The sequence below is a fragment of the Eumetopias jubatus genome, unplaced genomic scaffold (assembly GCF_037043125.1).
Source record: "Eumetopias jubatus isolate StellerSeaLion01/CBP00866 unplaced genomic scaffold, mEumJub1_p1.0 scaffold_10, whole genome shotgun sequence".
NCBI classification, from domain to species: Eukaryota; Metazoa; Chordata; class Mammalia; order Carnivora; family Otariidae; genus Eumetopias; species Eumetopias jubatus.
In genome coordinates, this window is record NW_028274816.1 from 99,083,042 (window position 1) to 99,194,159 (window position 111,118).

Consider the following 111,118-nt stretch of genomic DNA (forward strand, 5'->3'; position numbering starts at 1 on the left):
CAAAGCAGCAGCCCAGATTCCTGGGGCCACCCATCCCTGGTTGGGGAACGGGGCCAGAGCTCCCAGCACCTTCCTCCAAGAGACAAAGCCTGTCTACAAGTTGAGGAGTTGCTCACACAGACCTCAACTCCATCTAGCTTCCATAACCGTCGTCATGCACACTGATCCCCGGTGCAGAACCCTGGCTTCACACCTCGCCTCCGTTTCCCCTGAGCGTTCATCCTCCCACGTGCAGATGATGGGATCATTAGCACCATTTTTTAGCATGTCTCTTTCCTATCCAAGATTTGCCCTTGTCTCCCCATTGCTTTTACTACCAAACACAGACTCAACTTGCATTCAAGGGCTTCCGTCAAATCCTTCCTCTCCCACCAAACCAACCAGCCCTTAATGTCCTCTCTGCCCTTCCCCTCCTCCCTTTTGCTCTCTGCTCTCAGTAGTTCCTTGCAAGGCAGCGCTCCAATGGCAGCCTCACCCACCTCACGCACGCTGGCTTTACTTATCTGTCCTGCCAGAATGAACAACTTTCCCTGACTCTTTTGGGAATGCATCATCTTCAAGACCTTACCTACGGTAGCATCCTTCCTCTACCCATTGCGCAGCTGCTGTTTAATACTTTCCGTGCAGGGATGGGGGCAAGGGGCTACAATGGCACTGCAACATGCTGGAGCAGAGCAGGATGGTGGGATCCTGTCACTCTGGTACTATCAGCTACGCAGGTTACTCCAGGCCTGCCATCCAACGGGAGCCATGAGACAGCATACACATGGCCGCCCCCTCCGTGTCTACTCGGATTTGACAAGCTTCCCAATAAAGGATTCATTATTACACAACAGTAGTGGAACAAGGGAAATAGGAAAGCTTGTAAGGCAGAATTCTGGCCTTATGTGGGGACAAGAGTTCTGTTTATATGCCTGCACGGGAGGAGACAGGACCTGAATTAGAATATCATACGAGTTGCTGAATAACCTCTGATCCAGGACTAATCTTAGGGGCTGGTAATCAGTTCTTCCCTGAAGGTTAAGATGGACCCTCCTGCTAACTGCTCTTTCCCCCTACTCTGTCCACTCTCCATCTCTACAGGGTTGTAGTCCAGACCATATTTTCTTGTCCCGCTGATGACGTTTCATGAGGTGTGAAGATGATTCTTGAGTGTGCAGGTCCTGCTGTGATGTGAGGAGAGGTAGCACCTGGACCCCCAACCTAACAGAGGAGTTAGAGGCCCTGACCCCAGAATGTGCCTAGTGTGATGGTGGAGACATAGCCCCTGATCTAAAAAGATCTTCAGTCAGTTAGCAGGAGGTGGGGTGGGAGGGATGACACACATAAGCTCTGCCCAATTGCTACGTCTAACCAAGTAGAGCTGGACCAAACTGCTAATGAAAGGAAGTAATCACAAAGGTAGGAAGGATGATGGAGTTAAGACCTGGTTTGGAAGGCTTCCTGGAGGAGGTGAGTGCTAAAGGAATGGTTTGGTGAAGAGAAGGGATTCCACACCATGTACTGCCACCAACGTGTGTTTGGTCCGAGCCGTCCATTAAAGATTGGAAATTCTGTTCCTGATATCAATGAGTCTAGTTCAGATCTCAAGTTTTCAAGCTCTTATTTGACTCTTGTTGAGAAAAGAATTTGGGGGGCTCAAAGTCTATTCACTGCGTGCCAGCTTCGCATCTAACATCTTATGATGTGGGTAGCTTGGGAGTGGAGAGCAGAGACAAAGACGTGGTCTTGGTCTTATGGAGAGTTTTCTTTGGGGCTCCTTTTGCTGAAAGAGAAACTCAGTGTAAACCCACTTAAGTAGAAATGGGATTATTGGCTTCCCAAATTAGGAAGTTCTGAGGCTTCAGGCATGGCTCAATCTAGGCGCTGAACTGATACAGTCTTCTCCTTCTCACCCTGCACCCCCCCCCCCACTTAGAGGACTTCATTCTCAGGCAGCCTTTCCACACAGCAGGAGCAAAGGCCTCCAGGTGAAGATGTCTTCATCTTTGGTCAGTGATCACTTAGGATTACTGCTTAAAAGGGCCGTGCCAGATGAGTTGGTTCCTTTTGAAATTCTTTCCCAGAAGTTCCTCCCAGTAATTTCTCCCCATATCTTATTGACCAGAACTGGGTGACATGACCATTCCTAGGGGAAAGAAAATCTAGAGAGGTAAGTATTTTCAACCGGGCTTCCTGCTGGATTAACAAAACTATGCTTTTGTTAGTGAGAACCAAGGGGAGAATGGATCAGGGAACCAGCAGTGTCCACAGGAATACCAGGGAAGATTCTGATTGGCTCTGCATGGTCATGTAGTCATCCCTGAACCAACCACCATGGCCTCCTGATAGAGTCCCTGGATTGACGAGGCCTATTTCTGGCGCTTCCCCCTGTTGGAGGAGGCAGTTCTAGCTGAATCCCATGGAACAGGTCTTACACAGGAAAGAGAGATTATGTTGCCAGCAGAAGGGCATATGGGCTTGTAGTCCAGAGATGGGATGCTGAGCAGATAAACACCATACACCCACTACAAGAATTTTCCAGTACAGAAAATACACCAAAAAATAGCTTCATAAATAAAAAAAAAAAAGGTCCAGGAATCTCCCCCTCTCCCTGACGCAATATATACAAAGTTATGTTGCAGAAACCAAATATAGCCATGCGGAGAGGATGCAGAGAAAAATGGTTTAGAAAGGAAGACTTCCTGGTGGGAGTGCACTTGGAGCTGGGGAATCAAGGTGGTGATGGTTAGAGGCGGAAGCACCACACAGAGGCCATGAACAGGGCTGGCTGGGAGAGGGAGGGAGGGTGGGATGTACAGACCACCCTGAGTGTTCTCTTGCCCTTTGGCCACGGAGGCTGGGTTTCCTAGGCCCCACAGACTAGAGGCTTCCCTGCCCCCGCCGCACCCCCCCCCCCCCGCCCGCCGGGGTTAGCAGCTGCAGCTGGCTTTGGAGAAGCCTTGATTAGCATTATCTTGGTCTAGGAGGTTGGGCAGAGGGGAATGGGGAAGATCTCTACTGCTAAGCTGCAAAGGAGAGGAGGGAGATGGTTCTGACACAGGAGCAAGAGGGGGCCCCTGGGAGCAAGTTCCTAACCCAATTAAGAAGTGATTATTTGGCCATTTTCAAGGGCTATGCCAGTTACCAGGTACCTCCCAGGAGGCCCTAGCTGGCAGCCTGACAATTTACCATTAAACCTGGGATCTGGAGCTGTGCCTGGTGTGGCAGCTGGGCAAGGAGCCCAGGCTCAGGCAGCTGGGGTAGGAATCTTTAAGGATGAAAATGATGGGTAAGGAGTTTGCTGTTACCATGGAAACTGACTCTGGGTGGATGAGCTATAGTCTAGTGGATAACGGGGAGAATGCCATCTACCACCAGGCTTCACTATAGTGGCAAGTGGGCACCTCTGGAACCCACCATCCCGGCTGTGGGCATGGGCACTGTCCGCCTCCTGTCTTGCATCCTCTTAGGGACATCACGATCTGGCAAAGTGCCTGCCAGTTCATGTCAATATCTGAGGGGCCTTGGGAGATGCCCCCAAATCAGAAAAGCCTTTGGGGCTGCCACCCTGAGTTAGCTGTGCCTGACAAGAAAATAGTACAGTGCCAGGCCATGGGATCGTAGTTGGGGTGAGGGCCACACACTAGGGCCAGGCCCAGGGGGCATGGTGAGAATGCCCGTGGGCAGCAGGATGCTGGATTGGGAGTAGGTGACCTCCATTCTGATTCCAGATCGATCATTACCAACTGGCTAAATGACCCTTGGCAAGTCACTCTCCCCAAGGTCAGCCTTGGTGGTCCCCAAGACCCCTTCCAGCTCCACTTTTCCTCTCTTCTGGGATTTGGAACCCGGCAGTTTTCATCTCAGCCCCTCGTGCCAGCCCACTGAACTACCCTGCCAACGCAGAATGCCCCCCCCCCCGCCCCGCCCCCAGAGACACTTCCAGGCCATTCTCAGGCTGCTGTACTGGGTCTGAGACAGGCCCGATGCTGGGGCAGCCTGTTCTGCTGGTCTTTGCTGCTTCGGGCCCTCTTGCCCCTGAGCTCAGGGGGATCTGAGCTCACACAGGGATGTTCCCGAAGCTCGAGACTTGCCCCGCGCGCTCCAGGAGATGGGCTGAACCAGCTGCCTTTGCGATTACTCTGCCATTTCCAGTAGGTGCTATTTTAATTGGGCCTTTCTCTGGGACAAGTGTCAAGGAAAGAAAGCAATTTGCAGCGTGGGATTTGGGCTCTGGCACTGTACCCACTGACCAATTTAATCTTCTCTCCCCTCATTCTCCATTCTTGACCCTTTCACTTCCCCTCTGCCCCCTCCATCCCAGGCTCCTCAGCCCGTGGCCTCCTTCCCACCCTAAGAGGGGCAGCAGTGTGGGTTGGGGTCCAGGAAGCAGGGGAAGAGGACCTAAGAACCCTGCCCAGGGCGAGGGACAGGAAGGAGAAGTGACTTGGGTACTGCTACCGGCTCCTGGGAACTCTTTCAGAGACACTAAAAAATACAGAAAAGCCAGCAACTAAGGAGGACGCCAGGCTCCTACAACAAAACAGTGCCTTCTTGCCTGTTTTCATCCCACATCCCCTCCTCCAGGAGGCCCAACTGCATCACTTTGACACACACTGTTCACTCCAAATTCAAACAACATTTCTTAAGTGCCTACTGTGTGCGGAGGGGTGGGGAACGGAGGAGGGCGGAGAGTAATGACCCTACTTTCAGGAACCCTGTGTCTGGCTTTGGACTCCAAGCCTGAGCTCCACCCCTCCTGGGTACACCCTTTTGCTCACACTCTTCCCTCCGAGACCTTCCTCCCAAGCTGCGCTCGGTCAAATCTGACTCATCTGGGGATCCAGCTCAAAAGCCTCCCCCAGTGTCTCAGGTGGCTAGCCACTCCCTGGTACCTATGGTAATCGAGTTTGCACGTTTTATTGTTGTGAGCTAGATGTGCACATTATTCAAGGGGAGTGCGGCAGGCTGTACTTTCCAAAGGCGGCCAGGCCCATGGGTTTATCCCACCTGCTCTTCTTAACACCGTGACTCACACTTTTCCCCCCCGAGAGGTGGGGTGGGGGTGGGGGGGCTTGAGACTGGCATGGCCCAGGTAGTAGGGCAGAACTGATGGCACGTGGCTTCTGAGACTTGGTCATAAAAGGGATACAGCTCCTACCTGGCTGTCTCCCTTGCGCCGCTCACTCTGGGAACCACCACGTTGCGAGGAAGGCCTGGCCACAAAGCACAGCCTGTGCGGGGGGGGGGGGGGGGTCCCGTACACGGCCCTGGCTGAGCAGCTCAGCGCACATCAAGAAGGTTCAGTGTGACTGAACCTTCCGATGAGTCTCCTCCCCCGCCCTGGAATCTTCCACCTGAGGCTCCAGCACCATGGAGCCGAGGCGAGCCATCCTAGCCAGGCCACGTCCTAATTCCAGATCTTTGGCAACGTGAGGTATAACACCTGAGTATTGTTGTTGTAAGCCCCTGTGTGTTGGTGGTGACTTGTCACACAACAGTAGATCACTCATACAGATGAGACCTTGTGAAATCATGTTGGTGCTCCAAGGCCCAGCCCCATGACTGGTACGTAGTGGGTGCTCAAGTACCAGTTACTGAGTGAATAAACTAAGGAACCTGAGCGGGCAACAATTCCAGTCTGAACTTTCAACCATCACGCTGGCCTCTCTTCCATCCTCCCGCCGAATTCCACTACCCTCGGGGAACCGAGGCTGTCCCCAGCCTGCCCTTGAGGCGTGAGGGCCCCGAGCCCTGAATCACCCAACCCTGCAGCCTGCCCCAGCTGCACAAGCTCTGTTTAGCTATTTGGAGTTGGGGTGCTGCTTCTCACAGTCCAGAGCATCCTCACTGGTCCCCACATGCCCGATCATTCTGTCCTCACGACAACTCTGAGGAAGGTCAGTATGAACCATCCCCCTTTCACACGAGGGCACTGAGATCGAGAAAGAGACGGCGGTAATCAAGTGGGGACCTGAATTCAGGTCTTCTGACACCAAACTCAGTATTATATCCACACGATACCTATTCCCAAACACAGTCCAACTGGAGGAGACTGGTGGTACTTGCGGGGATATCAGATCCTTGACTAACCACCACATCAAATTGAAGAGGAAGCGACCAGACTCAGGTCTTCTGCAATGCGGATTAACAACTTCAGCTACTGTCTCCTTATGGCCCAGCCTGTGCAGTAAGCACTTTAGCTACATTGCAGTGTTCACTGGCCCCCAGCCGGCCTGGGAGATGGGCACTATTCATCCCTAGAGGAGAACAGAGGCTTGAGTGATGTGACTTGCTCAAGGTCACACAATTAGTAAGGGATGGAGCTGAGCTGCATACCCAGGCCTGCTCGATTCCCAACATAAACTCTTCTGCCTCCTTACAAATCAATGCCACTTCCTGGCAAAGCTCCGAGTGTGGCCATATGAACCACCATTCTTTATTATTATTATTCCCATGATACACACAGAGAAACAGGTTAGGGTGATCAGGCCCAAGCCTGCCCTGCTAAGAGTGGAAAAATCAGGATTCTAAACCACGTCTAACATCTGCATCCCAAACAGTATGGCACCACCTCCATCACCCTAGGTCACATCTCAAAAAGTGCAACAGGGTCCTTGTGGGTCAGGTCCTCCCAGGACAGCTGAGCCTGTCCGCACCCCACACCAGGCTGACTTCTCCACTAGGTCTCATCTGCATGTCACCATCAAGAAAATGAGCTGTTAGGGGACCTCAGGCTATGCAGCAGTGCCAGCCCCCCATACCCAAGCCCATTTGGCGGTCTCACCAGGTCGGAGGAGTCCAGGTTGCTGGGTGCTCCTGAGACTGGCCACCCAGAGCCCCAGCACACCCTCTCCTGCACACTTACACCAGATGAGGATGCCGTACGAGCATGCACCCCTTTACTGAGCTCCTGGGTCCAGAGTCCAGGGCGTGAGCGGGGCTCCTTCCCACATTTCTGGTTTCGGGAGGACAGCTAGGGACCCCTGCTGGTATCCACACCAGTGCCTCCTGTCACCCCCTTACTGCTTCCCACACAATACTTCCCCACTCTTTCCACAGGACACCCCAAACCCAGACAGCTGAGAACTGAGCTCTCCTCCCTGAGTCCCCAGGAATATCAGTCAGTACCACAGCTCTGGCCACGAATCCATTCTCTACCCAGCTCAAATCCTCCCTCCTCCAGAAAGGACTCCGTCACCACTCCCACCTCTGTCTAGACAAACTGTCCTCTGAACATGGTCTCTGGTGTCCAATCCACTTGCTTGGCACCTAACACCACCCCGTGATATCTCCTGTCATTTACAAAAAAGATTTATTTTAGAGAAGGGGGGAGAGTGTGAACAGGGGGAGGGGCAGAGCGGGAGGGAGAGGGACATGCAGACTCCCCACTGAGCGTGGAGCCCAATGAGGGGCTCGCTCCCACCACCCCGAGTTCATGACCTGAGCCGAAACCAGGAGTCAGATGCTCAACCGGCTGAGCCACCCAGGCGCCCCCTTGTCATTATTAAATTGACTTTTTGTAGTAAGAGGGTACAATACTAGGATTGAGCTTTTTTTCCCCCTTTAGTATCTCAGGCCCTCTACATCGTTCATTAAATGCTGTTCCCTCCAAATGGGGGACCTCAGAAAATTGATTCCAAGGTGTTTTCTCATGGAAGGAGGTGGCCATGACTTCCATTCTGGAATTCTGCTCTTCTTCCGAGAGGCTCTCCTTCCGAGAGAAGCTGCCCTCTGCCAAGGGAGTAAAGGAGGGGTAAGGAAAAAGTTCCCTGGAAAAAATTCTCACGGACACTGAATTTACACCCGCCCCGTGCATACAGCACCCAGCATTTGGACAACATGCAGGAGAGTTCAGGGTTTTATCTGCTGATATTCACGCCAATGTGGACAGGTCGGAGGGGCAGCGGTGAGTCTTCTCCTCCCACAGGGGTCCAACTTCCCGATTCCTTGCCTCCGTCTCTGCACACGCCCTGGGCACGGGAAACTCTTCGTAGAGCAGGCCTGGAGGTGGGTAGAGCCAGACGGTGGGCTCTGCCCACACGGTCCCAGGGGCAGGAACGGGGAGCCCATTCGCTGGCTGGACCAGGGAGGGAGGGGGTGGCATGGCCTCCCGGCTGCCCAGGGCGGGCACACCCGCTTGCCTCTGAGGAGTTACTGCCCATCAGCGACCCGGCTCCGCCTCGGGCTTCTCGGGCCTCTGAGCGGCAACACCTGTGTCAGGGAGCTGTGAGCCAAGGGGACACCAGCGTCAGCCCTCCCAGCAGCACTCCCTGCCTTTGGTGGCTCCAGGCTGGTCAGAGCTCGGTAACTGTGGCCAGCACCTCGCTCTCCCAGGAAGCCCTCCTAGTTAGCCCACTGTGACAGCCACTCTAGACTCTTGTCCCTTACCCTGGACACATCCGCAGGTCACTCTGTCCTCCAGGTGTTTCACGTGAGCCCTTCCTGTCCTCCCAGTTAGACAGGAATAACCACCGGTCACACCTGGGAGGCATTTAGAGCAGTGCTCTCAACCTTGGCTGCGCAGGAGACTCTCTTAGAAAATTCACACAAATACCCTGAGCCCCGGGCCGCCTCCCAGATCAAGCAGCTCCGCAGCTCTGGGGGCAAGACCCCGAATCCGGACTTGGTAAGCTCTCCAGGAAGCAGCCGCGGCCCCAGACCTCTGGGTCTCTACAAACACCAGGTCACTTGGGCCCCGCATCTGCTGTGGGAAGGGACACGGGATGGGGGTTACCCCAAAGCTGAGGCTGCCGCCTGCACCCTGGATCCCGGGCCCTCACTGCTCCTTACTGCAGCTGCAGAGACAGGGGCTGCTTCCAACCCACCTGGGCCCTGAGACACTGAACAGGGTGCCAGGTGCATGCCGGGCTCTGGTGGCTGTGTCCGAAAGGACTGGGGCGCTGGGCAGGCTCGGCTGTAGGGCCCAGTCAAGGCCACGTCGACTCTCTGGGAGGCATCACAGGTGCCCAGGAGGAGGGGCCGATGAGCCCCCACTAGTGGAATCTCTAGGTCAGGGGTCAGCCTCCAAGGTCACAGGCCCCCATTCCTGGGTGCTCTGCATCTGTCAGGGTTGTCTCAGCCTCTAGCGTAGCCACGGTGGCCAACCATCCGGATTCGCCCCGGCCTGGGGAGGTTACCAGGAGTCAGGACTCTGAGCTTTAAAACCAACAGGAACTGGTCACCCTACTGGCCTCTCCCCTAACAATCCTTGATGCACTCTTGCTCACGAAGTCCCACACCCTTTTACTTCAACCATAGCACACGGCTAGTGGCATCAGTGGCCTTGAACCTTCTGGCTTCCTCCTGGCCTGGCCACAAAAGCTTTGCTGAGCCATTGTACTCATTTCTCAGAAATCGGTTACCTGCCTGGGCTGGGCTCACCAAGTGCCCTCCTGCAGGCCAGTAGCCCCAGTCACGACTGAACACCTACCTCTCCGTACACAGGATGCACACAAGTCCCCGTAGTGAAGCCCTTCCCGCCACCGTCCCCCAGACGTGCGGTGCCAGGGGTATGTTGCGGGGTGGCAGGACAGGCTTCTTGGAGGGGACGTGGCATTGTGGGGGAGTCTGTGGCACACGCCAGAGGAAACATCTTGTGCAAAGATACAGAAGGTTCCAAGAAGCCCAAGTGGTCTGGGGAGGATGCAGAACTGGGGAGGGGGTGGTGGGGAGGGCTGAGAGGTGCACCAGAGGTGGCAGCGCGAGGCTGGCTCGTCCCACTGAGCTGCTCCACTCAACTGACACAGAGGCACCAGTCAATGAGGGGGCCCCACTGGCCAGGAAGGATTTGGCCCCTTCCCCCACCTGATGGGAGAGTCAAGCTTCCAGCCTCCCGAAGCCCACCCCCGCTGCTCAGGGCGGTGGGTCCCTGGTGTGGCCACAGGGAAGTTCCTGGGGGGCGGGGGGGGACCGCCTCACCTCGGGTAGAAAGCCCTAGGACTAAAGCAGTCTTTCTCACCCTTGTCTACACGTTTTAATCGTTTGGACAACCCTCAAAACTCCTCATGCCCAGGGTGCACCCAGGCCAATTACATCAAATCAGGGTAAGACCCACAAAGCTCCGGAAGTAATCCCCGTGTAGAGCCAAGATTGAGCACCCTGTGCCAGAAGGATGTAGGGAGATGGGGAGGGCATGCTCACAGAGGGGTTCCTGAGGCAGGGAACTAACCAACTGCACTGGAGGGCGCCAAGGACCTACCAGATGTCCTGGCCCCATCCCACCTCCCTCCTATCCCAAGTGCCACGTGAAATGAAAGGACATAAAAAGGGGAGTAGGAATGAACACACGCTTTGAGAAATGTTTTCCATGCTTGTTTGCAAGAATGTCCACGTGCTGAGGGAAAGACTGAACGGAAGGCGAGTCTGAAAATCAGAACTAATAGATTTCAGGTCTTTTGTGGCCATATCCTGAGAACCCCAAGCAACAGCCCAGAACCACCACTCGGCAGGGAATTTTGTATGTAAAAGGAACCAACCCAAGGGTATGGCTGTTTCCTCCTCTTCCAAACAAACGAGGCCTCAGGCCCAGAGCCCCGTGCTGGACAGCTCAGCCACAGGTAGGGTTATGTCGCTCCCTAGTGGCGAGGCCTGAGTACAGCGCGCATTCTCCACTTGAGAAACTTCCCCACAAATGCCCTCTCCCGAATTCAGTTAGGAAAATACTTTAGGACAGAGAACCTGCCCTGTGAGGCTCAAGTGCCTTACAGCCTACACGCAATCCTGGCATCCTGCCTACATCTCCTGCCCCTCATCCCGGGCACGGGAGGCGCCTCAGTACCATGGTCATGAGCTTGGGCTATACAGCCAGACAGATGTGGGGCCTGGAGAAGGTCACTGAATCTCAGCCCACTTGCACAATAGGGATAATACATGACCTGATTCGGAGGGTTTGTGAAGAGCAGAGGGGAGGGAGACCTGACTTCCAGGAAGGGCCACACACAAGCTAGCAGTAGTAAGGGTCCGGGTTTTCCTCTGAGCAAATGGCATCCCCACCCGCACTGACACAGTGACAGATCATGCTTCTCTCTTTGCTCTGGCTGCTGGGGTTCAGAAGCAGACCCAGAACAATTCTGGAAGGGCTTCATGACTTGCATTTGGGTTTTTTTTTCTTAGTAATGACACTCTACTCTGATTTGCTCTTGGTCTTCATTTCTTCATATTGCACTGTTTTAGTCAGTTCCTGTAAATTTCCTCAAATCTTTTCTGGAATAAGAGAGGATATAAACAAATGAGACTTTATTTTGGACTCGATAAGTTTTGTTCTTTACACATATATGCCCGCCCAGTTCAGCATTTATTTTCAAATGGTATCATCTTTGATTAAGCCAAAAGCCTTATGTCTAAAAGACAGTGGTTCCAAAATACACACATCAGAGTTACCTTAGAGACTTAAAAAATACCCTAATTTAGAAGGTTTGGGATAGGCCCCCAGGAATCTATAATTTTAAAAAAGCTTCCCGCTGCTTCTAAGGCAGCCAGCCTAGCCCCTGGCCACGGAGCAGTGTTTGAGAATCTCCGGCCTGGAAACTTTAAAAAAGGGGCCATACTTATACAAGATACTTTTCTAAAAAAAATATCAATCCCAACTTTATTTAACTGATGTGTTTCAAAAACAATGGGTGTCAATCCAAATCTGCAAATCAAACCCACTTGAATTCATCAGGGCAAAAACTTTGGGAAATCCTAGCAGTGAAGCCTCGTATAAAAATCAAGACTCTCCTACTTACTTGGGTCTTTGAGTTTGGTTTTTCTTAAAGTGGTCACACCTGGAGTAAACTTCCATGGAATGAAGATAATCCCAAGTTCTTTGACAACCCACCTGTCTTCAACTGCCACAGGCACACCCAAATCCCGTACAGGGTCAAAGATGCTGTCCCCTGGAGATTCTCTCACCTGCTTGACTTAAGGCTTCACCCCAGCTCCACTAGAGGGTGCTCCTTCCCTAGCCTGGACCACTTCCTTAGGCTCTGGCGGGGGGGGGGGGGGGGGGGGGGAAGAGGGGGGTTGCTGTGGAGACAGGAGCACCCAGTGAGGCCAAGGTGTGTTTCTCACAAGGCCCTGAAAGCCAGCTTGTGCCATCTCAGTGCCTCTGGGTCTCCAGACACACTGTGGGGGCTGTTTCCTAGCCCCAGGTGGTAGAGACCCACAAACTGTCTTCATAATTTTTATTACAAAGTCGGGAGAATGGCTCTCAAAGTGCAGCAGGACAGAAAGCCTTACCTCTGGCTCACCAAGACCAGCGCTCACTGGGAGGGCAAGTGTCGAAGCACGCTGGTGTACCTAACAAACAGATCTATCACATCAGCCATGCAGGATGGGGTGTTGGGGGAGTTTCCACACCCACCCCCGCCCCGAGTCCAGCTCCAAATGGCTTAGTTGTTCCTTATGCACCTTCCTCTAAAGGGTGCTCTTCGGCAGGATCCCTAGATGCCCAAGGGATAGGACAACTGGATCTGTGCAGTTTAAAAATCCATTTTACGGAACTCTTTTTATGGACTGCTAAGATCCCTGTGCTGGCAGGGGAGCTAGGAGGTGCTGGAAATTTCACCTCCCCAAAGTCAGACCTAGGTCTGAAGACGCCCAGACTCCTCTGTCTCCCCTCCAGGCCACCGTTCTCACTCTGGAAGGACCCGCAACCCTTTTATGAAGGGGTCCCAGATCCCCCTTTCCTTGGAAATCCAGGGCCCTCGGTTAGCACAGAGGGGTAGGAGCAATAGCCCACCAAGTGTGAAATCAGTACCAGGGGAAACTCATGTTGAAAATCTGTGACAACTAAGACACATTCGCCAGAAGGTACGCCTAAAAACAACAAAACTGCTACAGAAACAGGTGGGAGGTAAATAAGGGAGGTGGAATGGAACACACACAGAAAAGGAAGAGAAGACAGGTGACCGTCCAGGTGACAAAAAACACATATAGGACGCAGGTGAGGCAGGAAAATCCCAGGTGGATTAATACTGACCCGGGTTCCAGTTCCGGGAAATTCCAAGTATTATTTTATGTCTTGCCACAAGGCTAGTGAGCTTAGGGGCTGGTAGGGCCTGTGACACATGAAAACACATGCCAACCAGGTCTTTCTGGAACTTGCAGTGCTCACTCACAACACAGAGGCTGGCTTTACAATAAATTTCACAATACACCAGGTCCTGGTGCAGCCTTGATCCACGGTTGGCCAGAGAGAGAAAAAGGTGCCGGTCCCTGACAACAGAGACTCACAGGACGCCAGGGACATCTCCAGGGTGGTGCCTGCCCACAATGGTTGGGCAGAATGGGGGCCTGGCTGGCAGCTGCTAGATTTCAGGGAAGGGAAGACAGCCAGAGAATCAGAGACGCTAAAACTACAGAAGACGCTTTAATGGACACAACACTAACCTCCGCATACAGCGACTTTCTCAGGGGCAAAGGCCCACCAGGGCCTGGGCATGATGCCAGGCTGCAGTCCTGGAACTGCAGAAACCACCCGCTCTATTAACCACTGGAAAAAAAAACCAGTGATTAGGGTCTTCAGTCTCAAGACCAAACATTCTCAGGGAATAATACTGGCCTCACTTTAGAAAGGAGCAACACCCAACACCCTAATGTGGAAAATCTTACTTGCTGTCTGCAATAGCATCAGTGCCTCTGTTTCCTCTAGGTAGCTGCTTCCAGGGAAGGGTGACAAGTATCAGCAGTTAGTCATCTGCATGTCCCTGGGGGATGGGGGCAGCTAGTACCAAGAGCATGGAAATCCATGTTACAATGATGTAGGGAAAGAAGGCCTCTTTCCCCTCCTCCGTTTTGCTTCTGCTCTGACCTACCCATTAGGGGCCAGAAAGGCCAGATGATGACCAAGTGGATGGTCCTATCTGCAAGGCTCACTATGAAAGGCTTCCCAGGGTGCGCGGCAGCTATGTGGACAAAACCAGCAAAGCCATCCTCTCCTTCCTGCTTCCTTCTTCCTCCCTTACCCTTACCGTCACTTCCTCCCCCAGTGAGGGCAAGAAAGAGAGAAAGAGAACAGGTACTTCTTTCATTGCCTAAGCGCCGTGCAGCGTGGTGGCACTAACTGCCCCCTCCAAGGTATCACAGAACACAGAACAGGTTTGAAACTCCCACTAGGTTACAGATCACAATTACTTCCAAGTGGTCTTCACAGTTAAGAAGGGCATACATTTCAGAAGGCAGCCTCTGGGCCCCCCTCTCTCGCTCACGCAGACTCTCACTCGTGGGAACGATGGTGGCCTCGGGGCGTGGCTGGCTCATGTCAGGTACTGCACCACGAGGAACATGACCACACAGGTGAGCAGCATCCCACCAATCATAAAGTACTTGTCCTGGAAAGCCCGCTTCTCAATGAGCCGCATCACGGTGTTGGACAAGCATGTTGGCGATGGCGAGGATCTTCTTCTGAGTCCCCTGGGGCAGACAAGCAGAGAACGAAAAACAACGATCAACTCGTCTTGCCAAGGAATGGGACTTTACCAATAGACAGTCTCCTGGTCATGCCTAAAGCATATAAAATGCAGCATTAATCAGAAATAGATCGACGCTTACGGTCAAATGACTTTTGATTAAGGTACCAGAGCAAAGCAGGGAGGCAAGAAAAGTTTTTTCCACAAATGTGCTGGAACAATGGACTCTACCTCACATACGTATCATGGACATGTATACACACACACGTCTCCTATGTATCATATACGTATATGTGTGTGAGAAGACCCTCAATTCATATTATGCACAAAAATGAATTTGAGATGGATCACAGAATTAAACATAAAGCTTCTGATGGAAAACACAGGAGAATATCCAAACACTGGCAATAATCCAGGTGTACGTCAACCAGAGAATGGGTAAACAATGTCCAGTGAATCGGCATGATGGGGATACTCCTTGACAATTAAAAGGACCTAATGACCGGGCGCCTGGGTGGCTCAGTTGGTTAAGCGGCTGCCTTCGGCTCGGGTCATGATCCCAGGGTCCTGGGATCGAGCCCCGCATCGGGCTCCATGCTCGGTGGAGGCCTGCTTCTCCCTCTCCCACTCCCCCTGCTCTCTCTCTCTCTCGCTGTCTCTCTGTCAAATAAATAAATAAAATCTTTAAAAAAAAAAAAGGACCTAATGACCGACATGAACAATATGAAAGAGCTTGGAAAACACTCCTGAGAGGAAGCCACGCTTCCGAATCCATTTAAATGAAGTTCAGTAACAGGCAAAACTACTTTATGGTGAGATAATCAACAATGGTTCCCTGGAAGGAGGAATCATCTGGCTGGCAAAAGCAGGAGGGATTGTCCAGGGCCCATGGAAATGGTCTCTGTCTGGAGAGCAGTGTGAATTACAAAGGGGTGTGCATCTGCCAAAATTCAATGACCCGGGCAATTACATCTGTACACCTGTATGGACATTATACCTCAAGAAAATTTTTTGATGTTGGAATGTTTTATGTATTTTTTTTGAAAGGGCAACATCAAAAAACTCTTCCTCTGCTCCCTAACTCCGAAATCCTGGCTGTCAGCCCATTCACCTTGTAGAGTAGAAACCTCTGGGATTCTTTGGTGTGTAACGTGTGGGTCAACATCCATGTTTACCAGAGGGTCTGACGTGGGTGACATGGAAGGACACACACCAACACAGCCACCCCTTACATAAACGCCACCAAAACCCAAAGGGTTATTTTACTCCTAAATCAACAGCACACACCACCCAGCGTGCCCTTCCTCTCTGCTTTCTAAGTTTTGTTTTTAAGCACACTCAATTTCTTACGAAGTAACAAGTATAAATGACTCCTGGGGCAGACCCTAACCTACTTCCACACACACCACCCACCGCTTCCTTACGGATGGCACCTAGCCTAACGCCCTCCGTGCATTTTTTAAACCAACGATGCATTAACGAGCAAGAGACAAGAGGCAGAAGTGAAAACGACGTGAGGACAGGAATTCAAAACCTGGGTTCAGCCCAGGCAATGACGAACAAGCCTGAGAGGGATCTCTCAAGTCCAACTTAACCGTTGCCAGAGGAGGCCAGAGATGTGTTTTTTCCACGACAGTGATGGTAAAATTTAGGCTCTCACTAAAGAGTCTGCTTAGCTCTGAGAGCAGATTATTTCATCACTGTACAAAGTGCAAGTCTCAAGCTTCTACAATCACCTGAAAATTAACATAAATTTCAAAAAAAAGGTATTCCTTTCCAAACACAAATTTCTCCAAATCACGGCCCAGTTCCTTCATGCTCTCTATGTTCCTTTCCAATGGTTTAGGCAGAGAAACCCCTAACGGAAGTGGGGTGGGAGGTGGGTGGCGCGCATCAGGAGACAAAAGGAAGGTAGGCAGTGGTAGGTGCGTGGAGGAAAGTGTTAGAAAACTCACATTCTAAACCCACCCGCCTCTCAGGCTTCCCGGCTTATCCTTCTGGGGACAGCCTAGGGGCAGATGCTGCTTGGACTCCCCCGTGACACCAGACTTTGCTGGGAAATGAACACTGGGTTTCACAAGAAGCTCTAACTAATCCCCACTAGGTCGACGTTAGTGCAGTGCGGTGAGTCTTATTCTAAAAGGGTTTTACTGGGGCGCCTGGGGGGCTGAGTTGGTAAGTGTCCCAACTCTTGATTTCAGCTCAGGTCATGATCTCAGGGTCGTGGGATCAAGCGCCGGATGGGCATGGGGACTGCTGAAGATTCTCCCTCTCCGTCTGCAAGCTCCCCCTAACCCCTGCTCTTGCACACACTCTCTAACATAAATAAACAAAACGGTTTTACTGTTTTTCTGGGATATAGACAGTTTTCCAAAGAAAGGGCAGATGAGTCATCACTTATCAGTTGAGACTACGGCAGGTGGCCTCTCGGAAAGAGGGGCACCTGTGAAGCTGTCAGAGACCACACTTCTAGACCATCAGAAGCACCATGGCCAGTGGCAGGAGGTCAAGTGTCCCTCACGGCTCGCCCGACCCTCTCCTTAGTAAAGATGGCAGGGGCTGTCCAGCCACGTACCGAAGTCCTGCGGAGCTGACAGGCTCAACATGGTGCAACAAAAACTAAGATAAAGCTCACACTTCCGACTGACTGTTTCTAACAGCTCAGTGGCTGGGAGTGCTTCGTTCACAGGGGACCACACCCTGATAATAGGCACAGCCCACACCCCATTATCCAACAGGGCTGATACAGGAAAAGGGCTGAGGCTGAAACACCACGACTGACATCAGAATCTGTGTAATGTTTCTGTAAACCACTCCCGGGATTGGGGGTGGGGTGGGGGTAGGTTTGAGTCTCAGCCAATGGGGCAGGGCTTCTAGAAACACCTGTGACTAACGAGAGTGCTAGCGGTGCTGTGGGTCAACAGCCGGTGCTCTAGAAGCCGTCTGCTGCCGGTCTACCAGGGCGGCCCTAAGACCCCACCCACGGGGGCTCAGTTACAGGAGCACAAAAGGTCTCGGTTCCAAGGCGGTCTGTGTGTGCGGGGGGGGGGGGGCCCCTCCGGGAAGCCATGGGAAGGGGAGGTGCCCCATACAGCCGCATCTGCCTTCTTGGAATCGCGGATTCTGTCATTTCTGAAATTGTGGAATTTCTTGGTCTTTTTGGTTCCTTTTGTAGCAGTCACTTTCATGACAGGTTCGGTAAATGGAAAAAGACCTAGACACCGAGAGATGCTAAATTATGCTTCGCTGCAAGCACAAGAAATAACTGCTGGCGAAGAGAGTGTGGTGACCCGTGGACTCACAATAATTCAGCTCTGATAGGAAGGATCCCAGACTCCATCGAAATCTCAAAATGTGAGGATACGGAACCACAATGTAAACGCAGGTACCAAACCATTGGATGAGGCCAAAACAAAGGGCCTTTTCCCTGTCCCCCAGAAGGGCCCCCACCTTCAAGGTCAGTCTCTGGGCCCTCAGTCCCTCCAGAATACTGTGCCCTCCTCCAATGAGGTCATCCATGCTGTGGTGAATTTTCTGGAGGGAGGAGTTGAACTGCAGCGAGTCATCCGTTGGGATGGTGGTATCAGAGTCCTGTGAAAGAGACGCAGGCACTGGATTAGCTCTGCTGGCTGGTCAGCTCCTGGGGTCCTACCGCATCTGGCCGCTCTGCCTTTTGGCCAAGGCCAAGCCAGAGGAACAGCCAGAGGGAATGGTGCAAGAATCAGAGGAACCTAATAGAGAGGAGAAAGCGAAGCCAAGACCTGGGGTGGCCTCTGTTCGCTCAGAGGAAGAGCAACTTCCCTCCGACTTGGCACTCTGCAAACAAGTCCCGCTACACAAGGCCCGTTCATTCCTGCCTCTCTACCATGACCACCGCCTAGGACAGACAACATCAGGCCTTCAAGGCCTCGCTGGCCTTCTCCTAAAGGCTTTCTCTGACTACTTCCCTGACTATGAACTTAGCTTGGTCCACGTGTTCCTCTCCTTGGCTTTCCCTTAACACATTAGTATTAAAGGTTTGCTTTGGTTCTGCAGCTGTTTTATCTACAGTTTATCCCTGCCATTAGATTGAGACTCAGGATATAGGAGCCCATTTCCAAGGAAGGCCCAATGGTAGCCTGAATGACAATTCTCCTAAGCGGGCAAGAAATGGCTGTAAAGAAAGGAAGGGAGGGAAAAACAGACACTGATCAAGTGCTTTCCCCTCTGTGTGCGCATTACCCTAAGCTCACTTAATCGTCACTCTAACGTGACGACGTAGTTACTACAGTGTCCCCATTTTAGAGGTGAAGAAACTGAAACCCAGAGAGGTGGAACAGCTTGTCTGAGATCAGGCAGAGCTGCTAAGTCCAGCGGGGCCTGCATCTCACTACTGAGTGAGGAGCCTGCCCTCTTTAACCACCCAGTGGAGACAAACCCTGAGACTGGTCCTGGGGCTCTAAGTTTACACCAAAGGGGGCTGTATACAGAAGCCAGACGGGACTGGCCGTACGTCCGCTTTCCTGCCTCCTGACCATGGCACACTCTTCAGCCTGGCAAGCAGTGCCCTTCTCACCTCCTTCAATCACCACCAAGAGGCTGAACCACCTCTTTTTTTGCTGCACAAGTTCGGAATCATTTCCCACGCACCTGCTCTCTGTCCCTGCGACTCACACAGGAGCGTCTCCCAGGGAGGAGCCCCGGCTTTGCCTTTTTTCCCAAGCTTGACTCTCAGCATATTCAACAGTGTTCTGCACATGGCCAATGCTCAGGGGGGGGCGAAAGACCCCAGCGTTTGAATGAATCAATGAGCGACTTCTCTTCATCTGACCAGCATCTGCAGAATGCCTTTTATATACAAATCTTTCTTACCCTCTAATAGCTAATGGGGCATCATCACTCGGAAAAACGTATCCTAGTTTTAGCTCACAGAATGACCAGCAAGTAGTTCATTTGGCAAGTCAATTTTTACTAAGGGCACCGTGTGCTCCACACCACACCAAGCTGATAAGAAACAAAATAATTCTAAGTGATCGTCCCTGGCCTAAAACAGGCCTGAATACCCAATGCCATGACTATCAAAAGCCCACAAACCTTTTAGTGTGTTGTATAGTTCATTATGCTTTTGAAAGGCATCTATGAAAACCTGGAAACTACAAAAAATAAAAATAAAAAAAGGAAAGGAACTATGCTTACCGCTCTACCACCAGCACATCCTCATTACACTTTTGAATTGTTAACCACTGATATGTGACTACTTACCCTAGAAAAGCAAAATCTATGCAGGCACATTCTGAAATACTCAGGGAAATTTACTGCCAGCAGGGACACGGCAAAGAGACAAACCTCTGTGAAATGTGGACTGATCTGAATTCTAACGGCAGGCTCAGAACGCTAAGACCTCATTAGAAAATGAACCTCTCGAAAAAGTGAATGAATAGAGGAGGCGGAGCAAGATGGCGGAGGAGTAGGAGACCTAGATTTCGTCTGGTCTCAGGAATCCAGCTGAATAGGGATCAAACCATTCTGAACACCTACGAACTCAACAGGAGATCGAACAGGAGAGTAGCAACAACTCTCTGAACAGAGAAGCGACCACTTACTGGAAGGTAGGGCGTGCGGAGAAGTGAATCCGAGGCGATATTCGCGAGGATAGACGGGGGGGAGGGGCCTCCGCCGGCTGCTTCTGGCAAGTGATAGAGCCGCGGAGCACAAAATCGGACCTTTTAGAAGTTGGCTCGGCGGAGGGACGTCGCTGCAGTGGCTAAGCGGGGGGTGGAATCCTCCCGGGACAGTGTGGTCTCAGGACCCTTGGGGTCACAGAGAGACCGGGGGTGCCTGAGTGCGCCAGAGCTCCCAGGTATCAGAGCAGGGAAGCCGGCTGCAGAGACGGAGCAGAGGCGCGGGCTCTCAGCTCGGGGTTGCCATAAACTGTGATCTGCGGCCCAGTTGGGGCACGGCTCCCCCAGCAGGGACCCAACAAGCAGCAGATCCGGGGAGACTCCCCTTCCTGCCCGGGGAGGAGCAGTGCGGGAACGCACTGCAGGGATCTGCTGGGTTTGGAGACTCCGCGCGGGGTCGGGTGCCAGAGATAGCAACGCTCGATCATAGGCCGGGTGAGCACGGAGTGCGGCCGGAGACCGGGGACACGGGAGTGACTGCTTTTCTCTGGGGGCGCACTGAGGAGCGGGGCCCCGAGTTCTCAGCTCCTCCGAGTGGAGATTGGGAGGCCACCATTTTCACCCTGGTCCTCCAAAGCTGTACCGAGAGCTTGCAGGGAACAAAAGCTCCTGAGAGCAAACCGGAGCAGCTTCCTTAGCCCGGACCGACAAGGACGGGGCAATTCCGCCTCCGGCAAAGACATTTGGAAACCACAGCAACAGGCCCCTCCCCCAGAAGATCAGCACGAACAGCCAGCAAGCCAAGACCAAGTTGATCGATCAAGGAGAATAGGAGAACTCCAGCGCTAGGGGAATACTGCACATAGATTCATGGTTTTTTTTTTTTTTTTTTTTTTTACCATGATTCATTATTTCATCAAAGTTAATTTTTGTTGACTGTTTTTTTTTATTTTTATTTTTCCCTTTTTCAACCAACATCTTATAAATCCCTTTTTTTAAAAAAAAACAAAACATTTTTTATTTTTCATTTTTAGAGTCATATTTTATCCCTTCATAGTAGTTACCCTTATTTTTGGCATATATATATGTTGTTCTCTCTTTAAAATTTTGAGGTACAGTTTCTTCTAACAGATCAAAATATACCCTAAATCACTAGTGTATGGCTTTGTTCTAGTCTCCTGCCTGATCCCATTCTCTCCCTTTTTCCTTTTTTTTTTTTTCTTAAATCTTCTTTCTTTTTTCAAACAACTTATCTTACCAAGTCCTTTTATAAGATCTTTTATAATTTTCATCTTTACAGTCATCTTCCATCCCTTCATTGTATCAACCCTTATTTTGTACATATATGTCTTTCTTCCTTTAAAATTTTAGGAGGCACTTTTTTCTAACAGACCAAAATACGCCCAAAATCTAGTGTGTGGCACTGATCTATGCACTAGCCTGATCATATTTGATCATATTCTGCCTTTTTTGTATTGTTTTGTTTTTGTTTTTATCTTTTTTTTTCTTTTTCTCTTTCTTTTTTCTTTCTTTCCCTTTCTTTTCCCCTGGTTTCAGGTCTTTTCTGATTTGTATACAGTATATTTGCTGGGGATGTTGTAAACCTGTTAGCATTTTGTTCTCTCATTCATCTATTCTCCTCTGGACAAAATGACAAGACGAAAGAAATCACCCCAGCAAAAAGAACAAGAGGTAGTACCGTCAGCCAGGGACCTACTCAATACGGACATTAGTACGATGTCGGACCTAGAGTTCAGAATCATGACTTTAAAGATACTAGCTGGGCTTGAAAAAAGCGTGGAAGTTATTAGAGAAGCCCTTTCTGGAGAAATAAAAGAACTAAAATCTAACCAAGTCAAAATCAAAAAGGCTATTGATGAGGTGCAATCAAAAATGGGGGCACTAAATGCTAGGATAAATGAGGCAGAAGAGAGAATCAGCGATATAGAAGACCAAATGAGGGAAAATAAAGAGGCTGAGAAAAAGAGAGAGAAACAACTACAGGATCACGAGGGCAGAATTCGAGAGATAAGTGATATGATAAGACGAAACAACATTAGAATAATTGGGATCCCAGAAGAAGAAGAGAGAGAGAGAGGGGCAGAAGGTATATTGGAGCAAATTATAGCAGAGAACTTCCCTAATGTGAGGAAGGAAACAGGCATTAAAATCCAGGAGGCACAGAGAACCCCTCTCAAAATCAATAATAATAGGTCAACACCCCGACATCTAATAGTAAAACTTACGAGTCTCAGAGACAAAGAGAAAATCCTGAAAGCAGCTCGGGAGAAGAGATATGTAACCTACAATGGTAGAAACATTAGATTGGCAACAGACCTATCCACAGAGACCTGGCAGGCCAGAAAGGACTGGCACGATATCTTCAGAGCACTAAATGAGAAAAATATGCAGCCAAGAATACTATATCCAGCTAGGCTATCATTGAAAATAGAAGGAGAGATAAAAAGCTTCCAGAACAAACAAAAACTAAAGGAATTTGCAAACACGAAACCAGCCCTCCAAGAAATATTGAGAGGGGTCCTCTAAGCAAAGAGAGAACCTAAAAGCAGCAAAGAGCAGAAACGAACACAGACAACAGACAGTTAACAGTCACCTTACAGGTAATACAATGGCACTAAATTCATACCTTTCAATAGTTACCCTGAATGTAAATGGGCTAAATGCCCCAATCAAAAGACGCAGGCTATCAGATTGGATTAAAAAACAAGACCCATCCATATGCTGTCTGCAAGAGACTCATTTTAGACCCAAAGACACCCCCAGATTGAAAGTGAGGGGGTGGAAAACCATTTACCATGCTAATGGACACCAAAAGAAAGCTGGGGTGGCAATCCTTATATCAGACAAACTAGATTTTAAAACAAAGACTGTAATAAGAGATGAGGAAGGACACTATATCCTACTTAAAGGGTCTATCCAACAAGAAGATCTAACAATTGTAAATATCTATGCCCCGAACATGGGAGCAGCCAATTATATAAGGCAATTAATAACAAAAGCAAAGAAACACATTGACAACAACACAATAATAGTGGGGGACTTTAACACCCCCCTGACTGAAATGGACAGATCATCTAAGCAAAAGATCAACAAGGAAATAAAGACTTTAAATGACACACTGGACCAAATGGACTTCACAGACATATTCAGAACATTCCATCCCAAAGCAAAGGAATACACATTCTTCTCTAGTGCCCATGGAACATTCTCCAGAATTGATCACATCCTAGGTCACAAATCAGGTCTCAATCGGTACCAAAAGATTGGGATCATTCCCTGCATATTTTCAGACCACAATGCTTTGAAACTAGAACTCAACCACAAGAGGAAAGTCGGAAAGAACTCAAATACATGGAGGCTAAACAGCATCCTACTAAAGAATGAATGGGTCAACCAAGAAATTAAAGAAGAATTAAAAAAATTCATGGAAACCAATGAAAATGAAAACACAACAGTTCAAAATCTTTGGGATACAGCAAAGGCAGTCCTGAGAGGAAAGTATATAGCAATACAAGCCTTTCTCAAGAAACAAGAAAGGTCTCAAATACACAACCTAACCCTACACCTAAAGGAGCTGGAGAAAGAACAGCAAATAAAGCCTAAACCCAGCAGGAGAAGAGAAATCATAAAGATCAGAGCAGAAATCAATGAACTAGAAACCAAAAGAACAGTAGAACAGATCCACGAAACTAGGAGCTGGTTCTTTGAAAGAATTAACAAGATTGATAAACCCCTGGCCAGACTTATCAAAAAGAAAAGAGAAATGACCCAAATCCACAAAATCATGAATGAAAGAGGAGAGATCACAACCAACACCAAAGAAATACAAACAATTATAAGAACATATTATGAGCAACTCTATGCCAGCAAATTAGATAACCTGGAAGAAATGGGTGCATTCCTAGAGATGTATCAACTACCAAAATTGAACCAGGAAGAAATAGAAAACCTGAACAGACCTATAACCACTAAAGAAATTGAAGCAGCCATCAAAAATCTCCCAAGAAACAAAAGCCCAGGGCCAGATGGCTTCCCAGGGGAATTCTATCAGACATTTCAAGAAGAATTAATACATATTCTCCTGAAACTGTTCCAAAAAATAGAAATGGAAGGGAAACTTCCAAACTCATTTTATGAGGCCAGCATTACCTTGATCCCAAAACCAGACAAAGACCCCATCAAAAAAGAGAATTACAGACCAATATCCTTGATGAACATGGATGCAAAAATTCTCACCAAAATACTAGCCAATAGGATCCAACAGTACATTAAAAAGATTATTCACCATGACCAAGTGGGATTTATTCCTGGGCTGCAAGGCTGGTTCAACATCCGCAAATCAATCAACGTGATACAATACATTAACAAAAGAAAGAGCAAGAATCATATGATCCTCTCAATAGATGCAGAAAAAGCATTTGACAAAGTACAACATCCTTTCTTGATCAAAACTCTTCAGAGTATAGGTATAGAGGGTACATACCTCAATATCATAAAAGCCATCTATGAAAAACCTACAGCGAATATCATTCTCAATGGGGAAAGGCTGAGAGCTTTTCCCCTAAGGTCAGGAACGCGGCAGGGATGTCCACTCTCACCACTGCTATTCAACATAGTATTAGAAGTCCTAGCCACAGCAATCAGACAACAAAAAGAAATCAAAGGCATCCAAATCGGCAAAGAGGAAGTCAAACTCTCACTCTTTGCAGATGATATGATACTGTATGTGGAAAACCCAAAAGACTCCACCCCAAAACTGCTAGAACTCATACAGGAATTCAGTAAAGTAGCAGGCTATAAAATCAATGCACAGAAATCAGTGGCATTCCTATACACCAACAACAAGACAGAAGAGAGACAAATCAAGGAGTCGATCCCATTTACAATTGCACCCAAAACCATTAGATACCTAGGAATAAATCTAACCAAAGAGGCAAAGGATCTGTACTCAGAAAACTATAAAATACTCATGAAAGAAATTGAGGAAGACACAAAGAAATGGAAAAACGTTCCATGCTCATGGATTGGGAGAATCAACATTGTGAAGATGTCAATGCTACCTAGAGCAATCTACACATTCAATGCAATCCCCATCAAAATACCATCCACTTTTTTCAAAGAAATGGAACAAATAATCCTAAAATTTGTATGGAACCAGAAGAGACCCAGAATAGCCAGAGGAATACTGAAAAAGAAAAGCAAAGCTGGCGGCATCACAATTCCGGACTTCCAGCTCTATTACAAAGCTGTCATCATCAAGACAGTATGGTACTGGCACAAAAACAGACCCATAGATCAATGGAACAGAATCGAGAGCCCAGAAATGGACCCTCAACTCTATGGTCAACTTATCTTTGACAAAGCAGGAAAGAATGTCCAATGGCAAAAAGACAGTCTCTTCAACAAATGGTGTTGGGAAAATTGGAAAGCCACATGCAGAAGAATGAAACTGGACCATTTCCTTACAGCACACACAAAAATAGACTCCAAATGGTTGAAAGACCTAAACGTGAGACAGGAGTCCATCCAAATCCTAAAGGAGAACACAGGTAGCAACCTTTTCGACCTTAGCCGCAGCAACTTCTTCCTAGAAACATCACCAAAGGCAAGGGAAGCAAGGGTAAAAATGAACTATTGGGATTTCATCAAGATAAAAAGCTTTTGCACAGCAAAAGAAACAGTCCACAAAACCAAAAGACAACCGACAGAATGGGAGAAAATATTTGCAAATGACATATCAGATAAGGGGCTAGTATCCAAAATCTATAAAGAACTTATCAAACTCAACACCCAAAGAACAAATAATCCAATCAAGAAATGGGCAGAAGACATGAACAGACATTTCTCCAAAGAAGACATCCAAATGGCCAACAGGCACATGAAAAAGTGCTCAACATCGCTTGGCATCAGGGAAATCCAAATCAAAACCTCAATGAGATACCACCTCACACCCATCAGAATGGCTAAAATTAACAAGTCAGGGAACGGCAGATGTTGGCGGGGATGTGGAGAAAGGGGAACCCTCCTACACTGTTGGTGGGAATGCAAGCTGGTGCAACCCCTCTGGAAAACAGTATGGAGGTTCCTCAAACAGTTGAAATTAGAGCTACCGTTCGATCCAGCAATTGCACTACTGGGTATTTACCACAAAGATACAAATGTAGGGACCCGAAGGGGTACGTGTACCCCAATGTTTATAGCAGCAATGTCCACCATAGCCAAACTGTGGAAAGAGCCAAGATGCCCATCGACAGATGAATGGATAAAGAAGATGTGGTATATATACACAATGGAATATTATGCAGCCATCAAAAGGAATGAGATCTTGCCATTTGCAACGACGTGGATGGAACTGGAGGGTGTTATGCTGAGTGAAATAAGTCAATCAGAGAAAGACATGTATCACATGACCTCACTGATATGAGGAATTCTTAATCTCAGGAAAGAAACTGAGTGTTACTGGAGTGGTTGGGGGTGGGAGGGATGGGGTGGCTGGGTGATAGACATCGGGGAGGGTATGTGCTACGGTGAGCACTGTGAATTGTGCAAGACTGTTGAATCACAGATCTGTACTTCTGAAACAAATAACGCAACATATTTTAAGAAAAAAGAAAAAGAAGAAGATAACAGGAGAGGAAGAGAAGGGGAGTATGTCAGAGGGGGAGACGAACCATGAGAGATGATGGACTCTGAAAAACAAACTGAGGGTTCTAGAGGGGAGGGGGGTAGGGGGATGGGTTAGCCTGGTGATGGGTATTGAGGAGGGCACGTTCTGCATGGAGCACTGGGTGTTATGAACAAACAATGAATCATGGAACACTGCACCAAAAACTAATGATGTAATATATGGTGATTAACATAACAATAAAAAATTAAAAAAAAAAAAAAAGAAAAGAAAATGAACCTCTCTGTAAAACGAAACAAAACAAAACAAAGGCCGCCAAACCCACCTCGCTTGGTGGAAATATATGATGCAGGACATGAAAAAGGCCAATGTGCTCTATAGCCGTGTGCAGGAAATGATCCTATCGAGATCCAAGGGCAGGGCCAAGGGTGTCCCCCAAATCAAACATGCAAGCCAACAGGCCACTTTCAAACAGGCTCAAAGTTAAGCAATCCATCCAAAACAAAATATCTGTTAACAAATTCCTCCAAACTGCTGCTCAGATTCGAGGCAAAAACATTTTCATGCATCCGATCCTGGAGCTACAGACACAGAGCCATGTTGAGCGCCGAAAGGCAGCTTTGGAACGCTGCCTCCTGACAAATGGTCTCCGTTCTCATCATCGTGTCTCTATCTGATCAGAAAAAAACCTTTCCACCACATGAACTTCCACCTCTCAGTCCAACCAGGTCATTTTCACCTCTGCCCGTTCCCTCAGTGTAACTGCTTCCTTTTCGGGCTTCTGTGTTCGCCAAAGAGATTCCCTGTCTAGGTCTAGTGTTGGCGGCAATGCACGAAGGCCACTGTCACTTCCAGTGGGTCTCCTCCTCCTCGGTCGGCTTCAGACACCCCCGAAAAGGATGAAGCTCCAAGACCCCAGCTGCAGCTCCAGGGAGCTGCCAGGTACCTGCAGATCCCCACCCCGGAGCCTGGCTTACGTTAGCGGTGAACGTGCGAGACAGAAGCTCCTCTCGCTGTCTCTCCTGCTGTTCCCTTGCGTATCGCCGATGCTGGAAGTTTTGGAGAGCGGTCTGCAAGTGCTGGACATCATACTTTAACTGGTCAACACGCCTGGAATTGATGGAGAGAGAGACTACATGTCAGGAACCCAAGGCAGCACGCTGCAGTGGCCAGGCTTTGTATTCAAGGAAGATGCTTCCTTGCTTCTCCCGACAATGCTTCGCGATATCTCCAACAGAATCTCCTGATTTTGATCGAGGATGGTGAAAAAAAAGCAGCAGCCTGTGGTTCCAGTCGGGTGGTAGCCCACGAGATTCCAGCAGCTTTACTTAAGCTCTGCTGGTCTCTGAGTCTGGATGCATGACAGGCAACAGGTGACAGGAAGCAGGCTCAAGGACCTCTCCCTGACCTTCCATGGACTATATTGCTTCCCAAGAAGAAGCCCAAGGGCATCTTTCGAGTAAAGCATCAACAAAGTTTCATAAAACTTTTGGGAGCAGGGGCTGGGGTGGAGGTGTTGAGGGGGCTTTCATTTTAATTTCATGGGGGAGTATCAAACGTAAGATTGGCATCTCATTATAAACAGACTGACTGAAGTGATTAAGGGCAAGATTTCATTTCAACCCAAGAAGGCAGCGGGAACCAAAGGCCAGAGCCAACCTCTCCAACAGCAGTAGGCTTCAAGTAGGCAGGCAATATCAAAATGACCCAACGTAAGGAGACATGAGGCTTCTGAGCCACTAACCTCACAGGGTTTTTATTTTGAGGAAGCATCAGTGAAATGGCATCGTGCCCTTTAGGGGAACTTTATCTTTACAGAGTCTCGTTTTTCAATGTGTAAATGGATCTTTCAGAATATTCGCTAGCCTCCCCTGGGCTAGCCCTCACGGGCTGAGGGTGTCAGTGCACTCACAGTCTGGCATTCTGTCTTTTGTTAGGGGGCTCCTTGCTGGACAAAATCTCCAGACGTTCTAGATGGCTGAATATCTGGTCTATGCTTGCTTGGATTTCGTTTTCTACTACTGCACAAAAGAGAAAAAAGAATAATTGCTGGAAGAGACAGCGAACTTAAATTAGAAGGATACATTAAACACATCTTTTTTCCATATCCAATAAATTCAAAGAAACACATTTTAAAGGGAGAAAAACACATATACTAGTGAGTAACTGGAAAAAATTCAAGTTATACTAAGTACTCTGTAAATGTTTTTCTAAACACATACACACATGTAGCTGTTAAAGCCATAACAATGCCAATTTTTAAAAAAGCTAGATAAATCTGTAGAAATAAATTTCTTGCCTTTAGAAACAAAATAAGCAAAATGCAGGATCTTCTGAAACAGAATGAGGTCTCTTTTCCTTTGAGATTATTCCCAGATACGAGTTATAAATATCTAGTAAAAAGGCTGCCAATTGAATTCCCTACAGTAATGAGGTTAAAAGAAAAAAAAAAAAGCAAAGGGGAAGATTAGTGTGTGAAACACAGAGAAGTGCTCCCTTAAGGCTTTCCATAAGAATGGGCAGGCTGACGCTGATGTCCCCAAAATAGACCAAATATCACTAGGAAAGGCCCAGGAAAGAATCCACAGAGATAAAGATATGATAAATACACTCACTTTCCTTATCCCTTTTGATAAACAGTCGAAATTACCGCTTTTCCATTTTTCATCATACGACAACGGGAATGTTGGGAAGGCAAACAGAGCCGATTGGACACTAATCTGTGCACAGAAGAAAGGCACCCAGACTGCTTCTCGCCCCAGAAAGACATGACAGTGGACCTGTCCAACCTACGGCTGATATACAGTTTGGATGAGAACGAGGTGGGCACAGAACCCAGAGACGCTTTTGAGGCTGTGGAAAGGAGGCACGAGTGGTCAGAATCGGGCGTGCTGACAGCCGGGCAGGGAGGTGAGGGGGTGGCCTCCGCAGCGTGTGGGGAACCAGTGGTGCCTGTCTGACCAGCTCCGAGAGAGGACCTTTCCTTACAACGGCAAAGAAACCACGAAACAAAAAGCAGAGCTCTTCTCCAAAGAAACCACGGTGTGGGAACTAAACTAATTAATATTGCTATTCGTTTCTGAATAATCCTCCTAAAAAAGCCACAGTTCTCAGCTCAGAAGAAATGACCGATTCCAGTTCAACATCTCTGAGTTGGTATGGAGCACAGTCCTCTAAGGGCTCGGTAATTAGATGAAGACAGGTGGAGGAGAGAATGTCCATTCCCATAGGGCCATGTCAGGTTGAGCGGAGGGGTCACGGGGGTATGACTGGTGGGATTCCACAGGGTGCAATCAGGGAAGCCAGCGACTTTGCCAGAGGGTGCTTCTGTCCACCCGAACAACAGAACTCATTCTGCGCTGAATCATTAAGCCCCTGAGGCAGAAACGCGGTCAGGAAACCCAGCCCATTAGCATGGTGTCATCAGAGAAAGGACTCTGGTCTCCATAGTTAATTACTCATGGTGCAGAGACTGCTTGTCTGCCGGTCTCCAGGTGTCCCATGTGAGACTGGATCTCGTGGACCTGCCTCTCAAAGGAAGAGAGAGGAAATGAGCGAGACAGGAGTAATCAACAGTGTTTCGGCCAGGAAAGACACGTTTTCTGACGCCAACATGTAACCGATTTAAATTGACAGCATCGCTGAACTGTAAAATTTGTAAGTGGCACTTTAAGCCACATGTTTTGGCAGGGTTTCTAATAATTTAACACGAATATGAATAATAATACCGACAGGCAGCATTTACTGAGCACTTGCCACATCTAAGACATTCTGCAAAGTCAATAACCCCACGAGGAAAGGACCATTATCATCTTCATTTTGTAAATAAGACAACTGAAGCCCAGAAAGGTTATGTAGCTTGTTCAAGGTCACACAGCAAGTGATAAACCTCAATCTGGACCCAGCCAATCCCACTCTCTGTTCTTTGACCCAACGTGCTGAGTGCTGGTCTGTACTAGGGAGAGTCAAAGGGCAGGACAGATATAATCCTTGTCCTTGAGAAACAATGTAATTAGGAATGACAGGCCAGAGGGACATGAAAAGTCCCAAGATTTGAGAGAGCACTCAGACACACTAGTGTAAACAAAAAGGAAGCTGAGGAGTGGCGGTGTCAAGGAAAGGCAAGAACATAAAAGAGTAAGCTGGGGGAAACCGGTGGGGTGAAGCGAGTTCTGAAGATCATTTTGAAGATGGGAGACATGATCTGGTGAGGGAAGAGATGAAGAAAATGGTACGCAAAAAGGCACGTCATGTGGATTACAAGCAGGCTGGCCGGCCTGAAAGAGAGTTGGGGTCCGAGGGGAGAAGGGATGAGGCGATTAGCCGCAGAAAATGATCAGAGAAGGTCCTGAAAGATAGGGATCTCCTGTTTGGTAACCACCTCTCCCTGGCAATACCAGGCGATTGCTATCTCGTTTGGAAATGCAACACCATACCCTGGACCTCTAGCATGGTCCCGGACATCAGGCCCTAGAGCGCTCTCTGGAGGCTCCCCTGGGCTTGGCCAAGGTCACCCTCGGAGCCCTTCCTAGCAGGCCTCTGTGATCAGGCCTGGAATATTGCTTATGCTGCCCCTGACAACTGCTTCCTGGTGCTTCTGGCCTCTATGCCTTAGAGGCACAGGGAAGGAAGCTGCTGAGCTCTTACATCATCTTCAACCCTTGAGGGAAACATCAGCAGCCAACCTCCACCATGAGCACCACAAACAGTGAACCCAAATTGACCAATGCGAGCAAGGAGCCCAAATTTGGTTTCAACTTCCTCTTGTCTTTTCCAGGGCTTTCCTGTAGCCTTTAAACATGACCCATGGCCCAGAGGCAAGGCCAATTCTGTATTCCCTCTACTACTGCAGTCCCATATTCCCTGTGCTACAGCAGTCCCATAATCCCTGTACTACAGCTGTCCCATATTCCCTGTGCTACAGCAGTCCCATATTCCCTATACTACAGCAGTCCCATATTCCCTGTACTACAGCTGTCCCATATTCCCTGTACTACAGCAGTCCCATAATCCCTGTACTACAGCAGTCCCATAATCCCTGTACTACAGCAGTCCCATATTCCCTGTACTACAACAGTCCCATATTCCCTGTACTACAGCAGTCCCATATTCCCTGTACTACAGCAGTCCCATATTCCCTGTACTACAGCAGTCCCATATTCCCTGTGCTACAGCAGTCCCATATTCCCTGTACTACAGCAGTCCCATATTCCCTCTACTACAGCAGTCCCATATTCCCTCTACTACAGCAGTCCCATATCCCCTGTACTACAACAGTCCTATATTCCCTCTACTACTGCAGTATTATATTACTAATTGAGATCTGTCTGGACTAATTAAGTAGTTTCTGGTTTGGTTTATTTCCAACAGGGGAGATGCACAGGATCAGCCTTTAAATTTAATTAATCTGTTAATTTTTCAGGATCAGTCTTTTAAAGAAGCATCTCAAGGATGTTTGAGTTAGATGTTTAAAGACTATATTTTGAGAATTTGTGTTTCCCTATGGATACCTTTTCTCTGGCAGCCTTTTTGGTTGAGGACTGTGTTTCCTCTCAGATACCTCATTGCCCATAGTCTTTCCAGCTCTCATTCCAATGAGAACATTCCAGAGACCAAACGAAGCATCCACTCCAGGTGCTTCTCCAGTCAGCTCTGGGGATGACTGCATGTATCAGTATCTAGTATCTGGTACCTCACCTGTTGCCTAGCTAGAATGACACCTTTCTAGGTTTCTGACATAGCTAGCTCTCCACCATCTTACTCCTTGTAGACTCCACCCCCCTTTTAGAAAGACTTGAACACACACCCATTTGTTGGATTGTGTTGGTTGGCTCTTGACACCCACTTCTATCCCTTTCTTTGCAGGTGCTGGAAGCCCACAAACCACATTTCACAGATTCCCTTGACAGCAGGCTTCTGCCAATAAAATGTACCTGTGTGAAATCTGGAAGGTGAAAAGGTGGAAGCCACTCTCTCCTCCTCTGCAGTAGCAGACGTGCAGGGAGCACGTTGGACTCCATATTCCCCGACTCGTCACCGGGCTTGGGACTGTGCGGGTTGTGGTGACCTCAGCAGTCTGTTGAGTGGCAGTAGCAGCTTTGAATCTATGGAAATCAGCTGTAACCTGAAAGCTAGTGATGCGATTCCCCCAGCCCCCGACGTTCACCACCACTAGCCCCCCAGTGATGAGCACCAATTACGTGTATGGACATCCATCATGACCTGAGCTGAAACCAAGAGTTTTAATGTTTCACCAACCGAACCACCCGGGTGCCGCAGGAGTGGAGGAATTTTTGCCTTTTCCGCAGATTGGGCAATTAATGCTCTCACACATTCTTCTTCTTTTTTTTTTTTTTTAAGAAAACAAACCCCAAACACCCCAATGTGAATTATCCACAGGCTTGTAAGGGTGAAGAACCCTCTACTTGCCAAGACAGGGCACACATTGTGTGCATGAGTTTGAGTACTTGGGAAGAAAGACAGGGCTTAGCCCTGCAGTGGAGCTAGTCTCAGTGATCCAAATATTCTGGCAACGCCGAAGACCTTATGAGAGGGGCCAGAAATAGATGGTCCTCTCTGGGCAGGAGGTCAAGCGTGTTGTGAATAGCCAGGGGAGAGAGCACCAGAATAAACTGCTAACTGATTTAAGAGTCTACATTCCCTGAATATATGTTTTCCAGTTTCCAGAGACTGATTTGATCAGGGAAACGAGAGAACGACGCCCCTACTCATCCTCCTTTGCCTGCACTGCTCTTGTGGAAGTACACTGGCTCCCACGAGGGATTCCAGCTTCAGTCCTGCTCCTCACGCCTGTGGCCGCTGTTCCCTGGATGGACATGTTTAACTAGTTCCATTTTAATTCCTTACCACATGGCTAGAATTGGTTATGAATTCATACATTTTAATAGGAGAAAAATAAGTATTTTACAAGCAATGCTGAGAAACCAATATCAGAACATAAGCTTCGTAGGCGACCTGAGGCAGGACGGGCTCACTCGATGACAATCTCGGTGAGGGTCTCGCTCTCGTCACCCAGCTCTTCAGTGGTGGAATCTGTGGCCTGAGCCTTCTCTGCTGGGGCTTCACTTTTCTCTCTGCGAAAAGAATACCAAAGGCTTTTATTCTGCAGAGGAACAATTCAACTTTTCATAATTTACTCATTTGAGGTAAGAATTGCAAATCAGGTACCCCGGTTTCTTGTTGAAAATCTCATCCTCATCAGAAGAATCCCTGTCATGCAGCTTCTGTGCCATGTTTTTCTTGCGTGTGGCATTGAGAGGTCTGTACATGTCCCGGAGCCAAAGTGGCCGCCTTCTCCAGAAAAAGCCCTCCTAGAAAACAGAAAGGACGATGTTAATTCTGCATTTCCCCTGCACTCTCCAGCCACAGGACGTTACCCTGCTCAGGTTTACCTGACTCTCACTTTCTGTTGAGCATCTCTTCCGCAGCAGGGATTGAAAGAAGCCCCTTGGAGGAAACACACACGCAGACAATTAGTGATTCATACCATTTCCCATGCCTCTCACAATGTGCATCTCTGGTCTTATTAGGACACCTCTGTCCATAATCACAGGAAGCAAAATCACCACAGGCCTGGGATCTTGAAAATAATCCCATGCATGCTGGGCTTCCAGAATTTTCCCATGTCTGTCTGTAATGGCCCCACAATGTCGGAGATGTTTGTATGTGCCTCGGCATGGAGTATAGGCAGGAGTTTCATCCCGCTCACCTGGGCCCTTGGCCAAGTGCCCTCGTGCAGTGAACAAACCGTGCAGTCGCACGGCAGAAGCACCTTACTCTCCGGAGGTATTTTACATTGGTCTCCTATGCACTTAGTCTCATAGACATCACTTCCTGGGGAGGGGGAAGGAGAGGTGCTTCTATTTCCCTAGCTGCTTTATCCTGCAAGTTGAATCGCACCAAGAAAATGCCTGAGTCCAACCAGCAAAGATACCTAGCTCCCTGACTTTCACACTGCAGGCTGTCACTGATGAGTGAGTATGTCGTGAAAGCAGCTTAAAGGTCACAACTAGCACTAAAACACAAAATATTCTTTTTGAATACAAACACTATAGAGAAAGAGTATATAGTAAGTTTGTCTTAGAAACTGCTTACGTCTCTACGGTATGTGTGTACTGAATTGTGACATAAAATGTAGCTTGTAGCCCAAGAACAGCGTAATCAGAGGAGGAGTGCCCAACTGGAAAGCAACCATCTTCTGACACTCACTAGCTGTATGACCACGGGGCAATTTACCTTCCTTTTCTTCTTCTCCATTTCCTTATTATAAAAGGAAGAGACAAACTATTATCTAAGGCCTCTCCCCGTTACAATTCTATGGGGTCTGCACAAAGGGAATGGAGAGTGGGGGCTCGAAAACCAGGAGGAGGAGGAAGAAAAAGTTTTCCTGCCACTTTACAGGAAGGAGCCATATATCTTGCCTTCCATCAGCCTTGAAGACTAGCCCTCTTAGCCTAAGACTTTGTGGCCCTCCCTATCCTTTCCCCAGAGCCTCCGAGAAGGCCTCCGGCCAGGCCTGATGCTCACTACCAGCAGGAACCAACACCTCCCCACCTCCACCCTCTTTCTTTACAGGACTGGTGACAGCAGATGCTCTCTGCCAGTCTCATTCTAACTCAGGTTTGGCTGGGGAGCTAATTTTGCTGGATCCAGGCAAAGCATTAGGCCAAATAAGTATTCTTTCTGCCTTTGGTGGTGTCCTGGGCGTAAAACAAGGGGATTGAAATAGAGAAGAGTTCTAAAATCTAGTTCTAAAATTCTACTTTAACAATTGCCAGACTCATATTTACCTTGACCTTCCTTCTTTACCTTCCTCGGATGCTGCTCTGTGAGAATAAATCTGTTTTGGAAGGAAACGTGATCACAGTTACCCATCTTGATGACCACTGCCTCCAAATCTTTATTCATTCCTTTGTATTTTAAGTCTTACCTAGCCAGTGAGATGGTAACTTTTTTGAGGACAGGAATTCGGTTTGCTTAATAGTCCTATGACTCTTCCACTGTACCTAACTTGGGATCTTGTGTGTAGCTGGCAATACGTCTTATTGACGGTTTTAGATGACATTCAACAAGTAATTTCTAATAAAAACTCTTAGAGGTAGGAAAAGAAAAGAAAAGCATCTACCAGAAAGCTAAGCAGCAGCATTGTTTCAAAGTCAAAGACAAGAGTGGGATGCCTATTATTCCTGCTACTATTCATCATTGTTGACGAGGTCCTAATCAATGCAATAGGAAAAATGAAGTATTGGAAAGGAAGAAACAAAACATATTTGCATATGAAATTATGGACAACCTAAAAGGCCCAAGAGAATCAACTACAATTTTACTGAAGTATGAGAAGTCACTAAGATGGCTAGATACAAAGTCAAGAGCTCAACATGCAAACCACAATAGCTCTCCTACATCCCACAAATAACTAGTCAACAAATGGAAGAATGATCTCGTTTACAATATCAATAAAAGGCATAAAGTACCTAGGAATGAACTTATAGCAAAGAATGGGTAAGGCTTATGAGATGAAAATATTAAAACTCTTCTGAAGGACATTAAGAAGAAATGAGTACATGATGTGAGATACCATGTTCCTAGAATGTTGCAAAGATGGCAGTTCTCCTCGAATTAACCTACAAATTCAAAACAATCCTATTCAAATCTCAAGATAGTTGTTTTGTTTTTTAACAAAAACTGGCCAGCTGACATTTGGTGGAGAAAATATGCAAGCCTAGGTATGAAATGTATGAAAAAGAAGACCAAAGAGCAGGAGCTTACCCTAGCAGACATCAAAATATGTTATTATAAGGCAACCGGAATTAAGTACATAGTGTGATACTGGTACAGGGAAAGAAAACTGGATTGATAAGAGTCCAGATAAAAATAGTATTTTAGATCAGTGAAGAATGAATGAACCATTCAATAAAAGATTTTAAAGTGACTGGATCTTTAGGTAGGGAGAAGAAAAAAGTTAGATCCCTCACCTCAACCATACCAAAAAACAAAACGGATTCTATCCATATTAAAAAATATAAATGACAACAAATGTTAGGAGAGCATAGAAGAAACCAGCATAGAGGCAACAGAGGCCTCGTTAACAAGACCCACATCCCAGAAGGCGTGAGGAGAGGACTGGCAGATAGGTCCTTGCCCATCATTCATAGTCCTTGCCCCCTTCACCCTCCCTGGATTGCTGGTCTTCCTATTGATTTATAAAACTCTCTTTATAGTAAATATATTAATCTTTTCGGGAGCTTTCATTGAATTTCAATGTTTCAAATATTTGCCAGTGTTTTCATCTTTAAGGAGACAGAACACGTGGAACCGGAGCACGGGGTCTGCAGTCAGGCGGAACGGGGTTCTGCTTTGGGTTTTGCCATCCCTTAAGCTCATCCTCTTTCAGTTATCAAAGAGGGATGGTAATATTGTCATCACAGGATTGTGGGGATTAAATCAGATATGGAAAATTCTTCTTCCTAGGCTTGACATAAACCAGTGCCACGTTTGCTAATGGTGTCACAGACAGGATGATCAAATCTATCAAAGGTTTCTGCCTGTGGTGTTGGGTCAGAAAGCTCTTTTCCACCACCAGATGATAAAAATATTGCTTCTGTTTTCTTCTAATGGTTTTATGGGTTGTGTTCTTTTTTTTACATTTACTGAAATATGTTTGTTTTAAGGTGAGGAATGGGTATCTGCTGTTATTTTCCTCCCCAATAATGAAGCAGTTGTTCTATTACCATTTATTTATTTTCTTCCGCTGGTTTGAATACTAAAAGGTAACATTTCAGAAGTCCTAGTAATACATGGGTCTGTCCATTGCCGGACTCTGTATGCTACTTCAAATAAATATTAGGCTGCCTTATTCCTCGTTGTGAAGTTGACATAATGTCTCATCTCTCTTCCTATGAACACTACTATTGTCTTAAACGAAAAACACTGCATGGTCTCTGTCGTCGAAAAGCTTATCATCAAAGTAGGGAGGCAAAATGATGAAACCACATAAATACAAACACAAGGTTAAGAAATTAAAAACAGCAATAGGAATTTATAGAACTTCCCTAAAAACCAAAGGCCACGTGCCACCTGGAGATGCAGAGGGTACTATCTGGACAATGGCCAATGCTTTATCTTCCCAGAGACCTTGGTAAGCTGACTCCACGCCAGTTCCTAGCCTCCTGGGCTCAGAAATCAGACTCTGTCCTCATCAAAAGCGAACTCACTTCTTCCTATAGAGGCAATCTCACTTTATCAATGCCCCAGGATTGATCAAAATCAGAATGCCAGGTTAGGACTTGACAATGAGAAACATATCTGTTCCACAGATAGGGCATCTGTGTCTACATGATTCGGAATTACCTCCCATGGACACAGGCCTCCGTGGCACACTGAAGCACAATCAGAAGGCTATTTGGTGAGAAGAGAATTAGAAGGAAAGTAACCAGCTGAATCCAGTGTTTAACAGAAAGGACTGAAGTAGCCAGATCCATCCGTCTCCCCGCCAGGCACAGCCTCACTAGTGGGCCTGACTTTCATCTGCTGCCTGAGGTGCCGTCCCTACTCTTGGGCAAGCCTAGGATGGGCACTGCCCATGTTGGGCTCTTCTTCACCATTTCTATGTTTTTACTACCGACCAACCTTCCTGAAGACAGACACGTTTCTCTTTAGCAGTTAATATATCCAGTCAGGTTTTACTCAGGTCTGATAAACCAGGAAGCCACTTGATCCTTACATATCTCTGCTCTGCTCTGCTCCATGTGTTGACCTTGGTGTTTCTCTCTTGGGGAGCTGCCTTTTAAAAAATTGTTTACCCTATTTTTGTTATCAGGGGAGGGGAATGCATCACTGTAGACCCTCAGAAATGGTGACAAATCTCACAGAAGGACTAGGACCAGGAGCGCTGGAGTATTCAGGGAAGGCTTTATGGAGAAAGATGAACTTCAGTTGGCTTTTGAGAGATTCACGGTACTTCCACAGGCAGAGCAAATTAAGGGAATTTCAGATGGGCAAAGTCACCGACAGAAACAGGAATGGGCATGGGGTGACTGGGGTGTGGTGAGGGGCTGCTTTGGTTGGAATGGAGGCCTGCCACAACAGTAGAAAATGTAGATAAGGTAAATTAGGTTGGATTGGTAGGATAGAGTCAAGACTGTCAACTTGTTAAATCATTCTTTTAAAAACCTTAGCACCTGCCTGTTGGGAAAAGTAAGGAGTCATTATAGGATTGGAGAAAAGGTAAACAGGCAAGCTCCAGGAACAGGTGACTATAAATAGGACATGCTTTGGAAGAGTCTGATGCAGGATTTTAGCTGCAGTATTTTAACTGAACCTAGTTACATAACACCTTACACGGTGGAGGAGAAAGCTGCTAAGTAAATCTAATTAATCAACAAGATGACATTTTTATCTGTAAGCCATGTCCTTTTTTCTCGGATGACCGATAGCTCCAGGAGGGTGGAGACTATCTCTCTCATCATTTCAGCCAAGGAAAGAAATCAGTGGTAGTCTGAGAGTGACTGGTGAGTACATCTAATCAACATAATTTGGAGTTGAAGAAATGTTACTATCATGTCAACTCTGGCCTCCTTAAACTTAATGTCTCAGAACAGTCTAATGGCTTGTTGCCTTGGTTACAATCCACAGATCTCCTGTCAGTGGGGTTTCTTTAAAATTCCCTGGCATATACTTTGCAAAAAGAGAACAAAGCATATCTCAGTCCTCCAGACTGAAGAGGAACATCAAGTAGTAGTAGGTGGGAAAGTGGCTTTGATTTTCAGTTTGTGGGTTCTGAATCTATTATAAAGATAAAATCTGAATTAACAGTTGTCCTTACCTCAATGAGACAGAAAACTATAATCAAAATCATCACTACTACAGTCACAGATATTGCCAAGATGAGTTTGTTGTTATAGCCATAACCTGGAACTTCTTTTGTGAGCTAAAAAAATAAAGAATCATTTTTTTAGAAAACAAAGGCACAAGATGAAAGCTAACTATTCTTCAGCTCCTCTAAAATAGACCCCATTCTTTCAGATGAGCGGCTTACAGGTTCTTAAGGAACACACCAAATCTAATGTGTTATGTAATCTTATCATTAGCCTTTTCTTCAAAATTTCGTTTATCTGGTATGTTAGGTCCTCTTCTCGTCTACCCTGGGGATAGTGGCACTCTTGTCTAAATGAGCAGAGTGGCAGATCACTGTCTTAGCCAATGTGACCTGGCTAAGACAAGACCCAGACTAGGAGCCCCCTGGCCTTTGTCCTTGGGCGCTTTCATGGCATGTCCTAAACTGACTCAAAGTCCAGATCCCATGTTGTAGGAGTTTTCCTCACCTCACTGGACTCCTGCCCTTTCCGTTTGCTCTGGACTTCTGTGCTCTCATTGATGTAGTTCTCAGTCTTCCATTGGTCCGTATCCCACTCTACCTTGGACACCTTTACTTCTTGCTGCTCACTGAGAAGCTTCATCAGGAGGCCTGTTCTGGAGATGAGCTTGGCACAGGCCAGTTGCACGTGGGTCTCCGAGCAGTCCATTTTCAAAGTCCGGATAACGTGAGAAATGAGCCTTCTCACGTCGTTGTTCGGGACGAGGGACCGTAGCTGCTGGTTTAGCTGAATTTCAAATAGGTCACCTGGAGCTGAAAGCTTCGACACAGTGAAGCCTGTGGGCTTCGGGGGCAATTCAGTGCCCGTGCTGTTGTATATCCATCGTGTTTCATTGGTTTGTTTAACAGTTGGCATAAAGTTGTCTGTGGTGGCTGTAGAATATGCACTGGAAAGATTCTTATGGTTCCTGAATTCAAAGAGGGTTTGTTCTGGCACAGTCATGTTTCTTGTAGAAATAGGGTTCTCAGAAACATTCTGTGCAGTACTGTTTTCTACAGTAGTGTTTTGTCTAAAAGGCTCTGAAGGAGTTAATAATTCTGGAAAGGGATTTTCCTGAGAACTTAGTTCTCCTGAAGATGAAAAAGCCTCCCGTGAAGGGGAATTTACGAGGCTCCTGATGGCAGAGAATGGAGGCCTCTTTGCAAGCATCAGCCTATTACTGAGAGGACTTTTCTTTCTGAATTTTCGACTCAGCTTGGCCTTGGGTGCTCTGTGGACCACACGTGAGCGAGTTTTATGAAAGAGGTACTTTTTTCTGGAATGTGAGACTGGTTTAGAAGCCTTCATATTCCTAACTCTAGCATTTGCATCCTCTAAAACAAAAATGGTGTAGGTTAAGTCTTTTGATTTGTTTTTCACCTCAGGTAGGGATTTTGGAGCAGTGGAGGCAGAAGGCCTGCCCAAGGAGTATTGTTTCACGAACGAAGAGACTGCTGCCTTGTGCTCCTTTATGAACGAAGGCTCCGTATTGAAGGAGTCTCCCACTAATTTCCTGGGCCTCTGCGCCATGTGAAGCTGCTCCAGCTCCCTTGGGGACGGTCTACTGACCCTTCTTTCTTTGGCCCTATTCTCCACAAATGGCTGGGCATTCTGTTGCCGCCAGTTTCTCTGATTGCCCACTTGTTTGAAGTGCCTTCTCTTTAGGCCCTTTGGGCCCTTGATAACCTTTTTTACTCTCAGCATCTTTTTCCCTACACTCTCAGCCTTGGCGAGGCTCTTTTCCTGTGCTTGGGTAGTTTCCAATTTCTTTGGAAAGATTTGGCGTTTGAATTTGGGACCGAAAAGGCCGGAATGTATAAGCATGGCAGTTTTTTCTTTCTTTTTCACCTCATCAATTTTTTCTTGAATTTCTGCATCTAATAAATTTTCTAGAGAATAGAGTTTCCTCAGTTTATTTTTGTAAGTTGAATTGTTGGGTCCAGGTTTAAGAGAAGTGTTCCCTGTGTTGTTTGTCAAGGGACCCATGGGCTTGTCTCCATCTTGCACATTTGAAAACAGAAGTTTAATGAATGGTAATAACGTTGATTCTACATCTTCTAGATTTCCCTCTGAGAAATAAGGCAATATGTAATTCAGCGCACTAATAACATCACTTTCATCATTAAAGTCTAGCTGCTCATTCAGAAAGGCTAAACTGACGCCATTTTTGTCTGAGGATGCCTTCTCTGGCTCAATCGTCAGCTCAGTACTGGTGCTCTTCTTCCGGGATTTCAATACCTTCGTGAATGATCCTTCTGCGTTCCTTACAGATAATTCTTCATCTGTCAACAAAGAAGAGACTAGTTTTGATAATGAAAGACTGATAGTATAGCTTTTTGTCAGTCCACAGTCATACATCCCAAATAAATTAAGAATCGACAAATATTTGAGTACCATTTAGAGAGGAGACAAACTCAAACTTGAATCTCTGATTGGCAACAACAAAAGGAGAAAAGGGTATTTTTTGAAAAAGCAGCTATTTACTCAGAACCATCCATAGTGTGAATAACTGTATTTGGGATTATTCCATGGGTCCCCAAAGGCTCGACTGTGCAGTACTCAAAAAAAGTCAAGGCTGGAAGACACTCAGCTAAACTGTGTGCAGATCTAATGTGACTCCTGGCATTCATATACCCCATCCTGTTCTGCTTCAGATGCTTCCTGCCTGCACTCTTCAGCATGCTTGTGTTCTTGCTGCCATCACAGATGCCCATGACAACACCCACTGTTAGCAGGTCCTCATCTGGACATGCCCTCTCTACCTACCCACCAATTCCTTTGCTTGGTCTCTGCTCCCATATATTGCAGCTCACATAACATAAGCTCTAAACAGAAAAAAACCCACTATGTCCACCCTGGCTCTTTGCTTAAATTTGGGCAGGGATCTGGGGTCTAGGTTAAGATATTTCCCAGGTGTGAGAGATATGTCAATGTGGAATGTTCAATAAATCAATGGAATGATACTTGAGGTTTTAACATGCAGAAGGGATAAAGAATCTTTTGCCAGATGCCTACTTCACTCTCATTTCTAATATTTCTTGCTTTATTTAGGGAACTGTTCAGAGCTTCCAACTATCTGAAGGTCAGGTGCACAGCTTGTATAGATGGCACAGCATTGTGCTGCTGGGTTTCTTTTCCAGAAGATCTGGAAGTATTTTTAGTGGTGGTGGTGAGGGTCAGAGGAGGAGGTAATAAGGGTCACGAGAAAGGAGGAGCAACAGGCTTGCCGAGAGTGCAAAATGAGACACTTGAGTGCTAGGCTACAGCACTTAACACCTCTGATCACAGTCTTCCTCACCTGTAAACGGAGATTACACATGCCTATTCTACCCACCTCTAAGGGAGAAGGGAGTAATATAATTGGTAAAAAAATTGTTTTGAAAAATAAGCAACACTGTACTTACTTACAGAAGTAGCAAAGTATTATTTCTTTTTTTTTTTTTTAGTATTATTTCTGATGTACCCTAGATCATTGATAAGGACCTGTATTCCAGCTATCCAAGTGCAAAAGCACATTTTGGAAGTCATCAAGTTAGTGCCAATAAAACATAGTATACAGAAAAATACTTAAAAGCACCTGAGTGTTTTTAGACAGAAAAGCTTAAGATTCAGAACAAGTTCAGAGTTGGACAATCCAAGAATAGAAGAGCCCTCTCTATCTTTTTTTTAAATTTTCATTGTTATGTTAATCACCATACATTACATCATTAGCTTTTGATGTAGTGTTCCATGATTCATTGTTTGTGCATAACACCCAGTGCTCCAGGCAGAATGTGCCCTCTTTAATACCCATCACCAGGCTAACCCATCCCCCTACCCTCCTCCCCTCTAGAAACCTCAGTTTGTTTTTTCGAGTTCATCGTCTCTCATGGTTCGTCTCCCCCTCCGACTTACTCCCCTTCATTCTTCTCCTCCTGCTATCTTCTTCTTTTTTTTTTCCCTTAACATATATTGCATTATTTGTTTCAGAGGTACAGATCTGTGATTCAACAGTCTTGCACAATTCACAGTGCTCACCATAGCACATACCCTCCCCAACGTCTCTCACCCAGCCACCCCCTCCCTCCCACCCCCCACCACTCCAGCAACCCTCAGTTTGTTCCTGAGATTAAGAATTCCTCATATCAGTGAGGTCATATGATACATGTCTTTCTCTGATTGACTTATTTCACTCAGCATAACACCCTCCAGTTCCATCCACGTCGTTGCAAATGGCAAGATCTCATTCCTTTTGATGAGCCCTCTCTATCCATTAGAAGGTAGCAGCTTCTGGTTAGGGAACAGAGAGTCTCAGGCTCTGAATAACACTTTTTTATAAATCAGCACCACTTTTACTCTTATAGTATATTACTTGTAAAAATAAACAAAATAAAAATGTATCTTCACCTGTCCTATAAGACAAAGGGCACCTGAGATCTAATGCATATAAAATCAGTTTACAAACTGTGAGGCACTCTATCAACAACTTTTCAGTTGGGGGTAATTAATTTAATAACATAACTGAGAATCTGACTTTTAACAAAGGAATAGTTCTTAGAAATTTAGAGATCTGAGGTGTGCTTGGGTGGCTCAAGCATACGACTATTGGTTTTGGCTCAGGTCATGATCTCAAGGTCATGGGATCGAGCCCCGCGCTGGGCTCCGCACTCAGCGGGGAGTCTGCTTGAGATTCTCTCCCTCTGCCCCTCCCTCGACTCGCGTGCTCTCTCTCTCTCAAATAAATAAATAAATCTTTCTTAACAAAAGAGAGATTTAGGGATTTGACTCTGAATGAATAAAAATAATGCAATGACATCATTAGTTAAAAATTTTATCATGGTTGATTAAAAATAAAAAAAACATAAATAAAATAAAAATTTAAAAATTTACCATGAGGCAATTCAGACTCACCACAATGTGTGGCATTTGTCAGACATTCACTGTCACAATGCAGCTTGACTGTCTTGCAGACAACCTCAATATTATTTTTGAATTGGCAGAGACAGCAGGCCATACGGCTAGGTAAAATCCTATACATGGAAACACAGAGAATTAAATTAGTGGTAAAGGAGTTACTTGAGTAGGCAGGCCAAGGGCATCACAGGGCTGTGCAAAAAGGAATTCTTGAGGCATGTGGCCTGGATGTTTGGGTAGGGACCAGTTGGCCCACTGCTGCTCTTGAATATTGTAAATAAATAGAAGGACAGAGGTGTCCACAGAAAGGTAAGGATGGTAGGGGGTATGGTATGCCTAGAATAAGATAGAGATGAGAACTGGGTGGCACTGATCTGTAGTTGAATTCAGAAGTATCTCCTTCCAACCCAAAAGTCTCCCTTTGGCTTGAGAGCACACAGGAAGAGGGTAGATTTCTAACAAGAGTCTGAATAAGTCTAAAATATGACCCATACTGAAGATAGAAAGCAATCAATCAAAACTAACCCATAATCTACACAGATGTTACAATTAGCAGACAACGACATTTAAAAAGTTGTTGTAACTGGGGTGCGTGGGTGGTGCGGTCAGTTAAACATCTGACTCTTGGTTTCAGCTCAGGTCACGATCTCAGGGTCATGAGATCAAGCCCCACATTGGGCTCCTAGCTCAGCGTGAAGTCTGCTTGAGATGATCTCTCCCTCTCCCTCTGCCCCACCCGCTCATGCTCTCTCTCTCTCAAATAAGTGAATTTTTTTAAAAAAGTTATAACTGTGTTTCATATGTTAAAAAAACCCACACTAAAAAACCCATGCCTCTACTGAACTCAGTGAGTTGTGCAACAACTTCAAGTGGCCTAATATATGTGTACTTAGAGTGAATGAAGGAGAGGAAATATAAGAAATTTTGAAAAAATAATAGCCTAAAATTTTCCAAACAGGCAAACCCAATAAACCCACAAATCCGAGAAGGTCAATAAACTCTAAGCACAAGAAACATGGACAAAACTACATGAAGGCACATCATAATCAAACTACTCAAAACCATCAATAAAGAGAACATCTTAAAAGCAGCCAAAGGAAAAAAACACACACACAACGTATAGAGAAACAAAGATAATAATGACAACATATTTCTTGTTGGAAATAATGGAACTCAGTAGAGCAATGTCTTTAAAGCAGTGAAGAGAGGGGACCCAACAACTATCAAGCTAATATTCTATATTCAGATCTTTCAAAAACAAAAGCAAAACAAAGACTATCTGAGACATGCAAAAACTGAAAGAATTCATCGCTAGTAGACTTACACTGTAGAAGTGCTAAAGGAAATAGTTTTAAGCGGAAGGAAAATGATACCAGATGGAAACGTGGATCCACACAAAAGAGTGAGGAACATTAGAACTGGTAACTACATAGGTAAATATATAAGGCTTTTCTTACTATTTAAATATCCAAATACAATGTGATTTCACTTATATGTAGAATTAAAAAAAACAACAAATGAACAAACAACAAAAAATAGAGAAACACACTCTAAAATATGGAGAACAAACTGGTTGCTAAAGTGGAGAGGGTGGGGATAAGGTCAAAATAGGTGAAAAGGATTAAGAGGTACAAACTTCCAGTTATAAAATAAATAAGTCACTGGATGAAAAGTACAATGTAGGGAATACAGTCAATAATACTGTAATACACTTATTGTGGTGAGCATTTCATAATGTATATAATTGTTGAACCACTATGTTGTACATCTGAAACTAATTTAATATTACATCAACTATACTTCAATAAAAGAGTTAACTTATTGGTTAAACAAAAAAAATAATATGGTGTGATGTAAAAGTAAAATGTATGAAAACAATAGCACAAAGGCCAGGAGGGGAAAAATGGAAGTATGCTATGTATTGTAAGGTTCTTATACCAATCACAAAATCATATAATATCATTTGAAGATAGACTGTGGTAAGTTAAAGATGAACACTACAAACCATTAAGCAACTACTAAAATAACAAAACCTGAGTTGTAGCTAATTAGTCAACAAATAAAATAAAAAAAGGTACTCGGTCAACGCAAAAGCAGGAAGAAAAAGAGAAACAAAACGAAACAAAGGACAGGTGGGACACATAGAAAATATTCGACAGTAGCTTTAAATGTAATCATAGAAATAATTACATTAAATATAAATGGTATAATCACCCTAATTAAAAGATAGAGTTGTCACACCAGATAAAAAAAGCACAAGCCAAAACTACATGCTGTCTACAAGAATGATCTTCAATAGAAAGATACAAGTAGGTTAAAAGTACGGAAAAAATTATGCTATGCTAACACAAATCAAAAGGAACCTTGAGTGGTTATATTACTATAAGACAAAGTCAATTTCAGCAAAGAATATCACCAGGATAAAGGAGGTTATTCCATCATGATAGAAATGGCAACTAATAAAAAAGACATAACCTAAATATTTATGCATCTGATAAAAGAACTTCAAAATATATTAAGGAGAATGGCAAAGAGAAACAAATAAATACACAATTATAGTTGGAGATTTCAATACCCCTCTCTCAATAATTGACAGAAAAAAATATAAAAAATCAGTAAAGATATAGCAGACTTGAACACTATCAACCTACTTGATCTAATTGACATTTATAGATCACTCCACCCAACATCAGAATACACATTTTTTTCAAGTAGACACATAATATTTACCAAAATAGACCATATTCTCATCTATTACCAGAATACATGGATATAAAACAAGACTCAATAAATTTAAAAGGATTTCAGTTATTCAACATATGTTCTGTGACCACAATAGAATTAAATTAGAAATTAACAGATTTGAAAAATCTCCAAATATGTGGAAACTAAACAATACATTTCTCAGTAACCCTGTGGGTAAAAGAAAGCAAAAGGGAAATTAAGAACTATTTCTTTTTACTGACTGAAACTGAAAACATGTCAACATGTGGGATGTTGCTAACACAGTGTTCAGCTTCCTCAGCGTCCACTTTTAAGAAACTAGAAAAAGAAAATTAATCACTGAGTAAGGAGAAGAAATAGCATAATAAAGATCAAGGCAGAAATAAAATGGAAAACAGAAAAATGGAGAGGTCAGTGAAATGAAAAGACAGTTTTTGGAGAAGATAAATAAAACTGATATACCTCTAGCCATATTGATCAAGAAAAGACAAGAGAAGACACAAATTTTCAACAACACAAACGAGAGGGGTGACATCAATACAAATTCTATATATATTAAAAGGATAATAAGGGAATATTATAAACTAATTCATATCAATAAATTCAGAATGAAATGGACAGAGTCCTTAAAGACATAAACTACTCAAAAATAAAGATGTAAGTTAAATAGCACTACTAAAGAAATAGAATGTGTAGTTTACAACCTTCTCACATAGAAGCTTCAAACCCACATGCTTCACTGGTGAATTCTACCAAACATTTAAGGAAGAAATAATGCCAATTCTACACAAACTCTACCAGAGAATTGAAGAGAAGGGAAAGCTTCCCAACTCATTTTTAAGGCCAACTTTTGCTTTATCAAAACTAGACAAAGACATTACAAGAAAAGAAAACAACAGACCAATATCTCTCATGAGCACAGATACAAAATTCTAAACAAAATTTTACTATATCACATCCAACAATATATGAAAAGATGTTACATTACGAAGTGGGGTTTATCTCAGGATTGCAAGATTGGTTTAATATTTGAAAATCAATGTAATTTACCCAAGTTAATAAGCTAAAAAAATTATACAATCATTGTAATAGATGGGGAAAAAGTATCTGACAAATCTAACATCCATTCGTGATTACAAATTAAAAAAAAAAAGCCCTTGGCAAACTAGGAATGGAAGGAAACTTCATCTTGATAAGAGACTTCTACAGAAAAAACCCGAACATCATATTTAATAGTGAAAGACAAATGCTTTCTCTCCAAGATCAGGACAAAGGCAAGGAAGTCTTCTCTCATGACTTCTATTTGATAGTACACTGAAGGTTCCAGTCAGCGCAATACAGCAAGAAAAAGAAATAAAAGGTATTCAAAACGGAAAGGAAGAAGCAAAACTATCTTTATGGGCAGATAAAATGATTATCTATGGGGAAAACCTGATGGACTCTATAAAAAGGATACTAGAACTAATAAATGAATTTCTCAAGTTTGTAGGATAAAAGATCAATATACAAAAAATTAATTTATCTCTAATACCTAGCAATAAACAATTAGAAATTGAAATTTTAAAAAATTTCATCATTAAAAAATAGCATCCAAAGTATAAAATACTTAGAAAAGTCTGAAAAGATGTAAAAGGCTTACACACTGAAAACTATAAAATATTCCGGGGAAAAATTAAAGAAGACCTAAATAAATGAAGAGACATAAAGTGTTCATGGATCAGAAGATTCAGTATTGTTAACATGTCAATTCTCCCCAAATTGATTTACAGATAAAAATCCCACCAGACTTGTCTGTAGAAATTGGCAAGCTAATGCTAAAATTCATATGGAAATGTAAAGCTCCTAGAATAGCCAAAACAACTTTGAAAAAGAAGACAAAATTGGAGGACTAACGCTACCAGATTACAAGACTTATGAAGCTACACTTTCAAGACTTTGTGATATTAGTATAAATTTAGACAAACAGATCAAAGAAACAGAATAGAAAGTCCAGAAGGAAAGAGATATGGATAACTTATTTTCAGGTTCCAAGGCAGTTGAGTGGAGAAAGGATAGTCTTTCCAACAAATGGTGCTGGAACTACTGGATATCCATATGCAAAAAAGCAAACATCAATCCAAACCATATATAGAAATGAACTCAAATTGGTTCAAAGATCTAAATATAAAACCGAAAACTATAAACGTCTCAAAGAAAACACAGGAGACCTTGTGTTGGGCAAGATTTCTTAGATATGACACCATAAGCATAGCCTACAAAAAAAGATGGATAAATTGGACACCATCAAAATTAAGAATTTCTATCTTGCCAAAGACACCCTTAAGAGAATGAAAATACGAGCTACAAAATGGGAGAAAATACTTAGTAAATTACATATTTGATAGAGGACTTCTTTCCAGAATATATAAAGAACTCTCCAAATTCAATAATAATGTAGGCAAAAGACAAATAAGCATATGAAAAGATATCTGACATCATTAATTATAAAGGAAATGCAAATAAAAGCCACACTGAGATGCCACTATACACCTGTTCAGCTGTCTAAAATTAAAAACACTTACTATAGCAAGTATTAGCAAACATGTGAAGAAAATGGAAACCTCATACACTGCTGGTGGGAATGTAAAATGGTACAACCACTGTGGAAAATAGTTTTTTAAAAACTTAAACACACCCTTACCATAGGAACCAGCCATCCACTTCCAGGTATTTACCCCAAGAGAAATGGAAGTATGTATCCATATAAAGACTTGTACACACATAGAAGCTTTATTTTTAATAGCCAAAAATTGGAACAAATCAAATGTCCATCAATGGTGAGCAGATAAATTGTGGCATATTCATATAATGGAATACTATTCAACAATAAAAATGAATTATTGATATACATAACAACATGGATGAATCAAAATAATTACGGTGAATGAAAGAAGCCAGTTAGAAAAGAGTACTTACCACATGACTCCATTTATATAACATTCTAGAAAATGCAACCCAATTTTGAGTAACAGAAAGCAGATCTATGGTTACTACCCAAAGCAATCTACAGATTTAATACAATCCCTATCAAAATTCCAACAGCAGTTTTCACAGAACTAGAACAATCATAAAATTTGTATGAACCACAAAAGACCCTGAATAACCAAAGCAATATTGAAAAAGAAAAACAAAACTGGAGATATCACAATTCCACAATTCAAGTTATATTACATAGCTGTAGTAATCAAAAGAGTATGGTACTGGCACAAAAATAGACACATAGATCAATGGAACAGACCAGAAAGCCCAGAAGCAAACTCACAATTATATGGTCAATTAATCTTCGACAAAGGAGGCAAGAATATGCAAGGAGAAAGACAGTCTCTTCAAAAAATGTTGTTGGGAAAACTGGACAGCTATGTGCAAGAGAATGAAACTGGACCACTTTCTTACACCATATACAAAAGTAAACTCAAAATGGATGAAGGACCTAAATGTGAGACCTAAAACCATAAAAATCCTAGAAGAGAGCACAGGCAGTAATTTCTCTGATATTGGCTTTAACAACATCTTTCTAAATATGTCTCCTGAGGCACGGGGAACAAAAGCAAACTATTGGGACTACATCAAAATAAAAAGCTTCTGCATAGTAAAGGAAACAATCAACAAAACTAAAAGACAACCTACTGAATGGGAGAAGATATTTGCAAGTGACATATTCAATAAAGGTTAAGTATCCAAAATATATAAAGAATTTATACAGCTCAACACCAAAAAACCCCCCAAACAATCCAATTAAAATGGGCAGAAGACATGAACAGACATTTCTCCAAAGAGGACACACAGGGGCACCTGGGTGGTTCAGTCGGTTAAAGGTTCACCTTCAGCTCAGGTCATGATCTCAGGGCCCTGGGATCAAGCCCCACAGGGTGCTCCCTGCTCAGCGGGGAGTCTGCTTCTCCCTCTCCCTCCGTCTCTCCCCCAGCTTGTGCTCTCTCACAAATAAATAAATAAAATCTTTTTTTTTTTAAAGAAGACCTACAGATGGCCAACAGACACATGAAAAGATGCTCAACATCACTCATCATCAGGAAAATGCAAATCAAAACCACAATGAGATATCAACCTCACATCTGTCAGAATGGCTAAAATAAAAACCACAAACAACAAATTCTAGTGAGGATATGGAGAAATAGGAACCACCACTGTTGGTGGGAATGCAAACTGATGCAGCCACTGAGGAAGACAGTATGGAGGTTCCTCACAAAATTAAAAATAGAACTACTCTATGATCCACTAATTGTACTTCTGGGTATTTAACCAAAGAATACAAAAACCCTAATTCAAAGGGATACACGCATCTCTATGTTTATTGCAGCCTTATTTATAAGAGCCAAATTATGGAAGTAACCTAAGTGTCCATTGATAGATAAACGGATAAAGAGAAGATTCATATATATAAATTATGGAATATTATTCAACCATAAAAAAGAATGAACTCTTGTCATCTGCAACAACATGGATGGAGCTAGAGAGTATAATGTTAGTGAAGTCAGTCAGTCAGAGAAAGTCAAATACCATACGATTTCACTTATATGTGAAATTTAAGAAACAACAAAAAATGAGCAAAGGGAAAAAAAGAGAGAGACGAATCGAGAAAGAGAGAGACAAATCAAGGAACAGACTCTTAATTATAGGGAACAAAGTGATGGATACCAGAGAGGACAGGGGGTGGGAGGATGGGTGAAATAGGTGAGTTCATCAAAATTTAAAAATTAAAAACTTCTGGTCTTCAGAGATAGAACAGAATGAAGACAAACTACAACCGGCGAGAAATTTGCTGAACACCTATCTGAGAGAAAGGACTTTTTCCAGAATATATAACATACTCTTAAAACTCAGTAATATGTATCCAATTAAAAAATGGATTTGGGGGTGCCAGGGTGGCTCAGTTGGCTGAGTGTCCAACTCTTGATTTTGGCTCAGGTTAGGGTCTCAGGCTTGTGGGATTGAGCCCTGAGTCAGGCTCCGTGCTTGGCGGGGCGTCTGCTTGAGATTCTCTCTCTCTATCTCCTCCAGCCTCTCCCCCCACCACACTCACTCACTCTCTCTCTTCGTCTAATATAAATAAATAAATGTCAAAAAAAAAAAGAAAAGGAAAAGAAAAAATGGATTTGAAGGACACATCATTTAAAAAGGTATCTGTACATGGGGCGCCTGGGTGGCTCAGTGGTTAAAGTAGCTGCCTTCGGCTCAGGTCATGATCCCAGGGTCCTGGGATCGAGCCCCGCATCGGGCTCCCTGCTCAGCGGGAAGCCTGCTTCCCCTCTCCCACTCCCCCTGCTTGTGTTCCCTCTCTCGCTGTCTCTCTCTCTGTCAAATATATTTTTAGAGAGAGCACACACGTGGGTGCATATGAGCCAGGGGTGAGGAGGTGCGGAGAGAGGAAGAGGGAGAAAGAGGATGTTAAGCAGGCTCCACATTCAGTGTGGAGCCCAACTGGGAGCTTGATCTCACGACCCTGAGATCATGATCTAAGCCGATATCAAGAGTCGGACACTTAACCGACTGACCCACCCAGGTGCCCCCAGGTAAGCAGTTTCTTAAAAAGTTAAATATACACTTAGCATATGATGAAGCCATCCTACCATTAAGTATTTTACCTCCCCCAAAATGAAAACATACGCTCACACAAAGACCTGCACGTGACTGCTTTTAGCAGCTTTATTCATAATAGCCAAAAAACTAAGAACAACTCAAATGTCCATTAACTGATGAATGCATAAACAAACTTGTGTATCCATACAACTGGAATACTACTCAGCAATAAAAAGGAATGAACTGCAGATAGATGCAACAAGCTGGATGAATCTCAAAAGGATTATGCTGAGTGACAGGAGCCAATCACAAAAGACTACATACTGTATGATTTCATTTATAAGACATGGTGGGAAAGGCAAAACCTCAGGGACAAAAATGAGGCTGGTGGCTGCCAGGGGCTGATGGTGGGAAAAGGGGACTGACTGCAAACAAAAATGTTCTGTATCTCAGATGTGGTGGTGGTTACGTAACTATATGTTTGCCAAAACTCATCAAACGGTATACTTAAAAAGAGTAAGTTTTATTTAATGAAAATTATACCTCAATAAATCTGACTTAAGAAAAGAATAAAACAAACATAAACAACTAAGTGAAAATAAACATAAGAAAAATCAACTTACAGTTTTTCCAATTCAAGGGTCATCATGAGGATGCTCTCAATTGTTGGAAGTGACACCTGTGTTGTTCCCATGTCTCTGAAGGAGAAAGTCCAAACATGAATGATACCCAACACAAAAATTCTATACTTAAAAGGAGACTTAACAACATGTGATTAGTTAAATTCCGTCAAGCCAGCTCAAGAGTTAACTTGCTATGGACAATAATTTCAGAGAACATTTATTGAAGAAATTTAAATTTATGTGCATCATCAAATTAATCCCCGTGGTGATGAACAGTACAATCTCTTTTTACCATTATCCTACTTCTCATTCTCAATTGCATCCACCTCTCTTGATTAATCTTTTTTTTAAAAATAATGTACATCTTATTCCACTTTGCTTTTTGAGACAAATGATATTTCTACATACATGATAAATGATATTTCTGCGTACATCTGCATGTTCCATATCTGTATGTGTTCTTCAATACTGCTTTCTTCCTCTGCAGGCTGTCTTGCCCACACACATTGTTTCTTTGCCAATAATTCTTATTTCAATAACCCAGTTAAATTTAAATTATGACTTTTTAACCAAAATGCAAAACACTTAATCTTTAAAAAACAGCAGAAATCATCTCATGAGCCATGAGATTGTTGTAATACTTACAAATATTTTAATGCCGGCAATTTAAAAAGATATGAATCTTCAACAGTTGTCAGAGGGTTACGACTGAGAATTCTGAAAAATGCAATGGAATTAAAATTATCTGCATTTTCAACAACTACCATGAAAGTTTATGTTCCTTTTTTTGGTATGGGACTTGAAGGTTAAAAGTAATCATTTCCTGCCTTTGCCTATAAATCTGTAAAGCAGTCTCCCTTTGGGAACTACCCAGGTCTCTGAACGATAAAGTGGGAAAGAGAAAAAACATTTTTTTTTTAAGTGGATGGCAAAGAACTTTTCAGGTTGAAAACCCCAGAAGAGACTACACTAGTAGGAAGCCCTGGCTCTGTAGGAAATACTATTTCTAGTGTCCTCCATGATTTAAGGTGCTTTTCTCTTATCTCTAGAAATTTAAAAAATTCCACAGTTTAAACCACCCAGTTAAAGACAAAAAGAGGACCAATTCCTCAGTTTTGGAGCCAAACAATAGGGGCTAAATGTAGGAGGAACTGGTGAAAGCTATACTCCCACCACATGTTCCGTGTACCCTTGTATCACAGCCTTTGTCATGGCATGTCATCACCTATTTCCTTGTCAATCTCCTGGACGGTCAGCTCCTTGAGGGCAGGGACCATACTTGATTGTCATTGTCCCTGTGCCTGACATAGTGCTTGTTATTTACTAGTTATTTAATGAATGTTTGTTGAATAAGTAAATAACATTTTGTCATTCTTTGACACAAGTTTTTATTCCAAAATGTTGAATAAATTTTCTTCTCAATGCTTTAAAAACAAAAAAGGTGAAAGAAATAGGATGAAAGAAAAGAAAATCTTCCTTGAGGTTGACTCTACTCAAGAATCATTGCTGTACTTTTGCCAAATATTAGAAAGATAATCATCACAACCAATGCTATTGGACTGTAAGGTATCTGTGATCCGCATTTCACATTTAATCCTCACAATAGCCTTATGTGATAGATACGATCATTACCCCATTTTATCAATGAGGAAACTGAGGTACAGAGAGGTTATGTAATTTGTCCTAGATTGTCAAGAGAGTCAGAAGCAGAGCTGGAATTTGAATTCAAGTTTTGACTTCAAAGCCTGTGTTTAACTCGTATGAAGCAAAGGGGATTTAAAAATAGTGTTACCTTCAACTTAACTTTGAGAGCACTAAATATAGAAATACTTTGTTGAACTTCATCTCTCCACCTGGGAGAGCTTCTCTGAGAATTACATTTTCTATTTTTATTCCTTTTCTCTAATCGTCTCCCATGATTAAGTGTTTAATTAGCCAATGGTCATTGAGACTTTAGAGATTTAAAACCATGTTATAGGCAAATCAGTTAAAATGGGAAAGTGAGGACATCTGAAAATTCATCTCTCATAAAAGCAACAACAACAATGACAAAAACTGGCAAAAATGGTCAGAATTAACTTTTTTAGAAGTTTGGAAAATTTAACCAATGGGCTTGCAGCAACCCAGAGAGCATTTATTAAATAAAAACTAATTTCTATAAGAACAGTGAGATCTGTTGTTTTAACTTGTCCTAGACCTCTGCTCTCTATCCTGATGGTCACCTTGAAAAATAGCCCACATCCCGGGGGAGCAAAATGGAGCTGGATTTCCTTAAAGCCTCATTTTCAAAGAGCTGTCATTGTTTTAACTGTATAGTGGGTTCCCTGGAAAACCTCACTTGAAAAGCTTGTCTTTGACCTCACTGAGAGCTGCACAATGCTAAAAGCCTCTTCTTCTCAAGGGGCATTTTTAAAAAACAATTACAGGTAAAGGTTTTATCCTGGTGGTCGTGTGAGGCAATGGATTAACAGGAGGGACAGAAAAATAGCCTAACCAAAAAGCTTAAAAGGAAAAAGCTGAGAAATAAGATGTCCACAGAGACTTTGAAATGCTTCAACATATTCCTGGGAAACCAGAAGACCACAAGACATATTCCTAGGAACGTAGGAAAAAACTTAGCACTAATAAATGGGGTCAGCAAGGTTGCACGATCCAAGATCGATGTGTAAAAATTAGCTGTATTTCTATACGCTAGCAATGAGTAGTCCAAAATGAAATTAAGAAAACAATTCCATGTGTAACAATATTAAAAAGAATAAAATACTTAGGAAAAAAATTAACCAAAGAAGTACAAGACTACACTGAAAACTATAAAACATTGTTGAAAGAAATTAAAGAACATCAAAATAAATGGAAAGATATGCCACGTTCATGGATTAGAAGAAAATATTGTTAAAATGGCACTATGCCCCGAATTGAACGACGGTTTCAGCACACTCCCTATCAAAATCGCAGCTGACTTCTTTCCAGAAATTGGCAAGTTAATTCTAAAAATCATACATCAAATCAAAGGACCCAGAATAGCCAAAACAATCTTGATAAAGAAGAACAAAGTGGGAAGACTCATGTGTCCTGGTTTCAAAACCCAGTTCAAAGCTATAGTAATCATAGTGTGATACTGGCATAAGAATAGACACATAGGGGCGCCTGAGTGGCTCAGTCGTTAAGTGTCTGCCTTCGGCTCAGGTCATGATCCCAAGGTCCTGGGATCGAGCCCCGCATTGGGCTCCCTGCTTGGCGGGAGGCCTGCTTCTCCCTCTCCCACTCCCCAAGCTTGTGTTCCCTCTCTCACTGTGTCTCTCTGTCAAATAAATAAATAAAATCTTTAAAAGAAAAAAAGAACAGACATATAAATCGATGGAACAGAACCGACTGTCCAGGAATAAATACTCACATTTATGTTCTATTAATTTTCAACAAGGATGCCAAAACAATTCAGTGTGGGAAGACTGGTCTTTTCAAATGGTGCTGGGACAACTGTATATCCACATACAAAATAATGTAGTTGGATTCTTACACTTCATACCATATATAAAAATTAACTCGAAATGGACCAACTACCTAAATGGAAGAGCTCAAGGTATAAAACTAGGAATCTTTCTGACCTTGGATTAGGCAACAGCTTCTTAGACATGACACCAAAAGTACAAATAACCAAAGGAAAAATAAATAAATTGGACTTTATAAAAAACAGACTTTTATGCTTCAAAGGACATTATCACAAAAGTGAAAGACAACTCACAGAATGGGAGAAAACATTTACAAATCATATGTCGGATAAAAGTCTAGTATTCAGAATATCCAGAATATAGAGAACTCTAACAACTCAATAAAAAGAAAAATAACCAAATTTTTAAATTGGCGAAGGATTTGAAGAGATGGTTCTCCGAAGAAAACACACAAATGGCCAATAAGCACATGAAAAGACGCTCGATGTCTTAAGTCATTAGACAAGTACAAATCAAGGCTATAATGAGATATTACTTTACACTCACTAAGATGGCTATAACCAAACAAACAGACAATGATAAGTGGTAGCAAGATTATGGAGAAACTGGAACCTTCATACATTGGTGGAAACATAAAATGGTGTAGTCACTTGTGGAAAACAGTTTGGCAGTTCCTCAAAAGGGTTAAACACAGAGTTACCACATCACCCAGCAATTCCACTTCTAGGAATGTACCCAAGAGAATTAAAAACCTATGTCCACACAAAACCTTGTATATGAATACTCAGCAGCATTATTGATAATAGTCAAAAAGTGGAAACAATCCAAATATCTAATAACTGAGGAATGAACAAAATGTGATGTATGTATACAAGGGAATATTATTCAGCCTTAAAAAGGAATGAAGTACTGAGACATGCTACATGGATAAACCTTGAAGCTAACATGCTGGGTGAAAGAAGCTAGACACACATTTCTACGAAATGTCCAGAAGGGGCAAATCTACAGGGACAGAAGGTAAATTAGTTGTTGCCAGGGCCTGGGAGGAAGGGAGAATGGGGAGTCACAGGTGATGGGTATGGTATTTCTTTGTGGGGCTGATGGAAATACCTTGGCATTAGTGCTGACTATTGTCTGTCAAAGTATACCATTGGACTGTATATTTTATGATGTTGCATATTATATTATGTGGATTCTATGTCCATTTAAAAAAAAAGAACCATATTGTGATAAATAGAGCACCAGTTGTCAGAAGACCAAATGTGTTGGTAGGTGGAGAAAAGGGGAGTAAAGGCTCAGACTCTTCCACAACGGAGGTCGGAGGGTGCCAATGGTGAGGCTGGGAGCCATGCTTTTTCTGGGCGGGGGTGGGGGTTGGGAGGCAGCGGGGGGTGGGGGGGTAGGGGGTGGGAAGAACCATGCATTTTTGTTCTTGCCTTGGAAACTCCCCTATTCTTCTTATTCTAGCCCATTCGTCTAGATTTTTTTCAGTACCATTAACATGTTGGATTTGTAACACTAGTTAATATTGAATAAGATAATGTTATAAAGAGGAAGAATGTGAGTGTCACACGTCTGGTTAAGCACAGTTCCTCAACTTTGAGGCTTTGGATGTCCTTTGCTTTGAAAAAAAAATTGGCATTAAAATCTATAAGCTCATTGGTGGGCTCTGTGCAAGTGAGTTCCTCCACCTGTGCATGTTTCTCTGTTTTCCAAAATGACTATAATGCGTTATGTAGCCGAAACCATTTAGCAATTAGTTATCCTTCCCCCCCAAATTATCTCAGTTCTCTAACCCTCCACTCTTTCCTGGGTGCTCACCCATGGCCTTGTATCCATCAGCTCAGTGTTTCCTCTTAACCAGACCGCCCTTGTCCTACTGAGATTAACATCCTGCGTTTATCCCTAGTGAAACCAAAATATAGGGCCACTCTAAATTATCCTATTTCCTCCTCCTGTCTTTAGTGCTGTCTTTCCTTCATGAAAGCTGTGCCTGGGGGAAGGACAGAATGAGAAGTGACCCAACAGTTTACATATGGGGGACTCCACAGTAACTGTTTTTCTACAAACCACAAAACGAATGGTTTTAGAGGCACTGAGGACATCACACTAGAGACCATTTCCCTTTCAGTTCAATTCCCTCATTTTACAGATAAAAAGTGTGCTGACTCCTAGTCCATCAGCTTTTTGATATTCACGGACTTAATCTTTATAGGAGTAAAACATAACAACAGTTATGAGGCTTCAAAGGCTGTCTCATAATCAAAGTTGAAGGAATATTGTTCTAAATGATTTTTAAAAATATGCCTTATTTGAAGAGGAAAACTCAAGTATTTTTGCAAAAGCCTTTTGCTGTAGAACAACGGGACAGATTAAAGGTAGCTCACAAAATATATTTTCCTGTTATTTTTTTTCCTCCAAATTCGTCTATACAGGTCCAGACGGATGGGCTATGTTTCCTTTCTATTAACTGAGGAGACAGAGAAGAACTGAGGACTGAAGCATGTCATCACTGTCCTGAATGTACTGAAATCCTAACAGCCTTAGCTGAAAACATGTCCAAAGCAGGCAGTGAAAATAAATTTAAAATAGGACCAACTCCAAACTATCTATGCTAGAATCCGAAGGCAGGCAGGGAAAACTGGCTCCTTGGAGGAAGGCAGTCCAAGAAATAAGCAGAGTGACCTAGAACCTGTTCCAGTATGTTTGAAGTACTTGGGGATGGAGTAACCCCTTTCCTTTATTCATCTACATAGGTCCATGAGCCACGAGAACATGACCCCCCCTGTGAAGCTCCTCAATACAAGACATCTAACTTCATGACGTAAGTCCTTTCTCGGGGCGGGGTGGGGGAGGGCGAAGTCTAAAGAATCTGAAATGGTGGGCCTATATTTTAATCAAAGTTCTGAGAATAGCTTTGAAGAAGAGTTCCTGGCAGTGAGGAACAGCAAAAGAAGCAGGGGCCCCTGGAATCAGGAAGACCTAGGTTTGAATTCTGGCTGTCACATCCTGGTGAAGTGACTGGAGTAACAAACATCTCTGAGTCTCACTTAGCACCATTTACCTCATAAGGCAATCTGAGGATTAAATGAAAGAGCATGTGCAAAGCACCTCACATAAGGCTGGGCACAGAGTAGGTGCCTAGTAATAATGATGCTACATTTGCACTGGGCAGTGAGCAGAAAATCTGGGGATGCCCAGAGGTGGCATGGCCAGGAGCTCCAGAAGCATGGGACTGCCATAGGGAAAAGGAGCTCTCTGCTCTAAAGGTCCTATTCCAGTTAGAAACCAACTCCAAGAGACAACGCACAAAACGCCAAAGAGTCATCATTCAGCTCCTACTCCAAGGGAATGAGGAGCTGCCTTACTTGCAAAGCTCCTAGGCGGCTCTGCCACTTATGAACAGTGTGAACCTAGTCAAGTGACCCAATGTCTCTGAGTTTCAATTTCCTCGTCCCCAAAGTGGGGATAACGATATCCACATTGCAAGAGCTGTTGGAAACATGAAAATAAGATATAGTGTGAGAGAGCATGTATTGAGCATTTCCCATGAGCCAGGCACTATCTGAGAGTGTTGGGCACACTATCTTGCTTGTACAATACGTAAAGGTCCCTAGCCTACTGCCTGGAACACAGTAAGTGCCTACTAGAGGTAGGTAATAAAGAAATGTTATGGGGCAGAGGAAGAACTACTCTGCTTCCAAGAGAAAGAAGATATGTTGTTAGGTACGTGGGAAGAATAAGATGCGGCTGGGAGAAGGAAAGTATAGTAGTTGCTGGGTAGGACTATGTCAAACCTTTTGAACTATTACAAATAGAAAATAATAAAACAGCCACCCGAAGTTCCCTCAAAGGACAGGCCTGAGTTATTATTTTCATCCTGAACGTTTATGCCTTTCTGAATCGGAGAAGAAGCTGCCAGGATTTCCAGTACATAGCAAAAAGTGATGACGATACCCTGCAGTGTATAAACTTGTGTGTGCACACAGCCGTCTAAAGGAAACCGATACTGGATGACGGGGGAGCATTAGGGTGTCTCTGTGACTGCAGCTCGATTTGCCTTCACAGTGTGGCCACAACTACCTCAATGGTATTCTCAATAGTGGGGTAAATAATTCAGTAGGGGTAAGGCTTAGATTTTCCTCATTCTCTCTTAGTGCTTATGTTCTTGGCACAAGACTGATGCACCACAGACAAGCCGGCATGCGGATGTGATCTACGTGGATAAGGTAGAGGCCTCTACATTGTAGAGTCCTTCAGTTTCTAAAATCATGGAGCTTGTACTGTTAGAACCAATGAAGTGTGACTAAAAGAATTTTAAAAAATAAGCCATCAGACACTGAAAAACAAACTGAGGGTTCTAGAGGGGAGGGGGGTAGGGGGATGGGTTAGCCTGGTGATGGGTATTGAGGAGGGCACGTTCTGCATGGAGCACTGGGTGTTATGAACAAACAATGAATCATGGAACACTGCACCAAAAACTAATGATGTAATATATGGTGATTAACATAACAATAAAAAATTAAAAAAAAATAAAATAAAACTAATGATGTAATGTATGGTGATTAACATAACAATAAAAAATTAAAAAAAAGAAAAAAAATCTTAAAAAAAAAAAATAAGCCATCAGTCTGGACCTGTGTAGGTGAATGAAGGAGAAGCACTTTAAAGTCAGAAAAAAAAAAATATACTTAACATTTAGGATTATCAACCACTGCTGGTTTTCCATAATATATTTCATTCCTGATTTCATCTGAAAGAGGTACGATTATTACTACCATTCAAAAAGTGGTAGCTTATTGAAACAAAATGAAACAGAAACCCCCGAAAGTGGTACCTTATTAATAAGTTCTTGGAATGTCTTTGAGGTGGGTTTCAGATTTTTGTTTTGCCAGCACAGCAGAGAACAGGCTCATTGGGTTTCTCCACCAAGAGGTATAACGTCTCAAACTCACCACCTTTACCAAGCACGCTATAACACCAAGAGTCTCTTACGAGAGTCTGAATTTCATTATAGTTAGGTGGGCAACATAGGAAAAAATCGGGTGGAATCAGGTGATAAAAATTCATGGATTCACTGAAAAACATTCACCGAATGCCATGCCCACTCAAAATAGACTTTACCACACTGCTAACTAGTTCACTCTGTGTTTATCAATAACTTAGAGGCTTCACTCAAGAAACTTCCTGAGTTATAATTACCTGAAACCCAGGGGTAAATAAAGGATCTTGGGGGGGCCTGAACCTCATCTACTTTGGGAAATCCTCTCTATTAAAAGCATGCAAAATTATGAATACAAAAAATTGCTAGGACCCCCTCCCAAGACCTTGGAAGGGGCCTGTGTAAATGAGGAGCCCTGAAGCGTAAGTTTGAGATAAATCTACCTCAGCTGGGGCCTCTAAGTTTCACAGACTAAGTTAATGCCAGAGAAAATATCGCTTCAACTTATAGAAACCAACTCCAAGAGACATAGGTTATATGTCACATAGGTAATAACATGACCTAATTCAAGGGGTAGCATCTTCCCTTGGCAACTTGCCTTTGAAAAGAGATGCAATAAAGTCTATATCTCACTATGGCAAACATTTCCTGAAGCGGACTAGCTTTGTCTATTAGAAAAATGTGGCTCCAAACAAAGGAGCCTCGCCCCCAATACACACTTACTATATTGTGATTTCTTTCAGAAGGAACCGTGAATTCGTTTCAGTAGAGCAGCTCTATTCAAACCATGTGACATGTGTACGAATTTATTTTCAACGCCAGCTAGCTCTGGTTCTTTAATTACCTTTTTCTGTCATTTAAGATGCACGCAGAAACTCAACACAAACAAGTTGTTGCCTCATCCATTACGAATCTTTCCTATCCTGCAACCCGTTGCCTACTTTGTCACCCCCCCACCTTGTGACCCTGCTGTACAGATGCCCGCATGACTCCCGTGTGCTTTTCCCTCAACACCCATCTTCCTCCTCTGGTATGAAAGTTTCTTGGGGGCAGTCTTCTTTGCACCCCCAGTATTTAGTACAGCGTCGACACGTGGTGGGCATGGCACTCGGTGAATGTTTTTCAGTGAATCCACGAATTTTTATCACCTGATTCCACCCGATGTTTTCCTATGTTGCCCACCTAACTATAATGAAATTCAGACTCTCGTAAGAGACTCTTGGTGTTATAGCGTGCTTAGTAAAGGTGGTGAGTTTGAGACGTTATACCTCTTGGTGGAGAAACCCAATGAGCCTGTTCTCTGCTGTGCTGGCAAAACAAAAAACTGACCCTGAGGACTCCTTCCACGAGTGAGGCATCAGCAAATTGAGAGGAGAGAGGAGGCTGCTACAGATGGACGTCGGCGGCAACAGTTACTCAGCTCCAGACACACCCTCAACACCTTCATCCATTCTACAATAAACGGTGTGAAATTGTATTTCTGAACCACGAGACAGGTAAGATAGTCTTTTCCAAAGTCAGGTTTAGAGGAAGATCTTCACCTTGTGTCTAAACTGCCCCTCAGGCCATTGAACATACCCACTATGACTTGATATGTCATAGAGAAATCACAGAATTTTCCAGCTGAAAGGGAATAACAGGCTTCTTACTGAAGAACAGTCAGGAAAGAAAGCATATGAAATTAGGCTACAGCAATGTATGTTCTTTATGAACATTTTCCCACACTACAACTTAACATAAACGCATCGTTTTCCGTACCTCAAAGGTTCCTACTGCCCCCGGATAGTTTACTTCAGAGGTATATACTTTTTGCTCTGGGTGACTGGGGAGAGAAGTGCCTTGTGGTAAGTTTTCAGGAGTTCTTTCTGCTTTACCATTTAAAAGAAGCTGATGGATGAGGAAGGACCCACACTTTTGCTCCCTGGACAACTCCGTGCTAAACTTAGTTCTTCGAAGCTTTATTTTGCATGTCTTCAAGCAGTTAGGAACTTTGCACATGAGCAGGAATCAAAGTTAAATTCAGAAGTGGAATTTCAAGGACCATGCACCTACTGGAGAAGCATCATTGTCATGGAGTCCCAGGATAATGCTGATTTGGCTGTTATTTGCTTGGGGTCTTTTATTGCCCACACCAAAGCTGAGTACTAGAGAAAGTGGAGTGTGCCATTTATGAGACAGACAAGTCTCTTGGCCTCTTTGTACCTTAGTTTCCTCATCTGAAGAAATGAATAGATTTTAAGACATACTTTTCAGAGTTCATACTAGGCTTATTACACCCACTGAACCAATAACTGTATGGTGTTTTTACACATAGTTTTTTTTTTTTACATGTATTCATTTTCTATTTCACTTACAACTTGTGTAAAAACTGCATTCCATGCCAGGCCTGAAATGTTCCAAAGCTCAGTTCTGTGAGTAAATTGCAACCAAGATTTCTAAAAAAAAAAAAAAAAAGACACAAGCAAAAGAAGAACAAAAGATATTCTTTCAGAACATTTATCCTTTGGCAGTGATTCCAATTTACATATGATGAAACATAACCTCAATACTCTCTCCATACACTGAAGAAATCTCACTATGGAAGATAGTTTTTAAAAAAATTTTGCATGAAAGATTTATACTTTCATGTTTATACCTGTGGTGCATTAGATACAAATCAGTAAATGTTCAATAAATACTTGTGTTAAGTAATCTTTATTTCTCTAGAAAAATGTTTCACAACAACGGTACTAGTGACATCTATGGTTGGATCGTCTTTGTTAGGAGGGGCGGTCCTGTGCACTGGGGGTTGTTTAGCAGCATCTCAGGCCTCTGCCCACTAGATGCCGTAGCTCATCTACAGTCTGACGACCATAAATGTTTCCAGACACTGCCAAATGTCACCCGGGTGCAAAATCACCCCGGTTGAGAACCACTGCTCTAGAATGATTCAGTCTGATCTGTATACAATTCTCACACTAATCTTTGCCTCAGGCAAAAAAGATTTGCTACATTAATTTTAGTAGCTTTCTACTAATAAAATTTCAATCATATTTCAAAATGATTCTAACAAAGAGGCTTACAATTAAGTTCAACAAAAATTCCAAGTATAATGAAATTATATTTGTAACTTACATAAACTGCAAAAAAGGTAGCGGTTCAAATGCACGTCTTTCAATAGATTGTATTTTATTGCAGGATAAATCTCTAGGAAAAGTAAAAGGAAAATATTGCCTCAATTATCTATTAGATATCTAATTAGTAGGATGACAGTATTGAATAAGTAGCTTTTGCCTACACTCTGAATCTCAGGAATTGTTTCTTGAACCTTCCAGAGCCCCTAACTCTACTTACCCTCTCCTCACCTCTCTTAAGAGAGTCTCACCTTCAAGATCTTCATAAATAAAATCCACAACTATAGATCTTGATAGATCTTGGAAGTAACCTCTCCTGAGAGCAGAAGAATTGATTAGAGGATCTTTTGTGGTCTCATCAATTTCTAGATTATGAGGTCAAGGTTTTTATCTCCACATACAATTATAATTTCTTTTTTCAAAAGGTTTATTTATTTATTTATTTCAGAGAAAGAGAGCGAGCGAGCGAGCGAGAGAGCACAAGTAGGAGGGGCAGAGGGAGAGGGAGAGAGAATCCCAAGCAGACCCCGCACTGAGCACAGAGCCCAATGCGGGGCTCCATTTCAGGACCCTGAGATCATGACCTGAGCTGAAACCAAGAGTCAGATGCTCAACCAGTTGTGCCACCCAGGTGCCCCTTATTTTATATTTTTTTAAAAGATTTTATTTTTCTCAAGTAATCTCTATACCCAATGTGGGTTTCAAACCTACAACCCCGAGATCCAGAGTCACTTGCTCTACCAACTGAGCCAGCCAGGCACACCTTAACCATCATTTTAAACACCTATTTTTAATATTGGTATAAGAATTCCCACACTGAAATCCTTAATCTGTTCTCTTGGTAACTTAATATGTATTGATAATTGATAATACTGCTTACATAATTTACCTGCTTAGTTAAATATTTAATATTTAAATATTTATTTTAGCTTAAATTATAAAAAAATTCTGGGTTAATGGCACTCAAATTAATCTAAGTGTTCTATATTTTCTTGTCCTGTAGGTGATAATTTGAGGTTACCTTTAATTCCTCTCATTTTATTAAACCAACTTTTAGAAACCTTTTCTGTAAAAGCAGATAGTAAATATTTTGGGCTCTGCAGGCCACATGCCATTTCTGCTGCATATTCTTCTCTTTCTCTTCTTTTCTCTTTTATACCCTTTAAGAATGTAAAAATCATTCTTCACTCATAGGCTGTATAAAGACAGACCATGGGTGGGATTTGATCCATGAGCCATAAACTAAATATAAATGTAAGCAGATGGTATATGAACACTTAGGAAACAAGGTTCCTATGGGTGTCCATAATTGCTCAGACCTCATTACCCCTTTCGCTCTGTAGGGTCTTTTTCTGTCTATATCTGGTATATAAAATTAAAAAAACTGAAAACGCATAGAAGATATTTAATGCTAGAGATGGGCTGGGGCCCTACAGACTTACAGAACTGTAAAATTTTATTGTTAGAAGAAATTGTCGCAATTATCTAATTTGAACCCCATATTTGTTTTATAGATAACTAAAAAGTTATAATCAATGATTAATTAACTTACAAATACTGGAGTGATAGTAGGCCTTCAAATGAGTCCTTATGTAATTCGGTCAAATAATTTTCCCTGAGAATTCTGAAAAATGAAAAGGTTATTTTTGCATCAAAATGCAAAATAACTACAACTATTTACTACCTAGGACTAACTTCCATATGGGAGAGGAAACCTGGGTAATGGTGCCCCCTAAATACACTAATTCTTATTTAATTTAGGAGTACTGATCTCTGCTGTGTTTCCATTCAAATCCTTCTTTTCATGTACTCCTTGTGTCCATCTCTCTCCATCTCTCTCCCCCCCCCCCCGCCCCACACACATACTCCTATCCACTCTTTGCACCAAAATGCATATTTAAAGCCTACTCTCTGGATCACAAAGTCTCTGCTAGAACCCAGCTCTCGGTGCCAACAACCCTGGCAGAACTGCCATTTCCTCCTCTCTCTTCCCAAATTCTATTCGGAAGCCCCATATACAACTATAGCAGTGTGGCAGAGAAAGCCATTGGTTTTTTTTCTCCCCGACTAAAAAATATTCTTGAGAACTAAAAAAATGTTCATTAATAAATGTTCAGTTTAGTAATTATCAAGCAAATACTCATGTAACACTATTCATGTCAAAAAGCCCTGCCTGCATCCTAGAAGCCCCCAGTGTGCCCCTTCCAATCACAACCCTCTCTCTGATTCCCCAGAAGTAACCACTATCCTGACTTTAATAATAATTTCCTTGCTTTTTGGGTTTTTTTATTTTTTTCAAGATTTATTAATTTGAAAGAGAGAGGGAGGGGGAGAGGGAGAGGGAGAGAGAGAGAATCTCTAGCAGACTCCCCACAGAGTGTAGAGCCCCATCCCACGACCCTGAGATCATGACCTGAGCCCAAGTCAAGAGCTGGGTGCTTAACCAACTGAGCCACCCAGGCCCCCCCAATTTCCTCGCTTTTTAAATGTAGTTTTACCTAACACATGGCAGCTGTAAACAACATAATTTAGTTTTGCCTCTTCTTGAACTCTATATAAATGGAATCATATTTTATGTATTATTTTCTATGATGCTTCTTTCATTCAACGTTATCTTATAAATTCATTATATTGTTGCATGTAGCTGAGGTTGATTCATTTCAATGCCTAGTATTGCATGTCTTGCTACATGTGGCTACCGAATACTTGGGAGTAGCTAGTGTGACGGAGGAGCTGAATTTTTAATTTAGTTAATTTCAATTATTTTAAAATTTAAATTAAAAAACTGATACTCAACAGTTATTAGAAAATGTTTAAATATGTTTGCAAGGATGTGAGGTTAGCTTTTCAACTGTAAATTTTATGAAATCTAAATACAGTCAAGTATCTCTGATAAAAAAATTAGTAACCAAATTGAGATTTCAAAGAGGCAGTATGGGAAAAAGAACCTAAACTCTCTCATTAACAATTTTTATACTGAGTACATGTAGAAATGATAATATTTTGGATATTTTGGAGACAGTTTAAATGTAGACTATCTTATTAATAATGTATCTAATGATTACACGTTGAAATGATAATATTTTGGAGATAAGAGCTAAACAAAATATATTAACATTTAGGTCATCTCTTTTTACTTTTAATTTTTAAGTGGCCACCAGAAAATTTGAGATGACTTGTGTGGCTTACGTTATATTTCAAATGAATAGTATTCCATTTTATGATGATACCACACTTTATTTATTCATTCTACTGTTGGTGGATACTAGAGTTTTCTAGTTTTTAGTTATTACAAACAGTCCTGCTTTGAACATTCTTGTACTTGTGCCTAAGTTTCTCTAGGATTTAATAGGGGTACAAAATTATTTTCCTAAGAGGTTGTGCTATTTCAGGTTGGCAGATGGAAATATGCCAAGTCTCTACCCTCCCAACCTCCACCAAAATCCCTAAGAATGATAGAAAAGATAAATTTAAAAATCCACAGCCTTAGCTCAAAGCCACGGGAGTAGCTTCACAAACACTCCCCTCCTAAGAAATGCCCTGGAGCGACGACAGGGTGGTTAGCTGGGGTCGTGCAGGAGGGCAAGCGGTGGCCCGGCAACCCCGCACCCTTCCTCCTTGGACCAGGCAACAAAGGGTGTCTTCCTCCAGCCTGGAGCAGTTGGTGTTAGGAAAGGGCAGGGTCCCAGAACCCTGAAGGCAGGGAAGGAAGGCCCTCTCTGACTTGCCACTAGAAGTCACCTCCCACCTCTTCCTTAATTCTTAGGGGAATCCACCACAGAAAAACAAGCCCCAGCAGCTCATTCCACCTCTTCCCTAGTGCCAGAAAACAGAAGCGGTAGAATCTCAACTACAAAGATAAATTGCACTCAGCAATGACCAAACAGTATGAGAAAGCCAACTCCACTAAGGACAGAAAATAAAAACAAACATAAGAGCTCAAAGCCAATGAATCAAAGTTAACGGGGAAAGCCCAAGGGGAGTTTAGAATAGCATAATTAATATCCTCAGACAGGTGTAAACAGTACATCAACTCAAGATTATATGAATGAAAAGTGTTATCATTAATAAAAAACTCAGTCTATGAGCAGCAGAAATTGTAGTTGAATAATTAGAAAACAGAGCTCTGGCTTCTTATCAGTACTTGAAATTATATCTACTTATTATATTTACATATTTGTTTTTATATTATATATTTGTAAACCCCTCGAGAACTGGGATATTTGGTCAATTTTATTCTTGAGCCTCTATCCCAGGCATGTAAAAACAGTTCCTAGCACATAGTAGAGGCTCCATAAATATTTGTTGAATGAGTAAGTGACAGGTATCAATATGCAAACATACTACCTTTATTTAAAACAAATTATCCATTTATTATCACTGATGAGGATAAGTACAACTTAATAATAAATAATAATGTCTTTATAATAATAATAAATTATAATAATTTATAATAATAATAAATGTCTTTCTCCAGCCCCACCCCTTAATTTGTGACTCAATCTCAATCTTTTGAGACAAGACCCTTCTGAGAATTTCATAAAAGCTATGGACCTTTTCCCTAGAAAACTGCACCTTCTTGAATATGTGCAACGGTGTGCACGTGATTTCAATTTGGGAATCATCCCTTCAGGGCACAGGTCTGTGAGGAGAATGGATTGAGTTCGGAGGAGGGCCAAACTTGGATGGATAATAAAATGATATATCACATATTGGTTGTAGATATCTCAAAATATCATTTATTCTCATCACTACCTTGAAGTTTTAATTGTTATTGTACCTACCACTGTATCTTGTTATTTAACGTGTTAACAGAAGCAGGTTTATTGCTATATCACTAACCTTTTTTTAAAAAATATTTTGAAAACTGTATTTCAATATAATTTCCTTTTACTATATATTTTAAATTATTATACATTTAAAAACATTATCCCAAGAACACAGGCTTCTGCAGATCATCACATAGATATATAGAAAAAAAAGGTTAAAAATCCTGCCCCAGGGGACCAGTGATCCATAGTTAGGAACCTCTGCCTCAAGCTGAATTAGAAATCTGCAAATCTTACTGGATTCATGTTCTAGTATACAAACTCCCAAACACATGCTTTTGAAAAATTAATTTTTAAATTTCTATTTATTTTCTAAAAATATGTTTTATATATATGTATTCACATGGCTCAAAATTCAAAAGGTATATAGTACACAATTCAAAGTTTTTCTGCTACTCCTGTCCCTCAGCCTACCCATCGCCCTCCACTCCCTAAAGAAAAGTAATGTTATTTATTTCTTGGGCCAAATTACTTTCAGTTTCCTTACAAGTATGGGAAATAAAATCTCCAAGTCAGACACTATCATGGGGAAATACAAATTATAAATACTATCTAAGAAATTCATAAAATAAAAGAAAATTTGCTTGGTTCTAGCATTTCTCCCTTACCGATAAGATATCAGACGAAGGGTGGGGGATCTACTTTAGTGGGATCATAATTCCTATGTTTAGATTACTATGACTACTTAAGTGATTCGATAAGATGAAACAACATTAGAATAATTGGGATCCCAGAAGAAGAAGAGAGAGAGAGAGGGGCAGAAGGTATATTGGAGCAAATTATAGCAGAGAACTTCCCTAATGTGAGGAAGGAAACAGGCATCAAAATCCAGGAGGCACAGAGAACCCCTCTCAAAATCAATCAAAATAGGTCAACACCCCGACATCTAATAGTAAAACTTACGAGTCTCAGAGACAAAGAGAAAATCCTGAAAGCAGCTCGGCAGAAGAGATATGTAACCTACAATGGTAAAAATATTAGATTGGCAAGAGACCTATCCACAGAGACCTGGCAGGCCAGAAAGGACTGGCAAGATATCTTCAGAGCACTAAACGAGAAAAATATGCAGCCAAGAATACTATATCCAGCTAGGCTGTCATTGAAAATAGAAGGAGAGATAAAAAGCTTCCAGAACAAACAAAAACTAAAGGAATTTGCAAACATGAAACCAGCCCTCCAAGAAATATTGAAAGGGGTCCTCTAAGCAAAGAGAGAGCCTAAAAGCAGCAAAGATCAGAAAGGAACACAGACAACATTCAGTAACAGTCACCTTACAGGCAATACAATGGCACTAAATTCATACCTTTCAATAGTTACCCTGAATGTAAATGGGCTCAATGCCCCAAACAAAAGACACAGGCTATCAGATTGGATTAAAAAACAAGACCCATCCATATGCTGTCTGCAAGAGACTCATTTTAGACCCAAAGACACCCCCAGATTGAAAGTGAGGGGGTGGAAAACCATTTACCATGCTAATGGACACCAAAAGAAAGCTGGGGTAGCAATCCTTATATCAGACAAACTGGATTTTAAAACAAAGACTGTAATAAGAGATGAGGAAGGACACTATATCCTACTTAAAGGGTCTATCCAACAAGAAGATCTAACAGTTGTAAATATCTATGCCCCGAACATGGGAGCGGCCAATTATATAAGGCAATTAATAACAAAAGCAAAGAAACACATTGACAACAACACCAATAATAGTGGGAGACTTTAACACCCCCCTGACTGAAATGGACAGATCCTCTAAGCAAAAGATCAACAAGGAAATAAAGACTTTAAATGACACACTGGACCAAATGGACTTCACACACATATTCAGAACATTCCACCCCAAAGCAACGGAATACACATTCTTCTCGAGTGCCCATGGAACATTCTCCAGAATTGATCACATCCTAGGTCACAAATCAGGTCTCAAACGGTACCAAAAGATTGGGATCATTCCCTGCATATTTTCAGACCACAATGCTTTGAAACTAGAACTCAATCACAAGAGGAAAGTCGGAAAGAACTCAAATACATGGAGGCTAAAGAGCATCCTACTGAAGAATGAATGGGTCAACCAGGAAATTAAAGAAGAATTAAAAAAATTCATGGAAACCAATGAAAATGAAAACACAACTGTCCAAAATCTTTGGGATACAGCAAAGGCAGTCCTGAGAGGAAAGTGTATAGCAATACAAGCCTTTCTCAAGAAACAAGAAAGGTCTCAAATACACAATCTAACCCTACACCTAAAGGAGCTGGAGAAAGAACAGCAAATAAAGCCTAAACCCAGCAGGAGAAGAGAAATCATAAAGATCAGAGCAGAAATCAATGAAATAGAAACCAAAAGAACAGTAGAACAGATCAACGAAACTAGGAGCTGGTTCTTTGAAAGAATTAACAAGATTGATAAACCCCTGGCCAGACTGATCCAAAAGAAAAGAGAAATGACCCAAATCCACAAAATCATGAATGAAAGAGGAGAGATCACAACCAACACCAAAGAAATACAAACAATTATAAGAACATATTATGAGCAACTCTATGCCAGCAAATTAGATAACCTGGAAGAAATGGGTGCATTCCTAGAGATGTATCAACTACCAAAACTGAACCAGGAAGAAATAGAAAACCTGAACAGACCTATAACCACTAAGGAAATTGAAGCAGTCATCAAAAATCTCCCAACAAACAAAAGCCCAGGGCCAGATGGCTTCCCAGGGGAATTCTATCAGACATTTAAAGAAGAATTAATACCTATTCTCCTGAAACTGTTCCAAAAAATAGAAATGGAAGGAAAACTTCCAAATTCATTTTATGAGGCCACCATTACCTTGATCCCAAAACCAGACAAAGATCCCATCAAAAAGGAGAATTACAGACCAATATCCTTGATGAACATGGATGCAAAAATTCTCACCAAAATACTAGCCAATAGGATCCAACAGTACATTAAAAGGATTATTCACCACGACCAAGCGCGATTTATCCCTGGGCTGCAAGGCTGGTTCAACATCCGCAAATCAATCAACGTGATACAATACATTAACAAAAGAAAGAACAAGAATCATATGATCCTCTCAATAGATGCAGAAAAAGCATTTGACAAAGTACAGCATCCTTTCTTGATCAAAACTCTTCAGAGTATAGGGATAGAGGGTACATACCTCAATATCATAAAAGCTATCTACGAAAAACCTACAGCGAATATCATTCTCAATGGGGAAAAGCTGAGAGCTTTTCCCCTAAGGTCAGGAACGCGGCAGGGATGTCCACTCTCACCACTGCTATTCAACATAGTATTAGAAGTCCTAGCCACAGCAATCAGACAACAAAAAGAAATCAAAGGCATCCAAATCGGCAAAGAGGAAGTCAAACTCTCACTCTTTGCAGATGATATGATACTGTATGTGGAAAACCCAAAAGACTCCACCCCAAAACTGCTAGAACTCATACAGGAATTCAGTAAAGTAGCAGGCTATAAAATCAATGCACAGAAATCAGTGGCATTCCTATACACCAACAACAAGACAGAAGAGAAGACAAATCAAGGAGTCAATCCCATTCACAATTGCACCCAAAACCGTAAGATACCTAGGAATAAATTTAACCAAAGAGGCAAAGGATCTGTACTCAGAAAACTATAAAATACTCAGGAAAGAAATTGAAGAAGACACAAAGAAATGGAAAAACGTTCCATGCTCATGGATTGGAAGAACCAACATTGTGAAGATGTCAATGCTACCTAGAGCAATCTACACATTCAATGCAATCCCCATCAAAATACCATCCACTTTTTTCAAAGAAATGGAACAAATGATCCTAAAATTTGTATGGAACCAGAAGAGACCCCGAATAGCCAGAGGAATATTGAAAAAGAAAAGCAAAGCTGGCGGCATCATAATTCCGGACTTCCAGCTCTATTACAAAGCTGTCATCATCAAGACAGTATGGTACTGGCACAAAAACAGACACATAGATCAATGGAACAGAATCGAGAGCCCAGAAATGGACCCTCAACTCTATGGTCAACTTATCTTTGACAAAGCAGGAAAGAATGTCCAGTGGAAAAAAGAAAGTCTCTTCAACAAATGGTGTTGGGAAAATTGGACAGCCACATGCAGAAGAATGAAACTGGACCATTTCCTTACACCACACACAAAAACAGACTCCAAATGGTTGAAAGACCTAAACGTGAGACAGGAGTCCATCCAAATCCTAAAGGAGAACACAGGTAGCAACCTCTTCGACCTCAGCCGCAGCAACTTCTTCCTAGAAACATCACCAAAGGCACAGGAAGCCAGGGCAAAAATGAACTATTGGGATTTCATCAAGATAAAAAGCTTTTGCACAGCAAAAGAAACAGTCCACAAAACCAAAAGACAACCGACAGAATGGGAGAAAATATTTGCAAATGACATATCAGATAAAGGGCTAGTATCCAAAACCTATAAAGAACTTATCAAACTCAACACCCAAAGAACAAATAATCCAATCAAGAAATGGGCAGAAAACATGAACAGACATTTTTCCAAAGAAGACATCCAAATGGCCAACAGGCACATGAAAAAGGGCTCAACATCGCTCGGCATCAGGGAAATCCAAATCAAAACCTCAATGAGATACCACTTCACACCCGTCAGAATGGCTAAAATTAACAAGTCAGGGAACGACAGATGTTGGCGGGGATGTGGAGAAAGGGGAACCCTCCTACACTGTTGGTGGGAATGCAAGCTGGTGCAACCCCTCTGGAAAACAGTATGGAGGTTCCTCAAACAGTTGAAATTAGAGCTACCATTCGATCCAGCAATTGCACTACTGGGTATTTACCCCAAAGATACAAATGTAGGGACCCGAAGGGGTACGTGCACCCCAATGTTTATAGCAGCAATGTCCACAATAGCCAAACTGTGGAAAGAGCCAAGATGTCCATCGACAGATGAATGGCTAAAGAAGATGTGGTATATATACACAATGGAATATTATGCAGCCATCAAAAGGAATGAGATCTTGCCATTTGCAACGACGTGGATGGAACTGGAGGGTGTTATGCTGAGTGAAATAAGTCAATCGGAGAAAGACATGTATCATATGACCTCACTGATATGAGGAATTCTTAATCTCAGGAACAAACTGAGGGTTGCTGGAGTGGTGGGGGGTGGGAGGGATGGGGTGGCTGGGTGATGGACATTGGGGAAGATATGTGCTACGGTGAGTGCTGTGAATTGTGTAAGACTGTTGAATCACAGATCTGTACTTCTGAAACAAATAACGCAACATATTTTAAGAAAAAAGAAAAAGAAGAAGATAGCAGGAGAGGAAGAATGAAGGGGAGTAAGTCAGAGGGGGAGACGAACCAGGAGAGATGATGGACTCTGAAAAACAAACTGTGGTTTCTGGAGGGGAGGAGGGTGGGGGGATGGGTTAGCCTGGTGATGGGTATTGAGGAGGGCACATTCTGCATGGAGCACTGGGTGTTATGAACAAACAATGAGTCATGGAACACTACACCAAAACAAATTATGTAATATATGGTGATTAACATAATAAAAACAATTTAAAAAAAAAGATTACTATGACTACTATGTCTTTTATTACTAATTCAGGAGTCATTTATGACTTATCTACTCAAGTTGAACTAATGATACGATACACAAGCTGTCATGAAAAATGCCAGTTAATTGCTTTGAGTGTAATGTTTTTTTCCAAAATCATTTGTGTCTACATTGACTTTTTCTACAAATCAATTAAAAAAAGATAACAAAAAGTTGGCAAAGGACAAAAAATTCAGATAAGAAATACAAATGTTCAGTAAACAAAGAGAGATATTTAAATTTACAAGTAATCAGAAAGCTTCAAATTCAGATGAGACCCCTTTTATTCACCCATCAGATCAGCCAAGAAATGGAGAATATCCAGTGGCGGAGGGGTGTGAGGATGTGAATGCTGTCATGGTCTATGCGTTGGAGTGTAAGTCGGCACAGCTTTTTTGAGGGCAATTAAAATTGGACATCTACCTAGTCTTCATCCCAACAATTCCATTTCTAGATCTCTATTCCACAGAAATCCTTGCCCGTGTACACAGAGATGCATGGATGAGGTGGTTCACTGCAGCAATGCGTGTGACAAGAAAACCGGACACAGTCTAAACATCCATCAATAGGGGAATTATTAAATTGTAATACATTCATACTACGGAATATTACGCAGGAGTTTACATGAATGGGGTAACTCCCTATGTACTAGAAGAAAAGAAATCTAAGACCTACCATGAAGCAAAAGAATCGAGTTGTAGGATGTTACCACTTACGTAAAAAAAAGAGAAAGAAAGAAAGAAAGAAAGAAAGAAAGAAAGAAAGAAAGAAAGAAAGAAAGAAAATGACACAACAAACCTATTTTGTTGTCTATTCATATGTATGTAGACAAATGCATGGAAAAAGGTCTGGAAGGACATATATGAAATCCAGAGTAGTGGCTATCTCAGCGGTGGGGGATCAGAACACAAGGAGGATGTTCACTCTATAGCTATATTCTTTCATTTTTATATATTGAGAATATAATCATGTATTCCTTGTGTAATGGAACAGAAGTTTAGATTGACTCTAATTTTAAAGAGAGCCTGCCAAATTTAACTTTCAAAATAAACACTGAATTACAATCGATAGAGGTTGAATTGCGATATGGAGGGGGAAATACCTTTCCTCAGAGCTACTGACTTCCAAATTCTGGACCAACAAGGATCTTAGAATGCAGTTAAGTCTTTTGTATTTGTCTTTGGAGAGAATATACTCACAGTTTCTCAGCCCAACGGTATGCCTTCCATATATTTTCATCAATGTAAGAAATAGAATTTCCTTCGAAATTTCTGTAAAGAAACACAGTTCAGATCCTTGAATAGGTAGGAAAAGAATGAACAGAGTAAGTAAAAGAAGCATTGGGAACCTTGTGGGGAATATTCAAATGCAGAAAATACCAGCATTCTAATTTCCACAGCTATCAGCATCCCAGTTTGCGCAATTAAGGAAGAGATGATGTGGGGCTGCTGGCGCAAACAAGGCATCTCCCTAGAACCTGAACTTCCTATCTTGGACAGATATTGCCAGTTAATTACTTTGACTATAAGTGTTTTTTCCAAAATCACTGATGTGTCCAAAATGGCTCCTTCGTAAATCAGTGAGAAAATAATAATTCGACAGAAACATGGCAAAAACGTATCACTATAGGCAAACAAAGGTAAAGAAACCCTAAGCCAGGCAACACCAAAGCTTTGGCTCAGTGCCCTCTGTTGAAACCTCTTCAGCTGTTCGCATAAAGGAAGTTAGAAATTAGAGGAACTAATATGGAGAGATTTCTTAGACGTACTGCATAAGGAAAAGCAACAAATCACTGAGCAAGGAATAGAAGTATTACCTCATTAGGGGAAAAATGGCAAAGGAAAGCGATGGGAAGGAAGGACTCACACTGAAATGGTAACAGGAGTTATCTTACAGGTGGTAGGGAGGGTGGGGTGGGATTTTTACATTTTATCCTATATGCTTGTGCCATTTAGAAACAAACAAACAAACAAACAAACAAACAAAACCCCAGTGAGAGTGTATCCACGAATTGCATGTGTTTAAAAGAAGCCATGAAATGCCGGAGACTCCGTTTCATCCACTAACTCTATGTATTTTTACCTTTAGCTTTCCTCAGCAACAACTTACCTATTCAGTTTATAGACACATTTTTTTGAGGGGAGTCAGAAAAGAAGGCAAAACAGGTACCCATCTGCCCATCTGCCTAGTGGCCATTTCCAGGAACCAGAAACCTTCTGGTTGCTTTATGTTCCCCGAGAAAAGATGCCTAAAGCTGAACTTAGCTCCCTCAAGCTGGCTCTCCTTCCCAACTGCTGTGTTTCCACCTGTTCTTCCGCCATTGTACTGCTCATCCAGGACAAAAACTTCGAGAGTCATGTTTCATTTTTCTCTTTTCTGGACACACCCTACCCGCTACTCTCATCAGTTACTCAGTCTTGTTGCTTCTTCCTTTGCGGTGCTCTCAGGATTTTCTTTCTACTCCTATCACAGCCACTCTGATCCGGCCCCTTGTCATTTTACTCCCAGCTTTTGCTAGAGCATTCTATCTGGTCTCCCTAGATCAAGCTTTCCTCTCTAGATCGCTCTACATCGGGAATCAAAAACAATCCTCTTGAAGAATGAAGGGGAGTAAGTCAGAGGGGGAGACGAACCAGGAGAGACGATGGACTCTGAAAAACAAACTGAGGTTTCTAGAGGGGAGGAGGGTAGGGGGATGGGGTAGCCTGGTGATGGGTATTAAAGAGGGCACATTCTGCATGGAGCACTGGGTGTTATGAACAAACAATGAATCATGGAGCACTACACCAAAACAAATTATGTAATATATGGTGATTAACATAATAAAAAAATTAAAAAAAAACAATCCTCTTGTTTTAATGATATGTATCTCTTGTGGGAAAACTTTCAGTGACTCTCTGTATCTCAGAGTGTAACTTTCAAACCCCTCTAGATGATAGTCAAGGGTTTTCACAGTCCTATCTTTCACAGCGTCCTAACCTAATTCTTAATTCCTGATCGGTCTTGCAGCCGGTCTTGCAGACTTTGCCTAGACTATACTCCCTATTTTTGCTCTATTTAACAAATCATAGCCACTCTTTAAGTCTCAGCTAAAGTTTTAGCTTATCCATGCAGCTCTCCCTCACCTCCACACTCTACTGATTACAGATTTAGCTTATCCCTGCAGTTCTCCCTCACCTCCACGCTCTACCGATTACAGATTCTGGTGAATTACAGCACCTATGGTCTGTACTTAATCATAGGTCACCTCCCTTTCTATGCCTGTTTCCTTTCTTCCCACCTATCATTTCACGTTCTAAAGACAATGTCATACTCTCATGGATCCCACAATACTGAGTCCTGGGCTGGGCACAAAATAGGTGCTATATATAGAAGGCCAGGGGACAAAGATGAGTTCTGAACATGACTGAGGAGTCAAATAATAAGAGATAACACTCATATGTATGCTAGGCACCAATAAAGTGCTTTACCTGTATTAACTCATCTAAATCTCACAATAAGCCCACGAGATGGTAACTATCATAATTCGCATTTTACGGAAAAGGAAATTGAATCAAAAGCTATTAAGTGACAGACCTCGGTTCAAACCCAGGTGGTCTAGTTCCAGAATCTCTACTCTTAACCACTTTGTTGTATCACCTCCAATGAGATGGAGAGAAGGACATGTTGCTATAAAGAGGATGGAGCAAATATGGGAGAGTAGAGGTTAAGGAATGAAATGATGGGGATAAAAAAACTGGATAAGAAAAAGGAATAAGGACAATTGCAAGTAAAAGATTGGAGAAGGGGGAATAATAGCAAAAAGCAAAACAAAGATAAGGGACAGCTGACAAAGAAAAGGTAAAAACAGAAAGTCAACATGGGCTGGGGAGATGAGGAAGGCCCAGGAAGACCTCGAAGAAAAGGCTGCCATGGCAAGCAGGAGGCAGAGAACAAATGAGGAAAGGCAATACTTACAAGATGGTGAAGGTGCCATTGTAGGTGCTGGGCTCTGGCACAGGCACTCTGTGGAGCCTCTGCTTTGGGCTGAAACCGGTACACGACAGCGTCTCATCTTTGCAGATACAGAGCTCACATATGTTGATGTTCGTGGTAGCATTCTCTTCCGGTTGCTCAGTTAAAGTTGCGTATGACTTTTCTGGGGTATATTTTACAAAATGCAGCACTGAACGCTGGGTCGTTGGGGGAAAAACTGTCTCAGATGACTCCGGTTGCGGACGTACAGTAATTTCCAGGTCCATAGGTGGAACCGTGACTTTAGTCAGGTTTGGATGTTGACTCTGAACCTGTTCTGGATGGGCAAGTGTCACCTCAAGGTCCTTTGGAGGAGGAGCTATAGTCTTCTTCGTGGCTGTAGAATGTGTAGGCTCTGTAATAGCTTCTGGAGTAATGGTAAGCCCCAAGTTCACATGATGAACTGTGGTGCTGGGTGACGCTGGATGCTGACCTTGATCCTTACTCGGAGTTGGAGCTGTCACCTCCTGATGGAATGGATATTGAACTACAACCTCCTTAGGTGGCTCTGGAGGCTGAGCTGGGGTCTCTTGCAAGGTTGGAGAAGGTTGAACCTCCATATCGGATCCTGCAGTTACAGTGATTTCCAGGTCCATAGGTAGAACTGTGACTTCAGTCAGGTTTGGATGTTGACTCTGAACCTGTTCTGGATGGGCAAGTGTCACCTCAAGGTCCTTTGGAGGAGGAGCTATAGTCTTCTTCATGGTTGTAGAACGTGCAGCCCCTGTAATCGGTTTTGGAGTAATGGTAAGCCCCAAGTCCACAGGATGCAATGTGGTGCTGGGTGATGCTGGATGCTGACCTTGATCCTTACTTGGAGGTGGAGCTGTCACCTCCTGATGAAATGGATATTGAACTACAACCTCCTTAGGTGGCTCTGGAGGCTGAGCTGGGGTCTCTTGCATGGTTGGAGAAGTTTCAGTCTCTGTAGTAGGTTCTGGAGTTATGGTAAGCCCCAGGTCCAAAGGTTTAACCGTGACTTTATTTGAGGTTGGATGCTGAACCTGAACCTGCTCTGACTGTGGAAATGTCACCTCAAGGTCCTTTGGAGGAGTTGTAGTCTGCTGCGGGGTTGTAGACTCTTTAACCTCTGTAGTAGATTCTGGAGTTATGGTAAGCTCCAGATCCAAAGGTTGAACTGTCACATTTGGTGACCACCAATGCTGAGCTTGATCCTGATGTGGTGTTGGAACTGCTGCCTCTTGATATGTGTGAGGTTGGGATACAAGTTCCTTAGTCAGCTCTGGATGCTGATCTGGGATCTCAGGCATGGCTGGAGAAGGTTCAACCTCGGCAGCAGATTCTGGAGTTATGGTAAGTTCCAGGTCCAAAGGTTTAACTGTGACTTTATTTAAGGTTGGACGGTGAGACTGAACCTGCTCTGAAAGTGCAAGTGTCACCTCAAGGTCTTTTGGAGGAGATGTAGTCTTTTTCAGGGTTGTAAACTGTTCAACTTCTTTAGTGGGTTCTGGACTTACAGTAAGCTCCAGGTCCAAAGGTTGAACTGTTACATTGGGTGATGATGGATGCTGAGCTTGATCTTGACCTGGTGTCTGAACAATCTCCTCCTGATATACTGGAGACTGAGCTACAACAACCTCCTTAGGTGGCTCTGGAGGCTGACTCGGGGTCCCCCGCATAGGTAGAGAAAGTTCAGTCTCCTTAGTGAATTCTGGAGTTATGGTAAGCCGCAGGTCCAAAGGTTGAACTGTGACTTCAGCCAAAGTTGGATGCTGAGTCTGAACCTGCTCTAGGTGTGCAAATGTCACTTCGAGGTCCTTTGGAGGAGCTGTAGCTTTCTTCAGGGCTGTAGAATGTTCAAACTCTGTAGTGGGTTCTGGAGTTACGGTAAGCTCCAGGTCTAAAGATTGAGCTGTGACTTCAGTCAAATGTGGTTGCTGAGCCTGAACTTGCTCTGGATGTGGAAGTGTCACCTCGGGGTCCTCTGGAAGAGACAGAGTCCACTGCAGGGCCGTGGAATGCACAGCCTCCTCGAGGCGCTCCGCTGGCTGAGCCGGGGCCTCCGGCTGTGCTGGCGTGGGCCCAGCCTCCTGGGGGCGCTCTGCAGGTGGAGCCGGGGCCTCCGGCTGCGCTGGGGTGGGCCCAGGCTTCTCGGGGCGCTCTACAGGTGGAGCCGGGACCTCCGGCAGGGCTGGGGTGGGCCCAGCCGCCTCGGGGCGCTCTACAGGCTGAGCCAAAGTTTCTGGCTGCGCTAGGGTGGGCCCAGCCTCCTCGGGGCGCTTTGCAGGCGGAACCGGGGCCTCCGGCTGGGCTGCAGTGGGCCCAGCCTCCTCGGGGCGCTCCGCTGGCTGAGTCGGGGCCTCCGGCTGGGCTGGGGTGGGCCCAGCCTCCTCGGGGCGCTCTGCAGGCGGTGCCGGGGCCTCTGGCTGCGCTGGGGCGGACCAAGCCTCCTCGGGGCTCTCTGCAGGCGGAACAGGGGCCTCCGGCTGCGCTGGGGTGGGCCCAGCCTCCTCCGGGCGCTCTGCACGCGGTGCCGGGGCCTCCGGCAGGGCTGGGGCGGGCCCAGCCGCCTCGGGGCGCTCCGCTGGCTGAGCCGGGGCCTCCGCCTGCGCTGGGGTGGGCCCAGGGTCCTCGGGGTGCTCTGCAGGCGGAGCCGGGGCGTCCGGCTGCGCTGGAGCGGGCCCAGGCTCCTCGGGGCGCTCTGCAGGCGGAGCCGGGGCGTCCGGCTGCGCTGGGGCGGGTCCAGGCTCCTGGGGGCGCTCTGCTGGCGGAGCCGGGGCCTGCGGCTGCGCTGGGGCGAGCCCAGGCTCCTCGGGGCGCTCTGCAGGCAGAGCCGGGGCCTCCGGCAGGGCTGGGGTGGGCCCAGCCGCCTCGGGGCGCTCTACAGTCTGAGCCAGGGTTTCTGGCTGGGCTGGGGTGGGCCCAGCCTCCTCGGGGCGGTCCGCTGGCTGAGTCGGGGCCTCCGGCAGGGCTGGGGTGGACCCAGCCGCCTCGGGACGCTCTACAGTCTGAGTCAGGGTTTCTGGCTGGGCTGGGGTGGGCCCAGCCTCCTCCGGGCGCCCTGCAGGCGGAGCCGGGTCCTCCGGCTGCGCTGGGGCGGGTCCAGGGTCCTCGGGGTGCTCTGCCGGCGGAGCCGGGGCCTCCGGCTGGGCTGCGGTGGGCCCAGCCTCCTCGGGGCGCTCCGCTGGCTGAGCCGGGGCCTCTGGCTGCGCTGGGGTGGGCCCAGCCTCCTCGGGGCGCTCTGCACGCGGTGCCGGGGCCTCCGGCAGGGCTGGGGTGGGCCCAGCCGCCTCGGGGCGCTCTACAGGCTGAGCCAGGGTTTCTGACTGGGCTGGGGTGGGCCCAGCCTCCTCGGGGCGCTTTGCAGGCGGAGCCGGGGCCTCCGGCTGGGCTGCGGTGGGCCCAGCCTCCTCGGGGCGCTCCACTGGCTGAGCCGGGGCCTCCGGCTGCGCTGCGCAGGGCCCAGGGTCCTCGGGGAGCTCTGCAGGCGGAGCCGGGGCCTCCGGCTCCACTGGGGTGGGCCTAGGCTCCTCGGGGCGCTCTGCAGGCGGAGCCGGGGCCTCCTGCTGCGCTGCGGCTGGCCCAGGCTCCTCGGGGCGCTCTGCTGGTGGAGCCCGGGCCTCCGGCTGCGCTGGGGCGGGCCCAGGCTCCTCAGGGCGCCCTGCAAGCGGAGCCGGGGCCTGCGGCTGCGCTGGGGCGGGTCCAGGGTCCTCGGGGTGCTCTGCAGGCGGAGCCGGGGCCTCCGCCGGGGCCTCCTCCGGCTCCGCTGGGGCGGGCCTAGGCTCCTGGGGGCGGTCTGCAGGCGGAGCCGGGGCCTCCTGCTGCGCTGGGGCGGGCCCAGGCTCCTCGGGGCGCTCTGCAGGCGGAGCCGGGGCCTCCGGCAGGGCTGGGGTGGGCCCAGCCGCCTCGGGGCGCTCTACAGGCTGAGCCAGGGTTTCTGGCTGGGCTGGGGTGGGCCCAGCCTCCTCGGGGCGCCATGCAGGCGGAGCCGGGGCCTCCGGCTGGGCTGCGGTGGGCCCAGCCTCCTCGGGGCGCTCTGCAGGCGGAGCCGGGGCCTCCGGCTGCGCTGCAGTGCGCCCAGCCTCCTCGGGGCGGTCTTCAGGTGGAGCCGGGGCCTCTGGCAGGGCTGGGGTGGGCGCAGCCGCCTCGGGGCACTCTACAGGCTGAACCAGGGTTTCTGGCTGGGCTGGGGTGGGCCCAGCCTCCTCGGGGCGGTCCGCTGGCTGAGTCGGGGCCTCCGGCAGGGCTGGGGTGGACCCAGCCGCCTCGGGACGCTCTACAGTCTGAGTCAGGGTTTCTGGCTGGGCTGGGGTGGGCCCAGCCTCCTCCGGGCGCCCTGCAGGCGGAGCCGGGTCCTCCGGCTGCGCTGGGGCAGGTCCAGGGTCCTCGGGGTGCTCTGCCGGCGGAGCCGGGGCCTCCGGCTGGGCTGCGGTGGGCCCAGCCTCCTCGGGGCGCTCCGCTGGCTGAGCCGGGGCCTCTGGCTGCGCTGGGGTGGGCCCAGCCTCCTCGGGGCGCTCTGCACGCGGTGCCGGGGCCTCCGGCAGGGCTGGGGTGGGCCCAGCCGCCTCGGGGCGCTCTACAGGCTGAGCCAGGGTTTCTGACTGGGCTGGGGTGGGCCCAGCCTCCTCGGGGCGCTTTGCAGGCGGAGCCGGGGCCTCCGGCTGGGCTGCGGTGGGCCCAGCCTCCTCGGGGCGCTCCACTGGCTGAGCCGGGGCCTCCGGCTGCGCTGCGCAGGGCCCAGGGTCCTCGGGGAGCTCTGCAGGCGGAGCCGGGGCCTCCGGCTCCACTGGGGTGGGCCTAGGCTCCTCGGGGCGCTCTGCAGGCGGAGCCGGGGCCTCCTGCTGCGCTGCGGCTGGCCCAGGCTCCTCGGGGCGCTCTGCTGGTGGAGCCCGGGCCTCCGGCTGCGCTGGGGCGGGCCCAGGCTCCTCAGGGCGCCCTGCAAGCGGAGCCGGGGCCTGCGGCTGCGCTGGGGCGGGTCCAGGGTCCTCGGGGTGCTCTGCAGGCGGAGCCGGGGCCTCCTCCGGCTCCGCTGGGGCGGGCCTAGGCTCCTGGGGGCGCTCTGTAGGCGGAGCCGGGGCCTCCGGCAGGGCTGGGGTGGGCCCAGCCTCCTCAGGGCGCCATGCAGGCGGAGCCGGGGCCTCCGGCTGGGCTGCGGTGGGCCCAGCCTCCTCGGGGCGCTCCCCTGGCTGAGCCGGGGACTCCGGCTGCGCTGGGGTGAGCCCAGCCTCCTCGGGGCGCTCTGCAGGCGGAGCCGGGGCCTCCGGCTGCGCTGCAGTGCGCCCAGCCTCCTCGGGGCGGTCTTCAGGTGGAGCCGGGGCCTCTGGCAGGGCTGGGGTGGGCGCAGCCGCCTCGGGGCACTCTACAGGCTGAACCAGGGTTTCTGGCTGGGCTGGGGTGGGCCCAGCCTCTTCGGGGCGCTCTGCAGGCGGAGCCGGGGCCTCCGGCTGCGCTGCAGTGCGCCCAGCCTCCTCGGGGCGGTCTTCAGGTGGAGCCGGGGCCTCTGGCAGGGCTGGGGTGGGCGCAGCCGCCTCGGGGCACTCTACAGGCTGAACCAGGGTTTCTGGCTGGGCTGGGGTGGGCCCAGCCTCTTCGGGGCGCTCTGCAGGCGGAGCCGGGGCCTCCGGCTCCGCTGGGGTGGGCCCAGGCTCCTCGGGGCGCTCTGCAGACGGAGCCGGGGCCTCCGGCTGCGCTGGAGTGGGCCCAGCCTCCTCCGGGCGCTCTGCAGGCGGAGCCGGGGCCTCCGGCAGGGCTGGGGCGGACCCAGCCGCCTCGGGGCGCTCCGCTGGCTGAGCCGGGGCCTCCGGCTGCACTGGGGTGGGCCCAGGGTCCTCGGGGTGCTCTGCAGGCGGAGCCGGGGCCTCTGGCTGCGCTGGGGCGGGCCCAGGCTCCTCGGGGCGTTCTGCATGCGGAGCCAGGGCCTCCGGCTGCGCTGGGGCGGGCCCAGGCTCCTCGGGGCGCTCTGCAGGCGGAGCCGGGGCCTCTGGCAGGGCTGGGATGGGCCCAGCCGCCTCTGGGCGCTCTGCAGGCGGAGCCGGGGCCTCTGGCTGGGCTATGGTGGGCCCAGCCTCCTCGGGGCGCTCTGCTGGCTCAGCCGTGTCCGGAAACGGAACCAAAGTTTCAGTCAACTCCTTAGGCAGGGCCAACATCTGGGCTGGAGCTGAGGACCCCAAGTAATGAAAGCCCCCCGCCTCTGCTGGGGGTGTAAATACCTGGGGCGATTCGGGCGGGAATTCATAGGAGTGCGAAGACCAGGGCTCAGTGGGCCCCAGGAGGTCGGCGGTCAGCTGGGCAGGGTCCAGGGCCCACTCCGGAGGCTGAGCTGCCTGGACCAGCAGACACGATTGCCACGTGAGGAGGAGCAGCGGGACCCAGAGGCGCAGCCGGGACATGACACGCGGAGGCTCTGGGGCGCACTGAACCAGGTCAGGGCCTCTAGCTGGACTGCGGTGGGCCCAGCCTCCTCCGGGCGCTCCGCAGGCTGAGCCGGCACCTCCGGCTGGGCTGGGATGGGCCCAGCTTCCTCGGGGATCTCTGCTGGCCAAGCCGGCACCTCCAGCTGGGCTGGGATGGGCCCAGCTTCCTCGGGGAGCTCTGCTGGCCAAGCCGGCACCTCCAGCTGGACTGGAGTGTGCCCAGCCACCTCGGGGATCTCCCGCTGCGCGCGAGTGGGAGTCGAAGTGTTATGTCAGCCCCGTGATGCGCGCACCGTTAACAACTGCGAGCCCCTCCCCTGCCTATGTCCCACCCTTTATTTATGACACCTTTATTAGCTGGGCACAGACGGGCACCGTGCCCCTCGGAGCGAGCCCTTTTTCCGGAATCACCGGGGCCCAAGCCTCCCTTCCCCCTACAAAGGGCACAATCACCTCCTGCTGCTCACAGCGAGGCAGGATGGCCCCAGACTCCAGAGGCTCTGAGGTGGGAGGGGGGAGTTGCAGTTTCCCAGGGACACCGCAGGACCTGGCGTCCCCGGAAATTAAAAAATGCTAGTCCAATTCTGACGGATTGAACTCGGCCTCTTCAAAGCTTAAATCCGAGAGACACTCTTCCTCCCCTTGGCCATCCTGCTTCCAAGAAAAGTAGCTGACCTGCAGAATAAGCATCAGTCAGGGCAGTGGGGAAGGGAACACATTTTACAGATAGTTATTCTAAAATGTTGCCATTTCCTCTAAATTCTCAATATGCATGTCTGAGTATTAAGTCGCCACTCTGTTAGGAGGAGGGTGCCTACCACTGAATCAGTGATGGCTCCCAAATTTCTGTAGGAGGGGTTTTGGGGTGGGGGCTGGGGGGGCAGGTGAGCATTTCATTCTGGGAATGAGGGTCTGAAACCAAGAGAATAGTCCTCTATTTACACTGGTATGGGAAAACTTGCCCCATTCCACCTTGACTCAACACAGCCGTCAGTCTAGAAGAAGTAACAACACCGCTTTTCAGAGGTCTGACCCTGTTTGTTCACATGGAGAAGGCACTTAGGATGTTCAAGTTAGCATGCTAAACAATTTTCTTGAAAGAGTGTAACTAGCACCCAGTTTACATCCTTCACAGCCCTTTTTACGATCTGTTTTATTTGAGTCCTTGTTTATGGTCTGGCACAAGCTCTAGCACGCAAACTGTAAGAGAGAAGGGTTTTATCTTATTCCCAGCGTCTAGCACATAGTAATGGTTTTTAAACGGAACTGATTCCAAGACTGGCCTTATTTAGGAATGGATCTGTTGTTACAATCAGGTTTCTGAAATCTTTAGCATCAATACAGAATCTCTTTCTCTCACATTTCACAGAAAGCTAGACTTCTTAAAGTGTAAACTTGGGTAAGTCTGAAGTTCCCTTGACTGGCTTGATTTAAATTGAATTAAAATAACTATTTTGCACAAAAAAAACCTTCAAATACTTTTTCAGAAAGTAACCATCTTTCCTTTCTCCACTCTTCCCTTCAAAACAAACAAACTTTGCAACTTTGGAGTGAGTTAAATCATCAGAAATCCAGCCCCAAATTCAGTTTTCAATGACACGAAACACATTCTTTTCTCCTCTTTTTTTTTTAAACATTCTATATGCAGTACGTTAATATCTTCTTTTAGAAATTACTTTGGCAACTTAATCCCTAATTCAGGGCATTGATAGAAGTGATTTACAGAAAAGTTCTTCAGTAAAATATTTCATACAAGATATGTATGAGATGCTGACATCTGGTTAATACACCTTATTTGAAAGGCCTAATGGTTTTCAAACACTGTAGCATAATCTCACTTAAGGTCAGAGTTACTCTGTTCCCAAATCCCTGAGATTCTGTTTGAAGGGAGCTCTAAAAGGCTGTGTCCTCTCCTATGTCCACAACAGTGGGAGTATTCTGATGCAATTTGCTCTCCAAATTTTAAATAAGGGGTCAGAGCCAAGGGCCAGGACTTCAGGAAAAGCCCCAGAAACTCTCTGCACTCAAAAGCAGTTTCAGAGTTTTACATTTCCCAAAGGATGATAGAGCGAACTGTACGTGCCAAAGTCTTCCAAATCCTGCCGGTTGCTTTAAATTATGGCTACACTGGCTGTGGAACCCTCGAGCTCTAATCTCCACATACTTGAATTAAATCCTGTAGCTCCTCTTCGGTTCTGGCATCTGTAATCTCTTCACAGGGTCTATATTCCACAGCTATTTTACCACTTTCTGAAATAAAGTTAACAAGTAGCATATCAAAATTTTTCTTGTTCTAAAACTTGCTGTATATAACTGGGATAGCACCCAGTAATTTGACATTCTTTTGATTTTTTAAAAACTATTTTATTTATTTATTCGAGAGAGAGAGTGCACAAGCAGGGGGAACAGGAGAGGGTGAGGGAGAAGCAAGCAACCTGCTGAGTAGGGAGCCTGATGAGGGGCTCAATCCCAGGACCCTGGGATCATGACCTGAGCCGAAAGCAGACCTTAACCAAATGAGCCACTCAGATGCCCCAGAGACATTCTTTTGATTTCTAAAAGCAGAAAATAAAAGCATTTTCCCAGAAGTTTTCTCATCTCAAGCTTCAGTTTTTATCATGACTATTTTTTAAAAAGATTTTATTTATTTATTTGAGAGAAAGAACATGAGCAGGGGGGAGGGGCAGAGGGAGAGGGAGAAGCAGACTCCCCACTGAGCAAGGCAGTCCGACATAGGGCTTCATCCCAGGACCCTGGGATCATGACCTGAGCGGAAGGCAGACGCTTAACTGACTAAGCCACCCAGCCATCACTATCATAACTATTTGTGAAAAAATATATATGAAGTTATCAACCATGTGGTTAAAAAAACTTTATGATCTCAGAGATAGGAACTAAGGAATAATGACATAGGAAGTTAAAACTGTGGAAGCAAAAATGTTCAATCATAGTATGATTGAACAGTAAGACATTAGGTAGGGGTAAATTTGAGTTCAAACCTGGAATAGAGACCACTGGACTATGGCTGATACTTCACATTAGAAACAAGGCAAGTATCTACTCCCTGGGAACCAAGATCCCACCAGATACAATGAACAATGCTTTGGAAGGGGGTGGGCAGGGCATGCATTTGAACACTTTATTGGCAGAAACAGGCCCGTGTAACTTAGAGACAATACAATTTACCTTAAGGCAAACTAGAGCTGCAAGACTTTTTAGTCTAAGGAATTTTGAATGTGTACAAGGGCTACCATGGCATATTATGGAGAGGTCAACAACCCAAACGCTTAGTTTGGTTCTTAAAGGTTGTCATTCAGAATTGACAGCTAATGGAGAGTCTACCTGATGACCAGGGAAGTCAGTCTTCACGGGAAGACTTGCCCAGGCTGGAAACCTGAGATCAATCCAGGGTCAACTCTTAAAGCAAATAAGGCCTCTGGGAAACTTAGCTAGGATTTCTTAGTCTTTAAGACTCAAGGTTCTGAGGGAGGGGAGCAACAGTTTGGGGACTCTCTACTAATTATAAAATTTCCAGAAAAAAAGGCACCTGGGTAGCTCAGTCGGTTGAGTGTCCCACTCTTGATTTCGGCTCAGGTTATGATCTCAGCATTGTGAGATCAAGCCCTGCATGGGGCACCATGCTGGGTGTGGAGCGTACTTAAGATTCTCTCTCTCTCTCTCTCTCCCTCTTCCTCTCCTCCTCCCCTGTCTCCCTCTGCCTCCCTCTTTTACATAAAATAAAATAAAATAAAATAAAATAAAATAAAATAAATTTCCTTCGAGCCTGGATTGATTCTCTCTCTCCCTCTCCCTCTACTCCTCCCCTGCCTCCCTCTTTTATTTAAAATAAAAGAATATTTTAAAAAAATAAAAATTCCTTTGAGCACAGCCTGTAACATTCATACCACTGTAGAACTCCATAGGGAATACAATCAACATTATTCAGTAGGATGGCCACTTTCAAGGTTCACAAAAATGTAGCTGATCATTACATAAGAATCATGGTCACCCAATATGTCAGTGCCAGAAACAAAAACTGAAACTGAGTTGATTCCAAAAGCATAATCTAATAAATTCTCCAACAGGAAAATAATAATGATATGTTAACATATTTTGTCTGCTTACCACGTTTCAGAGATAGTTCTAAGCTTTTTATAGTCATCATCTCATTTATTCTTACTATACCTCCCATGAGGTAAGCTGAATTATTAACCTTATTGTGCAGATAAAGAAATTGCAGCTTAGAGAGACTAAATACCTTCAAATTTGACTATAAAACCTAAAATTGCATCAGAAATCTAAGAGACAGAGTTAGGACTCAACAACAGATGTCTAAAGTTTATAATCACTATACTACTTTGTGTTATGGGCAAGCAATCAAGAAACACTGGGTCAAGCACTTTCTATGTGGAGGCAAGTCACTGTATATCTATACCCTGGGGACAATAATACTTACTGTCATTTTTCCTCACAAATGCTACGAAGAACAAATTTGAGACTGCTGCTTAGAAAGCATTTGGTGAATAAAAGAATGTGAAGTGTTTTCATCCAACTAACTTCTCAAAATGAGTTTATTTGCTCATGGAAACTGAAGTTCTTTAAGAACAATAAGAAAGAAAGAGAAAGAAATCAAGAGAGAAATAAAGAGAAGAAAAGAAAGAAAGAAAGAAAGAAAGAAAGAAAAAGAAAGAAAGAAAGAAAGAAAGAAAGAAAGAAAGAAAGAAAGAAAGAAAGAAAGAAAAAGAAAGAAAAAGAAAGAAAGAAAGAAAGAAAGAAAGAAAGAAAGAAAGAAAGAAAGAAAGAAAGAGAAAGAAAAAAAGAAAGAAAGAAAGAAAAGAAAGAAAGAAGTAAAGGACAATCAAGAAAGTCTTACCTAAAACCACAATCAACAGTTTCTGGAATGCATCTGACACAGCCTTCTGAATAGCAAGCTTCTGGGTTGTTTTCCTTTTCATCAGAACTGATAATGGCCCTCAATTCAACCAAAACAAATGGATTTAAAATACCTAGCTGAATGATAACTGATTTTTATGTTATATATTTAAATATGAAAGTGCATCGATGATTCTTAGATCATTATCTTAGCAACTAAGGGCAGGCACAACACAAGCACTTGGTGGAATGGCTCTGCTGTAGGTATATCCTGGCCGGGCACAACTGTACTGCCCTGATCTACCCCAGAAGTTCCTGAAGTACCAGAAGGGAGATGCAAGCCAAGAAGGTGGCACAAATCTCACATCACTCACAGATTTCAAATGGACAAGTTGAAACTATAATCCTACAGACCCTGCCTATTCTCCTGGGCATCAAGGGCTGGAATCACAGAGTGAGAAAGATTTGGTGGTAGCACACATGACCTGGTCTTTTCCTGAGCATCACCCATGGGAACCTACTCCCCTCCATTTGCTAACAGCCCTGCCTCTGCCTTAAAACCCTAAGCCTAAGTGCTACGGACTCTGGGAAAAACCAGTACCAATTGGAATACCTTTTCTAGGAATCTATATTTGATTCTTTACACACCAGCCCTTTATAGGAGGCAAAGGACTGAACATTTACACAAGAGTTTATTTAAATCTTTAGATGATGATTTTGCTGGGATCATTGAAGGCTACAAGAGATCTGTATTTAAAGGACTATCTTAGCACAAGGCAAATTCTTCTTCTTCTTTTTTTTTTTTTTAGCACAGGGCAGATTCTTAACCAAAAATGGGAAAAACATTACTTCCCTCTTCCTAAACTTCCTGGCAGAAAGTCAGTTTTAGAATTTTAAAGCTAAGTTCTTTTAGGTATTGTGTATGATAAAAACCTGTATTGTACGATAGAAAAGCTCTGCCCAGGGTTTTAGTAGCTCAGCAAGGGGAGGGCTTGATGATATATCTGAAAAGATGAGTTTCAGAAAGAAAGAGAGATTCTACCTCCACTCCACTCCACCCCCACCCCCACCGTAAACAGACCTTCTTCCAGCTTCTCCAAAGGCTCCTCGGCCATGCCAACTCCAGGACTCCTGCACTCATAGGATGGCAACACCACCTCTAAAGCACAGAAGAATTTCAGGCTCTGCTTCTGAAGTGGTACCATAGCATCTTTATTTTCTCTTTCTTCGAGGTCAGAAAGATCCTGAAGCTGTTAGGATTTTAAATTAAAGGTCCTTCCTAGGATCTCAACATAGACTTCAAGATGTTTTGTTATTAGAAATAAAAACTAAACTCCAGTAAACCCAGCTAACAGTTGAGGTCCTATAGCTTCAAAATCAAGTAAGACTTGCAAATGAATTATTAAATACAGAAAACTAGTTTTTTTTAATCTATACCCTACAAATACTGGCGAAAATTATGGACATCACTACCCAAGTCATTGAAAGTATTATTAATTCTAGGTGGCAGGCCGATGCTCAGGTCCTTCCACTTAGAAGCCTCTCACATCTTCTCCCCACACCCACTTCTCTCCTCTCTGAAGTCCAGGATTTCAATGTTGAAATGAGTCTGATTAGCCAAAGAAAATCTATAAAGTTTACCTTGATGATCCTTTCTGACCATCCATTGAAACCAAAATAATAATTTGCCAATTCTTGGCACTGGGAGCTATTTAGGGCAAGGGCCTGATGTTGAACTGCTTTATGTTTGGTGCCAAGACGAACCTAAAGACATAAGAGAGAGACTGAAAAATAGCACAACCCGCCACAGAGGCTTATTTTGGGTACACCTGAGGTTGATCAGTACCTACTTCAGAGACTGGCTGTGAAGATTAAAAAGGAAACATCACTGTAAGCAATGAGCTCATAGTAAGCCCTAAATAAATGGTATTCATTATTTTTAAGGTACGGTCCTTTTCTGCATCATTTCCAGGGCTTCTGATTGAATTGGAAGATTTCCCTGACCTCTCGTGGTGAGAGTGATGATGAAAGCAACTAAGGAAGCCCTCCAGAAGCAAATTATGTAGGTGAGCAAAGGAAATTGTTTTTGTTTTCCCATCCTGTAGCTCCTGTTTGAGAATACGACCTGCAGAGCAGACAAGATGGACGACACGGAGGTAGGACCTTAATCTGCAGCACCCTCCTCCCCAAGTTACTAACCTGTTAGAACAAGGAATATACATACCTCTATAAATTTTATAAGCAACTAAACAACTAGAGGTTCATTTGCATTAATAAGCTTCTTTGAGAATGCAAGTACTTCCAGTCTAACTTACGCTCTATGGTGAATTTCTTAAACGTTCTATCTTAAATGTCTACTTCAACTCTAAGCAGGGTGTAGTATGGTAATATATTCATAAAGATTCAAATAATGCAAATGAAGTCACAGCACTATTAATTCTTTATTGATTTGTTCGTGCATCTTCCTCTATCACTAGTTTATAAGCTCCTTACGTGCTTGAAGGAACCATCTCTTACTCTTTTCTCATTCCTAAAACCGAGCACATTCTGTTGTTGATTGAGTGAACAAATGAAAGAACGAGTGATAAGAAAATAAAATTACTTTCTCCAGCTGAAGCTGCATGCTGGGAAGAAGAAATGAAGATGAACTTGTAAATGTTGAGTGCTGCAGGGGAGGCTAATGGCGAGGCAGAGTGGAGCTGTTCTGGACAAGAAGGAAGCCTCAGAAGGGCCCCGAGCCTCTCCGTCAGAGAAATAGTTGTCACCTTGGGAAAGCTTGCCAGTTCCTGCTGCCAACCATTTTCCTTCATGCTACTGAAAAAAACTCTCTCAAATGCCTTAGGCCTTTCCTTGATTTATTTTATTTAAGACATTATTCTTTTTCCTGTATTTAAAAAGGCAAACAACAACAACAACAAACCCAACCAGGAACTATATGTAGTTGCCAAAGTAGAAAAGAACATATAAGTAAACTGGATAACAAATTTGGAAAGCAGGGGTAGTAACCCAAGGTTCTGTGTTAAATAAAGAAAAGAGATCTAATATGAATACGCTCTGCTGTCAACTATATATTGACTTGTAGAACATTTCCTTCATCACTCTCAGTAATCTCAAAACCTAAATTTACGAAATGATCTTAATGTCCAATGAGAGACAAAAACCTCATTTCTTACAACTGATACAAAGTAATTGTTTCATAATCTATAATATCTGAGGGGCTAGGTGAACTTTTCACAGGCTAGAAACAGGCAGACCATAGTTTGCAAACTAAAGAATGTCTGACAGGTCATCATTTCAATCACAGGGAGTGAAGCCAAGATTGAAGAGGGTGTTGAACAAGTAGGTAGTATACCTAGAGTCACATCTGAGCAGAGTTCTCAGATTCAATCAAGGTTAAATCAATAAGGAAAGGCATATGATAAGAACAGGCAGCCCCGTGGGGAGCCTGGGTGGCTCAGTCGATTAAGCATCTGCCTTCAGCTCGGGTCACGATCCCAGGGTCCTGGGATCAAGCCCCACGTTGGGCTCTCTGCTCGGCGGGGAGCCTGCTTCTCCCTCTCCCTGCCGCTCCCCCTGCTTGTACACAATCTCTCTCTCTGTCAAAGAAATAAATAAAATCTTATAAAAAAAAGAATAGGCAGCCCGTCAGTGTGAAGTAGCCAGATTAAGAAGCCAGTTAGAGAAGGTTGATAAAGACATACAATTACAAAGTGAAAGGTTTGGAAATCTAAGTCTCACTCACTTATTCAGAGGAAATGACATGGTCCTTGATAAAGAAATGGTGATTGAACTGAGGCACATACAGAAATATAATTCTGGGGCTCTGGGAAAGTAAAATGGACAGCACGGTTAGTATGGAATAAAGTTCCTGTAGTGCATTAAAGAATGTTTTAACCATTTCCTGGGAATTGAAGGGAGTCCTGAATAGGCAGTTTGAGACTGATGATGATAATGACGATGAAGCATCCTTTATAAATACAACAGATGAAAGAATTTGTCATTTTATTTTTTTAAAGATTTTATTTATTTATTTGAGAGAGAGAATGAGAGATAGAGAGCACAAGAGCGAAGAGGAAGAGGGAGAGGCAGACTCCCCGCTGAGCAGGGAGCCAGATGGGGATCATGACCTGAGGCGAAGGCAGATGCTCAACCGACTGAGCCACCCAGGCGCCCCTAGAGTTTGTCATTTTAAATCCGCATAATAGTAAATATAAGCAAGGCTCTTCCTGTTAAGATTTCTTAAATTAAGGGGCAGGATAAAATGCCACGGGATTTAACAACAGTAAGTTGGGGTTTGGAATCTCTAGCTTCCAGTTATTATCATGAACCTTAAGTAAGTCACTTAACTACCTACAGTTCGAGTTTCTTCGGCTAAAAAAAGAAAACAAACAAAAACCCAGGGAGACCGGAGGATCGATGTAGCAATGCATCTGAAAGGATTCCGGAAATCAGAGTGCTGCACAAATGCTAGTCTATTATAACGGAATTCAGCACTCCGTCCCAGTGGAGTTAGGAATTTCCTATTTGGACCCACCTTCACTGGAGAATTCTGAAAAAGATGCTTCTCGTGGCATGCCGTTTGAGCTCTTGAGCATCCCTTGCTGAATAAAACTTGATGATGGCATAGAAACCAGGACGGGCAACTGCAGCGTTTGGGAAGTACGCGGACCGAATACAGAAGGCCACACTGGGAGAAAACTGTGAACAGAGAATGCTGTGGGGTGGTCCCACGCCAAGTAAGTGCATGAAATTTCACGTCCAGAAACCAAAACTGCCCGTTCCCTTATATTCCCTAAACCCTTCTGCACATACAACCCCAAGCACTTCTCATTTCATGAACAGGTCTCCCTCTGACATCCTAAGATTCGAGAAGCATTAGAAGGCAACATGTGCAGGCTGTTGAGAGTTACCTCTCAGAAATCTGTTGGGGCTGACAAGACTGCTGAGGTCCCCTCTAGAAATAAGATTCGTCTCCGCGGAGACTACCAGGCGCGTGAGATGCCAAGGCCAGACTCCAGGGCTCCCAGTCACGGGGGGTGTGAGGGGGACATACGGCGTTCTCCTCCCTCCCTCCCTCCCTGACTCGGCTCACAGGCAAAGCCTCGGCCGTGGGCCCAGAACTCAGCTCCCACACCAGCAAGGTTTTGTCGCTTCCGTTGGGAACCGCAAACGAGACCAATCCCGCCATCCTACCACCACTGCGCATGCGCGGCTAAGTTCAAGTACCAGTGCGCCTGCGCAAGGCGCGCCCGCGCTTTTTAAAAAAGGGCTCGTGCGAGGGGCGGGACCAGCCCAGCGCGAGTGGGGCGAGGGCTGTTCCCGGCCCCTCCCACTCTGGGCGGGTCTCTGACTACTTCCCCTCCCGCAGCCCCACCACCTCGAAGTCGTGTTTAGTGCTTCTCTTTAAGTGTATTTTTAGGATAGAGTCCAAAGGCTGAGCTTACAGGATCCTAGGGTACGGATATCTTTAGAGCAGCCGGCTTCAAAATCCTTAAAAAGTGTTCCTTGATTTTCCTACGTAATTTTGGTGAATTGCTTAAGTGTGCTTGTTGGGATGAGAGGATGTGGGAGTTTGGCAGGCAGGGTGGGAAGGAGGTACACATTTGGAAAAAATCAGAGTGAGTCCAAGTAGGGCACCAACACTGGAGTTCGTGGTGCCCTTGCAAAAGGGCCGTTCTAAGCACCCAGTCAGCTATTTTGAGGACTAACACACTAAGAGGGAAAACAGGTCCTAATGATCCTTATTTTAATTCTAGAAAGCCTGAGCCAGAAGGGACCTTACAAAACATCTCTTGAGGTTTCTAAACAATGGTCTTCAGACTGGTGCTGGTCTGTTAGGAAGTTTTCACCAGTCCTTGGCAAAACAAGAAAAGGATAATATAATCAGGGTTTAAAATTTTTTTTCATAAAACAAAATCTATTCCATTTTATTATGCTACAAATATGACCTTCATTTTTCTTTCTTTTTAAATTTATTTTTTATTTTTTATTTTTAAAATATTTTATTTGAGAAAGCAAGAGAAAGAGCACAAGCTGGGGGAAGGGGTAGAAGGAGAAGGAGAAGCAGACTCCCTGCTGAGCAGGGAGCCTGATGGGAGACTCGATCCCAGGAGCCCCCAAGATCATGACTGAGCCCAAGGCAGACACTTAACCAACGGAGCCACCCAGGCGCTCCAATGACGTTCATTTCTCATGTTAAAAATTGTTTTACGATAGTTGTTTTGATTAATACTTACTTGGGTATTAAAATAAAAAGTTGGGAATCTTAATACGGTGTTAGCTTTTTTGACGTTTTAGTGGTCCGTGAGATCTAAAAGTTAAGGCTCAGAAGTAGGGACATCCGTGGCCCAAGTGGGACAGTTTAGTCAAACAGTGCTGATGGTAGCTATGTGCAGGACATTTCTCCAACGGCCCCTTTTCTGTTTTGCATTGTCCTTATGCGGGTTTTTGTCCACATCAGCACCTTCAGATCCCAAACAGAGATGCCTTTTTTTTTTTAACATCTAGATTTTAGCCCATTCTCTGAAACCACCCAAATCATTGGCACCTGGCACCATCTATTGGCCCCAACACCACTTTCTCCACGGCGATATCCAAGACCCTTAGCCCCACCCATTACCTACCTCTGAACTTTCTCTTTTACTTTGAATATAGTTGGCTTTGGAGGAATAACTGGGATCCTGATGCTGTTTCAAACCAAAAGTTGTAGATTTTATTACCCATTTCATTATCCATTGTATTCATTGTATGTATCCACTCATTGTACCCATTAATTGTGTATGTCTCTGGGTAGATTATGAACACCTCAGGAACAATAGTTATGGTTTATTTTCCTTCTTCTAGTACCTACCACACTCTTACGAGATTAGGTATTCAGATATATCTGGAATTAAAAATGAATAACTCAACACATTCTTTGCACAAGGAATGCTGTAATAATTCCCAAAATATAACAGCTTCTTCACTGTGGTCTTCTTGGTTTGCAATGACAGTCAGGAACCAGAGGCCTAGGCCCAGATGGGTGCAAGGAAGAAGCCTGAGAAAACCATCTATTTCTGGGGCTCTGGTCAGTTTTCTTTGTAAATGGGAAGGAAAGAAAATAACACAAAGTGGAGGCAAGAGGAAGAGGAAATGAAGATTCCCGAATGAGAAGAGGAGCTCTGAAATGACTCCACAGCAGCCCTTCCCCCATCTCATCCCAAGAAGCATCCTGTCATCCAGTAGGAGAGGGGCCGGCCTGCACAGTGCAACCTCCACGCTACCCTGCGGAGAGAAAGATTGGTTCTTGCTTTACCGTTTAGTAAGCTCCTTCTCCACATACATGGCCCAACTCTTTGTGAGTCTCTTAGGCAGAGCAGTGCTCAGAACTTCCTTCATTCCTAGGTTTCTGGTCTGTCCCCTTGTGGCCCCTCTGATTCTTCCTTTAAATTTCCCTTATCTCTGGTATTTGTCCGCTTCCCCCATTCAGTATGCTTCCACATTTTCAAATCGTATCTCCCTCTGAAGTGGGAGATCACCATTTTACGAGGCTGAGATTTACTAAGTAAATAAAAAGATAAATAATCAATCAATCAATCTCAGGCGCAACTATTGACTCTCGCTCCAGGAAGTGTCAGTCCTAATAGTCATCAGTGTCCCCTCTGCTTGGTATTTCTAGAGTAGGCAAGGCACGTGACTCCTCCATCCTCACAGACGCCTAGAGAGGACTAGAAAGGTCTAGTCCTTGCCTAGTGTGCCTTCCTCTCTCACTACATCCTGTAGATAACCGGTTTGAAATTCAGAAGATGAAGTAACCATCCCAATGTCCACCACTGGTAAGCTGACAGCTTTGGGTTATCTGCTCAGCTGAGAAGCTATACACCGTTTACAGAAAATGTTGCTGCCACGGATGCCTGGGTGGCTCAGTTGGTTAAATGTCTGCCTTCGGCTCAGGTCATGATCCCAGGGTCCTGGGATCGAGTCCCACACCGAGCCCCAAATCAGAGTCCCTGCTCGGCAGAGAGTCTTCTTCTCTCTCCTTCTCCCCCCCGCTTGTGTGCTCGCTCTCTCACTCTCAAATAAATAAATAAAATCTTAGAAATAAAAAAGAATGTTGCTGCCAATCAGGGAGAGGGATCCCTGTGGCAACTGTGATGGTATAGCTTACTTGCTCCCAGGCCTCCCAGGCCTCCAGCTGATTGAACTAAGCAGGGACACTGGGTCCAAGCTGAACCAATCAGATTCTTTATCCCGGGCACTTGGACTGGGACTGAGCCTGGGCAGTCTCTGTGGCCGCTTAGGACATTAGCCCATCAACTTGGGGCAGCCTTAGTCAGTCTTGTGGAATGTGGAGCAGAGAATGCTGCTCTATGAAGGAAGTAGTGAAACAAATGCACCAGGAAGCAGGAACTTGCCAGGAAAAGCTTGCTGACAGTTTCCAGCTCTGCTTGCGCTCTCTTCCTGAAGTCCAGCCGCACCTGTGTCTGCTCAGTGAGACACCTGGTCCCCTCAGGATACACCTCCCTCACCTAACTCAAGTTACTCTGTTACCGCATCTAAAAGAGTTTTCTTTTTTTTAATTTTTAAAAGATTTATTTATTTTCGAGAGAGAGAAAGAACGAATGAGGAGAGGAGCAGAGGGAGAGGGAGAGAGAATCCCAAGAAGACTCCCCACTGAGCGGGTAGCCTGATGCAGGGCTCAATCCCACGACCCTGAGATCATGACCTGAGCCAAAATCAGGAGTCAGACACTTAACTGACTGAGCCAGGCGCCCCCCAAAAGAGTTTTAATACATCAGAGAAAGACCCAGATCCCAGGTCTTGTAAGTCAGAGTCCCAAGCCCTGCCACTCTTCCACATCTTTCTAGACTATGAAAGGGTCTAGTCCTTGCCTAGTGTGCCTTTCTCTGTCATTACATCCTTCCTGGGGCTCTGCCCACTAACTTAGTCCCACAGTGTCCTCCTCACCAGTTCTTCATCCCCCCTGCTCCGGACACAATCTTTTTTGCACAGCTGATGGTTGAGAGAAGATTGGGGCTCAGTAGGTCTGAAAGGGAGAGAGAGAGAGTACCTGTGAGAACACAGAGGACAATCCCAAAGACTGAGGCAGACACGGGCTGTCCCTGCGCTGGCACGCACCACCCAGGGGCTGAGTACTTCCAGATTAAGCAAGAGGACCTCCCTTCCAGAGGACCATTTAGACATCCCTACAATGGCGGTCGGGGGTGTTGGGGGTGAGGGCAGGGGGGGCAGGACGACTGTTTATCATCTTACTTCCTAACTAGGGTAGATGGTGGTTCAGCCCACATTTGAGGATTTCTAGGGAAAGGAAATGTCAAAACAGGAGCACAGAGACCCAGGTAATCTTGGCTGATGAGAAAGGCTCTTCGGGTGAAGAGTCCAGGGATATTAATCAGAGTATGAAGGAAGGGGAGAAGGTCCAAGTCATTGACCTATGGAGCCTCCTGGAGTGGCTTTGAGGTGGGGAGTTTGCACTTGGCCTTTAATCAGATCATTAGCCAAAGTTAGTGGTTAGATGGTTAGAGCTGAGCCTTCAGGGCCACCAGCCTGGCATTCAGCACTGGTTCTATGAGCCTCAGTTTGCTCATCTGTAACATGGGCATCAAAATAATTTCCATTGCATGAAAAGCTGGGTGAAATGGACTCCTGGGGCCGTCCCTCTGGGGATATTCCCAGGCTTTGAGTGGGAAGAGAAGTCCTGTGAGTAGAGCCTGGTCCTCCCTCTCACCTCTCCCACCCTGGGGCCCTGGCCAGACCTTGACAGTCCTCGTGGCAGATGTTCTCTGAGTGACTTTGGTAATCATTGCACCAGGAGTGGCTGTTGATCTGGAAGATTCCGTAGTCAAAGCTGCCGTCTGCGTTTTCATTTACCTTTGATATGTTGAATTTGCTTTCCACAAAAGCCAGACACAGCCCTTTGAACAGGGAGCAGAGGGTTTTCAGGGGGTGCCGAGTTGAGGGAGGAGTGGGATGGAGGAGAGAGGGAGATCAGGAAGCAGAAGAAAGGAACAAGGCCTAAGAGGCTGGATGGGGCAAGTGGGCTAGAAACACCCATGTGCTTCTCCCCGCACCCTTCGTCCCACCCACCCGCCCCTCACTACAACCACTCATCACCTATCTGTCCATCCATGCTTCCTGCACTTAATGATCACCTACTGTGTGTCAGGAACTGTGCAAAGCCAAGTGCGGGACACTTAGCTGGGTCAAATGTAGATGTTGCCTTCAAGGGGCCTATAGTAGGAGAATGAAGATACCTACCTTAAAAAGCCACAAAACAAGATAAAAGGAGAAATAAGACAGCACAAGGCCGGTGTGCACAAATTCTGGGCAAAAGGGAGTTATTCCTACCATGGAGGAGGATGAAGCCTTTGCACTGTCTGCTCCCTCTGCCTGGAGCACTCTTCCCCAGACCCTGGGTGACCAGTGCCACTCAATGTCACCTCCTCGACTTCCCCTTCTAGGACAACATCACCTATCACGGCCCCGGCTTTCTTCTTCTGCATAACCTTTATCACTACTGGAAGTACTTCATATATAGTTGTGTGTTTGCATCTTGTCTGCCTCTCCCCCTAGAATGTGAACACTATGGAGGAAGGGGCTTTGTTGATGTCTCCATCCCCAGCACCGAAAATAGTTCCCGGTACATGATAAATGCTCAGCGAATAATTGTGGACTGAATCTGGAATGTTGGGAAGGGCTTCTTGGGGAGGGCTCCTTTTTGAACTTGGCTTTGAAAAATGAATGACAGGGAGAAAGATGGCCACCTAGGGCATGACCAGAGGAGGAGGAGAAATGGGGGAGGGGGAGTGTGTGAAGCAGCACTCACAGTCATTGAGGGAGTAGCCCTCAAACCCATCCAAGTCCTCCTTGTGCAGCACCCTGGCCAAGTCACAGCGATTGATGAGGCTGGCCTGACTTATGGCAATGAGGCAGCTGACCAAGGACATGAGTAGTGTCCCCGTCATGTTCGGAGGGGAGAAGGTGCTATCGAGGGTCCGTGGTTCTGAGGCTCTCCCAGATGTGCCGCCGGTCTTTTCTGAGCGCCTGAGGAATCTGGAGAGAGAAGCCATATGTCCTCGCTCACACACAGCTGCCCACCTGGCTATTTCTCTTTCCTCTTATTTATTGTTGTATACTCGTTTATTACAGAAACCTTTAAATATTTACAAAATAAGAGAGAAGACTATCATGAATCTTCATGTACACATTGCCCGGTGTCAACATTGAAAAACCAAGGCTGATCCCCTTCCATCTATAGATCTTCACTCCTTTTAGCTACTCTCACTCTTGTAATGGGCACCTAGCTGTGGGCAGTATTTGGGTACGGTGTGGGGGGAGGGGATGGCAAAGGAGGTTAATGAGAACTGTACTTCACTGGTGTTTGTGTGTGTGGATTTTAGCATATGCTTGCAGAGGAAGGGCCAGGACACCGGACGGCGAACTCCCCCCAACCCCACACCCCCAGATACACGACACATGACTTTTCCCAAGGGCATACCCTGCCTTGTGCAAGTCCTAGGAAGCTGTTTATGGGTTCTACGCTTTCATTTCCACGCAAAGGTGCATATCATAAAGCAAGTAAAAGTGACCTCACTGAAGAAATAACCTTCGCCTTCATGCTCTCTGTGCAGGGGGAGGAGTGAGGAGCAAGGGCTCTGGCTTCACATTGCCTACTTTCAGACAGGGCTGCTGTGTGACCTTGAACAATTTACTTGGGTCTCTCTGGGCCCTATTTGTAAAAGGAAGATACTCTAATACCTACTTAATAGGGCTGTCATGATGATTAAAGGAAATACGATCTTGATTTTGCATTTCCCCCAAACAGGAAGCAGGACTTCCGGGGGAAAGGTTAATTCCTACACTGGAGTAGGAAAGGGCATGAGGTAAGTCTGGATTATCTTGTGCTGCAAAGTAAGGCAACACTCAAAATATGGATCGGAGCGTGTCAAGGGGACAAGAGAATCAGCTCCAAGGGGCACCCACTGGCCAAATCTGGAACATTATTTTTGGTAACAGCTTTGTTGAGATAAAATTCACAATACACAATTCACTATGCCATACCATCACTTCACTTAAAGTGTACAATTCAGTAGTTCTTTAGTGTGTTTGCGGAGCTTTACAACTATCACCACAGTCAATTGTAAAACATTTTCATCAGCCCAAGGAGAAACCCCATACCTGTTAGCAGTCACTCCCTGTGCCACTTCCCTCCTGCCGCAAATCTACTTTCTGTCTCTATAGACTATATTTGCCTCTTCTGGATATTTCACATAAATAGAGTCATAGACTATGAGGCCTTTGTGTCTGGCTTCTTTCACTTAACAATGTTTTCAAGATTTATTCATGATGTAGCATGTATCAGGATCTCATTATGGCTGAATAATATTCCATTGTGTGGATAGACCACAGTCTGTTTCTATACTTACCATTTTATAGACGTGTGGGTTGTTTCTACTTTGGGGCTATTATGAATGACGGTGCTATGAACATTCACGTGAAAGTTTTATGTGGACAAATGTTTTCATTTCTTTGGGCATGTACCGAGGAGTGGAATTGCTGAGTCATAGAGTAACTTAAGGTTGAAACTTTGGAGGAACTGGGGAGCCTGGGTGGCTCAGTCAGTTGAGCATCCGACTCTTGATTTTGGCTCAGGTCATGATCTCAGGGTCGTGGGATGGAGCCCAGGGCTGGGCTCCACGCTCAGCCGGGAGTCTGCTTGAGATCCTCTCTCCCTCCACCCCTCCACCCCTCCAATAAATAAATAAATAAATAAATAAATCTTAAACTTTGGAGGAACTGCCAGACATTTTGGCTGTGCCATCAGCAGTGTCTGCATATGAAGGTTCAATTTTTTTTCACATTCTCACCAACACCTTCTGATCAAAAATCTTCTAATCTTAATCCTAATCGGTGTGAAGTGGTATCATGTGGTGGTTTTGATTTCTATTTCCCTGGTGGCTAGTGATTTTGCAGGTGCTCATTGGCCATCTGTAGATCCTTGGGAAAATGTCTAGTATTCAGATCCTTTGCCCATTTTTTAGTTGTCTTTTTATTATCGAGTTGTAAAAGTTCTTTACCAGATACATGATTTGCAAATATTTTCTCACATTCTGTGGGCTACCTTTCACTTTCTTGATGGTGTTCTTTGAAACAAAAGAATTACGTTTTGATGAAGACTGATTTATCTATTTTTTCTTTTGTTGCTTGTGCTTTTGGTGTCATATCTCCAGAACTAATGCACAATGGTTTCTAAGGTAGTCTGGGACAATCTGACCATCAAAATAAAGATAGTGATAGATTATAATCTATTGAATGAGATAGGAATCCATGAATCCTTAAGAGTAATAAATAGACACATAAGGGGGATGGGGGGACTCTTCCTGACAATAAAAGGGTGAGTGATAAATGTGGAGGTAGTCCTGAAGTTGGAAAATCATCATTCTGCTACCATCAAAGATTGGTTTGAGCAAGAATCATCAATGGATGCTAAATCTGAGGTGGTGGGAAGCTTGATGAAGAACTGGATCTACGCATGCTCTTAGAGTGTCTCCCCACGGATCCTATATTAGTTGCATGGGAAAAACAGCAAGTATGCAGCAAAGAAACAGGACAGGTTTTGGAACCTGCAATCAAAATTAACACCACCAGTGAGAGACAGAGAAAGAATATATGCTTCTAGATGTGATACCCTAAGAAGGACACATACCGCTTGTATAGTATTCTGGCCAGAGATGCATAACTTGTATCTAATCCCAGGGAAATGTTGGACAAAGCCAAACTGAGGGAAAATCTATAAAATAACTGGCCTCTATTCTTCAAAACTGTCAATGCAATGAAAGCAAAGAATGGGGCTATTTCTGTCAGTTAGTGTGTGTGTGTATCTTTCCCCTTAAACTAAGTGTATGTTCCCAAGGGCAAAGGCCTGGGTTCCACCATCCACGGGCTTCAGAGTCAGGCGACTTCTGCTTGGACAAGATGGCAACCCTGATGGCCTTGTTACCTCACAGATATCTTCTAAGACTCACTCCATACCAGCCTGAGCTTGTGAACATTCTTTTGCTTCTCTCTCTTACCCTAGAGTTGCCAGATTTAGCAAATAAATTTACAGGATGCCCGATTGCATTAGAATTTCGGACAAGCCACCAATAATTGTTTAGTATAAGTATGTCTCATGCAACCCTACTCTACCCTGACTCCACAGGTTCCTTCAGAGACAGGTGTCACTGAGCCTTGGGAAGCAGGGAGTTCTATCTCTGCCCATGAAGTCCCCTCTTGGGGTTTCCATGGGGGAATAAAGTCCTTCTGGCTGGTGCATTCCCACCTCCCCTTCCGAAGCTTACCTCTCTCCCAGCCTTCTCTGACCCCAGGTCCCAGAAAGGCCAGGGCCTTCTACATGAGCTATACTCTAACCCTGCCCAGTTCACAGCTCCCCATGTTCTAAAGAAGGTGGGAGTGCTGGACCAGCCTGCCTTCTGGAATCCCGGTTCTGTGACGTCATCATTCTCCTGGAAATACTCTGGTCTTAACCATGCAAACTGAGGCCCATTCAAGCTTCCTGCAGAAAGTACAGATGGGTCTGGAAGGACCGGTGATAACTGTGATGAAGATCCCTGTGTGGGGCAGGGCAGATTGCTCTGGTCCTGCTGGCTGCCCACCTCCCTTCCCTTCAGTGAACGGTACTGCTTTTGTGGGGAGCCCCTTCCCCCGTTGGGTAGTAGTGGAGACTGCTGGTCACAGAGCCCTGTCTTCCAGGGGACAGGGTGTGCCTAGGGCCCCACCACTACATTTTGAATTGAAACTAAGGGGAGGAGCTCAGCTTCCCACGGGAAGCCTTCAAGGGTGAGGCCAGAAGCGGACAGTGTGGAATCATGTGGATACAGCCCATCTGAGAGTATAAACCTCCCCGAAGAGGGAGCAGAGTCCAGACAAGATTCCAATCCTAGAGTCCACCCTTTCTGAGACTTAAACACACTCTTGCCCTTCCTGCGATCCTACGATTCGTTAAACGTCCCTTCCTGCAGAGGTGAGTTTCTGTCACTTGCAGCCAAGAGAGACCTGCCTGGTAGAGAGCGGAAGCTTAACCCTCTGGGAAGTGGTGACCAAACAATCTGTCATCTCGCCATGAAGGTGGCCCATCTTAGTGTCATTCATCACCAACGAAGTCTGAGAGATACTCCCACCAACTGTAGCAGAAAGGAGGCAAAGGAAAGTTCTGTGACTGGTGGCCACCCTACCCTCTGAAATAGGAGGGCAGGGGCTGACAGTAAGAAGGTAGGAAGAGCTTTTAGGTGGACAGTGCTGCCCTGTATTTCTGCCTCCAGACTCCCCTTCCCAGCAGGGCAGCAGGACATTGCGGCTTGGGCTAACAATATGGGAAGGAGGGGCGCCTGGGTGGCTCAGTTAAGCATCTGCCTGGTTAAGCATCTGCCTTCGGCTCAGGCTTAGGTCATGATCCCTTCTTCCTGGGATTCAGCCCAGCAGGGGGATCCCTGCTCAGCGGGGACCCCGCTTCTCCCTCTCCCTCTGCCCACCCTCCCCCCCATGCCCGCGCTGTCTCTCTCAAATAAAAACGAAAAACAATGTTCAAGTGAGTGATAAACATATACCTAATTCATCAATGATGATGACTAGTCTATGAAATTTACTTTTCTTCTTTTCCTTTCAGCAAAATCACTAATTACATTACGATTAGAAAGATTTTAAAAAAATATTTAAGGACTAAAAACACAACTGTATTCAAAGAACAAAAACGTAAATATATTTTCATCAAAAATAGAAATTTGCGTAAAAATGTTTTATTAGTTTTTTCCAATGTTTTCCCCCAAATTTAGGCTTTTTACATATTGGAAAGTGTCTAATAATTCAAAAGGCAAAGTACAGATGAGAATTAATAAATATCAAATTTTTATATCAAATAGACACAACTTCAAATATATGATTCTACTCTTTAAAAGCTGAATTAAATTCTATTTTATTTTTTAAATTTTTAAAAAATGTATTTATCAGAGAAAGAGAGAGAGAGAGAGAGCACAAGCAGGGAGAGTGATAGGCAGAGGGAGAAGCAGGCTCCCTGCTGAGCAAGGAGCCCGAAGTGGGGCTTGATCCCAGGACCCCAAGATCATGACCTGAGCTGAAGGCAGCCGCTTAACTGACTGAGCCACCCAGGTGTCCCTGAATTAAATTTTCTTAAGTAACTTAATTTTTACAATTTACCTTAAATTTTATTTAAATTATACACTTCACTTAAATTTTTATTTAAAAATAAGTAAATTTGGGGGCACCTAGGTAGCTCAGTCGGTTGAGTGTCCAGCTCTTGGTTTTGGCTCAGGTCAGGATCTCTGGGTCCTGGGACTGAGCCCTGCTTCAGCTCTGCTCAGTAGGGAATCTGCTTGAGGATGTCTCTCCCTCTCCCTCTGCCCCCTGCTCGCTTGCACACTCTCCCTCCCTCTCTCGCTCTCTTTCTCAAATAAATCAATCTTTTTAAAAAGTAACTTTTAGTTAATTAATTAATTATTAGTAATCTCTAACCCCAATGTAGTGTTCAAACTCATGACTCCGAGATCAAGAGTCAAATGCTCTAACCGACTGAAGCCAGCCAGGTGCCCCCCCCAAATAAGTAACTTTTTATTTTCTTTCTTTCTTTTTTTAAAAAGATTCTATTTATTTGAGAGAGAGAGCACAAGCAGGGGGAGAGGCAGGGAGAGGGAGAGGCAGAAGCAGGCGAGCCCGATGCGTGATTCCATCCCAGGACCCTGGGATCATGATCTGAGCCGAAGGCAGACGCTCAGCCAACTGAGCCCCCAGGCATCCCAATAAGTAACTTTTTAAATGAAAATGTTAAAATTCATAATTCTAGCATTCAATGTCCATCTCGCTGCCAATGTAAAGAATTAGTATTGTTATGTTTAAAGTCTAGATATATATACAAACTTGAGTAATGTGGGCGCCTGGGTGGCTCAGATGGGTAAGCGTCTGCCTTCAGCTCAGGTCATGATCCCAGGGTCCTGGGATCGAGTCCCGCATCAGGCTCCCTGCTCCTTGGGAGCCTGCTTCTCCCTCTGCCTCTCTCTCTCTCTCTCTCTGTCTCTCATGAATAAATAAATAAAAAGTTTTTTTTTAAACTTGAGTAATGTGTAATGTGATTTATGTGATAGTGCAAACATTTCCTCAGCTTCCATTTACAACGGAGGCAAATACTGTACAAATTCATGTGTACCCCCAGAACCACGAATAGGCACATGAAGCAAGAAGAAATTGTACACTCGGTACTACTAGAAAGGGACATTTCTTTGTGTTCAAATCTATTGCATTCAGGCCGAGAAGAAAGATCTGACAAGTTCATTAATTCGTCTTTTTCTCTTACCTAAGTACATCTCTGCTCAGAGTCTCTCTGCAATCCGAGATAGTACCTAGCGGGGGTCCTGTTAAGCTTTCATTAAACCTTTCCATGCAGATGCATTCCCCCCCCCGCCCCCCATCTATCTAGAGTAAGATGTGAAGTATCTCTCTGGGGCCTGAACATTGTTAGTCAAGAGCATGCATGTTTAGGGTTAGATCTAGCTGTGCCAAATGCTGATCATTTAAAAGGAAACATGCCTTCCTGATGATCAGCCCTGTGAGAAATAAATCTTTTCACTGAGCTGAAATCTGCCTGTGTCCCCCCTCTCCACCCACTCTCAGCCTCCATGCATCAGGCCACTCAGCATTGTACCCTCGGAGTGGCCGACCGCTGGGTTTTAGAGCAAAGTGGGGTCGTGTTGTAACTGTATGTACAGGTGAAGTATCTGACTACATGTTCTATGTTCCAGTGTGATCATGCCTGAGCATTTACACAGAACTTACCCATTATTTTATTACTTTCCTTCAGTTTCTCTTCTATTTAGGGCATTATTATTGATGTTTAAATTTACCACCTTTCTGAATGGAGAAACACATTGTGGTACGTTCGTATAATGGAATACTACTCGGCAACCAAAAGGAATGACACATCGGTACACACAACAACATGGGTAAATTTCCAAAATAATGCTGAAAGAAGCCAGACCAAAAAAAAAGAGGCATATACTGCATGGTTCCATTTATGAGAAATTCCAGAAAATGTAAACTAATCTAGAATGACAGAAAGCAGATCAGTAGTTGCTTGGGGATGGGGCAGCAGGAAGGCGCAGAGGGAGGAATTACTGAGGGGCACAAGGAAACTATTGGGAGTGAGGAGATGTTCACTATCTTGATTACGATGTTGGATTCAGGGGCATATACATACGTCAAAAATGATCAAATCGTACACTACAAATATGTCGTTTAGTATATGTCAATACCTTTGTCAGGTATATTACGGTTACACACAATATAATAGTATGAAAAGGGAGTTGTGGGTCTGTCATGGTTGAGAACCCCGCGTCAGGCCGATGCCCAAGTGGGGAAAACAAAACTCTTGTCATGGTCTTCAGGCCAATCCGCTGTGCAATCTACCCAGTGGCCACTAGAGGGCAGCAGCGGCCCATATACCGGAAGTGTGGGCTAATGGGCACCAGCATTTTTAATTTTAGCGCTGGGAGGTTAAGTAACTCATCCAAGGTCACAGAACTAGTGGGAGGTAGAGCAAGGATTTGAACCCACGTTTGACACCAACATGGTGGGTTTAGTTGTTACTCTGTACTGCTCATTTTAACAGCATTGTCTTTCTTTCTCTTTGGGGCTGGGGTATTATTCAGGTTATGTGTTCGACTGGTTGGTGTTGCTAGCAGGTGGTGGGTATTTCAGCTGAACCTTCTGAAGATAAAGCTCCTGGTGTTTCAAGAGAATTTTAAGCATCGCTGACGGTCCAGGAAGGAAGTCTTCCCTCTTTTTTTGCTGAGCATTTACACTGCGTGAGGCTCCGTGTTAGGACTGATACTCCATAGCGATGGTGCTTGAAGGGCAAGTGGGCAGAGGCCAGCACCAAGGAATCGAGGGGTAAGTGACCTCTAGCCATGCAGTGCGTGGTCCATTTGTGCCCACAGGCCTGTGTCAGGAGGCAGCAGTACCCCACCTCCACCGGAGTCCTCAGCAGATAACCAGACCGAAGAGAACTCACCAGAATGCCCAGTTAATCAGAACAAGGTCAAAGCAGCCAGTGAGCAGATAACTCATGCCCATGGTTCATGGGTAAGTGAAGTCCTCCAGAGGCTTCTCTCCTGGAGAAAACATCCCACCTGGGATCACGCAGCTTGATCCTCCAAGGGAGGTGGCCTCTTCTTTTCTAGGTTCTGCAGGGGCCAACAGCTCTGGGGTTCTGCCCATCCTGCTGAGTTTATGCTCCTACGGCCACATGGTGGGGTGGATGCGGGTACCAGGGAAAGGCTCCCGGGGCTGCCCATGTGAAGACAAAGCAAAAGGAGGCCAAAGCTAAACATTGGGCCCATCGGCTTCATTTCATAGATGGGGAAACTGAGGCCTGGGGAAGTGAAGGGACTCGAGTGAGCTAATGGCCGAGCTGGGGGTAAGACTCCCAGCAGTCTCTTCTCCCCACTCCCAGCCGTATTTCATAATAGGTCCCTGCTGCTGGGTGCTTCTCTGTACTTTGTCAACTGTTATTCACATATTATCTCTCTGTGTGTTTCTTAAAACAATAATCCTTGGGGCGCCTGGGTGGCTCAGTCGTTGGGCGTCTTGCCTTCGGCTCGGGTCACGATCCCGGGGTCCTGGGATCGAGCCCCACATCGGGCTCCCTGCTCGGCGGGGAGCCTGCTTCTCCATCTCCCACTCCCCCTGCTTGTGTTCCCTCTCTTGCTGTCTCTCTCTGTCAAATAAATAAAATCTTAATAAATAAATAAATAAATAAAAATAAAAAAAACAAGAGGTATACTTTTTAAGCGGATGATCTTTTTTCATACTTGGTACAAGATACAATGTTCATTGTAAAACACATAGAAAATACAGGTAACCAAAAAGAAAAAAAATTAAAATGTCGCATAGCCACATCATCCTGAGACAAGCGCTGTCGATGTTTCGGCATCTCTTGTTCCTCTAGGCGAGGCCGGGAAGTGAGTGCGTGCAGAGATGACCAATAAAAATGACCAAAAAGCGGTCATAGGGTAGACTGTTAGATTATGCGCTTTTTCCCCTCAACAATACAGAGTGGTCATATTTCTATGTCAGTGAATATTCCTCTGCAACAGCGGCTCCGCGTTAGAACCCCCTGGAAAAGTTTAACAAATACTGATGTCTGCACTCCGCCCAGACATCAGGGATGGGGCTGGACTAGGGAGGGGACTTTTAGACTCCCTGGGGGTTCCAGTGTGCGGCCAAGTTTGAGAGTCACTGTGCCACAGCATCATTTTTCAACAAGGGCCTGGCATTCTCTTTGCTGCAGGAATGCACTCTCGTAGTTTGACCAACCCCTTTTCTCGGACATTTAGGTTGCTTCCAATTTTTCATCATTAAGAACCAGGAGTTCGCAAGTGTTTCCTGTCAAGGGCCAGATAATGCATGTTCTAGTTTTCGTGGCACCTGAGGTCTCTGTTGCGATGATTTAATTCTTCCGTTGTAGTGCAAAAGCAGCCAGGATGCATGAAAGAATTTATTTTTTGTTTGTTTGTTGTACTAAAACTTTATTACAAAAACAGGGGGTGGCCAAATGTAGC

At 44.9% G+C, this 111,118-nt stretch overlaps 2 protein-coding genes, 1 long non-coding RNA gene and 2 pseudogenes across 4 annotated transcripts; 1 reads left to right on the forward strand and 4 right to left on the reverse strand.

Annotated features, from left to right (window-relative positions):
- Positions 1 to 12,135: 12,135 nt before the first annotated feature.
- On the reverse strand, positions 12,136 to 32,654 carry LOC148163400 (Golgi SNAP receptor complex member 2-like; annotated as a pseudogene). The gene is made up of 5 exons (XR_015769090.1): positions 32,555 to 32,654; positions 28,534 to 28,642; positions 27,599 to 27,731; positions 17,826 to 17,966; positions 12,136 to 14,379 (listed from the first exon to the last, which is right to left on the reverse strand). The product of XR_015769090.1 is annotated as a Golgi SNAP receptor complex member 2-like (transcript).
- Positions 32,626 to 85,114, reverse strand: LOC114200578 (uncharacterized). Its single transcript, XM_088027068.1, has 17 exons — positions 84,970 to 85,114; positions 84,375 to 84,448; positions 83,914 to 84,268; positions 83,265 to 83,545; positions 82,639 to 83,065; positions 79,192 to 82,030; positions 76,434 to 76,505; positions 53,959 to 54,030; positions 53,314 to 53,388; positions 44,366 to 44,505; positions 39,965 to 41,778; positions 39,466 to 39,570; positions 35,432 to 35,481; positions 34,034 to 34,088; positions 33,810 to 33,952; positions 33,597 to 33,715; positions 32,626 to 32,697 (listed from the first exon to the last, which is right to left on the reverse strand). The coding sequence occupies exons 1-16, from the start codon at positions 85,112 to 85,114 to the stop codon at positions 33,613 to 33,615; spliced, it is 6,750 nt and encodes a 2,249-aa protein (XP_087883194.1). The 3' UTR covers positions 32,626 to 32,697; positions 33,597 to 33,612.
- Positions 85,115 to 85,176: 62 nt separating this feature from the next.
- Positions 85,177 to 93,331, forward strand: LOC148163401 (uncharacterized). Its single transcript, XR_015769319.1, has 3 exons — positions 85,177 to 85,631; positions 92,467 to 92,560; positions 93,106 to 93,331. It is a non-coding gene; the product is annotated as an uncharacterized LOC148163401 (long non-coding RNA).
- Positions 86,082 to 95,682, reverse strand: LOC148163402 (RAD52 motif-containing protein 1-like; annotated as a pseudogene).
- Positions 95,683 to 97,687: 2,005 nt separating this feature from the next.
- Positions 97,688 to 101,458, reverse strand: LOC148163403 (lysozyme-like protein 6). Its single transcript, XM_088027280.1, has 4 exons — positions 101,320 to 101,458; positions 100,250 to 100,408; positions 99,441 to 99,519; positions 97,688 to 97,757 (listed from the first exon to the last, which is right to left on the reverse strand). Exons 1-4 carry the CDS (start codon positions 101,456 to 101,458, stop codon positions 97,688 to 97,690), a joined length of 447 nt encoding a protein of 148 aa, XP_087883406.1.
- Between the last annotated feature and the right edge of the window lie 9,660 nt (positions 101,459 to 111,118).

Excerpts from the sequence above, each read along its gene's own strand:
- LOC148163403 (XM_088027280.1), bottom strand. The coding sequence starts at position 101,458 with ATGACGGGGACACTACTCATGTCCTTGGTCAGCTGCCTCATTGCCATA. Across the intron at positions 100,409-101,319 it reads GGGCTACTCCCTCAATGACT|GGCTGTGTCTGGCTTTTGTG; the intron begins GTGAGTGCTGCT and ends CCCTGTTCAAAG. Across the intron at positions 97,758-99,440 it reads GCAGGGGGGATGAAGAACTG|GGTAGCGTGGAGGTTGCACT; the intron begins GTGAGGAGGACA and ends TTCTCTCCGCAG.
- LOC114200578 (XM_088027068.1), bottom strand. The coding sequence starts at position 85,114 with ATGCAGAACGCCCCGAGGAGCCTGGGCCCGCCCCAGCGCAGCCAGAGG. Across the intron at positions 39,571-39,964 it reads AAGGGCAGGAGTCCAGTGAG|CTCACAAAAGAAGTTCCAGG; the intron begins GTGAGGAAAACT and ends TTATTTTTTTAG. Across the intron at positions 33,716-33,809 it reads ATTTTCAACAAGAAACCGGG|AGAGAAAAGTGAAGCCCCAG; the intron begins GTACCTGATTTG and ends TTCTTTTCGCAG.